The following is a 112,296-nucleotide window of genomic DNA, read 5'->3' on the forward strand; positions in this document are numbered from 1 at the left end:
TTTTAAAATTATCTAATTCACTGTATTACTACAAACTTGAATGTTATTTTTACCAAAATTGGTAAAGGAGAATTAAAACCATGGATACACTCATCATTTCCTTCATTTCAAGTAGAAACACCAATAAATTTTGCAGTAATATACTGAAATAGATCATTATCTCAACCTTAATGGAAATGTGACATTGTTCGTTTTTCCAGTGTACCCTTCAATTTTCTCTGGTAAATCTAAATTTTTAGCAAAAGATACTTTGTAATCTAAATAGGTAAATTCATTAAGTCGTTCTAGAATTTTGCAGTTTAAACACATTTTGTCTGGTATTAGACATTTACAAATTCTGCAGGTTACAGTTAGTGCACAAATGCAGGTACAGTATATCATACTTGTGCTATAGTCTACTTCGGGTCTCTGCACATACATCTTATATCATAATCATGCAGAGCGCAGAGGGTCAAGTTCAGAAATCGTGGAGGTTTTGGAGAGGGAACTAAAAAAAAGATGTGCGAGAAAATAGGTGAAACTATATAAAAATTCAGCGAGTCATGTGATAGTTAAAGAAACAAGGAAGTGCAAACTAAGACGTGTGAAGTGTAAAAGTGAACCAGAGGAAAGATCTGCTTAGTCTGAGGCATAGATAAATTGAAAATCAATGATAAAGTGTACGTTCTCGAATACTGTGGAAAGAATTGTGACGAACCAGAGTTTTGGACCGAAATCTAGCAAAGCCAGGTGAATCAAGGCGCATTGAAACGGAGGTTCAATGGACGCGAAAATATGCGTACGTCAAGGCAGCACGCTAGGAAGAATGGAAAAATGCATACGACACAAAACTTCAATATCAATGAAACGAGAGATGGACAATGACGATACCTGACGTCTACTTCGAGTACGAAACAGCTGACCAGAATAAACCAAGGAGGAAAACATAACGTGAGGCAGATATAAAATACTGCGGACGAAGGATTAGGGAAACAACTGGTAGTGTCTGAGGTCAGGAGCATAGACAAGACTAATGGAGGAAAGGCAAGAGAAGACATGAGAAGAACGAGTGAAGGAATGAAGCGACTACCAGATATTAGTGATTGTGAGGACTGAATAGATAGGGCTTTGGAGAGGTTATTAGCGAAGAAGAAGAGTGCTAAAAAGTGAGTGCAAGAAAGTTAGGGGTGGCAAAAGTGTAAGAAAAGGAACAGAGAAGAAAGTGTTAAGTGTAAGAAGATAGGGTAAGAGTGTAATAAGATAAACTATGAAACAATGAATACAATGAGAATTAAATTGGGGGAAAAAAAAAAATATACCGTATATATATATATATATATATATATGTGTGTGTGTGTGTGTGTGTGTGTGCTGTATATATATATATCTGAACAAATGTGAAGTGGAATGAGAGAGAAATTGGAAGTGTAATTTAAGTGAATTAGATATTTGATGTTTTTCAATGTTTTGGATTGGGAGTAGCAGCAGGGGTACTATAACTGTAGGGGTATTATCGAAATAAATATATGGATAGGGGTAATAAAATAGGAAATTTAGGAATAGAAGGGAAACAGTCTAGGTAGGAGGGAGAGAATAGAAGAGGATAGAGGGGGAAGGACATATAGCAATTCAGTCATAACAGAACATTAGAAAGTAATCAAGAAATTCTCAGCAAAGAATACATTAATAGAAAAGAGTTATATGTATAAAGGGATGGTGGATCGAAAAACAGAAATGTGAAGGTCCACCATAACTGTGAATTGTAAAGCTGAATGACAAATAAATATCAATATCAATATCAATATCAATATCACTATCAATATCAATATCAATATCAATATCAATATCAATATCAATATCAATATCAATATCAATATCATAATCATGCATGAAGTATGGTATAGTATACTATACTCTCAAAACTCAGAAGGATATTAAGAAGAAAAAAATGTATTTCGCACAATTTGCACTTCGAACAATGGTTGTTAATATTTAATTGTCCAGCAAGTAACATTACTGCATCTATTTTACCACAAAAAGCCAATGTCTTTTTATTTTCTATGGATATATCTATATAATGTCTCTGGTCTACCAAATTTAAATCGTTCACTGGCCATTGCAAATCATCTTCCGATATGACTAACAAAACCTTGCACACAAAATGCAGCAGTGTTTCGTACAGCAGAATCGCAGGAGAACACTTGAATGACATTAACAATTAGGAAATTTAGAGGACTTATTAAACACTTCTTACTGTATTTTCATTTCTCAACTTCTATGTCTCAATTACATTAAAATAAATGGCTGTCATTCTTGGTATTAAAAGGGAAAGGAAGTTCATGCCCTAAAAACGTGAAGAATATGTATGCATTTATGCCTTAAAAATTGATAAATATGCTACAAAATAAAAAATTTCTTCTTATTTCTGGAACTATTTTCATTTTCGTATCTTTTTGAGTAACAGTTCAGGAATACAAACTATAATTGAAAAGTTATTCGCAGCACAATAATAAAACTGAATAATAAGTATGTATGTCATATTTGTGATATTCATTTGTTTCAATTACCACCATTTATTATACCAAACTCAATGAAGCGTAAAATTCAAATTAAACAATCGGTATCCTGTGAATAAGTAACAAGACATTTTTTTTCTTACGGAGAAGGCTCCAGAAGATTTGAAGGCTTACACTGCAAACATGACACATTTCGTCTTGAACAGGACTGTTAGTAGGAATCCGGAACGTTTGGCAACACTGGATATGTGGTTTACTAACCAAATAGCATCAGGAGTTTAAATAAATAATTACAGTGTGTTCAACAACCATACACAGATGAAGCATTTATTTTCAATATTCTTTACCCTGATAATATTACAAATTCATTTACAAAAATAAATACAAGCCTATAAATATAGACATCTGTAATACAGGAATCTTGTTCTCTGAACAATCAGTTATCTTTTATTTCATTACAAAAATATGTCATTGTAAGACTGTCGATATGAACATGCTGGAAGAAAAAGTTACATTTAGAGGTGAACTTCATTTGTTTTCTTTATCCATATCATTTTCTTATCATTTTGTAAAAAAATATGAGCAAGTCGACATGTTATATGTTTCAGTAACTTTTCTCTGAGAACACCATGACCTTTTAGATGATCGGGTCTTATTGTTTTCACAACTCCTTTCAACCGTCACATTAAAATAAAAATTTTAACCGAGTTGCACACCAGTTTACATTCAGAAAAAATTACACAGAGTGAACCGAAAGTTTATCGACAAATTTCTAGTGGTTATAGGGAACATTCAAGGCCATGTGCACACAGAATCAGAAGCGATGCGACATTTTGCTTTTTAGTGTCTCACAACACCTCGTGACAGCTTAACACGTTCTGCTTGCGACAACTGTGTGGGTTTAGAAAACTGGCCTAGGCTAGAAAATGGTGTCATTGAACGAGAACTGTCTATATAAGAAATTCTATAACCATAACACAAGAACTGCCAACAATTTGTATATAAATTGTCATACTATTACCAAAAGTCTCAACAGTGCTTCTCATACAGGTATCTCATTATATAACAAGATACCTGGAAATATTAAACATTTAAATTATGAAGGTTTCAAAACCAGGTTAAAAACTATTCTGCTCCAGTCCATGCCGTTCAAAATCACTGATTTCTTGCATTAAAGCTATAAAGCAAAATACCTACCTTCATTATTGTTGCACATAATTTTTTTCTTCAAACAATATTAATAATAATGTAGGACTATTTTGTTTTTACCTAATCTCTGTTAATTTATTTATTTAATGTCTTGTAAACGGAAAATGTATTATATATATTGTTATTTATTGTGTCTTTTGGTAGTTTTACTATTCTTTGAACAACTTAAGAGTGTTAAAATTAAATTCATACTAGAAATCAATTAAATTCATACTAGAAATCTTATTTGTGTGTGTATTTTTGCGTTTGTATTTTGTGTTTGTATCTAATGACGAACCTATAATCTGTAACAGATTGTACAGGGAATGAATAAATACAATACAATACAATACAATTGTATTTGGTTATTATTTCCTAAGGATGCCTAATACGCATGAAAATCCATTCCAACTGTAAAATCTTAAAATTAAATACTACTAATGTAGTGCACAAAACGTCATTTTGTATGTTCATGACTATTTCACGAGCCACAAAAATGAAAAACATAATATGAAATCAGTAATGAGTGATAGTACAGAGCAGAGCATTAGACCTACTATAGTCGCGACGCTGTTATTCCCGGCGTGACTCCTCTTCTTTGCTTACGTCTTAGGAAGTGAAGGCTCTATAAAGTCTAGGTAGGTAGTATCGTTCGCCATTTTTGTTCTTTCGTTGCCGAGCTACTATTCGAGGAATCTGTTTCCCACACCGTTAAACATTATCATGTCGTAGCTCCTATGATAATAAATCAAACGCACTGTAATTCAGCAAATAATTGAGCACCAAATAACGTCCTCGAGTGCTTTCTGCGAACGCCAACGAAAGAGCGAAAATGGCGGGCGATTGTATTAAGTATTTATCGAACCTTAAAAAATTAATAACGTCTTCCTCAGCGAATCACAAGACGCACACGTTTAAATGTAGCCGACCTGCAACGCGATTATTATTATTATTGTTATTAATATTATTATTATTATTAATAGTTATTAATGTTATTATTCACCTAGTTCTTTCATCTCATTTGCAATTTTCTCTCACATTTTACAAACCACATTACCGTCATGATATTTTTTCAAAGTGCGATTGTACGGAATATATCTTTCCTGTACTATCCGCATTGAACTCTATTCTGAATAATGTGCACTACACAACAATAGTATCTGTAGATTGTGGAATCTTGCAATCATGGATATGGCTACTCAGGCCTGGGCAGTACACTGCAGTCATCAGAATGTTTGCGAAAAAATTCGAGCAGTCATCCAATGTTGTCTCTCCTTGTCTGCTCGTGGCCGTCGCGCCGCATATGATTCTGTGTGCACCCTTACTTACTTACTTATGGCTTTTAAGGAACCCGGAGATTCATTGCTAACCTCACATAAGCCCGTCCTTGGTCCCTATCCTGAGCAAGATTCATCCAGTCTCTACAATAATATCCCACCTCCCTCAAATCAATTTTAATATTATCCTCCCATCTACTTCTCGACCTCCCTAAAGTCTTTTTCCCTCCGGCCTAACACTCTAGATGCATTTCTGGATTCGCCCATACGTGTTATATGCCCTACCCATCTCAAACGTCTGGATTTAATGTTCCTCATTATGTCAGATCATGAATACAATGAGTGCAGTTCTGCGTTGTTTAGCTGAGTTACTTTATAACTACTAAACTCTTGTCAGCAGAGTTTCGGTACACTCTTTATATTAACAAGCCAGTACCGGTATGTTAAACAATCAATGAAAAGTTTAATATCTCTTTTCAAGTCGTCGACCTGGTTGGCGAGTTGGTATAGCGCTGGCCTTCTATGCCCAAGGTTGCGGGTTCGATCCCGGGCTAGGTCGATGGCATTTAAGTGTGCTTAAATGCGACAGGTTCATGTCAGTAGATTTACTGGCATGTAAAAGAACTCCTGCGGTACAAAATTCCGGCGTATCCGGCGACGCTGATATAACCTCTGCAGTTGCGAGTGTCGTTAAATAAAACATAACATTATAACATCCCCTGATAAGCGTTGGCGGATCCCTAGGGATCCACGTAGCATACTTTGGGAACCACTGCCTTGAAGTAATGAGATAAGGCGCAAATACTTTCAAATAAGAAAATTAGAACCCTGTTACCTTGCGAGCAATCGGTTTTCCATCTTATATTGTTCAGTTGAGTTACTTTATAACCACTAAAATCTTGTTAGTAGAGTTTCGGCCCACTCTGTATATTAACAAGCCAGTATGATAAATAATCAATGAAAAGTTTAATATATCTTCTCAAGTCTTAATTTGGTCGCGTCTCACAGTTGATATAACCCTCTCCAACAGTGAATCCAATTAATAACTTTTATACATCTTGATTACACAACTTTTAACACTATATCACTTTGGAAAACGTAATGCCTTTCACGTATTACATTTTATGTTACCTTGTTAATATGTTTCGGCCTGCTATTTGCCATCCTCAGAATTGGTTGTTGCTGGTCTTGGCGCCTTTTGTTTTGTTTCCTGTGGGGGTGTGTTTGTGTAGTGTAATGTGGAGTCAAAGAGTGTGTGTGTTCTGAAACACATCCAAATGAAATTCTCAACACACAACTCAATTTCAGAACACACACATTCTTTGACTCCACATTACACTACACAAACACACCCCCACAGGAAACAAAACAAAAGGCGCCAAGACCAGCAACAACCAGTTCTGAGGATGGCCAACAGCAGGCCGAAACATGTTAACAAGGTAACATAAAATTTAACACGTGAAAGACATAATACGTTTTACAAAAATAAATTTTAGTTGTAAATCAATGCATTTCAAAGGGGGGAGGATTTTAAGAATTCAGCACATCAAATAATTCATAAATATTTTATACATTCATCCTAGAGATGTAGCCTAATGATTCTCGTGGTGATCTTGTTTCCGCTTGAGAAAACTACTTCAGACATAAAACTATTTATTCAGTGATGGTGATTAAGTTGTAAACCATTTCATGTTCAGTATTAAAATGTCAATAGTCAACATGTTAAGTATTCGTACGTAATTCTGAGGAGGTTCAGAGCCTCAGGGTGCCCGAGTCTTAAGAAAGCTTCTTAACAGTTAAACCAATTAGTGAACTTGACTCAGTAGTAAGCGGAAAAGTGTTCAGATTAAAAAAAAAATAAGATCAAGTCAACATGTTGAACTGGAAAGCCGCACTCAACTGCTGTGTTCGTTTGAGTGGAAATACTTTTTACGCATTTGCACTTGTTAAAAAATCCGAGGTTAAGATAAAGCGTGGTATATCACAGATATTGCCATCAGTCTTTGCCATCTCTCTCGTCCTCCGCCACGTAGGCCTTGTTCTCGACGCCTCCGTTCTGCTGCTTCTGGTTTGTATGCTCCAGGGCTATGCTGCTGTTCTTCACTTCCTGGTTCGCTGCCTCCAAGTTCCGAGCTTCCAGAGCCTTGGCGGCTGCCTCCTTCTTGTGCTGGAAGTACATCCAACTGAAACACAACGCAGGCAATCTGTGTAATCTGCTTGCACATACGGCGCCTTTCTTCATTTCATTACCTACATTTTGACGTGATACGTCTATGCTCGATGTACAAAAGAGAAAAATTGTAACGTTTTTAACATGAAAAGTTTACTCTGACGTCACTCGTGGCACCATGGAAACAGAAGCGTAAGTAGTTTTCTATGCGGTCCGCCTCACATTAATATGCGTCGAGCGGCCACATAATACTTAAAATAATAGTAATAATAATAATAATAATAATAATAATAATAATAATAATAATAATAATAATAATAATAAGTAATTGGCCTTGTGCTGTTGTTTTGTACGTTAATATTCTAAATAAATAAATAAATAAATAAATAAATAAATAAATAAATAAATAAATAAATAATAATACTTACTTACTTACTTACAAATGGCTTTTAAGGAACCCGAAGGTTCATTGTCGCCCTCACATAAGCCCGCCATCGGTCCCTATCCAGTGAAAGGTTAATCCATTCTCTATCATCATATCCCACCTCCCTCAAATCCATTTTAATATTATCCTCCCATCTATGTCTCGGCCTCCCTAAAGGTCTTTTTCCCTCCGGTCTCCCAACTAACACTCTATATGCATTTCTGGATTCGCCCATACGTGCTACATGCCCTGCCCATCTCAAACGTCTGGATTTAATGTTCCTAATTATGTCAGGTGAAGAATACAATGCGTGCAGCTCTGCGTTGTGTAACTTTCTCCATTCTCCTGTAACTTCATCCCTTTTAGCTTCAAAAATTTTCCCAAGCACCTTATTCTCAAACACCCTTAATCTCTGTTCCTCTCTCAAAGTGAGAGTCCAAGTTTCACAACCATACAGAACAACAACAGAACAAATTTTGTTAATATTACTGTATCTTCTTTTTTATATTGATTGTATTGTTTTATTTCTATTTCTCTTGTTTGTAATTATATTCTTTACTCTGTATATTTAAATTTAAATAAATTAAATAAATAAAAAAAAAAACCGGTAATATAACTCTTTTATAAATTCTAACTTTCAGATTTTTTGACAGCAGACTGGATGACAAAAGGTTCTCAACTGAATAATAACAGGCATTTCCCATATTTATTCTGCGTTTAATTTCCTCCCGAGTATCATTTATATTTGTTACTGTTGCTCCAAGATATTTTAATTTTTCCACCTCTTCGAAGGATAAATCTCGAATTTTTATATTTCCATTTCATACAATATTCTGGTCACGAGACATAATCATATACTTCGTCTTTTAAGGATTTTCTTCCAAACAAATGCCATCTCCATCTAACCTAACCTCTTATACTCCCACGAGGTCTATTCTGTATCTAGCTACAGTAGCTCTTTTGCTACTAACGTTACCCCTCCTGTTCTATAAAGACTAGTTACGTTCCATGTACATGCTCGATGTACAAAAGAGAAACACTGTAACATATTTGACATGAAAAGTTTACTCTGACGTCACTCGTGGCACTATGGAAACAGAAGTGTAAGTAGTTTTCTGTGCGGTCCGACTCGCATTAATGTGTGTCGAGCGGCCACATAATACTTAAAATAATAATAATAATAATAATAATAATAATAATAATAATAATAATAATAATAATAATTTCCTAGAAGGAGGGAAAAATCCAACATGGCTAACAAAAATACCAAAAATGTTCTGCCAACTATGAAGTTCAAATGCCACCAAACATCACAAAATCAAAGATTGAAAATCAAACATGTATTCATATTTTTAAAGAACAACAAGTCCTTCAAAAATAATTACAACATCGCATACAGAACAAATAACACTCTACAAAAACATCTCAACACACAAACAACACAAACAAACAAATATAACCACACAGGCGTATACAAACTCAAATGTAACACCTGCAACAACTTCTACATAGGACAGACAGGCAGATCGTTTCAAACACGTTACAAAGAACACATCACAGCCGTAACGAAATTACAAAAAACCTCCACATATGCAGAACACATCACAAATGCCAACCACACCTACAGAGACATCAACACAGACATGGAAATACTGCACATCCAACCAAAAAGCTAGAAACTCAACACACTAGAACAATATGAAATATACAGACACACGAAAACACACCCCAACGATATTCTCAACACACAACTCAATAACTCAATTTCAAAACACATACACTCTTTGACTCTACACTACGAACGCATCCTCACAGGAAACAAGAGGCGCCAAGACCAACAACGATCAGTTCTGAAGATGACCCAAAATAGGTCGAAACATGTTAACAAGGTACGTTAAAATTTAACACAAGAAAGTTCTTATCATACATATTCCGAAGTGATACAGTGTTAAAAGTTGTGTAATCAAGATTTAAAATAAAATATGTTTAATATTTCATCTTTGAATTTTTTGGTGTTTGATGACATTCGAACTTCATAGTTGGCAGTACTTTTCTGACAGTTTTCGTCCGCAGTGCGTAAAAAACACGAGTGCGTAAAAAAGGAAGGCTATCACTTCACGCACCCCGAAAGAAAATGGAATATTCAATGTACAAACTTCACTTCGTTAGTAAGAAATTAATGCATTACCTCCATCTTTCATTACGTAAATATTACACGTAACAACAAATAAGTAACAAATCCAACATTCATATTTACATTTTATTTGTTCTAGCCCTTATTTTTTTATTTTTTTTTCTCGCTGTTATTTATTCGCTTTAACATCTCTGGTCATATCGCGAGTTAATCTTCTGTGTGAAATCCGAAGGCCTGCGTACTATTGTTGAGACTGGTTCTATTGTTGTGAACTAGATGGCGACTGTAAATATATTACTGATTTATAGTGATATTCAGGGATGTCGTGGCCCGAATTTCCTGGCATTTGCCTTACGGTTGAGGGAAAACCCTGAAAAAAACTCAACCAGGAAATTCAACCCGACGGGGAATCGAACCCGGGCCCTCTGCGTAAGAGACCATCATGCTGACCCCTACACTACAGAGGTGGTCATTAGCCCTTATTGTTCTTAAGTTAAATGATACTCATTGCAAAAAGATAGCATTCAGCTCTTTCTAACCGCATTGTTGGTTATGGCCGGTTTAGACGGCCATGAAATCGTGATCATGAATAAAATAGGCTGTCATTACATGAATACTTATGGAACTGAAGCCGGATGTTCTATGGCGAGTCCTCGGCATCAACCCCTTTGATTTGATTACCCCCCCTCCCTTTGATTTGATTACCTGGTTGGGTTTTTCCGAGGTTTTCCCCAACCAAAAGGCAAATGCCGGGTAATATTTTGGCGAATCCTCGGACCTCACCTCATCTCACTACATTTCGCCAAAATATTGTAAAGAATTGCACAAAATTGAAAAAATTGTAGAAAATTACTAAATTGTAAAACTGTAAAAATTTGTAAAAATTGTAATATTGTAAAATTTTGACTTGGTCCACATCTTAAAGCTTCATTGCTCATGTAAGATCTATGGAATAAAATGAATGAATGAATGAATGAATGAATGAATGAATAATGGCTCTGAGTTTAAACGGCCATGAAATCGTGATCTTATAACCTTTCCAACTTGAAATATTTATTTAATATAAATTTGTGCTGCTGTAGAAAAAAACTTTGTATGACACACTTTCGTAAAGTTATCTTTTTGGCCCTTGTGTGTTTGTGAAACTTTATACTCGTACCAAAAAGAGAACTTTTACGAACTTGTATCAAAAATAAATATTATGCGCTCGTGGATAAAAACTAATTTTAGTCTCTTATATTATAAATGACTATTAATATAGATAGCATTGTTAAATCAGATCATTTATTGAACGCGGAACTTCGACTAGAAAGCCCACTGAGTGGCGTGGCGCATTTCAGACGTCAGAGCATGAAAGTATTTATTCGGAAAACCTACATAAAATATTCGAGCCGAATTTCTTCTCCAATAGGTCCTATACAACCGCTTTTATAATTCTCTTACGTGATAAAACACGAAACAAAAGAAAGCTGAATAGAAAGTTCCCTCGCCTCAATAACTATAGCGAAAAAATTCTACATTTTTATTTGCCTCTTTCATATGCAAAAACGTGGTAACATCTCTCACCTCATCTACTCAAGACAGGAGGCGTAAAACTTTCTCATCTTGCTCACTTCGCATTTGAATTCGACGACTCTTCCACGAATCTCCCTGATTAAAAGTGACAACTCCCTAGTAAAACGGAGCAATTGTTCTGTTATTTCACATGCAGAGATCGAGGTCGCGAACCGTTGCCAAGATAGCAGGCCTACATGCCCTGCGCGTGAGACGAACTCAGTCGTGTTAGGAAACCAAAAAGTCTAGACGGCGCTCTCTATGAACAATAGACAATTTCCTGTGATATCATACAGGGCGTTACAAAATTTATTCGACAAACTGCTAGACATTTATTTCAACGACCTCTTACGACTTCCTGGAGAACTATAAGTCAAAAGAGGTAATGCTGAGCGTATATGAACGATAATCCAATTCAGATACCCCTTCCTAAGGTGTGTTCATATAAGTCCCAGATAAATCTTTGTTTGCATTTATTGAATATTTATTTTAAAAAAATTATTAATAATTTCTTAGCACATATTTTATTGCACTATTTCTTATAGGATGTTTGTTTCATTTTCTTTCATACACAAGTGTTATGTTGTAGAATTAATCTTGTGTATATGTGTGAAATATGATATTCTGCATCAGTACTGCCTAGTTACAATTTATTTATGGGCTCGTAGTTTTCAATTTGTACAATTGTATAATTTATTTAATTTATCCCTTGCTTATGTGAACATGGAGACAATCAGACAGACAGACCGAAAATACAGATAAATAAGTTAATAAATGAATGAATAAATAAATAAATAAATAAATAAACAAATGAAGAAATGAATGAATCATTCAATGAATGAATGAATGAATCAGTGAATAAATGAATGAATGAATGAATAAAGAACTAAGTAAATAAATAAATTTGTAATAAATAATAAATAAATAAAGGAATGAATAAATAGATATTAGTAAATATAAAAATAGCTAAATAAATAAATAGACAAATAAATAAATAAATAAATAAATAAATAAATAAATAAATAAATAAATAAATAAATAAATAAATAAATAAATAAATAAATAAATAAATAAATAGGCTAAATTAGTAAGTATAAAAATAGATAAATACATAAATAAATAGACAAATAAATAAATAAATGAGTAATTTTATAGTCATCTTCTAAGATTTTATTTTATAATTGGTAGTCAATGGTGCTTAACTATTACATTTTATTTTTATAACAATATTCATATTTAATTAATTGTATTTGTTTGCTATTAATTTCCGGATCCTCGTGGTCATCCTTAATTAAGGCCGGATGAGATTTTTTTCTTTGAATAAATAAATAAATAGACAAATAAATAAATGAGTAAATAATTGAATACATGAATAAATAAATAAATAAATAAATAAATAAATAAATAAATAAATAAATAAATAAATAAATAAATAAATAAGTTAGTAAGTATAAAACAGATAAATATATAAATAAATAAATAAATTAGTAAATAATTGAATAAATAAATAAGTAAATAAATAAATAAATTAGTAAGTATAAAAGAAGGTTAATACATCAATAAATATAAGAATAAATAAATGAGTAAATAAATAAAATGAATGAATGAATAAATAAATAAATAATTAAATAAATAAATAAATAATTAAATAAATAAATAATTTAGTAAACATCAAATATGTAACACAAAATAAATAGACAATAAATAAATAAATAAATAAATAATTTAGTAAACATCAAATATGTAACACAAAATAAATAGACAATAAATAAATAAATAAATAAATAAATAATTTAGTAAGTATAAAAGTAGGTTAATACATAAATAAATAGAAAATAAATAAATGAGTAAATAATTGAATGAATGAATGAATGAATAATCAAATAAATAAATAATTTAGTAAACATCAAATATGTAACACAAAATAAATAGACAATAAATAGACAATAAATAAATAAATAAATAAATAATTTAGTAAACATCAAATATGTAACACAAAATAAATAGACAATAAATAAATAAATAAATAAATAATTTAGTAAGTATAAAAGTAGGTTAATACATAAATAAATAGAAAATAAATAAATGAGTAAATAATTGAATGAATGAATGAATGAATAATCAAATAAATAAATAATTTAGTAAACATCAAATATGTAACACAAAATAAATAGACAATAAATAAATAAATAAATTAGTAAATAAATAAATAATTTAGTAAACATCAAATATGTAACACAAAATAAATAGACAATAAATAAATAAATAAATAATTTAGTAAGTATAAAAGTAGGTTAATACATAAATAAATAGAAAATAAATAAATGAGTAAATAATTGAATGAATGAATGAATGAATAATCAAATAAATAAATAATTTAGTAAACATCAAATATGTAACACAAAATAAATAGACAATAAATAAATAAATAAATTAGTAAATAAATAAATAATTTAGTAAACATCAAATATGTAACACAAAATAAATAGACAATAAATAAATAAATAAATAAATAAATAAATAAATAAATAAATAAATAAATAAATAAATAAATAAATAAATAAGTTAGTAAGTATAACATTAGATAAATACATAAATAAATAAATAAATGAGTAAATAATTGAATAAATAAATAAGTAAATAAATAACTGAATAAATAAATAAGTTAATAAGTATAAAAGTAGGTTAATACATGAACAAATAGACGGCGCTTCTTCCGACGGCCTTCACATGCCTTGTCATCGAACAACAGATGACAGCGTCTCGCCATCCTAACGGCAAACACCAGCCATCTCCTCCTCGTCCCGTCCCGTGATCACTTGATCAAATCTCCGTCCCCCTCGCGTATGTGGTACCTAAGAGGTTACGTCCAATTTCGGCTTCCCCTTCAAAATTTTCTAGAGCTCCTTCAGTGGAGCAGCGTAACCTGGAGTGAGACTAGTGGCCAACAGGCTTGGAGCTCACATATTTAGTTTTGTACAGCCCCAACCCCTTGCAAGGACGCGTTTTGCGTACCTTTTAAATTTGTCCTCCCAATTCTCTTTCGATTTTTTTCGATTTTTTTTTCGAAATAAATAGAAAAATAAATAAATGAGTAAATAATTGAATGAATGAATGAATAAATGAATGAATGAATGAATGAATGAATAAATAAATAAATAAATAAATAAATAAATAAATAAATAAGTTAGTAAATGTAAAAATAAATAAGTAAATGATTGTTGCAGCAGACTCGAACACAGACTAAAACAGGTGGAGTGAAGTGCAGTGCAAGACTTACATGAAGATGAGCACGGCAGGTGCGGTGAGGCCGCCCCCCAGCAGGAAGAAGGCGCCGGGGACGGTGTGCATGGTGGCGGCGTACACGGCGCTGTACATGGGGCCGTACACCAGCGGCATCAGGGCCTCGCACACCCCGAACAACGAGTTCACTTTGCCTGTGGAGCAACACAAATATGCTGCAACACACCATTGCCTGCGTGCTGTAATAACGGGGTTAGCTTATGACGTCAGAGGCCGCAAAGCCTCAAGAAGCCGCCAAAATGGGCAGTTCGAAGGAGGTTTTTTTTTTCCTCCCATCTTACTGATGCCGCGCTGCAGGGCTACTGATAACCAGTAGTGATGCCAGAAGGAAAGTTTTCAACAGAAAATTATTATCTGATTAAGATTATTTTCCGGAAAATTTTGCTCTATATTTTTCCAGAAAATTTTCCGTCTGTCCAAACAGTTGCTTTCTTCGTTCCTTTGCTTGTAATCTGAAGAATGAATTGAATTGGTTTATACAGGGTGTAACAACTTTAATATTTAGAATTTCTGGAACATGTTCTCTGACACATTCTACGTTGATTAAACCTAACATACCTATATCCGAAATTGAGAGGTTACAGAGATAACAGAGCTGGAAAAAATAGAACTTCTTGCAGCTCCAAGCATTATACCGTTTATACAAGGCCTATTTTATGGCATTACTAAGTAGAGATACATAAGAAACATTTGAAAAGCAGTGAATGAAGGAAATTTTACTTTTAAGAGAAATTAAATTAAAATTGTTTAGGTTGCTAAGGAAACGAAACAGACAACAGTTTAAAATAACAGTTGTGAGAAAAATAAACCGTATTGTGATTAGTCTTTTTATTGAGTTTTGACCATTAAAACATGCCTTTTGTGTACACACATCAGGAATACGCCGACATAGTTCATGTGTATGGACTGTGTGATGGCAATGCAACAGCAGCTGTTTTGGCATATCAAGCACGGTTCCCAAATCGTAGGATTCCTAGTGCACAGGTATTTTCACGTGCCTATTGGCAAATTTCAAGAAGTACAGTGTTTGGATTCTTAAGGACATTTTTTTTCAACTTTGCACTGCTTCTTTCATACTCACAAGTAGTTGATATTAAAATGTAATATGGTACTAATAAAAATAATGACATAGACATGTCACTTTCGGAAATTGGTGTTACTTCTTTCAGTATTCAGCGATAAAATTAAACTCAAAAATTTAACTTTGGGGTACAAATACTCCAAACCTATAGAACTTTGGATATAGGTATGTTAGGTTTAATCGACGTAGAACGTGTCAGGGAACATGTTCCAGAAATTCTAAACATTAAAGTTGTTACACCCTGTATATTATTTTAATGTACCGAAGTACATATGATATTTCCATGCAGATATTCTGCGTCATCATACGATGAAAGAGTAATGGAACGGAGAAAAATTCTCTCCGGCGCCGGGACTTGAACCCGGGTTTTCAGCTCTACGTGCTGATGCTTTATCCACTAAGCCACACCGGATACAACTCCGACGCCGGTTAGAATCGTCTCAGATTAAGCTCCAACTCTTGGGTTCCCTCTAGTGGCCGCCCTCTGCACTACGTCATAGATGTCTATGAACGCAGGACCGAAGTCCACACATGTGCTGAGGTGCACTCGATATGAGTGACTAGTTGGCCGGGATCCGACGGAATAAGCGCCGTCTTAAATCACGAAGTGATTTACTCATATCATATATATATATTATTTTAATGTACCGAAGTACATATGATATTTCCATGCAGATATTCTGCGTCATCATACGATGAAAGAGTAATGGAACGGAGAAAAATTCTCTCCGGCGCCGGGACTTGAACCCGAGTTTTCAGCTATACGTGCTGATGCTTTATCCACTAAGCCACACCGGATACAACTCCGACGCCGGTTAGAATCGTCTCAGATTAAGCTCCATCTCTTGGGTTCCCTCTAGTGGCCGCCCTCTGCACTACGTCATAGATGTCTATGAACGCAGGACCGAAGTCCACACATGTGCTGAGGTGCACTCGATATGAGTGACTAGTTGGCCGGGATCCGACGGAATAAGCGCCGTCTTAAATCACGAAGTGATTTACGCATATCATATATATTATTTTAATGTACCGAAGTACCCAAGAGTTGGAGCTTAATCTGAGACGATTCTAACCGGCGTCGGAGTTGTATCCGGTGTGGCTTAGTGGATAAAGCATCAGCACGTAGAGCTGAAAACCCGGGTTCAAGTCCCGGCGCCGGAGAGAATTTTTCTCCGTTCCATTACTCTTTCATCGTATGAATTGGTTTAATTCGCCACATGATATTACTACATAATATGGCACCATCATAAATAAAATATCACAACATATAGTCCCGTCGCTCTAATTTCCGGCAGCCAATCGCGTTGCAGGTCGGCTACTTTTAAAAGTGTCCGTCTTGTGATTCACTGATTCATTACTTAAGGCTCGATAAATACTTAATATAATCGCCCGCCATTTTAGCTCTTTCGTTGGCGTTCGCAGAAAGCACACGAAGACGTTATTTGCCGCTCAATTATTTACTGAATTACATTGCGTTTGATTTATTATCATAGGAGCTACGACATGATAATGTTTAACGGTGTGGCAAATAGATTCCTCGTATGGTAGCTCGGCAACGTAAGAACAAAAATGGCGAACGATACTACCTACCTAGACTTTATAGAGCCTTCACTTTCTAAGACGTAAGCAAAGAGGCGGAGTCACGCCGGAAATAACAGCGTCGGGACTATAATACCATAAAATTCAATAACATTATATAGAGGGTTTAATTTAAGTTGAGAGTTTACCTTCCTTTTAAATCTGAGGATAGCTAAATTCTTAATACTATAGGTATCCTACAAGCAAAACTCAGCTCAGACTCCTCGCGCCGCACATTCTATACCCCTCTTACCCCCTGCAGTAGACGGGTTCTTTGATAAACGGCTACTGGTATAGCTATAACGGCTAGGGTTGCAAACATGTGGACTCAAAGAGCAGCTGTAACAATAACCAATTAAGTGATTATAACATTACAAGATGTCAACATCGTCTCTTTCTAAGTCACAATCGGTATCTATCTTCAATGGAACTGTCCTCATATTTAAATTAAATTAATATTTAATATAAAACGCTATGTGACTCCCTAACTGTAGCAATAACACGTGTTCAGTTGAGCACAAGAAGTTAATACGTGCGCATGCGCATAGTGTGATTGGAGACGGGGAGCATGCTGGGAAAGGGAGCATACGTCATCTGCGCGAGACAGTCATGCCCGCTGGTTTCTGCGCACTGAGTTTTGTTTGTTGGATGCCTATAAAAGAGAGAATATTGAAAAGTTTATAGACATATTTCAAAATTGTTCTGCGAAAGGGAATATTTAAATTTATCGAAATATATATATTAAAGTTTCCACGAGTAAAATGATCATGAATGTCAACCAAACCAATAAGCTAAACAAACTACTTGATAAGGGTAAATTATCATATCTGTACGACTCTACAAATTTGCGAAATGAATACCCACTTCAAAAAAATGTTTAATAAAGGAAAAATTTTCGGAAGGATCTATAATTATATATGTATTATAAAAATAAAATCAATAAGGATAACAAAATTGCTTAATAAGGGGAAACATTCTCAGGAAAATGTATTTGTAATTATGTTAGTACAATTAAAAACGTAGCAAAATGAATAACCCAATAAAATTGTCTAATAAGAGAACAAAATGTCAGGAAAATTTATAATTATATCAGTACAATAATTATAAAATTTAGCACAAGAAATTAGCTAAAGAAATACTTAACAAGGGGAAAATTTTCAAGAAAATTCATAATTATATCAGTAAATTGCAAAACTTATCAGAATCAATAAGATAATGAAATTCTTAAAGGGTACAATTTTCCAAAACATTTTCATCGCTGGCACTCACCTATCTCGTCGGTAGGCACGAGTTTGGACGCAATGGAGCGCATCGCTATGAAGGAGGTGCCGTTCAGGATCTCCACCAGCGGGGCTGCAACACACAACAACCAGAGGTGTGACGGGCGATCGCTCAGTAGGGGCTTACATGGCAGTCAGGGTGAGTGGGGGTCAGTTTCTGGTGAGACTTACCATAGATCTTCACCCCAAAACAAATCACTCCATCGGCTCAGATATCTCAAATAAATAAATAAATAAATAAATAAATAAATAAATAAATAAATTAATAATCATCATCATCATCATCATCATCATTGTAACATCGTTTTTGCTATCATCACATCGTCATAATTATAGTTGTAATATCATTGTCTTCGCCGTCTTCATAATTTCATCGCCTTCGTTATCGTCATCATCATAGCTTTCGCAGTTATCATCATCATCATCATCATCATCATCATTGTAACATTGTTTTTGCTATCATCACATCGTCATAATTATAGTTGTAATATCATTGTCTTCGCCGTCTTCATCATTTCATCGCCTTCGTTATCATCATCATCATCATCATCATCGCTTTCGCAGCTATCATCATCATCATCATTATATCATCGTTTTTGCTATCATCACATCGTCATAATTATAGTTGTAATATCATTGTCTTCGCCGTCTTCATCATTTCATCGCCTTCGTTATCGTCATCATCATAGCTTTCGCAGTTATCATCATCATCATCATTGTAACATTGTTTTTGCTATCATCACATCGTCATAATTATAGTTGTAATATCATTGTCTTCGCCGTCTTCATCATTTCATCGCCTTCGTTATCATCATCATCATCATCATCGCTTTCGCAGTTATCATCATCATCATTATAGCATCGTTTTTGCTAGTTATCATCATCATCATTATATCATCGTTTTTGCTATCATCACATCGTCATAATTATAGTTGTAATATCATTGTCTTCGCCGTCTTCATCATTTCATCGCCTTCGTTATCATCATCATCATCATCATCAGTATAACATCGTTTTTCCTTTCATCACATCGTCATAATTATAGTTGTAATATCATTGTCTTCGCCGTCTTCATCATTTCATCGCCTTCGTTATCATCATCATTGCTTTCGCAGTTACCATCATCATCATCATCATCATCATCATCATTATAACATCGTTTTTGCTATCATCACATCGTCATAATTATAGTTGTAATATCATTGTCTTCGCCGTCTTCATAATTTCATCGCCTTCGTTATCATCATCATTGCTTTCGCAGTTATCATCATCATCACCATCATAATCATCATCATCATCATCATCATCATCATCATCATCATCATCACGGATTGAGTCGGTAGGCCCGTTCTGTCCCCATTAGAATTGTACCAGAATTTTTACTCTTGCTAAATAGTCCTTTTCAGTCACAATACAATTCAAGGAATCAGAGACAGTACGCACCCATATATATCTGCCAGTCGGTGGTGCTGAAGGCATAGACGAAGCTGGCCAGGATCTTGCTCATGCACGACATGACGCCTATCAGCGCGTCATCGATCTTGAGGATGTGGCTGAATACACACACCGACACCATCGTGCCTGCAACATGGATTTCACAGAATTAGCATTATAATTATTTATTAGGGTGAGGTTAAGGCCTTCTCTTCCACTTCACTATATATCTGTCTGAGGTATAAAGTAATTCGTACAATATAATACAGGGCAATTACAAACGATTCATCAGGTTTTAAGTCAAACATCTGTGAAAACTATGGATACAATATGTTTGTGCTAATCATGAATCGAAAGAAAAACTCTGAGAGTTTACTTTTCCATTGTTGTAACTCTGGCGCGTGTACACAGACGGCAGCACCAGCGAATAGGGATTATAAAGAATGGACACTTCGCGTCGGTACCTTTGATGTAGCCGGACTGATTTCAATGACCTTCAAGCCAGCTAGAGCGTGAGATTCTGCTTTCTCCCTAGAGTTGGCGCTGACATCACACCAGCTAGCAGTCGACACAGCGGAAATATAACACATATAATTAATACATCTAGGTACATTATGTACTCAAATAAAATAAATTGGATCCATAAAATAATTAATCCGTCATTAACTGTAATGTCTAGACTCTAGAGTTCCTTTATAATGACAGTTGAGACGTTGACCCCAACAACAATTAAAATATATAATGATTTGTTAGCGCTGAAAATGGAAAAACGAAACTCTTACGAGAAGTAAAACCATATACCTATATTATATTATTATAGAAATATTAAACGAATTCGATACTTAATTTTATAATGTATTATATTATTTTATAATATAATTTATGATATCTGAAATATAAAATATTATTATTACAACTAGTTTGTCAGTGAGAAATAAGGAAAAGCTGTTAACCTGGATTTATTTGAAGCAAAGCGTTACTGGATTATGCAATAAGGTAGGCGATGTTTGGATGCTGTCTCTCAACTCTATACTCAATTATTATCTTAGCGTATGCTCGAGTATACTAACCTCTAGCGCTTGAAAGTGGAACTAAACGCTGGCGCACAGAGAAACAAAACACAGGAAAATTCGCTCAGTGTCCATTCTTTATAATCGCTATTCGCTGGTTTACTTTTCCATTGTTGTAACTCTGGCGCATGTAGACAGACGGCAGCACAAGCATAGTTTTCAAAATGGTGTCTATGCAGCAGAAAGCGTTCGCAGTTTTGGAATATGAGAAGTCATTTTCCTTTGTTACCGTACAGCTTGAGTTCCGGAGACAATTCTCTGGAACTTCACCGCCAGGTCACTAAAACATTCTGCGATGGCATCGTCAATTTAAGGCAACTGATACCGTGAGTAAAGGTAAAAGCAGTGGATGCCCAAGCGTTTCTAATGAAACAGTGCAGCGAGTGAGGCCTAATTGGATTCGCAGCCTTCAGAAATCAACATACCGGCCAGTGGGGAACTTGATATTTTGCAACCGACTGTATGGAAAATTTTACGAACCCGATTGCGAATGAAACCGTACCGCATACAGTTACTGCAAAAACTAAAACCGGAAGACCTCGTCAAACGATATGAATTATGTAATTCCATGCAGGCCGCTATGGAGGAAAATGGTGGTTTTGAGAATCTTCTATGTTTAGTGACATTTCACTTAAGTGGCAAAGTTTATCGCCATAATGTACGCATCTAGGGTATACTGAAAAACCACGTTTGACAGTATAACATGAACGAGATTATTCAAAAGTGAATGTGTTTGCTGCAGTGTTTAAATCAAAATTCCATTTATTGGATCAAATTTCTGCACATTTAAAGGACAAAACTAAAATTCTTTCAATTATTTATTATCATGGCACACTGCTATCTTGAATTCACTGAGCATATTGGGAATTAAATCGATGGTTTTTTTCAAAACACGCTATGAAATGTTTCATATAAAACAATTTTTATCTCGAAATGGAAACAAAGGCGAGCAAAATTTTATTAAACTTTTTTGTTTGAAATATTTAAAAGAATAACTGGCGAATAGGGATTATATAGAATAGACACTGAGCGAATTTTTCCTGTTCTGTTTTTTCTGTGCGCATACGATCCGTCGGCGTTTAATTCCACTTTCAAACGCTAGAGGTTAGTGTAATCGAGCACACGCTAGAGTTCCTCGACAATAATAATTGAATAATAGCTTAGACACAGGATCCAAACATAGCCTACCTCGTTGCATAATCCAGTAACGGCTTTGCTTCCAATAAATTCAAGTTAACAGCTTTTCCTTATTTCTCAGTGATAAACTACCGGTAGTTATAATACAGTGAAACCTGTTCAAGACGGAAGTGACAAGGTCCAATTTTTTTTTCCATTGTGGACAGGTTTCCGTGTTATTCAGGTGTGAAGTTAAAATGGAATATTTTATCATTTGTATAAATGAAAAACAAATGGCACGCCGCAAATTGTAGGAATTACGAAATATTCTGTTTAACAATACTGACATTAAATCAGGTTCCTGTCACTTATTTAATTGGTGAATGATCTTGATGAAAATCTCATTTCGTGTATAAATTGTATCGTAACTCACTCATTAAACACTATAAAGTTTATTAATTACACTAAATTTAGTATTTAACACTATAATATAATACTGTACTGTATATCATAGCACATTATTTAATTGGACTAGGAACCTAGAAGCCTTGAATTCTGGATTATTCAATTTCTTTGCCAGTTCAAGGGTTTTCTTTGCAGAATAGGTCCAGAAATTTGCATGATCTTTGAAAGGGCACGAAAAATCCACTTCTACAACAGTTCATTTATTTCTATGTAACCAGTTGTTTTCTCTTTCCTTCTATGTCACCATTATTGACCGCAAGCCACTCATTCATGATATGGCCTTTATTTTTGAAAGTGTTAAGTTACACCTCAGTTTTCCATTCATAAATTTCAATATTATTTTCCATACTCTTTGTTTCTCATTTTCCTCTATAACTTTTATTTAATCAATTAATGATAGTGCAACATTTTTACGGAACTTTTTTTTTATCACGAAATCACTAATACACTTGCATTCTACCCAGCTACGACAGTATACAGGAGTGAAGCATTGAACATCTTTGAAGGGACTCGTCTGCCTAGTCAATAGGGTAATAAAATTTATGACCACCAGGCCAACACACCCTCGCACCCTCAAAAATTTTACAAAGAAAACTTGTTTTTATCTTAGTGACCTACTAGTATAATTCGTACATTCCTTGAAAGCACATACTGTTTCAAAATATAATTTACATTAAAGTAGTGTGTCCAAAATATTATTTCCGTTTTGAGCAGTAGAAGACAGTGTCCGTTTCCGCGTTGGACAGTTTCCGTTTTATTCAGGAAAAATTACACATAATACATATGAATTTCACCGGGACCAATAAATTGTTCCGAAATAGACAGGATTCCGGATTATTCAGGTTCCGATTTGAACAGGTTTCACTGTAATAATTTTTATATTTTATATATAATAAATTATATTATAAAATAATATAATAAATTATATAATTATGTAACAAATTTGTTTAATATTTGTATACAATATATAGGCGCATGGTTTTACTTCTCATATGAGCTCTGTTTTCCCATTGTCAGTGATATCAAATCATTAGCCTACATATTTTAATTGTTGATGGAGTCAACGTCTCAACTCTCATTATAAACAGTGTTGCCAATTCAGCGGTTTTCCGCTAGATCTAGCGTTTAAAATTTATGAAGTTTGTATTGCTGATACACGGATTTAGGGTTTTTTAACACTTACAGCGGTAAAATAATCTTATTTTTACATTGACAGTATAGCAATTTAGCGGTTTCTGCATTGTATCTTAGCGGGTTTTTAAGAATCGAGTTGGCAACACTGATTATAAAGAAACTCTAGAGTCTAGACATTACAGATAATAACGGATTTATTATTTCATCAGTCCACTTTATTTTATTTGAGTACATAATATATCTAATGTATTAACTGTATGTCTGTTTATTTCCGTTGTATCGACTACTTGGTGTGATGTCAGCGCCAACTCTAAGGTGAAAGCAGAATATCACGCTCAAACTGGTTTGAAGGTCATTGAAATCAGTCCGGCTACATCAAAGGTACCGACGCGAAGTGTCCAGACTTATAATTATCTATACGCTGGAATAACCCTCTGAAATGAATGGCATTACTTACAGTTCACGGTATTTTTTATTTTATTTTTAGTAGGTTATTTTACGACGCTTTATCAACATCTTAGGTTCTTTAGCGTCTGAATGAGATGAAAGTGATAATGCCGGTGAAATGAGTCCGTGGTCTAACAACAAAAGTTACCCAGCATTTGCTCATATTGGGTTGATGGAAAATCCCGGAAAAAACCTCAACCAGGTAACTTGCCCCGACCGAGAATCGAACCCGGGCCATCTGGTTTTGCGGCCAGACGCGTTAACCGCTACTCCACAGGTGTGGACCTTCACCCTGTATATAATTGTTCAGAAAGGACGCTGTTTAACATAAGATAATAAGAAATTAACAATTTTTGATGCTGTTAACTAAGTGAAAGGGTACGGTATGCACCTCTATCCGAGGTGTTGCAACGTGGAGGTGTAGCAGAGTTGAGACTCCTCACAATAGACTGGCAGATGATTCAATAGTGCATTTACCTGCACCTTGATCCCTGTGAACTGTTTGGTATGCATGTGATGTGACGAAACAAAACAGCACAAAGTATGCTCGTGTCAGCTGGTATGTACACAGCACAGTCGTGTATTGTTACGTTACGTAACCTAATGGGCGGCAACTGTGGGCGACAACGACCTGCTCAAGAAATGGAGCAGCTAGGAGTTATTGCGATAGCTAATGGAAGAAAAACTGCTGGTGTTGTCTGTAATTAAATGCCAGGATGTCCGTATGTGTGTGAGAGAGATATATATCATGTACGGTATGTGTTTAGAGTATTATGTACAGCAGTGGCAAAAAAGAAAACCGGACCGACCCTTGTAGCTGATTTCAGAGCCACAGATTCAAATTTTGCTAGTCACAAAACACATCCATCTTGTATAATTAATTGTAACAATGAAATTTATTGCATTTGTTCGATTCTTACTGTCTTTTGTTTCCTTCAGTGCCTCAAAATTACAGACGAAAAAACTTTGAGAGTTTTATTTCCATCTGGCATCAATATTACATTTCTACCTCTATTCGGCAAAGATAACTGCATATTTTTACATTAAATAGCAGTACATACTTTTGGCTTCACTATCCATATTGAAATTATCACAGTATGACACAATACACAGCACAGGATTCTTTTGTAGCAGCTACAAGGGTCGGTCCGGTTTTTCTTGCCACTATTGTATGTGTGTCTGTGATTCACAATACATATTTGTGTAATCGTGCTTCTTGGTTTTTGAGCTTATTAGTTTTTGTGTATTATTTCAAAGAACCTAGGATATACTTTGCTTTATGATAGAAAAGGGGTTTGAGATTAATTCTTAATCTTATGCTAAGAGATTGTTTAAGAGATGTATTCAAATCACAAATCTTTGACTGTAATTTTGATATATAAAGCAGCTATGTTCTACAAAAATAATAGAAGTCTGTTTAGAACTAATAATGGAGTTCACAATCATGACACTAGCGGTAATAAAATATTTATATTTATTAATAGGCTATGTAACAGTTAAATACTCAAAATCCCCAGTGAATATAACTAGTCTTGTTAATGATAATCTATTATTTAGTTTAATGAACGTAAAGAGTTTAAATTTGTTCAAAAGGAGATGGAAAGTTTATTTTTTGTGCACCAACATTATAGACAGTTTTTATCGTTAGTGAAAATCGTTCATAATATGCCACATTATTGTACCAGTAGCGTAAAGAATTACCATAGCAACTGAAACGTCATGACTTCTACTATGACGGCATAACTTGAGCCATAAAGTTAATATTATGAAACGATATGCTGGGCAATAATATTTAATACATCATTGTTGTCATGGCAACCCCTTTCTTCACAGACCATGACATCACACTACCCATCATTACAAATTGGATACGTTATTTTTCTTTATTAAATGTTTTATAATCCCATAGGCCTAGTTATTTATGAGACAATTTCGTAAAGGTTCTCTCTTTGGCATGAATGTAATTTGTGAAACAAGGTGAAGACCAGAAAGATAACTTTACGAATGTGTGTCATACAATGTTTTCTTCTACGATAGCACGCATTTCTTGGTGTAAGTGTGGATTCATTAGTTATTATTTCTACGAAGAGATGGCGAAGATAGCAGTCACTGTCCCCAATCATAGATAAGCTATACTCGTATTATAGAATTCAATTTTTCATAGCACTCTACTGATTTTAAAACAACACTGGGTTTAGCTGCAAACCGCTGATATTGTCAATTATGAGAATAATTTATGCTTAATCTGCATAACAATTTTCCCTGACACTTTTTAACCGACCCAATAATGGTGCCATCTATTGAGAACTAGCGAAACTCTTTCAAAGTTTGTCAATTTTTTTATACCTTTGGTTCTGACTTATCCCATACTTACAAAGTTTGCTTACACGATCACACAATCGCAGGTAAGATATCTTTGAACGTCAGTGTACAACTGTCACATACTATGTCAGAGATCGAACACTATATCTTTCGACACAAATTTTTCACACGAATAGTTATGTCTGAACCATGACGTTGCGAAAAAGTGACAAGTTGTATAAAGTCACAGGAGACAACCTGTGTGACCAGTTATAAGAAGAAAGACTAATCTCGTGGCAAGATCTTTTGTCACTTGTCACGACATTCAGCTGTCTCGATATCTTCTGTAGACTCCTGATTGCCTGGCAACCCATTACTCAGTTCTGGCGCTGTGGAAGTTACATGAAGGCCAATTGTGTTATGATGGGAGTTACGTCCAAGTGATGTTGGTGTTTAAACGGGTCTTGCGTCATAGAGTATCCTGCTTATCATCTTTGAAATTGCTTGACGACGCTCCACTAATATATTCGTATGTTATGACAAAAATGCTGCTAAATGAACGTCTCTCGTAGCAGATGATTTTACGAGTATTTTGTGTATATAATAGTAGGCTATATAGTTTGACAAGAAATTGTATTATGGATACAATTCCACGCTTTCACTATGAATCAGATATAACTTTTTAAAGTGTAAAATCTATATTCTTGCCTACAATAAAACAAAAAATGAAAGAATTTTGTGCAATGGAAAAACTACTTCGGTTGACATGAAAATTCTTGCGTCATATCCGATAAAATGAAAAAGGAGGACAAGTCAATTTTCTGTAATATTTCCGCATATCCTTACTTACTTACTTACAAATGGCTTTTACGGAACCCGCAGGTTCATTGCCGCCCTCACATAAGCCCGCCATCGGTCCCTATCCTGTGCAAGATTAATCCACTCTCTATCATCATATCCCACCTCCCTCAAATCAATTTTAATATTATCCCCCCATCTACGTCTCGTCATCCCCAAAGGTCTTTTTCCCTCCGGTCTCCCAATTAACACTCTATATGCATTTCTGAATTCGCCCATACGTGCTAGATGCTCTGCCCATCTCAAACGTCTGGATTTAATGTTCCTAATTATGTCAGATGAAGAATACAATGAATGAAGTTCTGTGTTGTGTAACTTTCTCCATTCTCCTGAACTTCATCCCTCTTAGCCAACTATTTTCCTAAATACCTTATTCTCAAACACCCTTAATCTCTGTTCCTCTCTCAAAGTAAGAGTCCACGTTTCACACCCATAAAGAACAACAGGTAATATAACTGTTTTATAAATTCTAACTTTTAGATTTTTTGACAGCAGACTAGATCAGAAAAGCTTCTCAACCGAATAATAATAGGCATTACCCGTATTTATTCTGCGTTGAATTTCTTCCCAAGTGTCATTTATATTTGTTACTGTTACTCCAATATATTTGAATTTTTCCACCTTTTCGAAAGATAAATCTCCAATTTTTATATTTCCATTTCGTACAATATTCTGGTCACGAGACATAATCATATAAGTTATTTTGTCTTTTCGGGGCTTACTTCCAAACCTATCGCTTTACTTGCTTCAAGTAAAATTTCCGAGTTTTCTCTAATCGTTTGCGAATTTTCTCGTAACATATTCACGTCATCCGCATAGACAAGAAGCTGACGTAAGCCGTTCAATTCCAAATCCTGTCTGTTATCCTGAACTCTCCTAATGGCATAGTCTAGAGCGAAGTTAAAAAGTAAAGGTGATAGTGCATCTCCTTGCTTTAGCCTGCAGTGAATTGGAAAAGAATCAGATAGAAACTGGCCTATACGGACTCTGCTGTAAGTTTCACTGAGACACATTTTAATTAATCGAACTAGTTTCTTGGGAATACCAAATTCAATAAGAGTATTATATAAAACATCTGTCTTAACCCAGTCATACGCCTTTTTGAAATCTATGAATAACTGATGTACTGTACCCTTATACTCCCATTTTTTCTTCTGTCGAATACAAAAAATGTGATCAGGTAATATAACTGTTTTACGCTTAAAACCGCACTGATGATCCACAATAATTTCATCTACTTACGGAGTTAATATATCCTTACATCCAAGAGTCAAAAAGCTTATTACGTAAATACAAAATGCTATTTATGTAGTGAAAATACAATCTCATTATTATTTTAACCTTTAACTCGTGACGCTGCCTCCATACTAATTTGGCTTTCCCTCCAGCCAGGTGGAACACGACTGTATCATGCGGTGGTTATTACTATAGTTCAAGATTTTAATGAATGTCACAAGTAACTTAGGCTACTATTGTATTAGAATTTCGTATGGGAACTCCAGGGAAAGAGCAACGCTGTTAAAGTCATTCCTTCATTCGGTTGGGCTGTACAATTACAAACTGTGAGAGAAAACTCCACAGAAAATTATGCCGCCACTGACAATGGCATGAGGAGAAAATGAGAGGAGGGATATTTAAATGTACCGAATTTTCATGTTCTTGCAACTGATCAATATATTATATACCAGCTGTAGTCATGTAATAGTAGTAGTAGTAGTATCAGTTGTGGTGGTAGTAATAGTAGTGGTAGTATCAGTTGTGGTAGTAATAGTAGTGGTAGTATCAGTTGTGGTGGTAGTAATAGTAGTGGTAGTATCAGTTGTGGTGGTAGTAATAGTAGTGGTAGTACCAGTTGTGGTGGTAGTAATAGTATCAGTTGTGGTGGTAGTAATAGTAGTGGTAGTATCAGTTGTGGTGGTAGTAATAGTAGTGGTAGTACCAGTTGTGGTGGTAGTAATAGTATCAGTTGTGGTGGTAGTAATAGTAGTGGTAGTATCAGTTGTGGTGGTAGTAATAGTAGTGGTAGTATCAGTTGTGGTGGTAGTAATAGTAGTGGTAGTATCAGTTGTGGTGGTAGTAATAGTAGTGGTAGTATCAGTTGTGGTAGTAATAGTAGTGGTAGTATCAGTTGTTGTGGTAGTAATAGTAGTGGTAGTATCAGTTGTGGTGGTAGTATTAGTTGTGGTGGTAGTAATAGTAGTGGTAGTATCAGTTGTGGTGGTAGTAATAGTAGTGGTAGTATCAGTTATGGTGGTAGTAATAGTAGTGGTAGTATCAGTTGTGGTAGTAGTAATAGTAGTTGTAGTATCAGTTGTGGTGGTAGTAATAGTAGTGGTAGTATCAGTTGTGGTGGTAGTAATAGTAGTGGTAGTATCAGCTGTGGTGGTAGTAATAGTGGTGGTAGTATCAGTTGTGGTAGTAGTAATAGTAGTGGTAGTATCAGTTGTCGTGGTAGTAATAGTAGTGGTAGTATCAGCTGTGGTGGTAGTAATAGTGTTGGTAGTATCAGCTGTGGTGGTAGTAATAGTAGTGGTAGTATCAGTTGTGGTGGTAGTAATAGTGTTGGTAGCATCAGCTGTGGTGGTAGTAATAGTGTTGGTAGTATCAGCTGTGGTGGTAGTAATAGTGGTGGTAGTATCAGCTGTGGTGGTAGTAATAGTGGTGGTAGTATCAGTTGTGGTGGTAGTAATAGTGTTGGTAGTATCAGCTGTGGTGGTAGTAATAGTGTTGGTAGTATCAGCTGTGGTGGTAGTATCAGCTGTGGTGGTAGTAATAGTGGTGGTAGTATCAGTTGTGGTAGTAGTAACAGTAGTGGTAGTATTAGTTGTCGTGGTAGTAATAGTAGTGGTAGTATCAGCTGTGGTGGTAGTAATAGTGTTGGTAGTATCAGCTGTGGTGGTAGTAATAGTGGTGGTAGTATCAGTTTTGGTAGTAGTAACAGTAGTGGTAGTATCAGTTGTGGTGTTAGTAATAGTAGTGGTAGTATCAGCTGTGGTGGTAGTAATAGCAGTACTGGTAGTAGCAGTAGTGGTAATGGTAGAAATAGCAGTAGTGGTGGTAGTAGAAGTAGTGGTAGTAATAGTAGTAGTGATAGTGATAATAGTACTAGCAGTAATGGCAGTAGTAGTAGTAAACCAGTTATATTTTTGGCGATTCCTCCAATTCCTGAGGTTATTCGGATCCGAAATTCAACGTGAGCGAGAAATGACCAAAGATAATTGCCTCGAGCTCTGTAACATGGACAGAGGTATTTTACATACTGTGAATCTACAATACGGGACCCTCAATTTTACTGCAGGACAAAGCCACACTATTAATTTACTGCACTTTAAAATCCATCGCCATCGGCCGGGTTTGAACCCATGAACTTCTGATCCAACGGATAGCATGGCAACTGCGAGTCTATAGAGCACGACTCTAAAGGCTGGTTCACAACAAACCTGGAACAGAAACGACAACGAGAACGAGAATGGAAATATTGTTAAAATAAATGTATTTAAATGTAAGCATTCACAATAGTTAATTGTGAATGCTCACATTTAAATACATTCATTTTAACAATATTTCCGTTCTCGTTCTCGTTGTAGTTTCCTTTCCCGGTTTATTGTGAACCAGCCTTAAGCCTCTAGGTCACTCATGTCGCTCCGGAGTAGATACGGTACGTGTACGATGTTTTAAATTACTGCTTGGAAACTTTGGCATCAGATGTTTTATATTGTAACTCCTGGCTACTGTGATTGTAATGCATTGACTTACCGAACAGATTGGTGACCATTCCGTAAGTGGAGAACACGCTGAAAGACACTTCATCCCAGTGGAAGCGATAGCGTGTGAACAGGTACATCACTGCCATCTCGCCTGCAACAAGGAACAAATAGTGTGACAAAACTGTAGGGAAGAAAACGTATGCTTCTGGGGTCTATCCTACAAGGGTATGGTGCTGTACATTACAAGTAAATTCTCTAGTAAGTAGTATAAATACTAGACTTTCTATTCCACAAAAGACTTTTCTATAGTTGTACTTTACCACTCCATACTTACAAATTACTAGGGAAGTTTCACGATTGTGTTACACAAAAATACTAGTATTTATAATTTACTATGAATTCTCTACCAATGAAAGAAGACTAATAGGCTACATACATGTACTAATGTTATTCAAATATATTTATTTCGTAATATTAAGATATATTTTGATAAATATGTGGTCTAGAATATATTTTCTAGCTTCTTTTTCCTTCAAAGGAAACAATTTAATTTACTTTGATACCATTTCAATAATTCTGCAGTGCAGTTTCGTAAAAATTAAGTCTTACTTACTTACTTACTTACTTACTTACTTACTTACTTACTTACTTACTGGCTTTTAAGGAACCCGGAGGTTCATTGCCGCCCTCACATAAACCCGCCATTGGTCCCTATCTTGAGCAAGATTAATTCATTCTCTATCATCATATCCCATCTCCCTCAAATCCATTTTAATATTATCTTCCCATCTACGTCTCGGCCTCCCCAAAGGTCTTTTTCCCTCCGGCCTCCCAACTAACACTCTATATGCATTTCTGGATTCGCCCATACGTGCTACATGCCCTGCCCATCTCAAACGTCTGGATTTAATGTTCCTAATTATGTCAGGTGAAGAATACAATGCGTGCAGTTCTGCGTTGTGTAACTTTCTCCATTCTCCTGTAACTTCATCCCTCTTAGCCCCAAATATTTTCCTAAGCACCTTATTCTCAAACACCCTCAAAGTGAGAGTCCAAGTTTCACAACCATAAAGAACAACCGGTAATAGGCTATAATTGTTTTATAAATTCTAACTTTCACACATTTTTTGACAGCAGACTGGATGATAAAAGCTTCTCAATCGAATAATAACAGGCATTTCCCATATTTATTCTGTGTTTAATTTCCTCCCGAGTATCGTTTATATTTGTTACTGTTGCTCGAAGATATTTTAGCTTCTCCACCTCTTCAAAAGATAAACTTACAATTTTTATGTTTCCATTTCGTACAATATTCTCGTCACGAGACATAATCACATACTTTGTCTTTTCGGGATTTACTTCCAAACTTATCTCTTTACTTGCTTCCAGTAAAATTCCCGTGTTTTCCCTAAACAATTAGCCTAAGTCTGGCGGGTGAAAATCGTTATTAGCGGCATCTGTTGGCTAATGTGGAAAACTATCGCGGAGCAATATGCGAGAATCGCGGAAGATTATTATAATAAGAAAGAAGTACATTTTTCATTATCAAATTAATAAACTAAAATAAATAACATTGCAGGGTTACGAAATTCATAGAAATATTACAATACTACAATACTGCTGTATAACCTACCTTAAAATACGACATTACGATTAAGTAGACAAACATAACCTAATTCGACGAATGAAATTCGAAGATAAATAGTTGTTTCGTGTTATGACGTAGTATGTTTATTGATATGATGTCACTTGTAGCGATTTAACGATTCCATTACAACACCATACCTTTGTCGAATAGGCTCCTGTAGTCATATTTGCTGGATTAGATGATGAGCTAGATGCACAGAACTTATTATAATGAGACACACCGGTATATGGCAATAAAACTGTGGAAAAACCCTATTACAAAATGAGTATGAAAGTTGGACCGCGAACGAAGCCAGTAGTCGAATGATACGAATTTTGCGATTGTCATTTCCGCAGGTGTGTTACAAGCAATTTTTTTCTACGTAAGTGACAGACTTAAACAGATCAGAGAGAAATTTATACATGTCAAAATGACAGTCTTCATATTTTTTCTCGAAACGCGTATATTGTAAAATACGTTTTCAGAAGGCGGTGATCTCTTGGCAACGATACTGTAAACAACAGTTATAGTTTTTACGTGGGAAATTTATTTCTCCAGTTACAGTTTCAGTAATCTGCACCAAAAACAATGGATTCTGGTGATTAATGTGAAACCAATGGATTTATAATTAATATTAATATTAACCTTACTTACAAAAGCCTTTTAAGGAACCCGCAGGTTCATTGCCGCCTTCACATAAGCCCGCCATCGGTCCCTATCCAGAGCAAAATTCTGTGGCCGGGAGGAAAAAGGTCTTACGTAAAAACATTATACTTTTCAGGAGAGCAGTAGAAAGATTGAAATTGGTATCAATTATAGAGTTTTTTAATTAAGAGGTTTTTCCTGGATATTATTTGTTTATATTTCTTCTAAATTGCTCATTTAACAATTTTCTTGGTTATTTCCAAAAATAGCCGCACTTAGGACTAGAACCCAAACTGAGTAAAAGGGATTATTTAAACATAAGACCTTTTTCATGTCAAAAATAAAGTTTTAAAAGGAAAGGGCATCAGTATGTGATAAAATGGCTAAAATACAATTTAGACCTTTTTAATAGGGAAGCATGGAAAGTAAACATGTGATGGTCTGTAAGAAATACAGTATTAAATATTCTTAAGGTCTTTATTCTGTGTGTGCTCGATTCAAAAAGTACTTAGGACATTTGGTAACGCTCTATAAATCCAATCAGGAGTCTTATTTGACTTTAGCCATTTTACCAGATTGTAGAGAACTGTTTCCGCTTTCAGAATATCTAAAAATCTCATTTTCACAAAAAATTGACTTAAGACTTTTTCCTCCCGACCACAGAATTAATCCAGTCCCTACCATCATATCCCACCTCCCTCAAATCCATTTTAATACTATCCTTCCATTTACGTCTTGGCCTCCCCAAAGGTCTTTTTCACTCTAGTCTTCCAACTAACATTCTATACGTAGATATTTCTGCTACATGCCCTGCCCATCTCAAACGTATGGATTTAATGTTCTTAATTATGTTAGGTGAAGAATACAATGCGTCCAGTTCTGCGTTGTGTAACTTTCTCCATTCTCCTATAACTTCATCCCTCTTTTTTTTTATTAGGTTATTTTACGACTCTTTACCAACATCTTAGGTTATTTAGCGTCTGAATGAGATGAAGGTGATAATGCCGGTGAAATGAGTCCGGGGTCCAGCACTGAAAGTTACCCAGCATTCATCCCTCCTAGCCCCAAATATTTTCCTAAGTATCTTATTCTTGAACACCCTTAATTGTGGAATATGGGCGTAACTTCAATTTTTTAAAAATAACTTAAGAGTATCTAATGTAGATATATGACCCAGCGCGTCTGGCCGCGAAACCAGGTGGCCCGGGTTTGATTCCCGATTGGGGCAAGTTACCTGGTTGAGGTTTTTTCCGGGGTTTTCCCTCAACCCAAGATGAGCAAATGCTGGGTAACTTTCGGTGCTGGACCCCGGACTCATTTCACCGGCATTATCACCTTCATCTCATTCAGACGCTAAATAACCTAAGCTGTTGATAAAGCGTCGTAAAATAACCTACTAAAAAAAATATATATATACGATCCATATGCACGCATACTTAAGTTGACAATGTACCTGCAACACATAAATGTATTTCAGTCATAGTACAAGATGTGTGGCTTACAGATCGATTTCTTCTTTATCTCAAAACAAATCCTTTTTGAATTACTCCCTTCTTCCATCCAACCCCTCAATTCTTTATGTACATTTCGTGTAACTCATCACTGGCTCACTATGTCCGCAACAGCTGTTCAGACTTCGTAGTAGGCTATCGTTCCATCTGCACTAACTTGTTGAGCAAATGCTGTTGAAAGAGTTGCAACATCTCCATTCAATTTGCAAACATTTAAAGTTGTAGCAATACCAGCATCAAACAGTGAAATGGAGCTGAATGGCACAGGCTGTTATTAATACACTGCTGGAACGGAATGCAGTGGTGCAATGCGAAGCGATCATAGTCCCACGAACGTCATTACAAACAGACGGGAATACACTGGCACAGGAATGAACTCGTTGTGTTGTGGGAGAGTTGCTGCTTTCCTCGGTACCGCAACTTTTCCTCTTCTATTGAGTGAAACTAGTGTTATTAAGGGTAATAATAATAATGATAATAATAATAATAGTTTATTTATTTATTTAGAATATTAACGTGCAAAAACAACAGCACAAGGCCAATTACAGTTTAGCACGATACAGAACAGAACAAAACAACAAATGATGATGAGAATGAATGGTAGAAAATGGCAATGAGATGAAATACAAACAATATAATAGTCTACATTAATCATTGATCAAAATTAGTGCAATGAGATAATTGAAATAATGGAATAGTCTACATTAATCAATTGACCAAATGCAACAAATAAATGGGCAAATAATTATTAAAATTAGATCAGTGAGTTAATTAAAAATGAAGCCTGGAATAATATGAGTAATATTGTAAAGTTATGCAATTGACAAGAATAGTATGATACATATCTCAACAAATGGCATTATTAATAATACTGACATAAAAACTCAAAGATATACTACACATTAAATGGATCCAAGTTGATTCCATGCAAATTAGCATATTTAATGCATCTGCAGACCGGAGAGAGAGATTTAGGATTCTTATTATAAAGCAATTTATGAAATCTTAAACCCTTAGCAGGAATACGAAGACTGATATTGCTTATGAAAGATTCACAATCAATATCACCCTTAATGACTTTACAAAAAAATAAATAATCAAGATCCTGACGTCTGGTGAACAAACTACCGCAATTGAAATATTTGCATTTAATCTCATAGTTATAATCGGAATTTGGTAAAAATCTATAAGAACACAAGGAACTAATAATAATAATAATAATAATAATAATAATAATAATAATAATAATAATAATAATAATAATAATAATAATCAGTGGCGCGACAGCCCATAAAGGACCAGGACGACCAGCCGACTGTTGGCTTCACGTCCACATGCCTCAACAGAGGTGAACGATCATTCAACCGGCACGCAGGTTCACAGTCGTTATATCTGTTTTTAGTGGGTTATTTTATGACGCTATAATACGGATTTATACAACGTATTTATTGATTATACACAAGCCTTCGACTCAGTTAAAAGAAATAAAATTATTGAAGGATTACAACTATATAAAATTCCCCCGAAAATAATCAGACTGATTAAAATAACGCTAGCAAAAACAGTGGTAGTTAAAATAAATAACAAACTAAGTGACAGTTTTCAAATTAACAGAGGAGTTAAACAAGGAGATCCGCTTTCTGCAACCCTTTTCATACTAGTGGTGGAAATGATAATCAAACAACTAGAGATTAGAGGTAATGTAAGCACAAGATTGGTAACAATGTACAGCATATGCAGACGATATAGTACTAATAGCAAGATCAAAGAAGGCATTAATTGAAAATCTGGAAACTTTAATGGAAGAATCGGCACAATATGGATTAATCGTAAATGCAAAGAAAACAAAATTTTTAAAATGTTCAGCCAAAAATAATGAACCAGAAAACTTACAGATGGATAATACTATTTTTGAAGGAGTGAAATCCTTCAAGTACTTGGGATCAATAGTAAACGACGAAAACAATATCGAGGAAGAAACAAACAATAGAATTGTTATGGCAAATAAAGCATACTTTGCAAATCTCAACCTATTCAAAAGCAAATACGCATCTAAACAAGCAAAATTAAGACTATATTTGACAGTAATAAGACCAATTGTAACTTATGCAAGTGAAACCTGGACCCTAACTGAATTGTCTAAGCAAAAGCTCCTGGTTTTAGAAAGGAAAATATTACGAAGGATATTTGACCCAATAAAAGATGCAAACGATGAGTGGAGAATTAGAAATAATAAAGAGTTAAATATTTTAATACAAAACCAACACATAGTAAACTATATCAAAGCGCAAAGAATGGCATGGTTTGGCCATATCAATCGTATGGACCAAGGTAAAACAGTTAAGAAAATATATAAATGGAACCCCATCAGTAAAAGAGCAAAAGGAAGGCCAAAAAGTAGATGGAAGGAAAACATAACCAACGATTTGAAAACATTGAATGTAAAGAATTGGCCAAATCTTGTTCATAACAGAAAAGAATGGCGTAAATTAATTGAGAAGGTCAAAACTTCGACGAAGTTGTAGCACCTACTGAAGAAGAAGATTTTATGACACTTTATCAACTGCTGTGGTTATCTAGCGTCTGAATGATCTGAAGGTGACAATGCCAGCGAAATGAGTTCAGGTTCCACCGTCGAAAGTTACCCAGCATTTGCTCGTAATGGTTGAGGGAAAACTCCGGAAAACGTCTATCAGGTGACTTGTCCCAACCAGGATTTAAACTCGAATTCGCTCGTTTCACGATCAGGCTCTTATTATGTTGGAAGATCCATCCTTAACTGCTTTTATATTTTAATAGGTCATATGCATTGCAGCGTTTCCTGAAAGAAACCACCCAACCATCAGCGACTTTTCTCTCTTTATTTAGGCAATTCTAACAATAAAGACAAATTGATTATTATTAATAAATGAATAATCACTTTAATGATTCTTTATTTCAGTCATTTATATCTGTTATATATAGGGGACGTATTAAAATCAGTTGCTGCAGATCTGTCATTTCGGTATCAGATGGACTTGGAAAAGATTCACAAGAAAGGCTTTTTAACACGTAAAAGCATAACGAAATATTAATTTTAATTTAATAAAACGTTATTTTGCTACATAAATGGGGAATATAAAGACAGAAGTAGTTAATTTAACATAGTTTAATTCATTATAAAATACTAACAGTGGTATTAATTTCCAAATCATTCCAAATCTGTAAAATAACATATTCATCACAATTTCTAATAACTTATTGGCGTCAAATTGCTGTGTGAATCGTTTAGACTGTCAATTGCATTGTTGTCTGTAGACTAGGCCGCATGGAATGAGGAAGCGATTATGAAGTAGTTAACGTGAAGGCTCCCCCTTGTTAAATTTAAATTAGGAAAGTATGAAGACAGACATGAAAAGAAATATCAACATTTTATTTAAAATTCCAAACATCTCTACAATCTCAAATATGTTCAAAATAACAATCAGGAACAACATAAATGTTTCACAGAATTATAAGGATTCGATAATTTCCTGTCACTTTTTAAACTGAGATTTCCAATTTTATTGTAAGTCAGAAGTTTAGTGTCGCTGTTTACTTTAATCATAGCCCAGTATGGGATCGGAGAGAGCTATGCTTTAATTTCCTATTTACGCCTGCGGATTTCAACATTATGCGACTGTCCAACTCCTGAAACGTTTCATTCGGCACACATTTCACAAGAGTTGCCGAGAGTATACCCTGGTTCATTCAGTGATAATGTGATTTATTCAGATACAGTGATGCCGGTACATAAATTATTGATTGAACTACAGCGTTGCCGATATATAAATTATTGACTGAACTACAGAGATGCTGACACATAAATTATTGACTGACCTACAGAGACGCTGATACATAAATTATTGACTGAACTACAGAGATACTGATACATAAATTATTGACTGAACTACAGAGATGCTGATGCATTAATTATTGACAGAACTACAGAGATGCTGATACATAAATTATTGACTGAACTACAGAGATGCTGATACATAAATTATTGACTGAACTACAGAGATGCTAATACATAAATTATTGACTGAACTACAGAGATGCTGATACATAAATTATTGACTGAACTACAGAGATGCTGATACATAAATTATTGACTGACCTACAGAAATGCCGATACAAAAATTATTGACTGACCTACAGAGATGCTGATACATAAATTACTGACTGAACTACAATGATGCTGATACATAAATTATTGACTGACCTACAGAGGATGCCGATACATAAATTATTGACTGAACTTCAGTAATGCCGATACATAAGTTATTGACTGACCTACAGAGATGCTGATACACAAATTATTGACTGACCTACATAGATGCTGATACATAAATTATTGACTGGACTTCAGTAATGTCGATACATAAATTATTGACTGAACTACAGTGATGCCGATACATAAGTTATTGACTGACTTACAGAGATGCTGATAAATAAATTATTGACTGACCTACAGAGGATGCTGATACATAAATTATTGACTGAACTTCAGTAATGCCGATACATAAGTTATTGACTGACCTACAGATATGCTGATACACAAATTATTGACTGACCTACATAGATGCTGATACATAAATTATTGACTGACCTACAGAGATGCTGATACATAAATTATTGACTGACCTACAGAGATGCTGATACATAAATTATTAACTGACCTACAGAGATGCTGATACATAAATTATTGACTGACCTACAGAGACGCTGATACATAAATTATTAACTGGACTTCAGTAATGTCGATACATAAATTATTGACTGAACTACAGTGATGCCGATACATAAGTTATTGACTGACTTACAGAGATGCTGATACATAAATTATTGACTGACCTACAGAGGATGCTGATACATAAATTATTGACTGAACTTGAGTAATGCAGATACATAAATTATTGACTGAACTTCAGTAATGCTGATACATAAATTATTGACTGAACTTCAGTAATGTCGATACATAAATTATTGACAGAACTACAGTGATGCCGATACATAAGGTATTGACTGACCTACAGAGATGCTGATACATAAATTATTGACTGACCTACAGAGGATGCTGATACATAAATTATTGACTGAACTTCAGTAATGCTGATACATAAATTATTGACTGAACTTCAGTAATGCTGATACATAAATTATTGACTGACCTACAGAGGATGCTGATACATAAATTATTGACTGAACTTCAGTAATGCCGATACATAAATTATTGACTGAACTTCAGTAATGCTGATACATAAATTATTGACTGAACTTCAGTAATGCCGATACATAAATTATTGACTGAACTTCAGTAATGCCGATGCATAAATTATTGACTGAACTTCAGTATTGCCGATACATAAATTATTGACTGAACTTCAGTAATGCCGATACATAAATTATTGACTGAACTTCAGTAATGCCGATACATAAATTATTGACTGACCTACAGAGGATGGTGATACATATATTATTGACTGAACTTCGGTAATGCTGATACATAAATTATTGACTGAACTTCAGTAATGCCGATACATAAATTATTGACTGAACTTCAGTAATGCCGATACATAAATTATTGACTGAACTTCTGTAATGCCGATACATAAATTATTGACTGAACTTCAGTAATGCCGATACATAAATTATTGACTGAACTTCTGTAATGCCGATACATAAATTATTGACTGAACTTCAGTAATGCCGATACATAAATTATTGACTGACCTACAGAGGATGGTGATACATATATTATTGACTGAACTTCGGTAATGCTGATACATAAATTATTGACTGAACTTCAGTAATGCCGATACATAAATTATTGACTGAACTTCAGTAATGCCGATACATAAATTATTGACTGAACTTCTGTAATGCCGATACATAAATTATTGACTGAACTTCAGTAATGCCGATACATAAATTATTGACTGAACTTCTGTAATGCCGATACATAAATTATTGACTGAACTTCAGTAATGCCGATACATAAATTATTGACTGACCTACAGAGGATGCTGATACATAAATTATTGACTGACCTACAGAGATGCTGATACATAAATTACATCTCTGTGAAGTCATATGGCCGGTTTCACCAAGCTTCTTTAAATCAGCACAAACGACTTGTCAACAAATGGATCGTTTAATTTTAACGGGATCTTTAAAAGTTGACGGTTTCACCAAGCCTCGTATCTTTAAAATTAACAGGCGTTTACTAACGAGGGGATTTTGTACATGTATCTTGCATGTTTTGTTTTTCATACGACCATGGCTTCGAAATCGCGAATTTCATTGGTTACATATGATCATGGCTGACTTTGTTTGGTATGAGGAAATAATCATAAGCAAACGGGTAAGAGGCAGTAATTTTAAGAACATCTTCCTAAATACAACATGTTGTCATACCGCAATTAAAAACAAAAATACAGATGCTTCCAAATGTAAATAGTAGGAATGTAGAGCAGTTAAATTGTAACTTCTAAAGGAAATCTAAGAAAATTTAGCGGACTATAAGGCCGACAGCTTCAAACTGATGGCACAATTAATTATATACAAAGCATTCTAAGCAGTTATATTAGGCCTAAATTTAGGACGGGAAATCGCTCTTCCATAAATTGCATACCACTGTATTTCATGCAGATTTATGTAGTACTCTGTAACAATTTTGCTATGCTTGTGTGGCAGGATTCAGGAGAGGTGTCATTAAATTGGATTTTAAAGGGTATCCATTGTCTCCTAAAAGAAAATCTCTTTGCACCCTTTTCATTTAAAAGGCATCCTCCTTTGGAATGTTGTGCTATCCGTGTAGACCGTAACATTATCTTAAACCGAGAAGAATCTGTTGAAGTGGCGTTAAGTGGGTGATTCCTATCTGACGTATTCTAACCTATTACAACTAAACTAGCGCTGAGGTAGTTCTGCTGGTTTCAAAAGTGAAAATCGTTGAATTTATAAGGGATTTTTTTGTGTGTGGTAATGCAGTTGATCGTATATGCAAGGCACAACAAAAACCTAAACTAATCAAACGTAACCTGTCACAGATTCTTATGTGCAAGGTGTATAAGCAGAGTACGAAGGAAACTACCTCAGCGCTAGTTTAGCCACAATTTTTCTATGCGGAGCTTTACATAAGCCTATGCAATTGTTTGAATATTGAAGGAAAAACAGGATCTTCTATTGCAGAATCTTTTGGCTATATTACTGCCAGAATATACGATTGAGATATGTACTGTACACAATCTATGTTGTCTGTGACAACAGAAAATTTAGCTATAAGCTTATTAGGCCTATAGAAATAATGACTATTGTAATGTTGATGTACGTCTGATATTTTATTCACATATCTAGACAATACAGCTTTTGATACCCCGTTCATGTCATCAATTATTATTTCAAAACTTCCCGCAACGTTATCTTAAAGCAAGAAGAATCTGTTGAAGAGGCGTTAAGTGGGTGATTTCTATCTGTCGTATTCTAACCTATACAGTGGTATTCAGTTTCTTCTAGAATCATTCTTACTACTTATTTCCTTAATGTGTAGCTTTCGTGGAATTCTTTATCACTTAAATCTTCAAAATGATTATTCCGAGTGTTATTACAACATATAAGTTCGTCGTTATGTTTAAGCTCTAAATAAAGAACTTCATCACCGAATAATTACGTCCGCCATGTTGTTGACTTCTTAACGCATCGTCACTGTTTTAACGCGACGAATAGGTCCTAATAAATTAACGATGAATTTAAAGATGCGTTAGCAATAATGATACTTGGTGAAACACAAAAAATTACTAACGTGTCATTAAATTATTTAACGAGACGTTATAATGATAACGAAGGTTGGTGAAACCGGCCAATAATATTGTTGTTAACGTTGGTTGCACGTGTTTGCCGGATGGGCCCTTTGTAATGGTTGTGATTAACTTGCTGCATAACCTGTAATTGGCAGCATTGTTGTCGATAATTCCGCATGCGAAATCCTTCACGGTCGACGAAGAGAGAGGTCGTCGTCACGTGACTTGCCACTCACGCATGCGTTCGGGGCTCGGATCTTCCACAATACCTTTTAAATGGGTGTGCGAAGCCAGCCTTCATCTGTTTGGAAGATGATGGCCTTTTACGTAACGTCTCGTGTTAATCGCGAAGGATATTCAGTTATACGGGACGATGATACATGAATAATGGAGCCGTGGTAGAATGGTAAGGTAAGGGGAAGCGTGGGCATCATAGTCGTATGCTTGCCACTAGAACCGTGGGTTCGCGAGTTCATAGCCTGAGAGGCCTGTATCGTAGATTAAAGGCACTTAAAAGATTCTGGTCCCTGAATAAAAGGACTCGGGACGAAACTTATCGAACATCATCGCTCACGTCAAAATTGAATTCTGGTGGCAACAAAACGGACCACTGTGGATGGACTAAGAATGTGAAATTTATCCACCGTTCACATGTTTTATATTACATACATACATACATACATACATACATACATACATACATACATACATACATACATACATGAGAGCAGTGGACTATCTCAACTAAAGGTGCAATAACGAAATCATTCTTCCCATCAATTAAAGACAGACTGAAGATAAATTTACCTGCCGGGGCAGAATTTACTTCTATTGTGACAGGTCATGGCTTCACAAGATCGTGCCTTCACAGATTCAAGATTATTTCAACTTCAACGTGCCCTTGCAGACTAAAAGAAGAACAGACAGTCAACCATATAATATTAAGATGTGCCACACTGATAAAAGAAAGAAAAATTCTACGAGCTAGTATAATACGCACAGGTCAAAACTGGCCTCCACCTTTTGATAGGTTACAACAACATACCGCAGAAGCTTCAGAAAATTGATAAAATCCATAGAATTTGGCTAAATGTAACAGTAACTGAAATTAGAAATAATTAGGGCAAGGCATTTAATGACCTATAAATTGGTAAAAAATGCAAAATAAAAAATGCATTTATGACCTAAAAAATACAAAAAATGACCTAAAAAAAGCAAAAAAATGACCAATAAAAAGTAAAGCATTGCCAATGAAAATACTTTTAATTACGTTAAGTACTCACTTGATTACTGAACTACATAAAATTTAAAAAAATCCATGTTACAGTACCTTGTATTGCAGAAAATTCATTTCAAGTGCACTTTTACAACAATTTTGAATTGCAGTTAACAATCAAAACTTGGCGGAGATTTTCAAACAAAAATGATTGTCTATTGTCTGCTAGTACCGACTTATAAATGGAAAAGCTTCTCTCTACTTCAACGGAAACAATTGGAGCAAACTGAAAGCAAGCAATATCTCCTGGATTTAATTCACAGTCAGGAAGAGAAAAATTGTCACCAGACAAAGCTCTGCCAATTGAACACAATATTGTGTACCCCCTGTTCTTGCTTAGACAGTTTTTCATTTTCATTGATACTGCATCACCCACTTTACCACATGCACGGCTCAAATCATTCACCACTTTATCCACTATTTGTAGCTGTTCCACTAATGTCACTTGGGATTTTTCCAGTGCAGTTATGACATCAGGAAGGAATCCAAAATTAGTATTTATGTAAGAAAGTTTACCAGCAGTTTCTTTATCAGCTAACAGTTCTTGCGCCTTTTTTTTTATTGACACTGACTCACCATTATCAAAAGAATCAACCACTTTCTTCACAACATCGAAATTCTTGCAATAATAACTGCAAGCTTGGAGCCATGTTCCCCATCTAGTCAAAACAGGTGAAAATGGCAATTGGATTTCTGGAGCTTGTTTTGAATGCTGAAATTCGATAGGGGACTTTCAAGAATACTTTCTTCACACATCCAATTAATTTATCCACTTCAGGAAAATTTGCACGTACTTCTTCTGCAAGCCGGTGTAATGCATGCGCTAAACACGTCACATGTACCAATTTTGGGTACAGTGCACTTAAACAAGCAGCTGCTTTCATCATGTAGGGTGCTGCATCTGTTATAAAAAAGCAATACATTGGAATTTCGAATCCCATCAGGCCAAAGTATTCTCAATGCATGGTCAAATACTAAGCTGATCGTTGAGTAGTTGACTTTGTCCAGATGCTCACAATGTAGTAGAAATTGTTCTCCAGGGCTGTGTGCTTCTAAAACTCCAACAATAACATTAGCTACATAGCAGCCCATAGAGTCTGTTGTCTCGTCAATGGATACGAATACATTTCTTTCTCCAATCATTTCTCTTATTTTTTTCAAAGTTTTGTCATAGCACCGAGCTATGTATGTTCTTCTCAATGTTCTGGGATCTGGAATTAATTTTCCGGTCTCCTCTTCTAAGAAAGTTCGCAGCTTAGAATGATTCAGTTTGTGAAGTGGAATATCAGCCGATAGAAAAGCTTCACATAGTTTCTCACAAAATGGCGAAAACGTTGAACACGTATCCCCCAGAAGCATTTGCTGTAAGTTTACACTAGATTTATTTTCAAGTCTCTGCAGGCCACGTTTATGTTTCTCCCGTGACATATGTTGTTCTATCATAAACTTTTTTTCAGCAGCCACTCTCACATCACAGATCTTGCAGAATAAAATACGACCGTCCATTGAAAAAATATTTTCTCCATATTTTGAAACAAATGCCTTTAATTTAACACTAGCAGTTTCCTTTACTTTAGGCATTTTGCTCTTGACTTGTTCACACAGACGACTAGAAACAACTGACCACCTCAATTAACAGCATAACAATGCCAGTTTACCTGGAGAAAGGAATCTCTGTGGGAGTGTGGGTAAATTCCTAGAAGTGGGCAAGTTCATTATGCCTTGAAAAATAGGGGTACAAGCTAGCATACGCTCTAAGAATTTGAATAAAATTCCTAGAAGTGGGCAAGTTCATTATGCACATACCTTGAAAAATAGGGGTAGAAGCTAGCAAACATCTACTTAATTCCAAGAAATTGTATTGACAAGGAAAATACTGAATTATAATAAAAATCTCAAATCAAATACAAATAATGTCACAGCCTTCCTAAAAAGTGTAAAAAATGCTCAAAATGACCTAAAAATTGCTAAAAAATGACATATCCGTAAAAAAATTAAGAAAATGCAAAAAAATGCCCTAATGAATTGCTTTTATTTAACCCGGTTTTTAACATCATACATTTCCATATATGCTAGCAATGTTTAAACCTTCATAAGAAAAAGATGCAAAATAATTAATTACCTTGCCCTAGAAATAATATTAACAATGATGGTAACCTAAAATAGAAGAAGTACAATTAGGTAACACTTGTATCTATAAGAATTTCAAGATCTCAACCAAAATTTTATTGTAAATATCTTGTTCTCATGTCATAAATTATGTAACTAATTATTGTAATATTTTATGTAAAGCATGTAGTATCACTCCAATGTAATGGAGCATGTTGATATACAAAAAATACATACATACATAGATACATACATACATACATACACATACATACACACATACATACATACATACATACATACATACATACATACATACATACATACGTACGTACGTACCTACGTACGTACGTTCGTTCATTCATTCATTCATTCATTCATTCATTCGTTCATTCATTCATTCATTCATTCATTCATTCATTCATTCATTCATTCATTCATTCATTCAGGTTTGTTTCTATGAAATCAGACCGCAATAGCAGCATTGTCGTCACAGCAATTTCATATCTCAGCAATGCATGGTCTCATTGTCTCAGGTCTCTAAATATAGGCTATTAATTTTTGGTGCTACGAAATTAAATCTAGGCGATGCTTATACTTTCGCCCTGACTCATGAACTAATGAGAGATCGAAGTAATGCATTAATTTCTTACTGTATGAAGTTTGTACATTGAATATTACATTTTCTTTGGCAGTGTGTAAAATGAATAGCAGTGTCTAAATTGATTATTTACTTTTTTACGCACTAATGTTTTAAAGTCTCACTTTAAGCACTGATAACAGTGGGTAAAATGCAACTTTACGCACTATATTAGAAAAAATGTTTCGCCACCCCCCGCTATCCTCTTAACCCTTAATCCCTACCCATAGCGAAACTTACACTAACCCTTCCCTGGGATACTGGAGAACCCCATTAATTAGAAGCTTAATGTTTTCCTCAAAAAATTAATTTCTACAAATATGGTTACAATTTTCTGAACATGTCAGTACTGCCAACCAACTCGAAGAAACATTAAAATAGAGTAGGTTTAATTTTTACTTAGTTAATAAAAAAAATTTCTCTCTTCTTAATTTTTACAATGAACTGTCTAGCTTTTATTAGTCTGTTAATCTTTTAGTACTTTGATTTTTATTGTATTTGTAAATTCAATATTAATTGTAATTATAATCGTAATTGTATTCTTAATATTGTAGTTGTAATCCCCTGGTAGACGGGAAGAGAAGGCCTGATGGCCTTATCTCTACCAGGTTAAATAAATAAATAAATAAATAAATAAATAAATAAATAAATAAATAAATAAATAAATAAATAAATAAATAAATAAATAAATACAATAGAACTCTCATGTGTACTTCAGTACCCGGTTAGGGATTTAGGGTTAAATTGGTTATTTTGACAAAAGACGTTGCTGTTCAATATCATCGATTAGTAATTGGAAATCATGGAACACATCATCCTTTTTAGGAATCCCACCAGATATTTGTTGTGTCCGATAGTTTCTGGGTTGCTTCCACATGTAGTTGGCACATCTCGATTCATTTTCCATTGGCGAAACCCTTTCGATTCTGTGTAGTAATATCTGTACCCGCGCAGTTTATGAAGTGCTTTCACGTTTGCATAACATCAAAGGAGCAGGAACAGAATTTGCAATTTTTTTCTTCATTCCTGCAATGCGGAAGATGTCTAGCTATCCATCGGCCTTCGGACAAGAACACTTGGAGATATCTCATTACGAGATAATCGCGTCATAGCTCAAACTAAACTGAGGATTTCTGCGCTGTCATTAGGAACAATCGGAGTTGAAGGCATCTGCAACGAGACCTTGCGCAGAAATCAGATACCAGAACTCGCAATTTTGTTTTGCGGAAATGAAAATGATTACGGTGAGAGATAAAAGATTGTTGAGCATTCAAGGTTCAGATGTAACACTGACATACACTAAGGAAGCACGTGCGTAGAGGAATGAATGAATACGAACAGAATTAATTATTTATTTGGTGGGTAATGCGAGGTGGAATGGATGGAAGAACCGACAAATGGGGGAATGAATGAATGGTTGGTTCGAAAGGGAGGATTAATGAATGGATGAACGAACAGAAGAACGGATTAGTGGATGAACCAAGAGAAGAATGGATTAGTGGATGAATGAACAGAAGGATTGATTAGTGGATTGTCGAACAGAAGGTTGGATTAGTGGATGAATGTACAAGAGGGTGATTTAATGGATGAGCGAATAGGTGGATGGATTAGTGGATGAACTAACAGAAGAATGGATTAGTGGATGAATGAACAGAAGGATTGATTAGTGGATGAACGAACAGAAGAATGGATTAGTGGATGAATGAACAAAAGGATTGATTAGAGGATGAACTAACAGAAGAATGGATTAGTGGATGAATGAACAGAAGGATTGATTAGTGGATGAACGAACAGAAGAATGGATTAGTGGATGAATGAACAGAAGGATTGATTAGAGGATGAACTAACAGAAGAATGGATTAGTGAATGAATGAACAGAAGGATTGATTAGTGGATGAACGAACAGGAGGATGGATTAGTGGATGAATGTACAATAGGGTGATTTAATGGATGAGCGAATAGGTGGATGGATTAGTGGATGAACCAAGAGAAGACTGGATTAGTGAATGCACGAACAGAAGAATGGATTAGTGGATGAATATGCAAGAGGGTGATTTAATGGATGAGCGAATAGGTGGATGGATTAGTGGATGAAGGAACAGAAGAATGGATTAGTGGATGAATGTACAAGAGGGTGATTTAATGGATGAGCGAATAGGTGGATGGATTAGTGGATGAACTAAGAGAAGACTGGATTAGTGAATGCACGAACAGAAGAATGGATTAGTGAATGAATGTACAAGAGGGTGATTTAATGGATGAGCGAATAGGTGGATGGATTAGTGGATGAACCAAGAGAAGACTGGATTAGTGAATGCACGAACAGAAGAATGGATTAGTGAATGAACGAACAGAAGGATTGATTAGTGGGTGAACGAACAGGACAATGAATTGTGGATGAACGAACAGAAGAATGAATTACTGAATGAACTAACAGAAGAATGGATTAGTGGATGAACAGAAGAATGGATTAGTAAATGAACGAACAGAAGAATGAATGAGTGGATGAATGAACAGAAGAATGGATTAGTAAATGAACGAACAGAAGAATGAATGAGTGGATGAGTGAACAGAAGGATGAATTAGTGGATAAACGAGTGGACGAACGAACCAGTTGCAGCTATGCTCCCCAGAGCACTCCTGGAATTATGAGGGGAAAAATCTAATCATCTCCCAGACACGAACCCGGGATCTTCTATTCTGCAGTCCGTTGTTTTACAGTCTGAATTATTACAGTTCCAGAGATGAGTAATTATACAAGTTAGGCTGGATTAGTAACAATTATAAATAGAATACATTTGAACAAAATAAATTCCACACTGGCAATAATTAAAACGGGCACTGTTAGATTAGATACAACACGAATTTCTTCTCGCTCGTGCTGTTGAAGTGGACTGGTGCACGTTGTTCAGATTATACTTCTGTTCACCTCGACAAAAGTAATAAACGACTATCTGCATGAGAACCAAGGCTAGGTCAGCATCCAGCCAATTACGTAACAGGGTGAGGGTGACACAGTCGAGTGCGTGAGGTCAGCCAGTTTGTAGGAATGTCGTCCTCAAGTTCAGCTGCTTCGATCAGCTGGCCGGCCACGCAATTAAAAAATAAAACAGATATTCGCGGGTTCATCAGAGGGCCTTGACACGTCCTGCCATGCCGTCTCCTGGCGACATCTCGGTTACAACAGGAGGCCCAGGTGACGGAATGGCACGAAGCGATGATTCCTGAACAAAATGTAGTAAATAAAAGTACACAGAGAAAATTTATCTTCGATTACTTAAATTCCCATTGCAATCTGAGGTTCTTGTATATCGTCTATAAATACAGGGTGTAACTGCAATCTGTCAACAAACTTAAGAGGGGGGTATGGGCTTACACTTTTATGTTTTGAGGTAGGGAATTCTTGGGCCTTCGTAGTACATTTTTAACGTGGGATGTTCATGCAATTGATATTCGAGAAAACTTGTCAGTCACACTTTTTGATAATACGGTGACGTCATCAATTACAATAGGTTTTGGATGCCTGAAATTATAGTCGCGACGCTGTTATTCCCGGCGTGACTCCTCCTCTTTGCTTACGTCTTACGAAATGAAGGCTCTATAAAGTCTAGGTAGGTAGTATCGTTCGCCATTTTTGTTCTTTCGCTCCCGAGCTACCATACGAGGAATCTATTTGCCACACCGTTAAACATTATCATGTCGTAGCTCCTATGATAATAAATCAAACGCACTGTAATTCAGCAAATAATTGAGCGGCAAATAACGTCTTCGTGTGCTTTCTGCGAACGCCAACGAAAGAGCCAAAATGACGGGCGATTATATTACGGTAAGTATTTATCGAGCCTTAAGAAATGAATAACGTCTTCATCAGCGAATCACAAGACGCACACGTTTAAATGTAGCCGGCCTGCAACGCGATTGGCTGCCGGAAATTAGAACGACGGGACTATATAATGTGTTTGAAACAAGATAGTTTAGAATCCAGTTAGCCGTGATAAAATATAAAGGAAAAACAAATGAATGTGACATCATAAGGAATTCATTTTTAACGTGTAAAAGGTTAACGAAATATTCTACTTAATTTAATTTAATAAAAAGTTATTATTTACACAAACTGGAATGAATATTTGCCTGGAATACAAAAGCAGAAAAATTTTAAAATACTTGACTGTGGTATTAATTTACAAATGAATCCATATCTATGTAATGGGATGTTGTTACTCATTACAATTTCAAACAACTCATTGGCGTCGTATTGATGCGTGAATCGTTTTGATTAAGCTTTTTTGTGAAAAATGAATCATCAATCTCTTATGTCTATGTTGATCAAGTTTCAGTTCTCATAGGCGCTTGGAAGCATAAAAATTACGTCATATTTAAATGGCTGCACTCTTGAATTTGAATTCCATGCAAACTTTAAAAGCTTACATCACACTTTCTTTTTCAGCACAATTCCTCATGTTCAAAGTGTAAAAGACTCTTACAATTTTGATGCAAGGAACATGACATTTTCACTGTTTATTCTATATATTGTGGTTAACAAAACGCAGTAGAATTTTTTGATAAACTACACGTGTAAAAGTTTGTTATAAATTTTATAGCCTGAGTTCAGGAAGATAATATAACCTGTTATAATGCAATTATATTATGCAAGTATTTGCAATAAACAATTTACAGATACTTCAACGTTTTCATTTTCTGAACAATTTACATATGGATTTTGCTATCCTAGTCTTTACAGTTGAGAGAGGAACAGAGATTAAGGGTGTTTGAGAATAAGGTTCTTAGGAAAATATTTAGGACTAAGAGGGATGAAGTTACAGGAGAATGGAGAAAGTTACACAACGCAGAGCTGCACGCATTGTATCTTCACTTGACATAATTAGGAACATTAAATCCAGACGTTTGAGATGGGCAAAGTATGTAGCACGTATGGGCGAATCAAGAAATGCATACAGAGTGTTAGTTGGGAGACCGAAGGGAAAAAGACCTTTGGGAAGGCCGAGACATAGATGGGAAGATAATATTAAAATGGATTTGAGGGAGGTGGGATATGATGATAGAGACTGGATTAATCTTGCTCAGGATAGGGACCGATGGCGAGCTTATGTGAGGGCGGAAATGAACCTCCTGGTTCTTAAAGCCAGTAAGTAAGTAAGTAAATAAGTAAGTAAGGAAGTCTTTACAGTTATAAACGTTATTAAGCATTAAATTGTGTCCCTCCCGTGTGACATTATTCACGTAAAAATTTGTCTATTTCACCACACCAATCTCTGAGTCATGTCGGAATAATAATAATATTCCTTATTGTTCAGGCATTACGGGATTACCAACTGGTAAGCCCTGAACTCTTAGACTGCAATGAGATTTCCATTGAAAGTTTTATAAGGGGCGTATTGCCATTTTTTCAGCAGGGCAAAGAAAGGAATACGAATTAATTTCATCACCTTAGCTTGAAGGCTTGCAAACCAGACTTGACAAAAAGAAACATGAAGTAGTTGGTTCTCAAGTTTCGTGATTACAAGGCTAGAATTCTGGGTAATATAATAGCAACATTTTTATGATGCCGCAATCTTTAAATTCGTTAAAATTTGCAACAAGTTTACCTCTCTCTTTAAAGTGAAGTACGTGCTCGGAGCTGGTCCATTTACTAATCGTTTTATAAGTGTAGACTATTGCCCATCATATAAGTTACAGAAAGACTGGAGAGTGGAATGAACTTTCTGGATCAGGTCACCGTTGGGGCGTATTTAAAAGTATAATACTTCCATGAAAAGTTCATTCATAGCACATCTCTTGCAGAATGACAAATAGATGGGTAATGGTTAGGGGGTGGATGTTAACGACCTAAAATAGCTGACAAATGACAAATGAAAAGCCCTAAAAGTTAAAAAATACTTTAAAAATTTAATAAATCGAAGGCAGGAAACTATAATCATATCTATATCTATATCTATATCTATGTATATATATATATATATATATATATATATATATATATATATATGAACTGGCAATGGAAATTACGGGAAAACGGCTGAACGGATTTTAATAAATGACCCCTCATTTTGAAGCTTGGAAATCAAAGTTTTTCAGAAAAATAGTAGTTTTCAGTGAAATGTCAATTTTTCCTATTTTCCTATTTTCCAAAATCCATCTGTCGTCAGTTTTGAGAACTAGCTAAACTAGCTAATTGCATTTCAGAATAAAACAAAACACACACTACAGTAAACAATATTACACGAAGGCCATGATCTGCAAGAATGCTGACATATTTAGACCTCAAATTAAATTGGTTATTAAAAACTTAACTTACTAAAAATAATTTACAGGTTCGATTCTGTGGTGTGTAATTGTCTGAGTACAGCTGTGTTTTGGATATTAAAAATTACAAAACGAGGTGGTTTAATGACATTATTACCATTAGAAATTAAATATTATTGTAGTTAATGCCATGATGTGACTATTTTTCATTAATTATATGTAATATTAATGATATATTGATGATATGAAAGTGAAACGTTTTGGGGTTATATAAGTAGATATAGAGAATAACTTAAATTAGATTTTGATTTCTATATTTTACTGAGTGGCGGCTATATAGTATATAATTATAGTATATGTTACTGAAAGCTATAAAACTTACATAAGATAATATTATTAAAAATAAAAAAATTTTATAGTTATTAATCAAGTGGGGTTGGGTCTTTTTCATATATTTAATGGCGGTGTGGTGTAGATATTTATATGCGTGCTTCTCTTCAGTATTGGCTCAAGAGAGAGTATGTTTTATTATTATGGAAGCAAATAACTTTCAGAATGTCTGGTATTCTTCATTGAAAATAAATCTAAAAAATGTTTATTTGAACGTCTAATGAACTTAGTTTGCAGCATTTGCTGTACAAGCCATTAGTGTATATATATATATATATATATATATATATATATATATACTGATAAGGAACAAAAAAAAAGCAGACAGTTCTAAGAGAAATCAAAATTAAGGAATCGCCATACAAGAAATGAAACACCTCATCACAAAAAAAAAAAATAGCATTGCTAAGAATGTATAATACAAGGTCTACATTTCAGTGTTTCTTATATTAAAATAAACACCTTCCTATTAAAATATTAAAGGTAGTCGATTTAAAGTAATATTCTTGTCTATTTGTTACTCTTTGGCTTTAATTTCTACATTTACATCTTGTATTTATATTTGTATTTATCTATTATTTCACGTCGTTATCTTTTTTTCATTTTATGACATACAGTAAATGCTATAATTTTGTACCTTCTATTACAATTTGGGGCCTTGTTCTGTCATAGCCAAATAAGTAAATAAATAATTAGTAACAGAAAAGTTACAACTTAAGGGTATGTAGAAAATGTAAACAGAGTATTGGCATCATATACAGGAATGTGAAGGACCATCACGACCGATGTAAGCTGTTGGGAAATAAATAATCCGGTTGTTTGAAATATGTAGAAGGTCTGTACTCCGTAAAAGAACACTTAAATGTTAAATATATTTTTTCCTCAACATTTTTTATAGCCTGCAACCTGCAGCTCTTACGGATGAGCCGCCACTGATATTTTTTCAAACCGTCAAATAAAACAATTGTCATTTGTTTCTCTCGTGTAATTCACCATTGTTTTCATCTACTTCATTATTCATTAATTGAAAAAGCAAATTGATATGTTCGATGTAACAGATTCAAAGGATCCACTCCATCAATTACATTATCTAGTTAACAGGTTGTGATAGCCCCCGATCTGAACCCAGGACACGCCACTGGTTTGTGCAGTTCGACAGTACGTCCGCTTGTTTCTTCTGTATGCAATTCAAGTCGTCATTGAGAGCTGGGCGTAACGGTAGGCCGCCCCAGATATATGTGAAATGTCAGCTAGAGCACCCTAACACCTATATAACCGTGTAGTGTGCAAGCCTTATCATACTTTCCAAAAGTGAAGAAAAATTGAAGAAACCGGTGCGAAAAGGGGACAGTTCCGTCTTTGAAAACTTTTCAGAAGAAATAAAAAAAAAACCTGAATAAACGAAAGATTGTATTATTTTATAAATATTTTGTACTGGTTTCAGAGTCCGTATACGCCAGTTTCTGTCTGACACTTTTCCAATTCACTGTGGGCTAAAGCAAGGAGATGCACTATCACCTCTACTTTTTAACTTTGCTCTAGACTATGCCATTAGGAACGTCCAAGATAACAGAAAGGGTTTGGAATTGAACGGGTTATATCAGCTGCTTGTTTATGCGGATGACGTGAATATGTTAGGAGAAAATCCGCAAACGATTAGGGAAAACACGGGAATTATACTTGAAGCAAGTAAAGAGATAGATTTGGAAATAAATCCCGAAAAAAAAAACAAAATATATGGTTATGCCTCGTGACCAGAACATAGTACGAAATGTAAATATAAAAACTGAAAAAATATATTTTGAAAGGTGGAAAAATTCAAATATCTTGGAGCAACAGCAAGAAATATAAATGAGATTCGGGAGAAAATTAAACACAGAATAAATATGGGAAATGCTTGTTATAATTCGGTTGAGAAGTTTTTATCATCCAGTCTGCTGTCAAAAAATCTGAAAGTTAGAATTTATAAAACAGTTATATTACCGGTTGTTCTTTATGTCGTGAAACTTGGACTCTCACTTTGAGAGAGGAACATAGGTTAAGAATGTTCAAGAATGTGCTTAGGAAAATATTTGGGGCTAAGAGAGCTGAAGTTACAGGAGAATGGGGAAAGTTACACAACACAGAACTGCACGCATTGTATTCTTCACCTGACATAATTAGGAACATTAAGCGCAGACGTTTTAGATGGGCAGGGCATGTAGCACGTATGGGTGAATCCAGAAATGAATATAGAGTGTTTGTTGAGAGATCTAAGGGCAAAAGGTCCTATGAGAGGCCGAGACGTAGGTGGGAGGATAATATTAAAATGGATTTGAGGGAGGTGAGATATGATGGTAGAGACTGGATTAATCTTGCTCAGGATAAAGACCGATGGCAGGCTTATGTGAGGGTGGCAATGAACCTCCGGGCTCCTTAAAAGCCATTTGTAAGTAAGTAAGTATGATGTAGTTCAGCAAAACCCCACATTTGGAAGTATCCTTAGAAAACATGGCAAAAACCCTCTTTTGTCCAAGGCAAATTCAAGTTGGTTTCCCCTAGATTTGAACTCCGGTCTCCAGCTTAGGAAGCCGACGTCCCAGCTGCTCGCATAACGGTGCGGCAATGCCCAAGGTTTTCTGACAGACCGTCCGGTGGGCAAGGCCCCCAACTCTATTTTAGAACTTTTCACCTGCGAAGTTTCCACCTGTTTCTCCCTCTGGCATTCAATTACGTTATATAATGTAAGGGCGGAGGTTTTCACTAGGCACAAAAAAGAGGGCTGACCGCAATTAGTAGCTATATGCATTCAAGGCTCCTCTCACTGCGACAGGGGACCCAGTTCGGTGCCAGCCTTGAGACATCGCCTGCAATTTGTTTCCCATTTGTACTAACTTATGCAACCTACATTTTTTTTTGCCAGCCTATCATTTACTGCTTTATTTATTTTCCTAATTATTACTTATTGCTTTACATTGTGTAATTGATTCTCTTTTATTTGTTTCTCTGCATGGTCATAGATATTTCTCTTCATAACTACACTTAATTACATGTCCAATTATTATATATTTTCTCGAATCACTAGTTAATCATCTATCTCATTAAATTACGTATCTACTCATTCAGTCAGCTATTTATTTATGTATGAAATAATATATCTGTCAATCTAATTACAAATTATGTATTAAATTATTTTATGACAATCCACTAAAGAATTGATTTATTAAATTAATTATCTTCCAATCAGTTAGTAGTTCATTTCTTAATTTAATTATCTACCAATATAATTAATAATTCATTTATTAACTTATTTATCTGCCAATGTAATTAGTAATTTAATTACTAATTAATTTATCTGCCACTCTAGTTAGTAATTTATCTATTAATTTACTTATTTGCCAATCAAGTTACTTATTTATCTATTAATTTATTTTAACTGTTAATTTACTTATCTGCCAAACAAGTTAATTATTTATCTATTAATTTACTTATCTGCCAATCAAGTTATTATTTATCTATTAATTTACTTATGTGTCAAACAAGTTACTTATTTATCTATTCATTTACTTATTTGCCAATCAAGTTACTTATTTATCTATTAATTTACTTATGTGCCAATCAAGTTATTATTTATCTATTCATTTACTTATTTGCCAATCAAGTTATTTATCTATTAATTTATTTTAACTGTTAATTTACTTATTTGCCATTCACGTTACTTATTTGTCTATTAATTTATTTTAACTGTTAATTTACTTATCTGCCAAACAAGTTACTTATTTATCTATTAGTTTACTTATCTGCCAATCAAGTTATTATTTATCTATTAATTTAGTTATGTGCCAATAAAGTTACTTATTTATCTATTAATTTACTTTTCTGCCAATCAAGTTACTTATTTAAGTACGTATTAATTTATTTTATCTATTAATTTACTTATTTGCCAATCAACTTACTTATTTATCTATTAATTTACATATCTGCCAATGAAGTTACTTATTCATTATTAATTTATTTATCTGCCAATGAAGTTATTATTTATCCATTAATTTATTTTATCTATTAAGTTACTTACCTGTCAATATAGTTGGTAATTTATCTATTAATTTACTTATCTGCCAATCAAATTAGTTATTTATCTATTAATTCATTTTATCTATTAATTTACTTATCTGCCAATCCAGTTACTCATTTATCTATTAATTTATTTTGTCTATTAATTTGCTTATCTGCCAATCAAGTTACTTATTTATCTACTAATTTATTTTATCTATTAATTTACTTATCTGTCAATCAAGTTACTTATTTTCTCTATGAATTTAATTTATCTATTAATTTACTTATGTGCCACCCAAGTTACTTATTTATCTATTAATTTATTTATGTGCCAATCAAGTTATTTATCTATTATTTTATTTTATCTATTAATTTACTTATCTGTCAATCAAGTTACTTATTTACCTATTAATTTATTGTATCTATTAATTTACTTACCTGCCAATCAAGTTACTTATTTATCTATTAATTTATTTTAGCTATTAATTTACTTATATGCCAATTAAGTTACTTATTTATCTATTAATTTATTTTATCTATTAATTTACTTATCTGCCAATCAAGTTACTTATTTATCTATGAAATTATTTTATCTATTAATTTACTTATCTGCCAATCAAGTTACTTATTTATCTACTAATTTATTATTTTTATCTATTAGTTTACTTATCTGCCAATCAAGTTACTTATTTATCTATTAATTTATTTATCTATTAATTTACTTATCTGCTAGTCAAGTTACTTATTTATCTATAAATTTATTTTTTCTATTAATTTACTTATCTGCCAACCAAGTTACTTATTTATATATTAATTTATTTTATCTATTAATTTACTTATCTGCCAATCGAGTTACTTATTTATCTATAAATTTATTTTATCTATTAAATTCCTTATCTGCTAACCTAGTTAGTAATTCATCTATTGGAAAATCTTTTTATAGGCTGTATATTTATGTCAATGTCTCAGATAAATTACTGAGATATTATTCCATAACTTATTATAGATTAAAAGTGTACAAAATTATGCCATTCTGAGGACGTTTATATCGCCAGTTGAAGATATGTTAAGTGAACTTAAATGTTTGTAAGTTGTACTATCTATTTTTGTTACTTTATCATATATAATGCATTCGAAGAATCTGGTTCATAAATAGTAATTAGCATTGTTTACAATTCAGCACGTGCTGTCGTCTGATACAACAGTGTTGACACACCTAAGCAAACATTGTGCCACACGCTGAAGAACGGCATTGTCTGCAATTCGTCATGTTTTGCAGTGACAATAAGGATGATTCCAAACATAGACCTTTACTAAGCAGTGCGTGTTTACTGTACAATCCATTCAGCTGCAATGAATCACGTTACACATACCTCGAAATACACAGAGTGTTTCAAAACACCTACAGTCACTTCAGGATCGGATCTAAGCTATAAAGCAGGCGTCTCAAGGCCAACGCATGAAAGTTGTTACAGAGAGCGAATGTAGATAGAGCAGTCAGCAGAAGAGATAAGAGCAATACCCGAAGATAGCCGATCGCTGATTCATGTTACAAGCATGAGCGAGCTAAGTTGTAACTGTCGCGGGAGAAATGCCATAAAGCTGCACTTTTGAGTTGTATTGTCACAATAGACTGTTATTTTCGGAAGGAATAAAATTTCTTAAGTAGTTTGCAATAATAATAATAATAATAATAATAATAATAATAATAATAATAATAATAATAATAATAATAATAATAGTAATAAATTTATTTTCTAATGATATATCAATGAGTAAAAATAAGACATCTGAAGCATGAAAAACCATACATGTTACATAATTATTTAAGCACAAGGAACTGGCCACCCTTACCCCATTATCTCCTGGCCTAGTTGTCTTTAAGTGGTGCCTTGTTGGTATCACTTGTGAGGTTCAGACCTGTCTTCGGACAGTTGACTAAACAACAACAATACTTCATTTCTAATAAATGGTTTTTGGTATCTCTCTCTTTTTTAAGTTTACACTATATTTAATGAAATAAAATTCAATTAAATAATAATAAAATTACAATTAAACTTATTAAACTTGTTGGTTGTTAAAGTACGTATTTTTATGATACGTCAATATTAATATATTAATTACAATAATAGTTAAATAATATAATTCGTGATGTTTTCAATAATTAAAAATAACCAAAGCATCTTAGAAATTCACAAACGATCTTAAATCTGACCTCAAATTCGTTTCTCAAGTCCTCCAGTACTTTATTATGTTTGTTACATTGGTCTTGATTCAAATTAGGTAACAATTTTAGATTAATAAAATGGTAACAATTACCCACTGAAACTTGCGACTCCCACAATTTCGCTTTCCCTATGACACTTTTATTTCTTCATACATTTGCGGTAATAAGGACATCCTTTCCTCGAAGATGGACACAACATCGTAGCGGTTGCAGATGTTTATTCAAACTTCGCGGTCAATGACGTCATCCGGAGATACACGAACTGCTCCCGCATCTTGTTCCACTTTTACATATAAAAATAGAGAGAGGAGGAAGTGCTCTGAGAAGGCCCTATTGAGACGTCTGCTATAAAGTCTACAAACACAGCTACTGACGTTACGAAGATACATGATTTCTCGTTATGTACTCGTATTTAACGAGATTCGTAAGAACTCGGTTCTTCCTTATGTTGGTATGTGACGTTACCGTTTACGGTCCAAGTTCTTAAACTGGTATTCAATATACGTACAAAGCCACCGGCGTAGCTCAGACGGCTAAGGCGTTTGACTCCCGATCCGGAGTTGCGCTCGGGCACGAGCTCGATTCCCGCTTAGGCTGATTACCTGGTTGGGTTTTTTCCCCCGAGGTTTTGCCTAACCGTAAGGCAAATGTCAGGTAATCTATGACGAATCCTCGGCCTCATCTCGCTATCACCAATTTCATCGACGTTAAGTAACCTCGTAGTTGATACAGCGTCTTTAAATAACCAAGAAAGGAGACGGAGGGAAGGTACTTGGCATGAAAACTACAACCAGTGGTGGTTCCTGTACTGACATCTTGATCAATCCCGCGGATAAAAATCTCAAGCTTTGCTGTATCAGTAATGTCACTGCTGTCATCAAGAGCCAGCGAATAATATAATCAGGAATTTTATAAATTCTTCTCTCCATACTTGGTCGAGAAATTCGTAGTTTTTCTAAAATTAAAAACTTCTTATGGACAAGTTATTTAAGCTATTTTAATCATTACTCTTTTGAGAAATTCTGTTCTATTAAAAGGCTTTAGAGCATAAGATATTTCAAACCCCATTAGGTAGCTGACTTCCTTACATTTATTTATCTCATCTTTCTCTTCCTGACTACGATTTAAGATATGTCAATTCCTAGAGTTTAACAGTTCGCATAATATTGAATGATTTTTGTACAATATTATTATTAAATGAATAACTATTAAATAGTTAACCTTATCTAAAGCTTAAGAAGATTAAAATTGAGATAAAACCTAATAATTTTATCCTTCTAGGGAGAATATTTAAAAATATCAATATTCATGCACGTACAGGAGAATTATAGAAACACATAGTTAGTAGTTAATAATAATAATAATAATAATAATAATAATAATAATAATAATACAGTGAAACCTCTCATTTACGGACATCGAAGGGACTTAACAATCTGTCCGTATCTGGGAGGTGTCCTTTATTGGGAGGGAGGCTCCCCAATCTAACAGTACATTTATAATATGCATTAAGTAGCCTATTCTTTCACGATTTAAGGGGAGAGGATGGTATTTTTTGGTGAAAAATGAGTAAATTAAAAAAAAATCCTTAAAATACTCTGTGATGTGTGTGGAATGCATAGCATAACATTTTGTGGGTATTTGTGCCCTTATCAGATGTTGAGTCGCCATTTTTAAACTTCCTGCGTTATGGATTTTTAAATCATTCGCCCACTTTTATTGTTGTTTCCGGTAAATTAAATTTTCAAAAAAAATTTTTTTCTTCTTTAAAATACCCTTTGATATATGTGGAATGCATTGCATAACATTTTGTGGGTATTTGTGCCCTTATCGGATGTTGAGACGTCATTTTTAAACTTCCTGCGCTATGGATTTTTAAATCACACGCCCACTTTTATCGGTTTCCAGTAACTTCATTTTTTTTGCTACATTGCCAGACAAAAATGGATATAATTTCTGAACTATTAAAGATGCATGCATGAAATTTAGAACACACATTCTTTAGACTATTAGGAAACTTTTCTCTATAACAGAATTTTGTTAATTGATTTCATTTTAAAAATACGTCCGTTTGTTTGCAAGAAAGGAAATCAGAAAATTGTTATTAAATTTTAATTGTTTATTTTACAAACGTAGGGACTAATATCAAAATTCTGTTACAGACAGTTTGTAGAACATGCTTTTGCAAATACATTGCAAAAAACTGTTTGAATCTATCTTTAAAAATGGTTTAGATATATCGGTTTTAGTACAATCCTGCATTGGGTATATTTTTTCAAATTTGGACCCCCAAATAATTTTTTTTCAAAATATTTTTATTTGGTTAAGTTGCCACAGCTATGAGCTCTCTACATACAAAAAATTAATATTTTACACCAAATAGGAAAAAAGTTAAAAAAATACCATCCTCTCCCCTTAAATTAAATGTATTAGGTCTACTATAGTTTAATTCTAAATACAATATAGGCCTACTATGCTACAGTAAATTCTTTGAAACTTTGAACTACATTAGATAAGACCGAAAAAGGAAAATACAGTACTGTGCCATGCAATTTTATTCTAGATCTACAGTTACGCAGTACTGTAATTTACAGTTTTCAACTTAACTTTTACGTTCAGGTGCCATGTCTCTCGAAACAGAACAACTGATTGAAGTGAAGAGAATAATCCTACTAACCCCATCATGTGTCGAATACAATTTCACGATCGCGGAAACCTTGGACCCATCAGACAGGTTAAATTTTATGACTTTGTTTATCCACCCGCTTCCAGCTAACAAGGGTAGCCGGCTGGCTAGTGGTAGCCTACGAGACCCTTATTGACTTCTTTAATGTTAAGGAATTTCTGTACTAAATTTTCCATTTTTGTAACACATTAGGTCTTGAAATCCAAGTTCTGTCCGTAGTCAAGTGGTAAAGCAAGTTTTAGGACTGCGAAACAGCTGTCCGTGTCCGTGTCTGAGAGTGTCCGTAAATGAGAGTTAAATTTATCATTATTTGCATATTATTTCAGTTGGGACATAAAATCTGTCCGTATATGAGGAGTGTCCGTATCTTGGGGGTGTCCGTAAGGAGAAGTTTCACTGTAATAATAATAATACACTATTCAGCGTGGCAATTAATGTTTCTATATACTCCTAATTGAACCGTTGAGAAAAGTAAACATATTACATTTTGTCCGACAGAACAATAAAAAAGTTCTCCTTATTCTTTAGGAAATCACCTCTTACTGCTTGTAGAGACAGAGTTTGTAGAGCGACATGATACCGCCATTGCTTGCCTTCAGTACGTGAATGAAACACACAGCAATGTACAGGAAACTCCTCATACTCGTTTGAATGTCTGTGATTACACGATGTAATCACGACACCCGCTTTGGTCACCGCTGTTGTAAACGGATTACGGACGGGGCAACAGATCTGCTTTGGCTATGTTCGACGCTGGTTTTTTTAGCTCCAAGTGCAAACTGACGTAGTATTTCGCTCAACCGTATTCAGTAATACAGGGACATCATTTTATTTTTACTTCAATTTTTATTGTACCTGAGTTTTTTAATGTACTTCACTCCCACCCCTTCTACTAATGAAGTTCCAACCGTCCTCCACACAGAACCAAGACCGCATATAGTAAAAAGCCCTGAGTTAGTGAGTATAGTACGTTCCAGAAATATGTTCGCGTTTTCCAGTGACGAAAGAGCTTTCAATATTGAATCATGTTTTCGCACAGGTACTACGTCGCATCCCGATTTCCCCATGTAAAAGCTGGGCTGTCTTAGCTCTTTTCTGAAAACATTAATTTCTGTTAGGAATTGGACGTTTACGTAATATTATACAACTGTTTAAAATAACTTAAATAAAAGGGCCTCGTTAAGTAATTAACTGTCACGTGATTTCCCCCCTTTCTACGATTCTGCGACATAACCACTTGGACGGACAGTAGATAGCATGTCTGAGTAATTTTATCTGTGCGGGTAGGGCAGAAGTGAAGATTGAATTTACAGTACGTAAGGTACTGTTTTATAGATTAGGTACAGAATTATTTCAACATGAGTTACTAGTACGAAGGATGAAACTGGTAATTGGAATTAGATGCAATAGTCTATAGTGCGATAATATGCACAAAAGAACTGAAGTCTGTATCGAAATGAGCGGCTACCATTTTAAAAAATCTGTTTAAATATCCATATTATGATTATTTTTCAATTTAACTTCATTCTCAATATTGTACGCTAATGTGCTGTAGACAGTATAATATACACTGCATAATGAATACGTTCGCATGGATAACTCAGTTCGTGAGTAAAAACACTTATTGTTAATACAGTACTGTAATTGGATTAACAATAACCTAATGAAAATTATCGAACTCAAAATCGCGATATTTCCTAGTTTACGTAAATGGATGAACTACTTTTCTTCCCTCCTATACCTAGTAAAATGATTTGTTTGTGTTTTACTCCAGTATCATCGAACTACAGTCGTGGAAGGGGGTAGCAAACTGTGTTTCCGGTCCTCTAAAGGTATAGCCAGGTTAATATTAAAAATGTTAGTAAAAATAAAATGATATCCCTGTATAAATATACACGCACTAAAAGTGTTATTTTACGATAGGGAGGTCGTTGGGAGAGTAAGATTTAAGTTGTCATCAACAGTGTCGGCTCGTGGGTATTGAATTAAGGGGGGCTGCATACAAAAATAAACCAAGCAACTTACTTTATTTAAAGATTAGTTCCATGCGCCTTATCTATTAAGTTGTGTTTAAATGAGACAGGCTCATGTTAGTAGATTTACTGGCATTTAAAAGAATCCTGCGGACAAAATTCCGGGCGACGCTGTTATAACCCCTGCTGTTGCGAGTGTCGTTAAATAAACCATAATTTAATTTATTATATGCAGATTTGAACCTTAGAAATATCTAACTGAGGATGTTGTAGTTGGTTGTATAATATATATACATGATATATCAATAAATGAAAAAAAAAAAAAAAAAAAAAAACTGAGCCAGAAATTGAATTCAGGATATTCAAGAGTACGCAGAGCGCTTGCCTCATCTATTGTGATGTTAGATGTTTTAGATTCCATTATGGTTTGAAAACATTCTAGCAATGGCTCCTTCTTCTCATGAACAACATTTACTGTTATTATTTTAAATCCATCTTGTTGCCTCAGCTGATGGAATTGTCTTTGAAACACATTAATCTAATACAGACTGTATGGAGATCGAGAAAAGAAAGCAGGGATACTGGATAAATTAGCAAAAAATATGCGAGCCTTTGTATTTTGTTTAGCGGCTCTTTCCCTTATGAGATTCAACTGATGGGCACTTAATTCCACATTTCTCCTGAATTGTTAAGTTACTGAACTGAATAGACTGTAAATATTGTACAGAATTAAACATTGTCGCACTTGTTATACTCACAACATTAAAGAAAATCCATTTAAAACTCCGCGCTACTGACAAACTGCTGCAAATTTTGCAGCGCCTGATGACTCTGGATTCACGGCAAGGGGCAGCAGGGAGGAGGAGTAAAACTAACGCGCAAAGCATCCGAGACGAGACTGGCAGCTCCAGAGGAGAAAGTGGCTTCACCCTATAGACCTTGTCTCTGGTTTCGCTCTGGCAGCACCAGGGGAGGAAGTGACTTCACTAACGATTGCGTGCATGTCATTGAGAGCGAAATGTTTTAAAAAATTCGAGCTGCTAAATAGAGACTGTATAATAAATGTTTTTCACAACATAAAACGAGACAAGGGCCACAAATGTCTGGGGGTGCTGCAGCTCCGCAGCCCCTCTTCGAAAGCCGCCCCTGGTCATCAACGTCTGGGAAGCTTTTCAAGATGGACAACACTTCCTCGCCCATATCTGTAATTCGATTTCCTCCCCTTCTGTGACATTGGGCGTCAGAGTAGGGGCGGAAACCGAGCAAATTCCCTCTTAGGTGTTGCGTATCTATCAATTGGTTCAGCATTGAAGCTCCAGCCTGACATGATTGGTCGAGAGTTGTCAGTAGTTTTTATACGGCACACAAATACAGTGGAGTCCCTTCGTTTTTCATAAATAGGGATAAAAACTATTAGCCAATCAAAGGTCATTTAATACGTTTGTGCGAACTGTGTACTACCTTATTGGTCTTCTGTGACCGCCCCAAACTAGGCGATTCAACCACTGGCGAACGGTGAATCAGTGACTCTTAGAGATGGGATAAATTGTTCTTTTAAGAAACAGTTTCGACTGTAACTGTTTCATGAACGAAGCTGTTCCAAAATAACAGTTTTAAAGAAAAAGTTTCATAAGAATATGTTTACAATATCAGTGGCAACTCTTTTAACTTCTCATCTGCTTCTGGAACAAGTTTCAAAGCCCTTGAATCGTCTTTAAACAGCTGTTCAATGTATTATGACGTCAAAAGTCATTTTTCGTAGGTCTTCCTTAAGTTTAGAAAATTCCTCATAAAAACTCTCTATATTGAAATCTGGTCAAATATATGTGAATTTCAAAGAATCTGTAATCTCTTCAAATTTTGAAAATCCAACACATGTTAAATTTAGTGGACTTAGATGTTTTACGATAAAAGGTTGGGAAGGATTTTATAATGAACGTCACAAACGAGTATTGTATAACATTGTTTGCACGATCATATTTCTAAAATTGCAAATTTAGAGCAATATTATGTCAAAGCCTTCTCAAAACTGCACTATGATAGTAACAATAAGTGCACTGTAATGACTCTATTTCAGTATATGGATTTATGTTATGAGGAATGGTTTCCCTAGCAACAAGTTTCTGTGTGGGAATTCTAACTTTCAAGGCGATTGTGTAAAAATATTGTTCTCAGTAAATTCATATGATTTTTATAAGTTATAGCACTGCCGTAAAAATCTATTATTTTACTAGTCGGTAAAATATGGGATTTTGGACATTCTGTATGAGGCAAGTAAGGGACAAATTTTCAGTCTCAAATTAGGAAAATACCGTACAAGACGGGACACCTGGAAACCTTACATATAAATTGTCAGACGCATAGTTTGTTTCTTTACTTACTAATACATACTATAAAAATACAGTTTGATCCATTTAAAAGGCAATAAAATAAAATCTCTATACAAATTTAGTAAGATATATTAGGAGTGATACAAATGAATGAATGAATGAATGAGTGAATGAATGAGTGAATGAATGAGTGAATGAGTGAGTGAATGAGTGAGTGAATGAATGAGTGAGTGAATGAATGAGTGAATGAGTGAGTGAATGAATGAGTGAGTGAGTGAATGAATGAGTGAATGAATTAGTGAATGAATGAATGAGTGAGTGAATGAATGAGTGAATGAATGAGTGAGAGAATGAGTGAGTGAATGAGTGAGTGAATGAGTGAGTGAATGAATGAGTGAATGAGTGAGTGAATGAGTGAGTGAATGAGTGAGTGAATGAGTGAGTGAATGAATGAGTGAATGAGTGAGTGAATGAGTGAGTGAATGAGTGAGTGAATGAATTAGTGAATGAATGAATGAGTGAATGAATGAATGAGTGAGTGAATGAGTGAGTGAGTGAATAAATGAGTGAATGAATGAGTGAGTGAATGAGTGAGTGAATGAATGAGTGAATGAGTGAGTGAATGAGTGAGTGAATGAATGAGTGAATGAGTGAGTGAATGAATGAGTGAATGAATAAGTGAATGAATGAATGAATGAGTGAATGAGTGAATAAATAAGTGAATGAATGAATGAGTGAATGAATTAGTGAATGAATGAGTGAGTGAATGAGTGAATGAATGAGTGAATGAGCGAGTGAATGAGTGAATGAATGAGTGAATGAGTGAGTGAATGAGTGAATGAATGAGTGAATGAATGAATGAGTGAGTGAGTGAATGAATGAGTGAATGAGTGAGTGAATGAGTGAATGAATGAGTGAATGAATGAGTGAATAAATGAGTGAATGAGTGAGTGAATGAATGAGTGAATAAATGAGTGAATGAGTGAGTGAGTGAATGAATGAGTGAATGAATGAGTGAATGAGTGCGTGAATGAATGAGTGAACGAGTGAATAAATACATAAATAAATAAATAAATAAATAGGTAGCAACGTTTCCTTTTTGTGCCCCTTTGCCACTACAATATCATATACCTAAGTGCACCAGCAGTGTCAAATATATTTTGCTGCAAAGTTTTTTTAGGTCATTTTTGTCTCGGAAAAATAATACTGGCACTAGAAATTCGACCACATCTGTACTTCATCTGGCGTCAAGGACGTTCTGTTAACAGCATCACGATTGTCTCTTTGACTCCGAAGTCTTGTGATCGTGTCCCACTTTCGCCGGGTACACAATGAGCCTGATAGGATAATGCCCGCCCCATTGAAGGCCGCTATGCCACGTAACGTCACACTTGGCAGAGTCCACCTCCCACGCGTGATGAAGCAGAGAGCGACAGGTGACACGAGAAGCCGTGTGTCGTCCCATGAGAGGAGGAGCAGAACAGAGGACGCTAGAAATAGATACGTGGAGGAGAGATATGAAGGAATGAGAAGAAAGATAAAGCCACTGGCGTAGCTCAAGCGTGAGGGGTTCGCTTCCGAGGTTTTCCCAAAATGTAAGGCGAATGTCAGGTAATATATGGAGAATCCTTGTCTCTTACTTATTTATGGCTTTTAAGGAGTCCGGAGGTTCATTGCCGCTCTCACATAAGCCCGTCATCGGTTGCTATCCTGAGCAAGATTAATCCAGTCTCTATCATCATATCCCACCTCCCTCAAATCCATTTTAATATTATTCTTCCTTCTACGTGTCGGCTTCCCAATAGATCTTTTTTCTCCGGCCTCCCAACTAACACTCTATATACATTTCTGGATTCGTCCATACGTGCTACATGCCCTGCCCATCTTGTTCTCACTTGTATTTCCTCTGTTTTCATTGTATTCCCCTTGTTCTCCTTGTCTTTCCCTTAATCTCCTTGTATTCCTCCCGTCATCATTTCATTTCCCTTGTTCTCCTTGCCTTCTCCTTGCTCTCCTTGTATTTCCCTTGTTCTCCTTGCTTTCTCCTTGTATTTCCCTTGTTCTCCTTGCCTTCTCCTTGCTCTCCTTGTATTTCTCTTGTTCTCCTTGCCTTCTCCTTGTATTTCCCTTGTTCTCCTTGCCTTCTCCTTGCTCTCCTTGTATTTCCCTTGTTCTCCTTACCTTCTCCTTGTATTTCTCTTGTTCTCCTTGCCTTCTCCTTGTATTTCCCTTGTTCTCCTTGCCTTCTCCTTGCTCTCCTTGTATTTCTCTTGTTCTCCTTGCCTTCTCCTTGTATTTCCCTTGTTCTCCTTGCCTTCTCCTTGTATTTCCCATGTTCTCCTTGCCTTCTCCTTGCTCTCCTTGTATTTCCCTTGTTCTCCTTGCCTTCTCCTTGTATTTCCCTTGTTCTCCTTGCCTTCTCCTTGCTCTCCTTGTATTTCTCTTGTTCTCCTTGCTCTCCTTGTATTTCCCTTGTTCTCCTTGCCTTCTCCTTGTATTTCCCTTGTTTTCCTTGCCTTCTCCTTGCTCTCCTTGTATTTCCCTTGTTCTCCTTGCCTTCTCCTTGTATTTCCCTTGTTCTCCTTGCCTTCTCCTTGCTCTCCTTGTATTTCTCTTTTTCTCCTTGTGTTTCTCTTGTTCTCCTTGCCTTCTCCTTGTATTTCCCTTGTTCTCCTTGCCTTCTCCTTGCTCTCCTTGTATTTCTCTTGTTCTCCTTGCCTTCTCCTTGCTCTCCTATTATTTCTCTTGTTCTCCTTGCCTTCTCCTTGTATTTCCCTTGTTCTCCTTGCCTTCTCCTTGCTCTCCTTGTATTTCCCTTGTTCTCCTTGCCTTCTCCTTGCTCTCCTTGTATTTCCCTTGTTCTCCTTGCCTTCTCCTTGCTCTCCTTGTATTTCCCATGTTCTCCTTGTTCTCCTTGTATTTCTCTTGTTCTCCTTGCCTTCTCCTTGCTCTCCTAGTATTTCTCTTGTTCTCCTTGCCTTCTTCTTTTCTTCCACTTGCTCTCCTTGTATTTCCCTTGTTCCCCTTGTTTTCCTTTTGTTTTGCATTCTTAATCTTGTTCTCTTTATCATCTGCTTGTTCTCCTTTTTGCTTATTATAAAGGGGAAAATATGAAAAAAAGAGACACCATAAATAAGGCGAAAGAAGAGAAAAGTTAAAATAAGACGACAGATGAAAGGGAGATGTCAAAGAAAATGAAACATGTCTTAGTGTCACGTTCTTGTCACGGAGAAAGTGTTACATTAGCAGCTTTTGTCTACAATGGGGCCGCCCGGTAACGGTGTCGAACAAAGGGTCGTCACACTCCAATGAATTTAATTACGAATAAATATATAACTACTGCCTAAGTATACGTAACGGTTAAAGTGCTCAATTTTGATGTCGCGTGGAGTTCGAGTCCACGTAGCGCAGGAATGCTGGTGGATTGTCACTGCCCAACTCTCTGAGAACTGAGTCCCTGGTTCTTTCTGACTAGACTCGAATTCACATCTGCTTTTCAATTCGCGTACCTCGTACACGAATGTCGGCAGGTATCACTACACACTGATGACACTTGGTCAGAGAGGTTGTTTGTCGTCCTCAGTGGTCCAGTACTTACTAAGCTAGGGGTTGGATTCGGAGCTCTCGGGTTCGGACCCGCTCATGGGCGATGAAGTTTAGAAGGGTGATAAAATTCTTATCATGGCACCCACTTGGTAGGGGGAAGTCATGTCGTATACAGGGAGTTAAAAATGTCCAATATTTTAGGAGGTGCTAGTATGCATCAAAACAAGAAAATAATGTCTAATAAACATGGGTCCTACAACACATACTTTCTGAGATCTGAACACTTGTTCATAGGAGGTGTTCGGTGTGACGTTCATTCATGGCAATGCATTCCTCTGCCCTTCTGCGTAAGGAATCACGCACGCTTTGAAATTGACCTGGTTGTTCTTGATAACGAAACGTCTAGGGGATTTAGGTTTGAGGAACGAGCAGGCCAAGGTGTGGGATCTCCCCAATCAATCCAGCGGTCCTGAAATATCAGCGTCAGGTGTTCACGCTCATTGCGGAAAAAATGTGCTGGTGTGCCATCATGCATGAACCACATCTGTAGTCTTTGCTGACATGGCACATACTCCAGCAAGGTAGGCAATACGTTAATAAGAAGACCTCATAACGATCCCCAGTTAATCTCTGTGGTAGCACGCGTGGCCCTTAATATATCGCCAAGAACGCCTGCCCATACGTTGATTGAGATGCCTTGTTTCTTCAACTGCATGGGGATTTTCACCAGCCCACACATGCTGATTACGAAAATTCACTACACCATCTCTGCTGAACCCCGCTCATATCCGCAACCAGACTTTTCTTTTTAGTATTCCTTGCGACGTATCAGTATTCCATGCCAGGGGTGTCAACTTTTGATATTGATATTGATATTTATTTGTCATTCAACATTACAATTCACAGTTATGGTGGATCTTCACATTTCTGTTTTTCGATCCACCATCCCTTTAATACATATAACTCTTTTCTATTAAGGTATTCTTTGCCGAGAATTTCTTGATTGCTTTCTAATGTTCTATTATGACTGAATTGCTATATGTCCTTCCCCCTCTATCCTCTTCTATTCTCTCCCTCCTACCTAGACTGTTTCCCTTCCATTCCTAAATTTCCTATTTTATTACCCCTATCCATATATTTATTTCTATAATACTCCTACAGTTATAGTACCCCTGCTACTACTCCCAATCCAAAACATTGAAAAACATCAAATATCTAATTCACTTAAATTACACTTCCAATTTCTCTCTCATTCCACTTCACTCTCTCATTCCACTTCACTTGCCAGGGGTGTCAACTACGGTATGATTATCTGGTAGCCTGCTGTATTTTAGGGCAGAAAAATGCATTGCCATGAATGGACGTCACATTGAGCACCTCCCATGAATAAGTGGTTATAGAGATTTTTTTTCTTGTTTTGATGCATACTATCACCTCATAAAATATTGGATACTTTTTTAACACCTGTATTTACGACATGTAATGCAAACCCCGTCTCTCTTAGAGGGCACCGGGCAAAATTTGTCGATATTTTTCGCCCACGTTGAATTTAGAGCACAGAACCATCCTCTATACGATAGCTAGGGAACTCCGGTAAACTTGATACGATGCAGTAGTTTACCGTGCATACTGTTTCAACGATAACCGAGTCTGTGCCTTGAGACGTTCACACACAGCATACATCTATGATAACGCCTCGCACAGCTATTGGGTACATCTATCGAGTCAGATGTACAATTATAGTTTTTATTGCAGTACCATCTTTACTATTATTATATTTAATAGATGAAATTAATAACCATCCCAGTCTAATAAAATTATAATTATGTTAAGTATAATAATTAAAAGTATTACAGATATTACAAATATAAGAACTAACAAAATAAACCGATTAATATTAAGGTTGGTCAGGGATTTGACCAGCAAGGCGCAATGCAAAAGAGCAGAAATAAACCAAGGCAGGATATTAATTAATATACCTATAATAGAACATGATTAAATGAAAAATACAAACAAGTATATATATATATATATATATATATATATATATATATGCAATAACGTAACAGTAATAAATTTTGTTAATATTATTGCGTCGTCTTTTTATTTATTTATTTATTTATTTATTTAAATATATACAGAATAAAGAATATAATTACAAACAAACAAGAGAAATACAAATAAAATAATACAAGCAATATAAAAAGAAGATACAGTAGTATTAACAAAATTTGAGACCGAATGAGCAGCGCTCGTGTTCGGTCGCAGTTCAGATATAATATTAATAGGTCTATAAGAGAATATAAACTAAAATAAAATAGGAAATAGAATTAAAATTAACAGTTACAAAAATTATATAATACAATATTAATATAAAAGAAATATAGAAAAACATAATAATAATAATAATAATAATAATAATAATAATAATAATAATAATAATAATAATAATAATAAAAATAAATAAGTAAAATAAAATAGGAAATAAAATTTAAATTACAGCGGCAATGGAATTATATAATTTAATATAATATTAACACTAGAGAAGAATAATATCGCACGTGAAAAGTAGGATTAATATATATTTCAAAATTATAGAATACAAATATAATATAGGTTGATTAATTCATACACATAGGCTATAAATTTATTTAATCAAATTGAAGATATTAACACGTTTCTAATTTTCTTGTTATATGTTAGTGGGTTACATGTTAGAAGTTCTGGGTGTAATTTAGTTAAAGTATTGTACAACCGAGGGTCAAAATTAATGCTATGCTTTAGACCAGCAGATGTGAGACATTTAGGTTCTACTAATGTTAAATTAATATTTCGTCTTGTGTCATAATTGTGTGTCTGTAATACAAACTTATGACGATTTTTATGATAAAATTTTAACAGCGTATACTTATAAATTTGTTCAATATTAAATACATTAAATTCAGAATAAATTAATTTAGTTGGATAATCGAAACGTTTCTTCAAACAAATTTTAATTGTTCGTTTTTGTAGTAAATTTAACGGATTAAGATTAATTTTTGTACTTCCACCCCAAACAGTTATACCATATTGAATGATAGACTGAATAATGGCCAAATAAACATTTCGTAGAACTCTAATAGGTAAGTAGCATCGAAGATTAACGAATTTATAAATTGTTTTACGAAGCCTCTTACAAAGATAAGTAATGTGATGAGGCCATTTTAAATTCTGACCAATAATGATACCCAGATATTTGACATACGTGGCTTCTTTCAATGGTGGACATTTACAACTTTTGGGATCTAAACAGTTTTCACTGTGTATTATTAGTCTATATTCATCGCTAAATTTTAAATTTTGAACACTGGCAGCTGTTAACGAAAAATGAACTAAAGTTGATTTAGATATATTTAAAGCAAGGAAGTTGGAATTAAGCCATTTTTTAACAATGTTAGTACCTATATTAGCATTTCTATATGCTTCCTGCCAAGAAAAACCACTGAAAATAACTACTGTATCATCCGCATATGAATATATAGATCCATTAAATTTTTCTATATTTTTTATGATTGCATTATTTTATTTCTATTTCTATTGTTATAATTATACTCTGTATACTGTATATTTAAATAATTAAATAAATAATAAATACATAACATTAAGTAATAATAATTACTAATTATGAATAAACCATAGAATAGGGGGGCTGGAAAAATGGGAATGCTTACTCCGAGAAAATCGATCATAACACCGCATTTTTAGTCTAAAATTCCACTTGGACTCTTCGGGAATCGAACTCTGATTGGTAGTATAGAAACCCGCTACTATAACCTACCGTATATCTACTATTGATAATAAATTATGTTCCTGACAATCTTGAGAGACTTGATGATGTTTACGGAAACCAGGCTAATGAAAGATAACGGCGCAAGTGGATTGTGCTTCTCCAGTAGTGCACAATCAGTTGTGCGACGGGATGGGGTCAAAGTGTAGAGATGGACCGCCACATTAAAGCGATATGCTGCAAACACTTCCACCACGGAGCAGTGTGGCTCTCACTGAACTAGGGGCTTACTCATGGCCATGCTCTGTTCATGTCAATTCTGATGCAAAACTATGGCGTGGATAAGTCACTTTCATGATTAAAACGCGTTATCAAAATGCTTTAAAACAAACAGAAAACAAGCCTTAATAAAGCCATTAAGAGCTTTATATTATGACCTAGATGTAGTGACAATGAAGTTTCAAAACAAACAGAGGCGCAAAGCTGTTGGTGTTCCGGTAAATGCAGGCCTACAGGAGAAAACGAAAAGAGAGAATCAGGAAGATAAGGATGCAGACAAGAACGACGAGGAAGGAGAAAGGAAAACTCAAAGAAGAGAAAGAAGAATAATGAAAATGACTGGAAAACCGATAAAGAGGAGAACAAGGGACAGGAAAGCAAAGCATGGAAGAAAGAAAAGCAAGGACAAAGAGAGAAAAGCAAAGGCAAAGAGAGAAAATTAAGGGGATAGGTAGAAAAAAATGGAAAAGAGGGAAAAACAAGGGCAAAGAGAGAAAAATAAGGGGATAGGGAGAAAAACACCGGCAACGAGAGAAAAGTAAGGGCAAAGAAGAAAATGCAATGGTGAAGAGAGGAAAAAATGGCCAAGAGAGAAAAGCAAGAAAAATGAGAGAAAATCAAGGACAAAGAGAGAAAAGCAAGGGTATATGTAGAAAAACAATGACAAAGAGAGAAAAGGGCAAAGAAAAATGTGCAATGGTAAAGAAGGAAAGAATGGACCAAGAGAGAAAAACAAGAGAAATGAGAGAAAATCAAGGACAAAGAGAGAAAAGCAAGGGATAGGCAGAAAAACAATGACAAAGAGAGAAAAGGGTAAAGAAAAATGTGCAATGGTAAAGAAGGAAAGAATGGACCAAGAGAGAAAAACAAGAAACATGAGAGAAAATCATCGACAAAGAGAGAAAAGCAAGGGCAAAGAGAAAAGTAAGGGCAAAGAGAGACAGGTAAGGGCAAAGAGAGAAAAACAAGGGCAAAGAGAAAAGTAAGGGCAAAGAGAGAAAAACAAGGGCAAAGAGAAAAGTAAGGGCAAAGAGAGAAAAGTAAGGGTAAAGAGAGAAAAGTAAGGGCAAAGAGAGAAAAGCAAGGGTAAAGAGAGAAAAGTGAGGGTAAAGAGAGAAAAGTAAGGGCTGAGAGAGAAAAGCAAGGGCAAAGAGAAAAGTAAGGGCAAAGAGAGAAAAGTAAGGGTAAAGAGAGAAAAGTAAGGGCAAAGAGAGAAAAGCAAGGGCAAAGATAAAAACGCAAAGGCAAAGAGTGAAACGTAAGGGCAAAGAGAGAAAAGCAAGGGCAAAGAGAGACAAGCAAGGGCAAAGAGAGACAAGCAAGGGAGAATAGAGAAAAGCAAGGGCAAAGACAAAAAAGCAACGGCAAAGAGAAAAGTAAGGGCAAAGAGAGAAAAGCAAGGGCAAAGAGAAAAGTAAGGGCAAGGAGAGAAAAGCAAGGGCAAAGAGAAAAGTAAGTTCAAAGAGAGAAAAGTAAAGGAATAGGTAGAAAAACAATGGCAAAGACAAAAAAGCAATGGCAAAGAGAAAAGTAAAGGCAAAGAGAGAAAAGCAAGGGCAAAGAGAGAAAAGCAAGGGCAGAGAGAAAAGTAAGGGCAAAGAGAGAAAAGTAAGGGTAAAGAGAGAAAAGTAAGGGCAAAGAAAGAAAAGCAAGGGCAGAGAGAAAAGTAAGGGTAAAGAGAGAAAAGCAAGGGCAAAGAAAGAAAAGTAAGGGCAAAGAGAGAGTAAAGCAAGTGCAAAGAGAGAAAGGTAAGGTTAAAGAGAGAAAAGCAAGGGCAAAGAGAAAAGTAAGGACAAAGAGAGAAAAGCAAGGGCAGAGAGAAAAGTAAGGTCAAAGAGAGAAAAGTAAAGGAATAGGTAGAAAAACAATGGCAAAGAGAGAAAAGCATGGGAAAAAAGTAAAGCAATTGCAAAGAGAGAAAAATTATGACAAAAAGAGAAAAGCAAGGGGAATTAGAGAAGAAAGAGGGAAGAAGAGGGAAGGCAGAAGAAGAAACGTAGTGAAAAGTGAAGAAGAATAAAGGGGAAAAATAGAGAAATGAAAAGAAACACAATAAGAAGAAGAAAATTATGAACAATGAAGAATAAGAGAAGAAAAGAGAAGAGGAATATTAAAAGACAAAAAGAATAAAAGTAAGCTGAAGAACTGAAAGGTACAGGACAAGAAGATAAATAGCAATAAGGTGGAGAGGGAAGGAAATAACTTGAGAGAAAGATGCTGGCTTTTCAAACGACTTTCTTACATCCCTACACTACCAACGCGGGCCACCAGCTGAACACCACGTATTATACAAACTCGCAACCTTAAACGCATCACCAGAGCGGGTCAACTGCACCTCATTTGATTTCCTGTGCAGCTCTCCCGTTTCCGCGTCATTATAGCTTGCAAGCCACACTTCGATTGGGATTCCACAGTGTAGGCCTACCTAATTGCACAATACGTGAATCGCACAAACAGTTTTTATTCCAGGACCTTGTGCGATTGTTAAATAGTGAAACTGCAGACCCTGGGCAGTGTGTGCTACAGCGGCACAAGTACCTTCCTGTCAAGGTGTTCAGCTCGTGTTATTCAACAATTTATGTCCCTAGTACGATTCTTTATTGACGCAATTCCTCACAACCGGTTATCGTGAGGTTCGCAGTTTGAAGCCAGAGGTGGAAAACAGAAAGAATTTATAATGAAAGATGAGTCGAATAGAGAAAAATTCTCTCCGGCACCGGGATTTGAACCCGTGTTTTCAGCTCTACGTGCTGACGGTCTATCCCAGGCCTGCACAAGGTTTGCGCTCTCCGAGCCGGTTCACAGCTCATGAGCGGAATGCAGATATTAGCTGCGCTCTGTATAAGGGTGGACTGGAAGAAGGGATGATCTCGTACAAAATATACATAAAAGGAAATACAGTATAGTAAGAGTGTTTATGAAATGAATTCCCGTTCAGTGTTTGCAAAACTATCTTGGACTATTATTAATTAATAAAGAAATATTTATTTTACAGAAGTAATAGAAATTCTATAGCTACTTAAAGGTACAATATCATTTTGTTATATTTTTATTTATCAGTACATCAAAACGAGGTTTTATGCTATTGACAGCTGAAAGGAACAGTAGCCTACTGATCGTAATGAAACATCAGTTACAGATGTTCGATGTCTGCCTTTATTAAAGTTGATTATAGAAAACAGTTTCTCACAAATATAAATGTTGAGCCAAACATAGCAATCATTTTCACAGCCAGCCTGTGTAGTCGTGGATATTATTGCTAATGTTTAGTCTTGTAAAACTCAACCAGGCTAGTAGTATTATTCAAACGGTCTTTAGCCCTTAGGTCACATTGAAGATCAATAAGTTCGAGCTGTAAATCGTTAAATGTTAAATGTTATGTTCCGTCTTTTAGATTCCTCCATACTGTACTGTAGCAGTAGGTAAGCAACATGAAACAGTTACTGAGAATAGGCCTACACACTGCACTCCACTAGATAACTGAATGGTCGTTTCCCTCTCCTCTACCTATAGCAAGTCTATGTCATTCTACGTATCTTCCTCTCCGTTTCGGCGAGCGGTAAACACAGCTCTTCCGCTCCGAAGGAGCGCGCGCTCGTCGAGCGCTGTTTGTGCAGGTATGCTCTATCCACTAAGCCACACCGGATTCCCATCCCGATGTCGGATTGAATCCTCTCAGTTTAAGTTCCACCTCTTGGGTTCCCTCTAGTGGCCTACCCTCGTGCACTGCGTCATAGATGTATGACAGTGGCACAATGTCCACACATGTGCACTCATTATGAATTACTATGTGGCCGGGATCCGACGGAATAATAATGTATGATATGCGAAAAATAATCACTTAGTGATTTAAGACGGCGCTTATACATTCAGGAGTAGACAAATTCACGACGCCAGGTAGCCATGACAACTAAATTTTTTATGTGGCACCTCAATTGTTTATTGATTTAAAAATGTTTAAGACATTCCATTTCTCTTATGTCACTACGACTCCCAAATTCCATCATGACCCAGACGGGAATCCAACTCTGGTCGCCACGTGGAAGACAGAGAGACAAATCAATGAGTCATGGGCAGGGAATTGAAAACATCATAATCTACTTGGAGGATTTAGTGAAGAAATGTTTTCAGAACATGGAGGGGTGACAGTAGGAGGAAGAAGAATAAAGTGCATAAGATTTGCTGATGATACAGTGTTGTTAGCAGAAGAGGAGATGATGCTAAGGGATATGCTACTGGAGCTAAATGACAACTGTGAGCAGTATGGGATGAAGATAAATGCCAACAAGACGAAGAGCATGGTTCTAGGAAGAAAAGTAAAGAAGATAAACTTGTGAATTCTAAATGAGGCAGTAGAGCAAGTAGATAACTTCAAATGCTTGGGGTGTATTATAAGCTGCTGCCAGGAAGTCAAAAGAAAGATAGCAATGGCAAAGGAAGCTTTTAATAGAAAAAGGAGCATCTTCTGAAAAAATAACTAAGAAAGAGACTAGTGAACTGTTTTGTGTGAAGTATGGCATTGTATGGGGCAGAAATATGGACATTACAATGAAATGAAGAGAAACGAATAGAAACATCTGAAATGTGGATATAGAGAAGAATGGAGCGTGTGAAATGGACAGAGAGAATAAAAAATGAAGCTGTGTTGGAAAAGGTGGATGAAAGAGAAATACTGAAACTGATCAGGAAGAGAAAAAGCAATTGATTGTGTCACTGGCTAAGAAGAAACATCCTACTGTAGGATGCAATGAAAGGAATGTTTTTTTATTGGGTTATTTTACGACGCTATATCAACATCTAGGTTATTTAGCGTCTGAATTAAATGAAGGTGATAATGTCGGTGAAATGAATCCGGGGTCCAGCACCGAAAGTTACCCAACATTTGCTCATATTGGTTGAGGGAAAACCCCGGAAAAAACCTCAACCAAGTAACTTGCCCCGACCGGGATTCGAACCCGGGCCACCTGGTTTCGTGGCCAGACGCGCTGACCGTTACTCCACAGGTGTGGACGAAAGGAATTGTGAACTGGAGAAAAGTTCTGGGCAGAAGGATATAATTATGTGATGATAGACAACATTAAGATACATGGATCATATGCGGAAGCTAAAAGGAAGGCGGAAAATTGGGTAGATTGGAGAATACTAGGTTTTCAGTGAAGGATCTATCTTTGGACAGAAAACTAGAAACGAATGAAGCAATATATGCCATAGCGTTGCTGCAGTGAGGAGAAAGAGCATTCAATTGTTTTTCCACTCCCACTGCCGCCGTTATTAGCTTGTTTCTAAGGAAGTAAATGGATTTTACTGTGATAGTATTGGTTGCTATTGACGACGGGACGTAAGTCACATTGCTTCCCTAGGGAAATAAGTGAAAATATGTTTCATTCAACAGTAACATAGCAACAAACAAAAGAATACTCACAGTCAACTATTCACGAAGAGTTCTGGCATTAAATAATGTAAATTAATGAAGAAATGTATTCTTATTACGTAAAATGTGGGAGTGGAAAAAACATTAACATGCAATTTGCGAGTTAAGTAGAATTTATTAGTCTAGGACTACTTAATTGTAAACTCGTTCTCAACTAGTAAAAACTACTTATAAATAAATATTATTATGCATAAGGATGTGTTTTACATTACCTAGTAACTAAAATATCGGTTTGCGGGTTTTGTCTTCTTTCTCCCCATTCGAATCAGAACGCCACACATCGGGACTTAAGAATACAGCCTAACTGAAGTTTGTTGTATGCACGAGGCACGTAACAAGACAACAGAATGCCGGTCGTGTACGTCATGCCACGGCAGTTCACCCCACTACAGGCCCAACTGAACACCGAACAGTCTCTGTTAGAAGCGTTTCCTCTGCCATGTAAAAGTAAACGAATGAGCGAAATGTTGAACACACTGTTTAAGTTCATTACAAGAATTCGTGCTTTATCCACTTCAGATGGTTGTGTCTGTAACACACCGGTATTTAATGATGTTTGTCTATATCAGTACAAACATAGCAGCTTATAAAAATGAATGGTCCCCTGCATACATTAGGAGAATTTCTTTTTAGAGTTAAAATTAGATGGGAAGAGAAAGCCAAAGCTTTAATGGATATGGAATTATAAACGTTGAGTAGTCGGACACGATAGGAAGCTACGAATAGTAGTCAATGAAGTTAACAGAATAATTTTTAAGAGACTGATTATTATTATGGTGAATAGAGAATACTTATAGGTCCAATATGTCTTAGTTTTTGTTATATTTGTATAGAGAGTGATGGCGGATTAAGAACTGGACTACATCTAATCCGCCACGACGTGGACAATTATTCATGATATAAATAAATAAATAAATAAGTAAATAAATAAATAAATAAATAAATAAATAAATAGATAGATAGATAGATAGATAGATAGATAGATAGATAGATAGATAGATAGATAGATAGATAGATAGATAGATAGATAGATAGATAAGTAAATAAATAAGTAAATAAATAACTATATATATATATATAAATAAGTAAATAAATAAATACATATATACATAAATACATATATATATATAAATAAGTAAATAAATAAATACATATATACATAAATACATAAATAAATAAATAAGTAGATAAATAAATACATATATATACATACATACATAAATACATAAACACATAAATAAGTAAATAAATAAATAAGTAAATAAATAAATTAGTAAATAAGTAAGTAAGTAAATAAGTAAATAAATACATATATATTCATAAATAAATAAATACATACATACATATATACGTACATAAATAAATAAATAGGTAAATAAATAAATAAGTAAATAAATATACATAAATAAATACATACATAAATACACAAATAAATAAATATGTACATAAATAAATACATATATAAATACACAAATAAATAAAATAACTAAATAAATACATATATACGTACATAAATAAATAAATAAATAAATAAATAGATAAATAAATAGATAGATAGATAGATAGATAGATAGATAGATAGATAGATAGATAGATAGATAGATAGATAGATAGATAGATAGATAGATAGATAGATAGATAGATAGATAGATAGATAGATAGATAGATAGATAGATAGATAGATAGATAGATAGATAGATAGATAGATAGATAGATAGATAGATAGATAGATAGATAAGTAAATAAATAAGTAAATAAATAAATATATAAATAAATAAGTATATAAATAAATACATAAATAAATAAATATATATATAAATAAGTAAATAAATAAATACATATATACATAAATAAATAAATAAGTAGATAAATAAATACATACCTATATACATACATAAATACATAAACAAATAAATAAGTAAATAAATAAGTAAATAAATAAATAAATACGTAAATAAATAAGTAAATAAATAAATAAGTAAATAAGTAAATAAATACATATATATTCATACATAAATAAATAAATACATATATACATACATATATACGTACATAAATAAATAAATAAATAAATAAATAGGTAAATAAATAAATAAGTAAATAAATATACCTAAATAAATATATACATAAATACACAAATAAATAAATATATACATAAATAAATACATACATAAATACACAAATAAATAAATAACTAAATAAATACATATACGTACATAAATAAATAAATAAATAAATAAATAAATAAATAAATAAATAAATAAATAAATAAATAAATACCAGTACAAACGTAAGTAGGCTATATGCAGTTCTCTCTTGCGGCATTTGTAAATATTGAATAAATATAGATTGCTAGGTCGAATTTCGATTGAGAATAAACTTCGAAGTTGAAAACATGGTTAAATGAAATATAATATAATTAAAAAGTCACTTTTAAAACATTATAAGTATTGTAATATTTGAGGTAAAAAAAAGGTCACTGTATTGGGAAAACAATGGGGTTTTCATTTGTTATATTTTGCATTTCCATAGTTACCATTTTGTTGATTAAAACATTAACAATTTTATTAGTTCTGTCACAAAAATGTTGAAGATTCAAGCTATTTTGTGTGAAATCCAGAAAATAGATGTTCATTTCCATATTTACCTTTACTTAACACTTCTAGGTAAAGAACTGTGAACTACGATACAAGTAAATGTGTCATGAGGAGTTATGAGTCTTCGTCATACAGATCTTTTAACGTGAAACGCTTATGCACTTGGAATTCGAGAAATCTAGTCACATTTTCTATTAATACGGTGACGTCATTGATTACAGTAGGCTTTGGATTACTATAGTGTTATTGATGTGTTTAAAACATTGAAGTTTCGAATCCAGCCAGCCGTGATAAAACATAAAGGAGAAGCAAATGAATGTGGTAACATAATAGCATATAAAAGCTTAATGAAATATACAACTTAATTTTAATTTAATCAAAATTATTCGTACACAAATGGGTGTAATTAATAAATTGCGTGGAGTATAAAATAGAAGTATTTAATTTAACATAGTTTAATTCTGAAGTACAATATGTGCATAAAAACATTCCATGATTATAAACAGCTGTAATTTTGTACTTATGCATATTACGAAATCCCTAACCGTGCCATTAGAAAGAACGGTTCAAAGAATTTCAGGAGATGTGTAACTTCAATTGTTGGCGGAAAACAATAGAAGGCACTATAAGAAAAAAAAATACACTGGTCCCGCTCTTTTGTTTGTCATTGTGGTATAGTTGGATAGAAGCAAATCGTGTTAATTTGTGCGAATGTTTACATTTCAATTCCTGAACACATAATATAGGCTATATCAGATTTGCCATCCCCATGTTATGAAATTGCAACACAAAACGAGAACTACCACCAGGACTTCCAAGGTCGAAAAGGCATTTTTAGTAACAACTGCTATATGGAAGTAAGGATTATAACGTGTCTTCTTTTGCAGTCGCTAGATGGCAGCATACTGAAATTGATAAAACTGGTTGTCTTGAAAATCTATTAGGCTGATAAATCTGTTGTATGTGATGACTGATCAGGGATTTCAACTCAATGTGAATTCTGCAGCATTTAGAAAGTAGTCAATATGTTCCGCATGTTGAAACTCCCATCTGAAGGCACGCTGAACTCTCACTATACTCCGTGTGCTATGGTATTCCAATAAACATCAACTACGCTCCTGTGGGTTCGCGATACCTCTCTTAATGCTGCAGAATTTACACTGAGTTAAAATGTAAACATTCACGCTATTTAACAGAATTTGCTTCTATTCAACAATGCCACGATGGCAAGCGAAAGGGCGGGAACAGCGTTTTTTTGTCTTATGGTGTCGTGTACTGTTTCCCGCCAACAATTAGCCTGCAATTACACATGCTCTGAAATTCTTTGAGCCGTTCTTTCTAATGGTACCGGTATGAATTTCGTAATACGCATAGTTACAAAATTATAGTAGTTTATAATCACGAAATGTTTTTGTGGACACTGTGTAGGTATACTTCAAGGTATTGATTTACAAAAATAAAGTTAATTCTTTGTCTTTACCTAATGACATAAAAGTAAAGTAAATTCGTGACGCTACAGCCCATGAAGGGCTAAGACCGACCAGCCGGCTGCTGGCCTCACGTCCACATGCCGAAGTAGAGGTGGACGATCATCCAACTACAATGGAGGTATTGTGTGGTTAGCACGATGATCCTCCCAGCCGTTATAGCTGGTTTGCGAAACCGGATTTTCGCTACCTATCGTAGCTCCCCAAGTGCATCACGATGCTGGGTGGGCACCGGCCCTATACATTGACAGAAATTTCATGAGAAAATTCCTTCCCTCACTAGGACTCGAACCAGCACGCATTCCGTAACGCGAGTCTTAGGCAGGATGCCTTAGACCACGACGCCACGGCGCGGGACAGCTAATGACATATTATTAATATTATTCATTACAATTTCAAACAGCTCTTGATCCTCGAGACTAGGGCTCTTGGAATGAAGTAGTTAACGAAAAGGCGCCTTTTTGTGGTGGGGAGGAAGTGTAAAAACAAATGAAAAGAAATATCAAAGTTTTATTAAAAAAACGTACTTGTACAGGGACATCATTTTATTTTTACTTCAATTATTTTTATTGTACCTGAGTTTTTGAATGTACTTCACTCCCACCCCTTCTACTAGTAAACTTCCAACCGTTCACGACACAGAGCCGAGGGCGCGTAAGCAGTACTGAGTTAGCGAGTATAGTACGTTCCAGAAATATGTTAGCGTTTTCCAGTGACGAAAGAGCTTTCAATATTGAATCATATTTTCGTACAGGTACTGTCGTCCGTTTGCCTACGTCGCATCCCGGTTTCCCCCACCTGCTTCTGTTCGCCCCTTTGTTAAGTCTAGTAACTGAGCTATCTTAGCTCTTTTCTGAAAACATTAATTTCTGTTAGGAATTGGACGTCTACGTAATATTATACAAGTGTTTAAAATAACTTCAATAAAAGGACCTCGTTAAGTAATTAACTGTCACGTGATCACCCCTTTCTATGACAAAACCACTTGAACGGACAGTAGATAGCATTTCTGGGTAATTTTATCTTTTCGGATCGGGCAGCAGTGAAGATTGAATTTACAGTACGTAAGGTACTCTTTTATAGAGTAGGTACGGAATTATTTCAACATGAGTTACTCGTACGAAGGACGAAACTGGTAATTGAAATTAGGTGCAATAGTCTATAGTGCGATAATATGCACATTAGAACTGAAGCCTGTATCGAAATGAACGGCCACTATTTTCAAAAATGTGTTTAAATATCCATATTATGATTATTTTTCAATTTAACTTCATTCTCTATATTGTACGCTAATGTGCTGTAACAGTACAATATACATTGCATAATTAATACGTCCGAATGGATAGCTCAATTCGTGTGTAAAAACACTAAGTGTTCATACAGTACTGTATTTTGATTAAACAAAAACCTAATGAAAATTATCAAACTCAAAATTGCGGTATTTCCTAGTTTACATAAATGGATGAACTACTTTTCTTCCCTCCTATACCTAGTAAAGTGATTTGTATTTTACGCCGGTATCATCGAACTCCAGTCGTGGAAGGGGGAGCAAACGGTGTTTCCTGTTTCAATCGTTAATAGAAAGGTATAGCCAGGTTAATATTACAAATGTTAATAAAAATAAAATGATGTCCCTATACAATCCCAATTATGCTCACAATAACAATCACGAAAAGCATGAACATTACGAGCAATTATAGGGATTCAATAAATATCCTTTCACTTTTTAAAAATGAAATTAACAGTCCTTATAAAATGTTGGGCATCCCTTGGATAGAGTATAATATATTACAAAGAATTGCCTGTTCAGCATATAAGTGGTAACATCAAAGAAGTATGAGAGAAGCATCATTCTGCAATGAATGAAGTTGTGTTGCCATTAGCAACGGCCTCTAATACAGCTATTATTTAAATGAGGATTGCGTTCTCTCATAATTTAAGTAACTGCCCCATAATAAAGCAGAACTGTTTACAATGAAGGTCGTTTGCTTCTATTCGCTTACGAAATATAAGATTTAACCCAACGAACATGATTGCCTTCTTGCCAGTCTGCAGGTTGCCGTGGCAACGACTGCTTTCACTACCGATGCAATGATCGGGGAAGGCAATAAATAACAGCTGAAATGTTTTCATTGCTCAATGTTTGTATTCCTGGAATTGTTTAGTGTCGTCGAATGGGACATGCGTCGTAGGTCTGTGGCAAGAACTTGCGGCGACGAGTCAAGCGCATCCGGCTTCGATTCCAGGCAGAGATTTAATGATTATTTCTCCTTCATAGAAACAGAGATTATTGTCCCTTTTATTGTGTGTTTATGTTGTGTTAGCTCAAGCTGCAAAGCAATGCTATAGCTATAGTGGTGCTAATGTTGCCAACTGTTACCAGATGTCACCAAAGCAAATAAAATAATAAAACGTATTTTTTTTACTTGGTTATTACATTTAACGATGCTGTATCAACTACTGGATTATTTAGCGTGGATGGAATTGGTGATAGGAAGATGATATTTGGCGAGATGAGGCTGAGGATTCGCCACAGATTACCTGACAATTGTCTTACAGCGGGAAAAAAGCTTGGAAAAAACTTAATAGGTAATCAGTCCAAGCGGGAATCAAACTCACGCCCGAAACTCCAGATCAACAGACAAACCCACTACCGTCTGAACTACGCCAGTGGCCACTACGTACTCAAAAAAAAATAAAAAAAATAATAATAATAGTAATAATAATAATAATAATAATAATAATAATAATAATAATAATAATAATAAACCCACAAATTATTAGGGAAAACACGGGAATTTCACTTGATGCAAGTGAAGAGATATGTTTCGAAGTAAATCTCGAAAAGACGAAGTACAGTATATGATTATGTCTCATGACCAGAACATAGTACGAAATAGAAATATAAAAATAGGAAATTTATCCTTTCAAGAGGTGAAAAAATTCAAATATCTTGGAGCAACAGTAACAAAAGTGGCCCTCGAGAAGAAATTAAACGCAGAATAAATATAGGAAATGTCTGTTATTATTCGGTTGAGAAGCTTTTGTCATCTAGTCTGCTGTCAAAAAATCTGAAAGTTAGAATTTATAAAACAGTTATATTACCGGTTGTTCTGTATGGCTGTGAAACTTGGACTCTCACTTTGAGAGAGGAACAGAGATTGAGTGTTTTTGAGAATAAGGTTCTTAGGAAAATATTTGGGGCTAAAAGGGATGAAGTTACAGGAGAATGGAGAAAGTTACACAACGCAGAGCTGCACGCATTATATTCTTCACCTGACATAATTAGGAACATTAAATCCAGACGTTTGAGATGGGCAGGGCATGTAGCACGTATGGGCGAATCCAGAAATGCATATAGAGTGTTAGTAGGGAGGCCACAGGGGAAAAGGCCTTTAGGGAGGCCGAGACGTAGATGGGAAGATAATATTAAAATGTATTTGAGGGAGGTGGGATATGATGATAGAGACTGGATTAATCTTGCTCAGGATAGGGGCCAATGGCGGGCTTATGTGAGGCGGCAATGAACCTCCGGGTTCCTTAAAAGCCAGTAAGTAAGTAAGTAAGGTCAGCAATACACATGCCAGATAGTTTTTTGTTTATTCTGAAAATTTATGTTTTTGGACTATGGTTGTCTTTTCAAAAAATCCTTCAATTATTCTGTGTTAAATTTGCTTGTCGTATGAATGAAAGTATGATTCATAAAATTATGTGAAATGATTTTGAGATGATTTTATGAATCACATTTTTGTTAATATGTGAAACAAATGTAACACAGAACAATTGGTTGATTATCAGAACTTAGAGGTTTTGCACTTATTCCAGCGATTGATTTCTTTTCTTGTACAAGTGTAAAAAAAAAAGTGGCCGCACTCGTGAACAGCGAATATTTTCTAAGTCCACTTTGGATCACGGTGATGTTACCCTATGCAATGCACTTGTAGAAGCAGTTTCGAAACTATGGAGTTACTCGAAACCTGCGTTTCGTAGATCAGCAGTAGAGAGCTCGCTTAATGATTCGAAGGTTGTGAGTTCGAGTCTTATTCAAGTTATTTTATCTTGTTATCATTCGTCAGCGATATAAATAATATTCAAGTTATCATTTGTATTCTGTTATCGTTCTTTAGCGACATAAATAACGTTCAAGTTATTATTTATATTTTGTTATCGTTTTTAGTGGATATAAATAGTATTCAAATTATAATTTATATTCTGTTATCGTTCTTTAGCGTTATAAATAATATTCAAGTTGTTATTTGTGTTCTGTTATCGTTCTTTAACGATATACAGTAAGTAAAATAAATTTCATGTTAGATTTGAAACAATACAGTTACATAATAGTAGTGTTAGTTTTTCCTTCTTATAATATTACATTATACTATCTTGTAACACAATAAAATGGAAAGAAGTGACGAGGATTTGAACCAGAGACGTCGACATCTAAATTCCAATGTTCTTCCGACTTAGTTAAAAGAGCATAAGTAAAGAAACATATGCGGAAAAATTGGCCCAATCCCCTTCCAAGACGTCCTGATGATTTGTGGAAACTCGTTCAGGATGCCTGGGATGCCGAGGCTGAGAACTGAAAAGTTTAATCGATTCCATGCAAGATGTGATCTTTATGGGAGGAAGATGGACTAAATATTGAATCGTGGCTTTTTGTTTTGTTTTTTGAACTTTTAATTGTTTGAATTTTCTAAGGCAGACGCTAGTAAGTTTGTTTTGTTTATGCCACGAAATATATTTTCGTTGAGAATATAATCTTTCTTTCTTTCCATTTGCAATCATAATTTCAAAATAAATAATAATTCTAAAGTCATGGCATAATACATTCATGAACCATAAAACAGTCATAAAAGAGACAGGAGCAATTATATTTTCTCTTTCTCCTAAGAACAAAAAACATAAAAAGCACGAGGTTGTGTTTGAAATCACGACCTCACGAATACCAACCCAAAACGCTACCATTACGCTATGACAATAAGAAGGAGGATACTTTAATTATAACTGTACATATAAGGCAACATCGCCTGTCTCCGAATTGTAGCGGAGATGCCCGAAGGGAACTTTGTTTCTAGAGAGCGGCCACTTTTTCTTTTGACATCTGTAACTCGAAAATAAACGTCTCAAGTCAAAAAGAAAGAGGAAATGGAGGAAGAAAACGAGGATGCGAGCAAAAAACAATAGAATTATAAAGTCAAGCAAAGCACTGCGTGAAGAGAGATATCGTATGCGAAGTTTTACCGCTAGAAGGCAGGAGCGTTCCATGCGGCGGAACAGATTGTAGGGCTATCTTATGTCATATGCTACAGTTGATTACGTTTTCCCGCTTGTTGGTTTTCTGTGCGTGTCAAAATTATATTTATAATTATTTTGTATAACCTGGTATAATTTAATATAATTCAATATTTTCTACCTTATAATTTAATTTAATTTACAATAAATAATACCGTAAACCTCTATAATATTGAGCGATTCCCCGAGATGGGTGGGGAAATCTGCAGTATGCAGAATATACATACGAGTAAATTGAATATTCATGAACCTAAACGAGAACTTTGAGAACGTGGTGCATGAATAAAAAAATAGGAACTACCGGGATGTCGAAGGTGAATATTGCCCTCTTTAATCATTAATATTTAAGAACCGTACGCTAAAAACAGGATATGCAGCCACCAATGTGTTTCTTTTTATAGGGAAGGGACTATCGAGATTGAATTCCTTGTATTTTTTTCTGTAGTTGCAGAAAGATCAATTGCAATTTTTAATAGGATGATATAATATGATCGCAATAGTATCACAAATAGTAGTGTGTTTTGTAGGTTAAGGACATGCAGTTTTGAATACTATGTAGGATGATTTTGAAAATTTGAAGTTAAAACATGGTTTTAATAATTAGGGTACAGTACATTAAAAACATTATTCACGAAATGGGTTCCACTACAGATCGTCCTGGATAATAAACATTCCAGTTTATCGAGAGTTTACTGCAGGCGTAAACTTCGGAGACTCCTACAACTACTGCATATAATCTAAGCTAACATAGCTCGCTGTCGAGGTTGCATATGTTTTTATTAATTTTTCTTTTCCCTCTTCCAAAATGAAACTGTAGTCAACAATTCCTTACTTGAAATAGTTACTTTTATTTAATAGCTAGCACTTTCGAGGCGCAATTTAATTACTTATATTTTTTAAGGTTTAAAGCATATATTCAGAATATTTCGGGACCTGATAGAAGACAAAAAGCTTTCCCTGGTGTTTACATATAGGAACATAAAAATTTTCCATTTTTAGTTGTTTTTAAGAGTATTTAATATACTAATACACAACAATATTCTCAATGTTTATATACCGAAAAACAAATGCACACGCAAAGCGCATCTCTCAAATTACACATGCGCTATCTGTTGGTGCTAGTTCAGGATATCCCTAGTAGGAAAATAAACAAGATTCGGTCCCTTTGTTTAGAGGTTGGTATTCCCAATCCTGCAGCTAGTTATATCGCATTTGTCACCACATAATAGTCTCCAGTTTTATCGCTATTGAAAGAGATTGTGTAAGAATTTTCGTCGCCTCCATTGCTCATTACGATATCTAGAAGACATAAACACGTGGTTGAATTACCACTTCTGGCTGACGTGTCACTAAGTGTCCGCGGTTTATTGCCAGATGCCGGATGTTGTCAACAAAATAATATTCCTCATTTCATTATGTCCTATTAAATGCTTTTCGCTGAAGAAGTCCGGGTTCTATTTCCGTCGGATGCTATGAATAAGAAGCGTACTTTATCCCAGCAGGCTACAACATTAAGTATTATTGGAGTTTTTAAGTGGATGACGCACGTGCATCTAGCAAGCGAAGTAGTCTATTTCACTGACGGTTAACGGGAATGTTGTTTCGTAAAGTGGGACAGAACAAAAGATGGACCACTCTAACAATTATAATAATATTTATAATTTAAATTATTTCCACTCAGGGTTCAAGCTACAGTCGCATTTGTCGCATTTTGCTACTCGACTTCTAAAAATTCAACAAACTTTGAATGTAGATGTGCAAAATGTAACAACCATTGGACTTCAGAAACGAAGATGGTAACGGAGAAAATGAAATCAGAGATGTGTTTGAACTAATCTGAATTTAAATGAAATGCTAATGCCGTGGACAATGTTCAAAAGGGTATTGAGCAAAAGATATTCAGGAATTGATTTCAAAGAGTTGGTGCAATTGATGTAAGTTAAGTGAACAATTTCTTCTAATTGATTTATATAATTCTATGGCATTCTGTAAATTGTGAGCGAGGATTTAGTTGCATGAATCTTGTAAAAACTGAATTAGAAACCGCCTTTCAGCAAAAAGAGTCAGCACTATGCTAACAATAAATCTCGAAGGGCCTGCTAGTAAAGAATTTCAATGTTTAGAGTACCCATAAAATAACGTATTTTAATGTGATGTAAATACAGCAGTAATTGATTCTAAACGTACCTACGTCTAATGATTTACTTACATAAGTATATCTGGAGTGTGGTAAGATGGATTGAAAGTAATACAACTCCAAGAAACAAATTACGTAACTTTTTGTTTTTGCGTAACTTACTTACTTACAAATGGCTTTTAAGGAACCCGCAGGTTCATTGCCGCCCTCACATAAGCCCGCCATCGGTCCCTATCCTATGTAAGATTATTCCAGTCTCTATCATCATATCTTTGTTTCTGCGTACTTTATCAATTTTATTTTTCTGCACTATTATTTATAAAATTGCGCAAGCATTTCGTAATTTGTACAAGTACAATTTTTCATTTGTGCATTTTTGCGACTATTATTTATTTTCTAGCTTAAACCGAGTTTTCACTATGTATGTTAGAATTCGCTATTTTTACTATTTACACTATAATAAACAATGTAGACCTACACTGAACAAGCATTATTATTATTATTATTATTATTATTATTATTATTATTATTATTATTATTATTATTATTATTATTATTATGTATACAGTCTTAGATGACACTCGGGAAGAAATTAAACGCAGAATAAATATGGGAAATGCCTGTTATTATTCGGTTGAGACGCTTTTGTCATCTAGTCTTCTGTCAAAAAATCTGAAAGTTAGAATTTATAAAACAGTTATATTACCGGTTGTTCTGTATGGTTGTGAAACTTGGATTCTCACTTTGAGAGAGGAACATAGGTTAAGGGTGTTTGAGAATAAGGTGCTTAGGAAAATATTTGGGGCTAAGAGGGATGAAGTTACAGGAGAATGGAAAAAGTTACACAACGCAGAGCTGCACGCATTGTATTCTTCACCTGACATAATTAGGAACATAAAATCCAGACGTTTGAGATGGGCAGGACATGTAGCACGTATGGGCGAATCCAGAAATGCATATAGAATGTTAGTTGGGAGGCCGGAGGGAACAAAGACCTTTGGGGAGGCCGAGACGTAGGTGGGAAGATAATATTAAACTGGATTTGAGGGAGGTGGGATATGATGGTAGAGACTGGATTAATCTTGCTCAGGATAGGGACTAATGGCGGGCTGATGTGAGGGCGGCAATGAACCTCCGGGTTCCTTAAAAGCCAGCAAAAAAAAGTGTTGTCGCACAGATATTTACAAGTCCCAGAAAGGAAGCAGTGCGCATGATCAGAAGACGAGAGACCTGGTTCACAAGAGAACGACTAGTTGAGGTAATGAAATTAGTTTTGTTTCGTTGTATGTCTATCATGCGCATGCCTTCTTTCTGGTACTTATTAAGTATATGTGCGACAAAACGTTTTTCTGTACAGTGTTGTGTATTGTAATGCAAGGTATTTTATTTCATAATACTATAGCCTACTTATTTTGTAAATAGTGTACAATAGCATTTTAAATGGAGAAGAATGGAGCATGTGAAATGCACAGACAGAATAAGAAGTGAAGCTGTGTTGGGAAGAGTGGGTGAAGAAAGAATGATGCTGAAACTGATCAGGAAGAGGGAATAGTAATATGCGTTACAAGAGCGGTATGTTGAAGTTTTCATGTTCGAGGAAAAGTTTGAAAAAGCCAAACGTAGTTGAGCTTTTTTAATTTCTGAGAATTGAAAGAAAACATACCGCTCGTGTATCGTACATTATTTTGTGCGAAGATCGTTTATTACATACCTGAAAAAGGAATTTCTAATTAGTTGCAATGAAATCTCCATCTTGGTTTCTGTTCAATGACGGCAAATTTGCAAAACAAAAATATCTACTGTATCTTCAACATTGTTGCTTTAAATTGTTTTCTGTCTTTACTATACTCCAGCAGGCCGTGATATACGTCTGTCTTTTTTTCCCCCAGTCTATGATGAGTCTGGAATCTTGTTGATTTTTTCCACGGCTTCCTTAATGTTACTTGCATCACGAATGCAGTAACTTTAGTGGAGTTGTAGAGTTTACTTAATTTTTGCAATATTAAAAAAGCAATAATTAACAGTGCAATTTAGGTGAAATTGCAGTGGTAAGTTTCCAATTTATAATTATTACTATATTGAACGTCTCTAAAAATAATACGTTAAAAGCCTAAAGCAGTAAAATCAATATGTCACTTAAACGGTAAGAAGAGGGAAATTGTTATGTGTGTTAGGTTGGGAACACTGAATGTGGAATTTTAGACTTTCCGCGGATTGGTTTTGTGCGGAAACCAAGCAAATACGCACGATCTCGCACAAAAGAATTGGTTGGGTCACTGGCTGAGAAGAAACTGCCTACTGAAGGATGCACTGGAAGGAATGGTGAATGGCTAGTTTATCTTACATTCTATTAACTTGTATTCTTTTCAAACTTACTAGCAATAAAATAAATAAATAAATAAATAAATAAATAAATAAATAAATAAATAAATAAATAAACGGAAATAGCAAAGAGAACATAGAAAAATATGGATATAATAAAAGGAATAAAACTGACGAGAGACAAAATGAAAGAAAGCAAGAAGCAAGTGAAACGATAGAGAAGGTGATGAAAGCATGATTGCTTTATAGAGAATATGACAGAAGGTAAATAAACAAAAGAACAGAGATAGTCATAAAGCGCTTCTGAAATAAATTAGTATAAAAATAAAAGAAGAAGGACGCTATGAGAGAAAAAGAGAAGAGAAAATTAAAAGACGGTTTCAGACAGTATATAAAGCAGAGGGAACTCTGACGGATAAAGCGAGTACGCTTCATATGTGACACTTAACATTAGGTTTCCCGTGCATTCTAATTTAAACACAGTTCCTTCATCGCCACCTGTTACAACCAACGTGCGTAGTTTTAAAACGTCGTTAATAATGAAGTGCCTCACAGTTATGATAGCTTATGATCGTATATTTGTCACTATGAGATCGTAAAATACACGTCAAGGCGGATTCGAGAGACAAATCAGCAGATAAAGAAAACTAGAAACGTGACCAATATTACAACACGAGGAGGAAAGAGAGAGAAGCGCAGAAGAAAGAGATGGAATAAGGAAAGGTAAAAAGAGATACAAGAATAAAATGGAAAAAGGATTAGAGAAGATAAATTTAGAAAGAAAGGAGAAAGAAAAGAATTGAAGAAGGAAAAGAGCAGGAAGAGTAAGAATGGAAGAGCGACAAAGAGAAGAGATAACTTAGAAGAGCAAGTAGAAGAGAAAGCATAAGGAGAAGGAGGAATGCCAAGAAGAAGGGGAAATACGAAGGACAAGGGGCTATGCTAATGAGAAGGAGAATGCCAAGGAGAAGGGGCTGTGGTAATGACAAGGGTTTATAGCAATGAGAAGGGGGTTGCTAAGGATAAGGGGAATGCCAAAGAGAAGGGGAATATCAAAGAGAGGTAGTAAGGACATGGAGAAGAATAATGACAATAAGAGGAGATAATGGCAATGAGAAAGGGTAATATCAGGAAAGAGATGGAATAAGGACATGTAAAATGGTAAAAAGAGATTCGTATCGTAAAAAGAGATTCATATCAATGAGAAAAGTTCGTATGGCTGAAAAGGATTCTTGTCAATGCGAAGGATATGTTTCAATGGGAAGGGTTCGCGTCAGAGAACAGTATTCGTGTCAAAGAGAAGAGTTCACACCGATAAGAATATTGTTCGTGTCAATGGGAAGGGTTCATGTCAATGAGGATTCGTGTCAGTGAGAAGGTGATAATGACAAGGAGAAGTAGAATTAGGCTACAAGAAGGAGAGTTAATAACAAAAAAGACAGGTTAATGACATGGAGATGAGATAAGGACAGTGAGAGGAATAATGGCAGTGAGAAAAGAATATGACAATGAGAAGTGTTAATAGCAACGAGAAGGATTAATGACAATGAGAACTGTAAATGACTAGGAACTGAGATAAGGACAATGAGAAAGGGACATGACAACGAGAAGGAGTAATGACAAGGAGAAATGTTAATGACAAGGAGATGAAATGACAATGACAGGGGTAATGACAGTGAGAACGGGTTATAACAAAGAGAAAGAGTAATGACAATGAGAAGTATTAACGACAAGAAGATGAGATAAGGAAAATGAGAGGGGTAATGACAAGGAGAAGAGGATATGACAGGGAGTACTGCCATTGAGAAAGGGCAATGACAATGAGAAGGGATAATGACAAGGAGATGAGTTAAGGACAATGAGAGGGCTAATGACAATGAGATGAGATAAGGACAACGAGGAGTAATGACAATGAGAAGGGGTAATGGCAATGAGAAGTGTTAATGACAAAGAGATGAGAAAAGGACAATGAGAATGAGTAATGACAATGAGGAGAGGTAATGGCAATGAGAAGTGTTAATGACAAGGGAATGAGAAAAGGACAACGAGAAGGAGTAATGACAATGAGAAGAGGTAATGACAATGAGAAGTGTTAATGACAAGGAGATGAGAAAAGGAGAACGAGAAGGAGTAATGACAATGAGAAGAGGTAATGACAATGAGAAGTTTTAATGACAAGGAAATGAGAAAAGGACGAGAAGGAGTAATGACAATGAGGAGTAATGACAATGAGAAGAGGTAATGACAATGAGTAGAGGTAATGACAATGAGAAGGGGTAATGACAATGAGAAGTGTTAATGACAAGGAAATGAGAAAAGGAGAACGAGAAGGAGTAATGACAATTAGAAGGAGTAATGACAATGAGAAGAGGTAATGACAATGAGAAGTTTTAATGACAAGGAAATGAGAAAAGGAGAACGAGAAGGAGTAATGACAATGAGAAGAGGTAATGACAATGAGAAGTGTTAATGACAAGGAAATGAGAAAAGGAGAACGAGAAGGAGTAATGACAATGAGAAGTTTTAATGACAAGGAAATGAGAAAAGGAGAACGAGAAGGAGTAATGACAATGAGAAGAGGTAATGACAATGAGAAGTTTTAATGACAAGGAAATGAGAAAAGGACGAGAAGGAGTAATAACAATGAGAAGGAGTAATGACAATGAGAAGAGGTAATGACAATGAGTAGAGGTAATGACAATGAGAAGTGTTAATGACAAGGAAATGAGAAAAGGACAACGAGAAGGAGTAATGACAATGAGAAGAGGTAATGACAATGAGAAGTTTTAATGACAAGGAAATGAGAAAAGAACGAGAAGGAGTAATGACAATGAGAAGAGGTAATGACAATGAGAAGTTTTAATGACAAGGAAATGAGAAAAGGACGAGAAGGAGTAATGACAATGAGAAGGAGTAATGACAATGAGAAGAGGTAATGACAATGAGTAGAGGTAATGACAATGAGAAGGGGTAATGACAATGAGAAGTGTTAATGACAAGGAAATGAGAAAAGGACAATGAAAAGAAGTAATGACAATGAGAAGAGCTAATGGCAATGAGAAGTGTTAATGACAAGGAGATGACAAAAGGACAATGAAAAGGAGTAATGACAATGAGAAGGTTAATGACAAGGAGATGAGATAAGGACAGTGAGATGGGTAATGACAATGAGCAGGGATAATAACAAGGAGAATGGGAAATGCCAAGGATAAGGGGGAATGTCAAGTAGTAGAGAACTGTAGAAATGGAGAAGAAAGGAATAGGATGATGGACAAAGTAGCTATAGAATGCCGAGGAGCAGAAGAGTAGCCTAAGAGTAGGAAAGTATAATAAGTAGAAGGACGGCATGCGATTCCGTGGATACCGACATGAGGTAGCCTACTCACCGTGCATGGGCCCGATGATGACCATGCAGGCAACCATCAGCATGATGACCCTCATCTTGCGGTTGTTCTTGCCCTCCTTGAAGGCCACCCTGAACGTCTCCGCGATGTGCTTGAAGTCGAAGAAGTCCCGCAGGAAGTAGCAAGGCTTCTGTTTCAGGACCTCCCGCTCCTTCTTCTGCTGCTCCGTCTTCTGGCGCGGAGTCTCCTGGATCCGGAAGAAGCCGTACCAGAAGCTGAGCACGTACATCGTTGCCGAGATGGAGAAGATGCCGTAGAAGCCGATTTTAGCGTACAGGATGCCGCTCAGGGACATGCCGACAGGGACGCCCACAGACACGAACAAGTTCACGATCCCTACGCGTAAGGTCCTCATTTCTACAGTCGTGACGTCAGCTATGTAGCTAAACACTGCCATAAACATGGTGAACCAACCTCCTGTCATCGAAGGAAAGAGCGATTCTACAATTCCAGCTACCTCCATCGGCAATTGATAGAAGAAAACCGTACACATAATTAGGCCGATGCAGGTTAGAAACTCTCCTGTGATAGGTAGCAACATGCACGGTTTCCGACGGCCATGGCGGTCCGACCACGATCCCAGAAACAGCATCAACAAACAGGGAAGGGCACTTTGGACCACGGTCTTCCAGATTGTCATGCCCGCCACGAGCTGTTGGACTTCTGTCTCTTCTTTTGTGTAGTTTTCAGTCTTGCGGGCTGTTAGAGCGTCGCACACTTCTTTGCTGTATCCGAGGTTGACTCTACAAGCCTTTTCCAAGTTAAGATTCTGAGTTGCAAGCATTGCTAGGACGCATGGGATGATGTAGAAAGCTAGCATGGGTTCCACAGTGATGTTCCCCATAATGTACTTCCATTTATTGCGGAGTGTCATAGATCTCCAGTTTGTCTCGGACTTGTTAGACGCTTGGGTCTGATTTTCTGGTTGCTTTTTCTCTTCCCACATCTTGTACGAAGTTATTGGTTAAAAGTAGGTAAATATGTTGCAATACCGCCGCACCTATAACGTAGAGTATTTATTTTTTTAATGTTTTCACAGGCAATACTAAGTTTATCGCGAATTTATAACACGAGTTTTTCTACACCAGATTGAAAACACTCTCAAAATTTCCCGAAAGAACTAGACAACTTGAAACTTAAAGTTTATGGTTGGCAATATGAGGACTTTGTTTCGTCTAAAATGTCATTTTATCTATATTAAAAAATGTTGAATCTCTTCTATTAAAAGTTCCGGAATTTAGATAAGTTAAAATTATTCAAAATACTTGTCATCCATTCACTGCAGATTTCGTTTTTCCTTTATTTACATACAATAACTTTGATGAACCACTTTTGAAGGAACAAAACACCAGTCATAATCGATATAAATAAAAAAACTGTTCGAAATTCTTCATTAAAATTCAGATATCAACCACTTATTTTCTCCACTTAAATTGTATTTAATCTAAAATATATTTCGCAACGAGTTCAGCCAATTTATAAAAATCTAAAATCCAGAATTGTTTATAAATATCACAGCCACAACTAGAATTTCTTCTTTACCTTGTGTACGGTCCAATAATTCTAAATAGTATGCTAGCTATGAAAAATGACTTAAGAAGTCATAAATCTTCTATTGTACCACCGGGTTATTTCTGTTACCTATTAATTTTGTTTGTCTTTTCTTATATTTAAACAATAAAATAATCTGTAATAACTTAAATCACTATAAATAAAGTTCAGAGATGTCAAAGTCACCAATACATCTATAAAATACCGCAGCTAACGACTTATATAGTATATAGTATATAAAATATATTTAATTTACTTTCGATACATTTTTATTCATATTGATGTCCTTCTGAAATAAATTCTACATCAACGACTTCTACCGGTTAAGCATTAGATTTCTGTTGCTAGCTTGTAGTGTACTACAAATTCTTTAAAATGTTTACACCACTTTTGCGATATCTTTACACGTCAATAAAATCACTTCCAAAATGTCTGCGTAACATCAATTTATAATTTCACGACTACACAACAAATACTGATTACGAAAAAAAAAAATTGTTCGAAAGTTTCCTTTCTGACAGAAATTGTAGTTTGTACCAAGTTCGTATGTTAAAATCCACATAAAATTCTTCAAGCGCGTGAAATAAAGGCGGAAAATTGATAACAAAACAACGTCGATTTCGCACCTCACTTACTTGTTACCATAGCAGCGAAACGTTCGTCATATTTCGAGTGGACTCTACTGAAACATAAGACGTTAGCACTGCGAATGAAAAGCCGAACCGGTGCGGGACATGGTACACACTGGACTACTCCAAGTCGGGCAGTGCAATTGCGACTGAGTAAGGCGGGCTGTCGCACCTCTAGGAGCAGCGACTCCCCCTCCATTACATTTCATTTACTCTGATGGCGGGGATTGTTAGACTTGCGTTGGGAACCGGCGGGGACGAAATGTGAGTCAAGGACTGTTGTCCTAGTCCTCAGGTCCAAAACTTTTGGTTCATTTATCAGAGATTGTCCACCGTGAGTAATTCCTCTAACAGCTCTGTATGCAGAGGTACACACGTACAGGAAATTTCACTACCCAGAAGACCTTTCAGAACTAGCCATAAGTCTGAATATAGTTTTTTTCTTAAGGGGACACTGTACTAAAAATGACAACTTTTTTTTAAATCATTTTTTCAATCAAACTTGAGAGCATGTTTACTATATAAAGAACTAACAAAATCCAAATTTTGAACTCCCAAATGTTTTTGGCTTTGATGATTTAATTTTTTTAATATTTCCAAACCCAAGTTTTTAGTAGATGATCTCAATTTTTAAGCTGCCTTTTTTTATTACATTCACAAGATATAGAAAAACATTTCTATGCATTCATTTTACAAAATATCTCATTTATTCACTTTCAAAAACACCTTTTAAACTTTTGAATATGTTAATTTTTAAGGGGTTAGGTACAGCTTACAGCAGTAAAATTTTGGAAATATTCAACATTTTTTTTTCACCATTACTGTATCTTGTACAGTAATGAAAATTGCTATGTATAAAACACTGCCCTTCTGCTTACATAAAGAAATATTTTTACGATTTAAAAAACTATTTATATATTTTTTTTTCAAAATTCAGTTCACTGTGCAGTGATAAAGCTTTTCCCACATAACTCAAAAACTACCCAACATTCTGTAATGAAATTTGTTGTGTTTATTTATGCATGTCATATCTACAATATGCTGCAAAATCACTTCTCTACTTTTGATAGATTGTCTGATAAAAAATAAATTCATTTTAAAAATGGTCAAATATCAGTATTTTCTTCTAACACAAAATAAAAAAAAATATTTATTAAAGAATGTAGTTGAAAGAGCATGATATTGTAAACATGACTTTCAGAAATAAAATAAAAGAGAGAGAACATGAAAAAGTTAACAAGTTTATGAGTTATGAGGGAAACGCTTCATCACTACACAGTGAATTGCCACCATTTTGAATTTTGAAAAAATATATATAAATAATTTTTTTTAAATGGTAAAAGTATTTTTTTTTTTCATATAGTTGAAGGAAAGTGTTTTATACATGCCAATTTTTCATTATTGTACAAGATACAGTAATGGAGGAAAAAAATGTTGAATATTTCCAAAAATTTTACTGCCGTAAGCTGTACATAACCCCTTAAGTAATTCATGAAAAATATATTAATAAAATTAATTAGCAGCATTTGTTAAAAAATAAACGCATAAAAACATGCAGCTATCTCATAAATACTTACAGTAAAAATTTCATCCTGATTGATTAATATTTGGCATAAAAAAGTTGGTATTAAATCAAGAAAAATAAACTTACGAAAAAATGAATTTGAAATTAAAATGAATAATTATGTAACACATATCTAATAAAATTTTCCTCCGCTGCATTCATCTAGTAACTTCAGGCGGCCAACTTTAGAACAAAAAGTTACTAGATTTGTAATCAGAAATTTGTAAAGTGAATTCTTTGATGTGAAAAAATAATTTTGACAGCTCTTTAAATGTCACGTCTCCTTACAGCCTTAATTTAAAAACATTTTTAAACATATTTGTAATCAGAATTGAACTAAATCAATTTGGGGTATGAAAATATATTTTCTAAAGACGTGAAATGGCCAATAACATTTTTTGGAAAATTTTCATGATTTTCAGTGGAGTCTCCGCTTAAGGGGCACATATGAGTCCATAAAAATTTGTGAAATTTAAGGGGATACTCAACTATATTTTGGAACTTTTTTCCTATTTGACCAATCTTTTTCAAATTTGGAGAAAAAGTTTAATATACACATGGAAAGTAACATGCAAAATCTCAGCTCATTAGATCCAATACTTTTCAAAATAAAAATATTTCAATTTTTAATCAATCATTAATTGAAATATCACTTTTAATTATCATTTTTTATTTTTTGGCTTTGTGCATTTGACTGTGACTTCTCAATGATTAGGGGAAGAATTCTGCGTATTGATTTAGTTCTGTCACGTAAATTAGTGTAGAAATTTAATTTTTCATTTCTATGACACTTTTTCTCCAATTTTTAAGTTGAGTGTCCCCTTAAACTACATAAACAGGCCTATAATACTATCATCTGTACAAAATATGCCATTAGGGCTAATAGTTTTGAAGTTAGATATTTTTTAAAATATATTTTATATTGAAGTCACTAAAGAGGCTCCTTGCGTCAAAGTTTTCAAAATGTTTGGTTCAGATTTACTCAAAAGCAAAACATTTTCACATCCTACTTACTTGCTTTTTGTATTAATCAACCCAGGAGAGTCTGTTTAATGAGTAGCAAAAATTTTGTTTGATAAATAATCTGCTATAGTTTTCGAGAAAATTCAGTCTCTCTTCAAGTGGTTGGTGCATAAATTCTTAGCGTTTTTCTGTACTTTCATTCATTTAATAGTACGATAGTGACATAGCTACCATAGCAACGAAAAACGCTACACCAACCTAATAAACATACTGAACAGCTGACGATCTCTATTAAGAGTCCTCTTCATAGCTTCATTACAGCTTTGTCATCACCTGATAGAAAGTGAACGATGTCCGTAGTTGCCATAGAAACGCAAGATGCAGGCGGGCATTTCCTTTGCACGCTAAACAAGAGACGAGAGACGTTTTTCTCTCTCGGCTGGCATGACAATATAAACTTAGTACGCAAATCTGCCGTGCACGACAGCTACCTGTTCCAGATCTATGCTCGCTCGCATGTGTTCCGTGTCATCGGTTCTGTCATATTACCCGGCGGCCTTGAGTGAAAGAGTGAGCCATGGCTCATTTTATTTTATACTAGCTGTACCCGTGCGCTCCGCTGCACCCGTTAGAAATAAAATATAAAGTAATGATATAATTAAAATAGGACATTTGATCCAGGGAATATTCGTGTTTGATAGAAGGATAAATCGTTTATTATGTTACTTAATTTAAATTATATTAAACAAATTAAAATGCGATCATTTTGATCCAGAGACCACTCATTTGGTCATAAAAATTATTTTAGGAAATACAGGAAACGAATACCTATCAACTTTTCTGTGCTTAAGAAGCTATTTTAATCTTACCTATCCTCGACTCACTCAGAAGTTACTGTAATAACATTATAGCATTATGTCCATCTAGAGAAACTACACTTTCCAATGGTAAATTAATAAGTAATTATACAAATCGGTTAATTTAGCTTCCGATATTACTTCATACAAACACAGAAACATTCTCTGTAGGCCATGATTCATAGCTTTCAATTGTTGTTGTCCAAGGCCCCTTATAGACGAAGTCATTTGTTTTTTATTTCATTATACCGCCTTAGATGGCAGTTATTTTAATTTTGAAACTCATTTATCTCATTAAACATCAGTCCTATCAAAATTTTGCATGGAGTAAAATTTATCGGAAATTATTTTTAAAGAAACTTTTGTTATGTAACATTTTTCACATAAATCAATAATAAGCGAGATATTTCGATTTATTTAATTCAAGCCCCCATATAACCCTCCTTTTAAATAAAATATTTTGAATGCCATATAGCCTAAATTCTAAGTTACAACGAACTTAATTTATATTCCAATTTTCACATAAATCGGTTCAGCCATTATCGCGTGAAAAGGTAACAAACATCCTGACAGACAGACAGACAGACATACAAACAAAAATGTCAAAAAAGTGATTTTCGGTTTCAGGGAGGTTAATTATATATGTTAGGACCAATTATTTTTGGAAAATCGAAAATTACCAGAAAAATTTCGGCTACAGATTTATTATTAGTATAGATTCACTTCCCCATTTAGTGAGGTAATAAATTTACGTTTACGATGGAAAATTTTTCATATTTATTCTGCTTAATCACTGTGGGTAGGGAAGGGATATTTATTCGATCATATAATAAGGTTATTCCGAAGTAAGTTTCCAGTTTAAAATGGCTGTACGTATTAACAATTTGATGTGAAACAAGTCAAAATTTTGCAAGATTAAAATTACAATTTTTACAATTTTTTTACAATTTAAATTTTAATTTTTTACAATTTTTTTTACGAGATGTAGTGAGATGAGGTGAGGCCGAGGATTCGCCAACGGATTACCTGGCATTTGCCTTATGGCTGGGGAAAACCTCGGAAAATACCCAACCAGGTAATCAGACCAAACGGGGGTGAAGTGAAGTGAGGCCGAGGACTCTCCATAGGCCACCCGGCATCAGTCCCACGACTGGGAAAAACCTCGTAAAAAACCAATCAATCACACTTAACGGGGGATCCAACCCAAGCCCGAACGCAGCGAGTCTGCCGACTGAGCTACATCGATGGCTCTAATAAAATAGACAGCGCATAGTAGTAATGGTAGCAATAGGCCTATTGGTAGCATCTCCACCCTTCTAGTACTGTCGCTGTCTTTTTATAACTGTCACCACCGATACTTTTTCTACAGCTAAAATTTAACTTTCAATTTTATGTCCTTATCATAGCAAGCGGGCCTGGGTTTAAATCTTGATTGGGACAAGTCACTTGGTTGAAATTTTTCCGAGGTTTCCCTCAACCCTTTAAGAGCAAATGTTGGGTAAATTTCGACGCTGGACTCCGGACTCATTTCGCTGGCATTATCACCTTCATCTCACTCAGGCGCTAGATAAAAATGTTATGATTTTATTTAACGACGCTCACAACTGCCGGGGTTATATCAGCGTTGCCGGTGTGCCGGAATTTTGTCCCTCAGGAGTTCTTTTACATGCCAGTAAATCTACTGACATAAGCCTGTCGAATTTAATCACACTTAAATGCCATCGACCTTGCCCGGGATCGAACCTGCAACCTCGGGCATAGAAGGCCAGCGCTTTACCAACTCCGCCAACCAGCTCGACGACGCTAGATAAATATGGCTGTTTATAAAGCGTCGTAAAATAACCGAAATTAAAAAAATATATATATCGTAAATATGGGAAATGCATGTTATTATTCGGTTGAGAAGCTTTTGTCATCTAGTCTTCTGTCAAAAAATCTGAAAGTTAGAATTTATAAAACAGTTATATTACCGGTTGTTCTGTATGGTTGTGAAACTTGGGCTCCCACTTTGAGAGAGGAACAGAGATTAAGGGTGTTTGAGAATAAGGTTCTTAGGAAAATATTTGGGGCTAAGAGGGATGAAGTTACAGGAGAATGGAGAAAGTTACACGACGCAGAGCTGCACGCATTGTATTCTTCACCTGACATAATTAGGAACATAAAATCCAGACGGTTGAGATGGGCAGGACATGTAGCACGTATGGGCAAATCCAGAAATGCATATAGAGTGTTAGTTGGGAAGCCGGAGGGAAAAAGACCTTTGGGGAGGCCGAGACGTAGATGGGAAGATAATATTAAAATGGATTTGAGGGAGGTGGGATATGATGATCGAGACTGGATTAATCTTGCTCAGGATAAGGACCAATAGCGGGCTTATGTGAGAGCGGCAATGAACCTCCGGGTTCCTTAAAAGCCAGTAAGTAATTAAGTAAGTAAGTCGAAGTTATCTTCAGCCCTTCACAACGTAGGTACTTGTACCGCTTTCAAACTCAATACTGATCGACGCTGTGATTTACAAGTCTGCCATTTTTATGTCTTCCAACTTAGCAATTACACTTTAACTCGACATACTTCAATTTTCAAGGTCAACTATTAACATTTCTTTCAATGCAAACATACTTAAAATAATTTCAGTAGCGACTGGTGTAATCGCAATATTATCAATTACCATAACTCTGTGAAATTAAAGATCTTATTGCAGATTTACAAGACGTTGGCATGGAGATCGTGGGGTAATTGTGGACAGAGTTACAGCTTCAACCTTCAGGGGATCTATCTCTGTCGAACCCTGACCCATTTTGTGCCAAGTTTAGCCTCTCATTTAAGTGAAAAATAAAAAACTTTGCCGCTTACCAACTTTTGAGGATATCAATGTCTATTTTGAACAGGCCACTTCGAAATTAGTATTTTTTCTCACTTTCTAAAAAAAGATTTTGATTTCGAATTTTTTTCTATGTTTTCTTTCTATAAATCTTAAAAATTACAGCACGATTGATTGGCTATCATAGGAACTGCGACATGATAATGTTTATCGGTGAGGCATATAAGAGTCTGCTAGCTACAGACTCCACTGATAGCCCGCACCAGCTAAGAAAGCTTTCTTCCAGAGATCTGCATCGGACGTTTTCGCTCGAGCGCCAAGTAGTTAATAGCATAATCCGACAGGTAGCGCACATGTATGATGGGTAAAATTGTCACGAGCAATAAATCCTCGAACGGTATAAGCCGAGCGATAGACATTCGTTCTTGTTACAGTGATGAACTGTGTAGTAACATCATACATGTTTATCATTTCAAAACTTTGCAGTGTTTAACTAACCTCTCTATAGTACAACTACAAAACTTGCTTTAAAATATAATATAAATGTTGTAGGTAAATGTCCCCCCCCCCCCACACACAGGAGTGATTTTGTTTTTGCCATATCTGATAGATGTTATTGGATGTAAATGTAATTATTATAAACGGAGAACACAATCACGATAATGCAAGAAATGTATCAAGTTTTTAGTAATAATAATAATAATAATAATAATAATAATAATAATCTCTCTAATAATTAGTGTATAAATTTTTGCGTCTGTAACAGTTGTGCAGCATGATTATTCGTTTTATTATATTTTCTGTGACGTTATCTCTGTACTAATATTGTTATTAATCTACTGCTATATAATAATATTTTGTAAAACGTTTCTACATTGTAGCAGTATATAGGCGAAACACTATGTATGGACCTGTCATATTATATATGTGGTAAATCAAATATTGAATAATTATTAATTAGCAATAATAACTGTTTATCGAAGTTTTTCATACTATTTTATTTATGACTTCATATTACTGTTTTGGTACGTGCCATTAAACGTTTGTCATAAACGCAGAAAATAAAGCCCTATTTTTACCGTGTGAGCAAAACATATGTGTATCTTATCTGTCGCCTTCCATACAAGATAAGACATGTCGGTGAGATGACCTTGTACTGTGCTTCTATTTATTACGAGCGTATCACGACCGATCGTATCTCACTCGAGGGTGCGACACTCGACCGAGTTCAAGCGAGCGATTTATCTCCAATGCAGCACTCTGCTTTCTACCTCTCCTTTCTAACCCAGAGTGCATATTCCGATACATTCTTACTCGATACCCATTTCAGCGAGTGTTGACGACCACTATCCTATATTGTACGATGATTGTTTAGTTCAGACAGGTAGCCTGAGTGTCGTGAATCCGATGTTAACAGATGGACCATCCTACCTCAGCCTTGACAAATTGAAGTCCGCCCTTCCTATATAATTTTTACTATAGCAGATGATATATGAAATGAGGGGGAGGTTGGGGGAATGATAGAGGGAAACGGGAGTACCCCGAGAAAAACCCTCTGTAACTTCTGCTTTGTTCACCATGAATTCCACCATGACTTGAAACGAAATCGAACCCTGGTCGCTCGGATGAAAGACTAGCGCACTAGTGCTCGAGTCATAAACACGATCCGAACACCCTGTATAGCTTTTTTTAACTTCGTTATTTAACGACGCTGTATCAACTACGAGTTATTTAGCGTCGATGAGATTGGTGATAGTGAGATGATATTTGGGGAGATGAGGCCGAGGATTCGCCGTAAATTACCTGACATTTGCCTTACAGCCTAGATCATATATACCCAGATAGGTCGGCCTTATAGGCTTTGACGTTAACAACTTTTGTCAGGTTTACTACGCTGCCATCTAGTTGTTACATAAGGAGTCACGTCATAATTCCCATTTGAATTGCATTAGCGACTGTACTGCCATCTCGTGTTCGTTTACGGCGGACGGGTGGCGATCCTGGCGGTTATTCTCTTCAAAGTGCTGCCGGTTTTAACATAGCGATGAGTTATCTGTTACATATGAAGGGTACAGAGAAAGAACGTACAGTCACAATTTTCTTAAGAGTGATGTCATCATCTAATTCAGTACATTACTGCGAAATTTATTGTTGTTCCTAATGAAAATGTAGGAAAGGATGATTGTATCTGTAGTGATAATTCTCCTTTATCAGTTTTGATAAGAAAAACACATAAATTTTGCAGTAATATACTGACTTAGATGATGTCGTCACCCTTATGAGAATTGTGACTCCGTTCTTTCTCTGTACCCTTCATATATGATCTAGGCTTACAGTTGCAGAAAACCTCGGAAAAACCTCAACCAGGTAATTAGCCTAAGCGGGAATCGAACCCTGTATAGCTTAGCAAACTTCAAATACTACTACTACTAATAATAATTGAAGAATATCCAATGATGTGAACAATCATTTGTCTGGCATGAACGCGGTAGAATGGGAGTTCATTACAATGCTATGACGAATTCATTGGCCGCATCACCCCACCGATCACTATTGCATCTGACGTGGGGATCACCGGTTGTAGCCTCGACCCCATTTCGCATACACGTCAATAAACTTTTTGTTTGTTTTTTCTTCTGTTGTGCTTTGCGAAAACTAAATTTTCGCACTCGGCCTGTGAAACAAGCTGACCCTAATTCTTGTGTAATTATACAGGAGAACTACTCGGCAGCCCGAGGCGATACAAACAGCAGCTCGCTTATCGATATGCAAAATCACGCAGGGGTGCGCAAAGAGTGGTCCGAGACCCTCCATCAATTGGCTTGGCTTTTCGAGGACACTTAGGCCTATACATGCTTTGGCCTTTCGTGCGCCCTATAATGCAATGATTGTCCAAGTCCGACACCTGATTCCGATGCTCACAGGTGGGTCATCCTGCCTCAAACCCTGTTATATTATCTATAACACTTATTTTTGCACGATCGTGTTTTTGTTGTATTTACAGCTGTTGTTGTTAGGCCTTGAAAGTTAGAATTCCCACACAGTAACTTGTTGCTATGGAAACCATTCTTCATAATATAAAATTATACTGAAATAGGCCTAGACCCATTACAGTGCACTTATTGTTACTCAGTTACAGTGTAGTTTTGGGAAGGCTCAAAAAGTAATTAGAAAAATATGAAAAGCATGTGTCATATTTACATACATCTATCAGAAATGAATTAAATATAAATTTAAAGAAAAATTATGTAAACTTTGAAAAACGCAAAAGTAACAAATATAAATAACACTCGGGAGAAAATTAAAAGCAGAATAAATGTGGAAATTGCCTGTTACTATTCAGTTGCGAAGCTTTTGTCATCTAGTCTGCTGTCAAAAAATCTGAAAGTTAGAATTTATAAAACAGATATATTGCCAGTTGTTCTGTATTGTTGTGAAACTTGGACTCTCACTTTGACAGAGGAACAGAGATTAAGGGTGTTTGAGAATAAGGTTCTTAGGAAAATATTTGAGGCTAAGAGGAATGAAGTTACATGAGAATGGAGAAAGTTACACAACACAAAACTGCACGCATTTTATTCTTCACCTGACATAATTAGGAACATTAAATCCAGACGTTTGTGATGGGCAGGGCATGTAGCACGTATGGACGAATCCAGAAATGCATATAGAGTGTTAGTTGGGAGACCGGAGGGAAAAGGACCTTTGGGGAGTCCGAGACATACAGTAGATAGGAGGATAATATTAAAATTGATTTGAGGGAGGTGGGATATGATGGTAGGGAATGGGTTAATCTTGCACAGGATAGGGACCGATGGCGGGCTTTTGTGAGGGCGGCAATGAACCTGCGGGTTCCTTAAAAGTCATTTGTAAGTAAGTAAATAAGTAAAACTTTGAAAAACTGGGATAATTATAATTCAGTATTAAAAAACAACAAAAATTAATTATAAGCAAACAAATTTGAATATCAAATTGAAAATTTGTGTATTCCATATCCAAATTGTAAGAAATATGTGGTAAAAGTTTAAGATTAATTGGAATAAAAATGTAGAAGTTAGAAATTTCACAGTTCTTAACACTAAATGCTGGGAAACTTTCGGCGTTGGACCCTGGACTGAGTTGGCTGGCATTATCACCTTCATCTCACTCAGACGCGAGATAACCATAGCAATAGTAAAATAACCAATTAAAAAAAACACACACACACACAATCCGGGCCTCTTATCCATGACAACATAGACGTGACTCTGCTCTAAAATTGCTCTCATGCTGCATCAAACCTGCAATTTTATTTACAGTAGCAGTTTAAGAAATCAAGAACACCTTCAAATTGTGAAAGTTGCTATGAAGTACTTGAAAAAGTTCAAGGAAATGCAAATGAAACAACTTCAGATAAAATTGAAATAGTGATTAGTTGCATTACCGTTGTTTAAAAATTTCATGAAATGCTGTCAAAGTAGGCAGACTTGAAAGACTTTACTTTCACTGGTTGCTTGTGTTTATTCAAATGAAAATAGACGCAATGATGTGGTTTATGTAACTCAGACAGAACCTGCATTTACAGAAGGAAACTAATATGCGAATTAAAATTTAATTGCCAAGTTTTATTACACTCTATACCTCGAACACTAAATCGAACAGGGGTGAACAACCTTCTTCTACTGTCAGTCACAAAGTAAAGATATACCGTGTCACACAAAGACCCCAGTTCAAGCCCGGTCTGGTCTGGAATTTTTTATGTTCTTAGTGATTCCTCCAGAAATTTAATTGAATACAACTCAAAAGATATCCCGTTACTCTGTACTAGAGGAAGGAAGTTCGTACCAAAAAATAGATTTCAGGTTGTGTGCGGCCACACATATAGGTAATAATAATAATAATAATAATAATAATAGTAATAATAATAATAATAATTTATTTGAACGATCATAATAATGGTACACTTTTGGTTCGCACTCCCGATGAAGCAAAAGCTTGTGGCCGGAAGTGGAGTTTACATCGAATAATGAAAAAGTAATATTACAAATTTAAGCCTACACTAAAATAATTATTTAATTGTTTAATTTATATAATAAAATATATGTAAGCAAAAGTAAAGTGATGAATATCAAAATAATAATACAAGAAATACAATGAAATTATATCAGGTAAAACATAGAAGATTCGGTTAACCAGAAAGTACAAATAATAAAGTGAAATGAAGTATATTAAATAATACAGTTGGTAAATAAATGCAAACTATTATGCAGTAATATAATGGAGTAATAATTATTATATACATAAATTATATTTTAATTTAATTGATTTATTGAATTTGGAAGATTGAAAGATTCCTAACTTAGAAAAATATTTGTTTGTTTTTTTTTTTTTCAAAAGTTTCATGTAAAGAAAAAATGAAAAATTACAAAAGTGAATATATATATATATATATATATATATATATAATAGAATACTAATCAATGTTTAAAATCAGTTGAAGTGCTTGCTTTTTAAATAATTTATTATTGGAAGTTGCTAATTTTGAATGTTTTTAATCAAGTTATTATTCAATCTCGGGCCGAAATTTGAGGCATGCCTTAGTCCTGCTTCAGAATTGCATTTGGGTTCAAACAAAGGACATGATATAATTTGTCTTCTTGTACTGTACCATGATAATTATTATTATTGTTTTTGTGGTAGTAGATCATCTCACTAGTTGTGTGCTGGGTGTAGTATACTCTGTCCACATAAAAAAAATCAAAGTATATACAGTGTATACAGTGTAAATGTCCGATTATTAAAGAGTCCTCTGAAGTTAAGTATTTAGGCATAATTTTCGACAATAATTTAAAATGGAACCAACACATTAATTACCTTTGTAATAAATTACGTAAAATAATACATTATTTTGTTTTATTGAGGAATTACTTGTCAATAAGTTTATTAAGCACAATATACTTAGCTTTATTTCAATCGGTAATTATGTATGAAATTATAGGATGGGGTAGCTTATTTAAATCCAATTTTAATCCACTTTATTTATTACAGAAAAAAGTAATTAAAAATGTCTTCATAAAACTATTGATTTTCCATCTCAAAAATTGTTTTTTTAGACTTTAATGTACTTAACATAAGACACATTTATTATATTGTATTAATAAAATTCATACATGAAAATCGAAATAATTTTGAATTGTATTCTCATAGTTATGAAACAAAAGGTATGAGTTGTGGTGCCACATGACATATTAATAGATAAGTTAAGTAGGCTAGGAATAGATAAGAGAAATAAATTAGATGTCGGAGACTACAGACCGATTAGCCTTACATCTGTCGTATGTAAAGTCATGGAGCATTTGATATCGGATTATATTCGTCATGTTCTAAATGCGAAAGACTGGTTTTACAACCGCCAGCATGGTTTTAGGGAAGGCTTCTCATGTGATAGTCAAATTATGTCGCTGGTTCAGGATCTAGCTGAAGAGGTAGATAGAGGCGGAAGAATCGATGCAGTTGTGATTGACTTTTCGAAAGCATTTGATTTGGTGCCACATGACATATTAATAGATAAGTTAAGTAGGCTAGGAATAGATAAAAGAGTGGTGCTATGGATCCAAGAATTCTTAAAAGGTAGAACCCAGAGAGTTAGAGTAGGTCATGAAATATCGGAAATTGGAAATATAAGTTCAGGGGTGCCACAGGCCAGCGTTCTGGGTCCATTACTCTTTATAATATACGTAAATGACCTATGCCAGGATATTACATCAAATGTGAGGCTATTTGCAGACGACTGCATTATCTATAGAAAGATTAGAAATAATTCAGATGTAGATGCTATTCAAACAGACTTGAATAACATTTACAACTGGGCGTTAAAGCATAGGATGAAAATAAATGGTTCTAAAAGTAAATCTATAACATTTTGTAAAACCCGAGAGGAAACTAGTCTTAATTACGAATTCAGTGGTGTTGTAATTCCGCAAGAACAATGTTGTAAATACCTAGGAGTGTATTTAAACTCTAAACTTTCTTGGGGAGAGCATGTTGATAATGTTACAGGCAAAGCATGGAGGGCACTTCACTTTATTATGAGAATCTTGAGAAAGGCTAGCCCCA

At 35.0% G+C, this 112,296-nt stretch overlaps 1 protein-coding gene across 1 annotated transcript; it reads right to left on the bottom strand.

The window, feature by feature from the left end:
- Positions 1 to 6,806: 6,806 nt before the first annotated feature.
- Positions 6,807 to 98,336, bottom strand: LOC138695046 (probable peptidoglycan muropeptide transporter SLC46). The gene is made up of 6 exons (XM_069819378.1): positions 96,799 to 98,336; positions 31,066 to 31,167; positions 19,928 to 20,065; positions 18,474 to 18,557; positions 14,523 to 14,679; positions 6,807 to 7,143 (listed from the first exon to the last, which is right to left on the bottom strand). Exons 1-6 carry the CDS (start codon positions 97,760 to 97,762, stop codon positions 6,957 to 6,959), a joined length of 1,632 nt encoding a protein of 543 aa, XP_069675479.1. The 5' UTR covers positions 97,763 to 98,336; the 3' UTR covers positions 6,807 to 6,956.
- Positions 98,337 to 112,296: the final 13,960 nt, after the last annotated feature.

The sequence above is a fragment of the Periplaneta americana genome, chromosome 2, assembly GCF_040183065.1.
Source record: "Periplaneta americana isolate PAMFEO1 chromosome 2, P.americana_PAMFEO1_priV1, whole genome shotgun sequence".
In the NCBI taxonomy this organism is placed as follows: domain Eukaryota; kingdom Metazoa; phylum Arthropoda; class Insecta; order Blattodea; family Blattidae; genus Periplaneta; species Periplaneta americana.

Bases quoted from the DNA above. Each gene is read 5' to 3' on its own strand.
- LOC138695046 (XM_069819378.1), bottom strand. From the start codon at position 97,762: ATGTGGGAAGAGAAAAAGCAACCAGAAAATCAGACCCAAGCGTCTAAC. The intron at 20,066-31,065 runs GTAAGTCAATGC...TCCATGTTGCAG, and splicing joins AATGGTCACCAATCTGTTCG to GCACGATGGTGTCGGTGTGT. The intron at 14,680-18,473 runs GTGAGTGCCAGC...GTTGCTCCACAG, and splicing joins CGTGCCTACCGACGAGATAG to GCAAAGTGAACTCGTTGTTC.